General features: G+C 39.8%; 2 protein-coding genes across 7 annotated transcripts; both read right to left on the reverse strand.

Annotated features, from left to right (window-relative positions):
- Positions 1-21,124: 21,124 nt before the first annotated feature.
- LOC110221102 (L-lactate dehydrogenase A chain-like) lies at positions 21,125-62,901 on the reverse strand. Of its 5 annotated transcripts, none has more exons than XM_021005492.2 (8): positions 62,788-62,901; positions 61,626-61,760; positions 40,863-40,980; positions 36,550-36,723; positions 32,697-32,870; positions 30,264-30,381; positions 28,545-28,668; positions 21,125-22,319 (listed from the first exon to the last, which is right to left on the reverse strand). In XM_021005492.2, exons 1-8 carry the CDS (start codon positions 62,884-62,886, stop codon positions 22,155-22,157), a joined length of 1,107 nt encoding a protein of 368 aa, XP_020861151.2. In that variant the 5' UTR covers positions 62,887-62,901; the 3' UTR covers positions 21,125-22,154. The 5 variants fall into 5 exon arrangements, with proteins under 5 accessions (XP_020861151.2, XP_020861153.1, XP_020861152.1 ...); XM_021005494.2 differs by having other exon boundaries at positions 62,743-62,876; XM_021005493.2 differs by having other exon boundaries at positions 62,737-62,876.
- Positions 62,902-69,137: 6,236 nt separating this feature from the next.
- LOC110221069 (L-lactate dehydrogenase A chain) lies at positions 69,138-82,149 on the reverse strand. Of its 2 annotated transcripts, none has more exons than XM_021005454.2 (8): positions 82,042-82,149; positions 78,366-78,506; positions 75,700-75,817; positions 74,556-74,729; positions 73,912-74,085; positions 72,448-72,565; positions 71,723-71,846; positions 69,138-70,068 (listed from the first exon to the last, which is right to left on the reverse strand). In XM_021005454.2, exons 2-8 carry the CDS (start codon positions 78,492-78,494, stop codon positions 69,904-69,906), a joined length of 1,002 nt encoding a protein of 333 aa, XP_020861113.1. In that variant the 5' UTR covers positions 78,495-78,506; positions 82,042-82,149; the 3' UTR covers positions 69,138-69,903. The 2 variants fall into 2 exon arrangements, with proteins under 2 accessions (XP_020861113.1, XP_020861115.1); XM_021005456.2 differs by having other exon boundaries at positions 82,030-82,052.
- Between the last annotated feature and the right edge of the window lie 34,970 nt (positions 82,150-117,119).

Genomic DNA, 117,119 nt, shown 5'->3' on the forward strand with positions numbered 1-117,119 from the left:
TTAGAGGACACTCTTAAAGGGGTTAAATGACTTGTCATTTAGGCATAGGCAGCTAACCATTCCATGGTGGGGAAGACTATAACCTTGGTCTGACTCTCAATTAAAAAAAAGTTACTGCCCTCAAGGCACTTCCATTCTACTTTACATAATTTTTAAAAAGCCCAGGACAATTAAGGAAACCAGCTTATTGATAATTTCAGCATATAAAAATTTATTCTATTTTAAAACCAGCCTCCACCATTTAGAGATTTCCTGCCAATACAAGGAATTCTGACAAATCTAACCACATTTTCCAAAGTAACACACCTGACCTTTTACCAACTCCTACACCCCTAAGGCTTACATACACTTCCCTCGTTTCCAGTACTGTAGGTAGGCCTAAAAAGCTATAAAAACCCAATCTGTACCCTAAGAAGCTAATCTTCCACTAGCCTGAGTGGCCTTTCTTGGGGCACTCATAAATTTCTTTTCAGTCTGGCTGCTCATATTTTCAGCCGCAGTCTTGAGGAGGTGATGGTGGGTAAGGTTCTCCCTAGGTTGGTAAAACTCCAACAACCGCTGTCATGTCTCTAGACCCTGTGCAGATTGATAGGATCTGCTGGGGCTTTTACTGGTATAACTTTGGAGAATCCAAGTTTCTTCTCCATGCCCTGGTGAGGCAGCCGTGTAGGAGTAAGGGTTTTGTGGAGGATTATTAATATATTTAATGTAATTAGGTCTAATAGAGACATTCCATTGTTGCAAAGGTCACCTACCTATTGGTTGACTTGTCAGCCGAAATTAGGGTTTCCATAAAAAGCTTCTTTTTGTGCTGTAAATCAGAATTTGATGAGGAGAAGAAAGTGGAGTTCTCTCCCCTTTCCCTCCTAATTACAGTTCATAACTCCTACCCTCCTACAGCTATACTGAAAAGGAAAAGTATAAGGAATATAAGAAAGGAAGAGTTGAAAAACAATAAAATGCTGTATTTGATAGAAAATATCATCTCTATCATAGCGGTTTAAGAGTGGATGGTTATTGGGGCAGCTAGGTGGTGCAGTGGATAGAGCACTGGCCCTGAAGTCAGGAGGACCTGAGTTCAAATCCAGCCTCAGACCAAACACTTGACACATACTAGCTGTGTGACCTTGGGCAAGTCACTTAACCTCGATTGCCTCACTAAAAAAAAAAAATATTGGATGGTTATTGTCCTTCAATCTTGGAGAGGACCAAAATGACCTCACTATGCTAGAGTCAAATTACAGTGATGGGCTTAAGAAGTTTACATGGAAAAGATGGAAATATAATGAACTGTTTACCTTTTGACTTTTCCCTCCTCAGAGACCAAAAACATGGCAATATTTGAATGCACTAGTGCATTGAGGTGCAAAAGGCTATCCTGAGCAAGAAACAAAGCAAGAAGAAAAATAAAAAAAAGTTTTTCAAAGTATGCTTTGATCTGCATTAAGACTCCAGTTTTCTAGAGGTGGATATCACGGAGTGTGAATGCAAATCGAAGCATCCTTTTTTAAACTTCATTTTTTCTTTATTTGTTTTTTGTCTGCTTCTTTCACCATGTGACTAATATGGAAATGTTTTGCATGACTGCAAATGTATAACCTCTATCAAATTGCTTGCCTTCTCAAGGAGTGGGGAGAGAAGGAAGGGAGGATAAGACTTTGGAGGACCTCAAAATTTAAAAAAATGAATGTTAAAAATTGTTTTTACATTTAATTGGAGAAAAAAGAAAATATTAATAAAAAAAAAAAGAAAACAGTGCTTAGCAAGAAAAAAAAATACTGAAGTGAAATTACTGAAGCTCCAGGGCTTTGGCACTATCACATACTTATTCTCAGGGACTCTACTGCCATACTTCCTTATTATCAATGGGAAAAAAAAAAGTTATACCTACTTTGAATACATTCTGCAAATTCTACAGTTGCCAATTTCTAGATAGATACTATTTATTATTTTAAGTAAAACTTCATTTATTCCTATGCTCTCTAATGTTTTTTAATAGGAATGGGTGCTGTATTTGTCAAAAGCTTTTTCTGCATCTGTTGAGATAATTATATGATTTCTGTTGATTTTGTTATTGATATGGTCAATTATGCTGATAGCTTTCCTAATATTGAACCAGCCCTGCATTCCTGGTATAAATCTCACCTATTCATAGTGATATATTGCTGTAATCTCTTTGCTAGTATTTTATATAAAACTTTTGCATCAGTATTCATTAGGGAAATTGGTCTGTAGTTTCTTCTGTTTTAGCTCCTCCTGGTTTAGGTATCAGCACCATATTTGTGTCATAAAAGGAATCTAGTAGGACTCCCACTATTTTTCCAAATAGTATAGTATAGTATTGGAATTAATTGTTCTTTCAATATTTGGTAGAATTCACTTGTGAACTGCTCTGGCCCTGGGGATTTTTTCTTAGGGAGTTCATTGATGGGCTGTTCAATTTATTTTTTCTAATGAGTGGGATTGAGACCACCTACCCAAATAAAAATTCAGAGGTTTCTCTCAGTAGAAAACAGACGTTTTATTCTAGCAAGTCTCAAGTGAGAGTTGGGCATCACCTACCCAGGGCAGACTGGAGTAGTGAGGCAAGATACAACAGCAAGCAACCAGAAGAACCCCCCCCCTCCCCATTTGTTTACCTCAATCTCTGTATCCTCATTGGTTGAGGCAAGAGACCTTACAATCTATATTTAGAGCCCAAGATATACATTTTACCCAAACCAAGCTTGGAAGCTAGAAGGTTGCCTTATCTGGTAAGGATAAGGCTGGGGGTGATGGTTACAAAACAAGGGAGGGGGTGGGCAGCTGGCGTGTGACTCTATTATATGATTTACAGGAAAACGAAACTTAGGCCCAGCTAGTGCTAAAGCCTTAACTAAATTTTGGGGGTATAGCTTCCATTTCATATGAGAAACTTTCACTTGTCCCACACACTAAGATGGGGTTATTTAAGTATTCTGTTTCTTCTTCTGTTAATCTGAGCAATTTATGTTTTTGTAAATTTTTACCAATTGCACTTAGATTGTCAGATTTATTGGCATATAATTAGGCAAAATAGTTTCTCATAATTGCTTTAATTTCCTCTTCATTGGTGGTGAATTCTCCCTTTTTATTTTTGATACTGGTAATTTGGTTTTCTTCTTTTTTTAATCCAATTAACCAATGGTTTATCTATCTTAGTGGGTTTTTTTCTCATAAAACCAGCTCTTAGTTTTATTTATTAGTTTAATGTTTTCTTTCAATTTTATTAATCTCTCCTTTGATTTTCAGGATTTCCAATTTGCTGTTTAATTGGGGATTTTTAATTTGTTCTTTTTCTAGTTTTTTTTTAGTTGTATGCCCAGTTCATTGATCGGCTCTTTCTCTGTTTTATTGATATAAGCATTTAAAGATATAAATTTTCCCCATAAATTTTGGTTTGCTATCTGTTAGAAATAAGGCCTTATAGAAATGAAGCCTTCTAGGTAAAAACAAAACTAAGCTTGAACTGAGTGAAAAATCATATATTACACTTCTCAAGAGAGAAGCGGACACCACGCACTTTTGTAGCACATGGCACTGGTTCAGTGGTAGAATCAACTTTTAAACCGTTAGTAAGATCCATATTCCACCCATCAGGGCTCCTATTGGTCTAGTTCATCTAACTTACACCCTTCCTGGACAGCCCATCGCATGTTCGTCCACATTCTATTAACTCCACCCACTTCATGGGTCCCATGTTCAAAAATGGTGGCTATCTCCACCCTTGGGGTGTGTCTGTTCATATTCAATAAGCTTATTAAGCAAGCACAGGGGAGAAAAGCCTGTGCCAGGTAGAAGCTCTGTCCTTGAACCCGGCTGGTTGCAACCTGTTTAGCCTCTAGGGCTCTTTCTTAAGGTTGAGGGACTCTCCACAAGATCTTGGAATTTCTTATCCTGCTGTGGAAGCCTAACCCCCTAAAATCTTTCTTACACTATCTCATTGTTGTCATTATCTTTTTTGAAATTATTGTTTCTATAATTTGCTATGTGACCCATTCTTCAAGATTATTTCATTTGCAATTAATTTTAATCTATCTTTCCCACTGCCCTTGATTGAATGTAATTTTTATTACATTGCAATCTGAAAAGGATACATTTAATATTTTTGCTTTTCTACATTTGAACATGAGGTTTTTATGCTCTAATACTTGGTCAATTTTTGTATAAGTGCTATATACTGCTTAGAAAGAGGTATATTCTTTTCTTTCTCCATTCAGTTTTCTCCACAGGTCTATCATATCTAACTTTTCTAAAATTCTATTCAACTCAACTTCTTGTTTATTTTGTGGTTAGACTTATCTAGCTCTAAGAGGGGAAAGTTGAGGTCCCCCACGAGTATAGTTTTACTGTCTATTTCCTCCTCTAACTCACTTAACTTCTCCTTTAAGAATTTGCATGCTAAAACAAGGATCTAAGACATCTCCAAAAGTCTCATGATGGAAAACAGTATCCACATCCAAAGAACTATGGAGTTTGAATGCAGATGAAAGCATACTATTTGTTCTTTTTTTTTCTTCTGTTTCATCTTTTTTTGAGGTTCCTCCTATTGGTTCTAATCCTTCTTTACAACATGACTAATGTGAAAATATGTTTAATAGGAATAGGGATGCAAAGTTTAGTCTTATTGAATCTCTTATGCTTTCTCTTTCCTTTTTACCTTTTTAGGCTTTTCTTAAGTCTTGTATTTAAAGATAAAATTTTTGTTCAACTGTAACATTTAAAAAGTTCAAGAGACATAGTTTCTGGGTAATTTAATAATTTCATTAATAAGACTATCATGTTTATTAATAAAAAGAGGTCACTCTCAAATGCCAAAGACCCCTAGGGCAAGTGGGTTCATGGTTTATGTGCCCATGGAAGAGTAGGTGTTCCTGAGGGTGGCAATCAACTCTGATTGTAGAGCCTATATCAGATTGCATGCTGTCTTGGGGAAGGAAGCAGGGAGGGAGGGAGGGGGAGAAAATTTAAAGCTCATAACTTTATGGAAGTAATTGTTGAAAACTAAAATTAATTAATTAATTAAAGAAATGAATTTGCATGCTATAAAATAAAGTAAAAAGTATTACAAGAGAAACCAGTTATATTGAAATACAGTTATCAAAGTATTTTTAAAAACAAGTTTACAAGTCACTAAGATTGCTTTAGACAATCTGTTGTTTCCTTCCTACAGCATTGTGTCCATAAAATGGAATTGAAATTGGTGTCTGCTCTTTGAGTTATCTAAGGAACTTATCTTTAAGATTTTGTTTTGGACATGTTTCCAATGAAGCTAACCTTTATATAGAACTCCTTTTAAGGTCCCCTCATAAAAATTGATGAAATGAGTTTCATTTTATTCAACTCTGCCCAAAAAAGAGGGAAGGAGAAATGTTGCCCTGACAGAAACAGCCTTGACATTCTTAAACATTCGTGTAGAAATAGTATTCCTATAAAAGATTGTCAAAGAAACATCTTATTTTCTGCATGTTATAAAATGTTACTAAATGTGTTGTCTTGTGTCACTGCTGAAAATTATTTGCACTGAAATAAAAGAGCATTTTGTGCAAAAAAAAAAAGAATTTGCATGCTATACCACTTGGTGTGTATATGTTAGTATTGATATTACTGCATTGTCTCTGATAGCTTTTAGCAAGATGTAGTTTCCTTCCTGATCTCTTTTAATTAGATGTCTTTTTGCTTTTGCTTTGTCTGAGATCATGACTGCTACCCTCTGCTTTTTTTTACTTCAGCTGAAGCATAATAGATTCTGTCCCAGCCCCTTACCTTTATTCCCTGCTTCAATATGTTTCTTGTAAACAACATATTGTAGGATTCTGGTTTTTAATCCACTCTGCTATCTGCTTCCATTTAATGGGTGAGTTCATCCCATTCTTATTCATAGTTATGATTACTAACTATTTCCCTCCATCCTATTTTTCTTCCTATTTATCCTTTTCTCTCACCTTTTACCCTTTCCTTCTTCACCAATGTTTTGCTTCTGACCACTGACTCCTATAATCTGCCCTCCCTTCCGTCAGTCCACCCTCTTTTCTTAACCCTCTGCCCTCCTGCTTCACGATAGATAAGATAGATTTCTATACCCAACTGATTGTGTATATTATTCTCTCTTTGAGCCAATTTCAATGAGAGTAATGTTCAAGCAATGCCCACTGGCCCCACTTCCATCTTCCCTTCCACTGCAATAGGTCTTTTGTACTTCTTCATGTGGAATAATTTACCGCATTCTACTTCCCCCTTCCTTCTGCTCCTAGTATAATCCTTTTTCTCACACCTTAATCTTTTTTTTGGGGGGAGGGGTATCATCCCATCAAAGTCATCTTATACTCGCACCCTCTATGTATACTCCTTCTAACTACACTTAGTGATACAGTTCTTAAGACTAACAAGTATTATCTCCTGTTTAGGGATGCAAAGTTTAGTCTTATTGAATTTCTTATGTTTTCTCTTTCCTTTTTACCTTTTTAGGCTTTTCTTAAGTCTTGTATTTAAAGATAAAATGTTTGTTCAACTGTAACATTTAAAAAGTTCGAGAGACATAGTTTCTGGGTAATTTAATAATTTCATTAATAAGACTTATCATGTTCATTAATAAAAAGAGGTCACTCTCAAATGCCAAAGACCCCTAGGGCAAGTGGGTTCATGGTTTATGTGCCCATGGAAGAGCAGATGTTCCTGAGGGTGGCAATCAACTCTGATTGGTTAACAGTTAATGAGAGAATGAATATTACAATGAAGAGCTAGGCTAGATTCCAGTGACAGTGCTGGGGTATGTGACTTGGATCACACAAGTCTTGGTCAAAGAAACTAATTGATTTCCATATCACCTGTCTGACAAAAGGGAGAATCAACATTTTCCCAGAACTGAGTAAGCAAAATGATCAGGAATCCTCCCATTAGCCCAAATTTTTTCTTTTACTATATGATTAGATCTTGGCCTGGGTAAATCTTTGAGAAAGATTTATCACACTAGTTGATTTTTGTATGAGGAGTAGAAAAAAGGGAAAACCCTGGTCTTGATTCAATAATTAGTTATTAACACAAGAGAGAAATAATTATTCCTCTCACAGCTCTGGTCTTTTCATCAAGAAAGTTTGAAAGTACTCTATCTCATTGAATTTCCATTTTTCCCCCTGAAACATTATGCTATTTCCTGCATAGTTGATTCTTGTTTGTAGTTCTAGCTCCTTTGTCTTCCAGAATATCATATTCCATGCCCTCTAATCATTTAATGAAGAAACTGCTAAATCCTGTGTAAACCTTACTTACTATGGCTCCACAATAACTGAATTGTTTCTTTGTGGTTGTTTGCAATATTTTCTCCTTGACCTGGGAGTTCTGCAATTTGGCTGTAATGTTCTTGGAAGTTATTTTGGGATCTCTTTTAGGAGGTCATCAGTGGATTCTTTCAATGTCTATTTTACCCTCTGGTTATAGGCTATAAGGGCAGTTTTTTTTGATAATTCCTTAGAAATATGATGTCCAGGTCCTTCTCTTTGATCATTGCTTTCAGGTAGTCCAGGAATTCTTAAATGATCTCTCCTGGTTCTATTTTCCAGATCAGTTGTTTTTCCAATGAGATATCTCAAATTTTCTTCTATTTTTTTCATTCTTTTGACTTTGATTAATTCTTGATTCTCATGGAGTCATTAGCTTCCACTTGTCCAATTCTCATTTTTAAGGAGTTATTTTCTTCAGTTAGCTTTTTTACCTCATTTTACATTTGGCCAATTCTACTTTTTAAGAAGTTGTTTTCTTCATTAATTTTTGTATATCTTTTTCCCTTTTTCTGTGCTTCCATTATCAAGCTGTTGACTCTTTTCATGATTCTCTTGTATCATTCTCATTTCTTTTCCTAATTTTTTTTTACCTCTCTTATTTGATTTTTAAAGTCCTTTTTGAGTTCTTCCAAAAGTTCTTTCTGGGCCTGAAACCAATTTTCACTTTTCTTTGAGGCTTTGAATGCAGGCATTCTAACACTATTGTCCTCTTCTGAGTTTGTGCTTTGGTCTTCCCTGTCACCACAGTGATATTCAATGGCCAAGTTCTTTTTGTTTGTTTGTTTTCTGCTCATTTTTTCCAGCCTATTTCATTACTTCTAAAGTTGAGCCCTACTCCTGGGGTGGAGGGTCCCAAGTTTCTTGTGCCAGGGTACTGCAGACCCTGGCTGCTAACCTGGTGTGGGGGGTCTGGCCATTCACCCGGCGCTGCACTGGGGCCCCGGGGGTGCAGGGTGAGAGGAGATGGCCTGGGGTGGTGCGGGGTAGGAGGCAAGCTCTCATCTGGCGCTGCTCCGGGGCCTCAGCAGTCTTCCTCTGACCTGCTGAGGCAGGGCCTGCTGCTGGCTTGCTGGGACGCTGCCTACCCTGGACTGTACTCCCCTTTTACCTGAGCGAGACAGATGTTTTCTGCTGACCTTCAAAGTTGTCTTGGACTAGAAAAGCGTTTCATTCTGTCTTTTTGTTGGTACAGAATTTGTTTTGAGGTGCTGTTTTATAGTTGTTGCAGGTGAATTTGGGAGAGTTCAGGTGATTTCCTGCTTACGCTGCCATCTTGGCTCCCAGACGTTCCAGTTTCCAGTTTCTGAAAGACTAGTAGACCCTTCTACTCCAAGCCTAAGAAAATACTTGGTATTGATTTATTTCAAGGTAGGAATTTATTTTCTGAAACATCTGTCTTCACAGAAGACATTGTATTCCAAAAATCCTTCCTAAAAGTACATTTTTAAATGCTTTCTGCAACAAAGACATTTTTACAAGGAAAGTGGTAGAATGCTGCTGTAATACTTTATAATTTGTACCTGCTCAGAAGCAAAAAGGGAAAATTATCCAAACAATAAGGGCAACCTACAAGTTCTAGCACTAGAAAGCATCTGCAGGCTATTTTATTTTTCAGTATTCAACATCAGATAACAGAGCCAAACTTTTTGTTTTTGTTGTTCCATCATGTCAGGCTCTTTGTGACCCCATTTGGGGTTTTCTTGGCAGAGGTACTAGAGTGGTTTGCCGTTTCCTTCTCCAGCTCATTTTACAGATGATGAAACTGAGGCAGAGTTAAGTGACTTGCCCGCAGCTGGTATGTTTCTGAGGCTGGATTTGAACTCAATTCTCCCAAAGTCCAGACTCCAGTGCTGTATCCACTGTGTCACCTAGCTACTCCAGAGAATAATCTTACCCTTACTCTTATCCATATGCTACTCACCTAAAAAATGCTTCAACAGAGACATAAAATCAGGTATTTTTATTTATTTATGTCACTTGGTAATTGTGTTGCTACCTTTAGCTAGAAATTTATACTCCTCAATATACATGATGCTGCCGTGGCTGGAATTTAACAAAGGGCAGGCTGAGGCAGTTCTCTGCTTGAGATAGCCTTTCTTAGCAGGGGCATTCAGCCTGGTAACAAAGGGGTCTTAAGGTATGCCTACATTGGAGCCGTAGAACCAGAGCAAGAGCCAACAGGCACCTACAAAGACACCTCGGTGTGTCTTTCTTCTGACATCACTGGAACCTCCCCTGGCAATCTCAATTGATGGCTATTTGAATGAGGAGAAAGGCCGAGTTCTCAGCCCCTCCCCATGTTCAGAAGGGGCAGAGGGAGTGGTCTGGCCCTCAGAAGTGGCTAGTCATGCCCCGCTCTGTCTCCCAAGGAGCTCATGTTGCTAGCAATCTTAACCAGAAACACATAAGCCACTGGCTTGTTTTTCCTTCATAGATCAGGTCACCTCAAACTTCAATGAAGGGAGCAAGGACAATGCTCATATTCCCTAGAAGGTCTAACTCAAACTGGGGCCCTGTTTATGAAGTCAACAGAAGTCGTGGTCCCATTTGGGTGGGGCCCAGCCCAAACTAGTTAATGAGAAGATCTGCCTCAGAGGTGAGGAGGGATCACATTACTCAATCTCACCTTTCAGAGATGGGCCTTTTCAGGAGCAGGGTCTTGACAAAAATAGGAGGACAAAGGATGGACCACAAATGAATAACTGGTTATTAATATAATGAATGTATTGATTTCCCTCAGTGCTCCAAATAAAGTCTTTTAGGAAGATTATGCAGAGGGGCCTGAAGTAATGTGAAATGTATGTTTGCCCCCAGGCCAGTATTAGTTTGGCTGTCCCAAGAAGAGTCGGCTTGGCTGCTCTCTCATGTGTAATCCCACCCGTCCGTGTCGGTGGCCTTGTACGCATGTGTGCAGGAAAGGGCATCTTTCAGTCCTGGCAGAACTGTGCCTGCTTGGAGAGAGGCTCCCTAGACTGCACAGGGGAGGGGGGAGGTCAGAGGGGCCTGAACAGAAGTACGAGCGTTTATTTTCCCCTTTCGGTGGGACCCCGCACGTGTCAGACCTATAACTTAGGGACCCCACCACAAGTGAGAAGGGCTGCTAGTAACTCACTACGAGCTCATTTTTGAGTTCTTTCTCTGTTTTTTATTGTGTAAAGAAAACCGATTTTATGTTTGATACCTCATTAGAAAATTACTCTCTAACAAGTCGTTTCAGAGTTACAATTATAACATTTCTAGACACTAGACAAAATTTCGCAGTGTGATAAACTATAGTAACAGAATTCAGGGTCAAAGTTTAGTTAGCAGGGGGCAGCTAGGTGGAGCAGTGGATAGTGTGTGGGCCCTGGAGTCAGCAGGGCCTGAGTTCAAATCTGCTCTCAGACGCCTCCTAGTCACTAGCTGTGTGACTCTGGGCAAGTCACTTCACCCTGTCTCATCTAAATAAACAAACAAATAAAGAAAGAAATGAAGAGTTTGATTCACAGTCCGTTTCATTAAACAGTGCTCACTTAAGCTTTGGCAGAGCAAACACGGCGATTCCGCAGCCCGGCCGGCAGCGGAATAGCTCCACTCAGCGGCAGAAGTGACTCGGCGAGGGCCGTCTCTGAGAGCGCAGGCGCCCCGGGCTGCTGCCCCAGGGATCCGAGTGTTTCCTCCGGGTGCGCCTCTCACCCCTCCGCCCTTTCACGGGCTGCTGTTCTTGCTTTGCGTTTGGAGTGAACGACTCTGCTAAGAGTCCATTGAATCAGCTGGCCGAATCGTTATCAGGAAGCACGCTAGTCGGGGGCTCGTAAGCTGCGGCCCTAGGAATTATGTTGGCCCTCTGGGGACCCGCAAGGCTGCCCCCTGGAGCCCTACGAGCAGAAGCAGCATGTTCTGGGAAGCCCGCTGCTTAGCATGGGCACATACATGAAGAGGTGAGCCCAGAGACAGGCCGGAACCCCTTTACGTATACATGCCACAATCAGCGACTGTCATTCAAACGTGAAACATCTTGACATTTGAATGAAGTTAGCCTGCGTATTTATAAACGGTTCTTGAGCAAACTATTTCACCTTCCATCTCACAGCATACATGAACACGGTTCGACTCTAAAAGAAGGATGGGGCAAACAGGATGTTGAAATCAGCACAAGTCCTTCAGTTCCTCTGAAGTACTTCACGGGCTAACGTCCATCTGTCTGCTGACTTTCATTAGTGAATACTCCATATCCCACATAAGCATCACTGAGTTCAGAACATCACTGAAACTTTGTTAACACGCAACAATGAATAAATGGCCGATTTTATAAGCAAGATTTTTTTTTCTACCCCGTGTTTCCATCATTGCGGACTCAGGGATACATGGTGATATTGGCAGGGACAACAAAGCATTTGGTTGTCAGGGGAATTTACTGTAAGAGGAGGAAAAGGGGCAGTGTTGTAACAACATTAAGCTGTTCTGTCAGGTCTGAATCCAGAAATAACAGGTTGACCTTTCTCAGCTGTGTTGGAAAAAGACACCGTCAGCTCTATCTGATCCCGGGTAAAGGTCAGAGATCTTTTTGGAAGTTGATGTATACATTATAATTTCATAATGTTCAAGGAATATAGTACACAGGTCTGTAGTCCAACAGGTGGACAAAAGGGAATAAACAAAATAAGAGGAAATGGTTCCATGAGGTCTTACCACTGCTTCTGCAGAGCTGTCCATCATTCCCAGAAATCTACATCTTCCTAGAACTAGTTTCAATGTTTGGGAAGTCAGGATGGCAGAGTAGAAGGAAGTACATCCTAGCTTCCACATCACATTTCTAAAGATCTAGAAAATTTGACAGACCAAATTTTGATCAGGAAAGTCAAGGAAAATTCATAGTGAGTCACTTTCAACCTAGAGTGGCTTAGGGAGACAGACAAATAAGTCTGCAGACATTGGAGACAGGGTCTGACCAGAAGTCCAGGAATGTGTGCCAGTTCCCAGGGACTGAAAGAGAGCTGAGATTGTGTACCACCATAGGAAGCCATCCCGAGGGATTGCTGAACTAGTGCAGAGTTCTCTACTATCTTGGACAGAGCCCTGGGAAGACAGCAAAAACGTTGTAATCAAATTGATAAAAAGCTGTCTCGGTATCCCTAAACGTGTAATCATCAATTATGATTATTTTTTGATTCTTCCTCTGACCCTTACTAGATAATGTCTCACTTGCTGTTTTTTTTTTATTAACTGTATGGATCATTCTCTGAAGAATAAGCGAGAGTTTCCTCCTTAGAGCTTCTAGCTCTTTCTTTTCAGAAGAGCCTCACGTCTTATTTAGCTACGTGTGTACCGCTGTCCTTTTCCTTCTGTTTCTCCTCTGCAACGTTTCCACCCTCCAACCTCCTGCTAAGGGCCAAATTTCCCTGGCTCCTCCTCAGATCCCTTTCCTTTCCACTGAAACCTCACTTCTTTTTCCTTTAGGAATATTTCATTTTCCTAACATCCTGGGGTTTGGAGATATGTCCCTGAAGTCCCTTCACTCCCTTTTCCCAGAAGATTAGGCTACATTTGGAATATAGATAAGGCACTGAGCTGTGGCAGAAATATAAATGACATACACTAGGTGCTAGTTATTTCATAATTTTGATTATTCTCAGTGCTGGTTGACCCTTTCAACCTTGGGAAAAACAAGAACAAACCTTCTGGAGGCAGAGTCAAGATGGTGGAGTAAGAGTCAGGGTGCCCAGTTCACCCAGCAATCTCTTCCACAACAGTCTAGAAAACACACCAGACTGAATTCTGATTGGGAAAGCCAAGAAAAATAACAGTGAGTCATTTTCCAGTCCAGGGAAACTTAAAAAGGTAGATGGGGAGGAGCTGAGGTGATACTTATTCCACCTCCTCACTGAAACACTAGTGAGTAAGAAATGATGAACAGGCTGACTTCGGAAAAACCTGGAAAGACTTATATGGTCTGATGCTGAGTGAAGTGAGCAGAACCAAGGGGACTTGGTACACAATAACAGCCACGTTATACGATGACTAATATTGTTAAACTGAACCCTCCTCAGCATTACAAGGATCTAAGACATCTCCAGAGGGCCCGGGATGGAAAATGCTGTCCACATCCAAAGAAAGACTATGGAAGTTGAATTGCTATCACTTATTTTTACCTTCTGTTGAGTTTTGTTTCATCTTTCTGATGGTTCCTCCTATTGGTTTTAATTTTTACTTACAACTTCACTAATGTGAAAATATGTCTAAGAGGAATGTAAATGTAAAGCCTATATCAGATTACTTGCCATCTTGGGGAGGGTGGGGGGGGAGGAAGGGTGAGAAAAATTTTCAACTCAAAAGCATATGGAACTGATTGTTGATAAATCAAAATAAATTAATAAATTTTTTTAAAAAACACTAGTGAGGGGGCAGCTAGATGGCGCAGCAGATAGAGCACCGACCCTGGATTCAGGAAGACCTGAGTTCAAATCTGGCCTCAGACACATAATAGGAGTTGTGTGACCCTGGGCAAGTCACTTAATCCCCATTGCCCAACCAAGGAAAAAAAAAACACACTAACCAATCAGAGGAAGATATACCTAAGTTACCCAAGATTTTGCTCTGTCATATTGTTAATTACTATTAAAAATCCTATCGTCCCTAACTCAGGGTCTTTGGCTGCCGAGGATACATTGAGGATCCCTTTTATTGGCAAATACCAGCCTTGCTAATAAAGGGAACATAATGAAAACTTTATTATCTCAGTTTAACTTAATTTCTGTCATGATAGTTGGTGACCATGAAGGGACCTGAGCAAGGGATCTTGACCCTGGGACAATCCCCTCAAAGGCTTCCCAGAGCACTGTGATGGATTTCTAACAAGGGATGTCTTTGTAGAGGGCAACCCCAAGAATGGACTCCTCCTCTAGTCTCACCCAACTTCTTCCAAGCCAGGGTACTATAGGTTGTTCTTCTTCTGCAGAAAGAGCTGGTGGAATCTGTAGGTTCTTTGGAAAGAGCTAGTAGAATTATAGGCTAGTTGTTTATCTTTCATGGTCAAAGAAGACCAAAATGACATCATAACGTCAGGGTCAACGTACAGAGTGTCTGACTGTGGCTGATTAGACCAGTATGAGGTTGGAAGGCTATAGCACACGTCAGGCACAAATAGTCTGTATGATGATTTGAGAGAGATGTCTCTGAATTTGCACTTCTCATGTTTCTTTTGAGCTGCTGCAATTGTTTTTCTCATAGAGCGCACCTTCTTTGATGCAGGCACGTCATGCTAGGCCGTCCTGTGCCAGCGTCTACCGTGTTTCACAATCTATACCAAAGTTTTTCAGAGAGACCTTGAGAGTGTCTTTGTATCACTTCTTCTGACCTCCATGTGAGTGCCTGCTTTGTGTGAGTTTTCCATAAAATAGTTTTTTAGGAGAACGTATGTTTGGCAGTCAAACAATGTGTTCAGCCCATTAGAGTTGTGCTTTTTGCAGTAAAGTGTGAATGCTTGGCAGTTCAGCTGGAGAAAGGACCTAGGTGTCTGCTACCTTATCTTGCCAGGTGATCTTCAGAATCTTCCTAAAACAATTCAAATGGAAGTGGTTCAATTTTCTAGCATGGCACTGATATACTGTCCACATTTCACAGGCATACAACAGGAAGCTCAGCACAACAGCTCTGTAGACCTTCACTTTGGTAGGCAGCCTAATACCTCTTCTCTCCCACATTTAGGAGCCTCCCAAACACTGAGCTAGCTCTGGCAATGCATAAGTCAACTTCATCATCTGTATGTACATGCCTGGAAGGTATACTGCCAAGGTAAGTGAATTTATCCAAAGCATTCAAAAATTTTTCCGTCTATTACTGCAAAAAACAGTTCCATTTATGGATGGTATGGTGCTGGCTGGTGGAGAAACTGTGTTTTCTTGATGTTGTTAGGTCAAAATTAACACAACCAGCAGAGAATCGATTCATCCTCTTGCATCTCAGCCTCAGGCTGCATTGAATGCACAATCATCTGCTAACAAAAAAAAATCACACATCAACTCTCCATCCACTTTAGTATTGGCTGGAAGCCTTTTCAAGTTAAAAAATTTACCCTCAGTGTGGTAGTTGACCGTGATGTCATTTTTACTCTCATTGAAGGAATCTGACAACGTTGCTGAAAACATCATTTTAAAAGGCATGGGATCAAGTACATAGCCTTGCTTCACTCCATTGGTAACTGGGAAAGTGCAAGAGAAAATATCATCCGTTATCCAGAATCCACTCAAGCGTGCCATCATGCAATTGTCATACAGTACTGATAAACTTCTCTGGGCAACTAAATTTCACCATGATCTTCGACAGGCCCTCATTCCTGACAGGATCAAAGGCCTTGGTTAGATTGACAAACACTGCGTACTGACCTCTGTTCTGCTCCTGGCATTTCTCCTAAGAGTTGTTGGGCAGCAAACGCTATATTAACCATTCCTTGGCCCTTTCTGAAACCACTGGCTGTCAGGTAGATGCCCATCTTCCAGGTGAAGGATCAGCCAACTAAGGAGGACTCTGGCAAGAATTTTGCCAGCAGTGACTAAGAGAGAGACTCCCCTGTGGTCATCACAGGACAACCTGTTTCCTTTTCCCTTATATAGACGGACAATGGAGACATCCTTGATCTACTAGGGGAAAACCTTCTCTTGCCACATAACGTGGAATACTTGCTTCAGCTTTTGTATGAGCAGTGGACATCCTGCCCTGTAGATCTCTGCTGGAATGGAATCAGCACCAATTGCTTTGCCATACAAGGACAGCCTAATGGCATTCAAAACCTCTTGACTTCAACCCAAGGTATGCAGTCAGTGACTTCAGCACTGGTTGATGACAGTCTGTTGAGAATACTATAGAAGGGTTCAGCCCATCTCTCCAGGATCATGTCCTTATCACTGATCAGTGTTGCTCCATCAGCACTGAGTCATTGAGATGCACCAAAGGTCTAGGGCATCATAAAAATGCTTTGCGTTGTTACTATCAGTTAAAACTGAATCCCATCTGCCTTCTTAGTGAGCCAAGAATCCTGCACCTAAGTTTCTCGTGCACTTCACTTTTGATGGCATTAAATAAACTCTGCCTTCTTAGAGACGAACAAACTATCCTGCTGGTAAACCCTGTGGGGTGCTTATTTTTTTTGTTTAGCAGCTTCTGAATTTCCCCATCATTTTCATCAAAGCAGTCTTGATGTTTGCAAGTGTTCTGACCCAGATGAATAAATGTAGTGTTGTACATCAAATGCTCCCTTAGCTCTGTTTGAATGGACAATGTGCTCTCTCTCTCATGCTTTCCCAATCACCAATGGAGTGAAGCAGAACTACGTGCTTGCTCCCATGCTTTTTAGCATATTTTCAGCAATGTTGTCAGATACCTTCAATGAGCTCAAAATGACATCAAAGTCAACTATCACACTGATGGTAAATTATTTAACTTGAAAAGGCTACAAGCCAAGACTAAAGTGGAGGGAGAGTTAGTGCATGATTTTTTGTTCACAGATGATTGACTACATGAGTCTAAATCCATTACTCCTGCAAGTGTATTCAGGTAAATTCAGGTCATTTGGGTCACAATTCTATTCTTGTGATTCAGGTGACCTCAAGTCACTTGGGTCAGGATTCTATTCTTGTGACTTGCACCTCTACCCCCTTGTACCTCCACTCTTGTAACATCACTCCTCTCCACATCCTGGAGAAACTTGCCTAAAGGTCAGTCTCATCAATCTAAACTGTTATAGCAACTCCCATCACCTGGGACTAATCCCATCTCCCAAATGATATAATGGGGAGGAGGTGAGATGACACTATCACACCTCCTCATTGAAATGTCTAGCCAATCAGAAGACACACACCTATGTTGCTCAAGATTTTACTCTGTCATTTTTTTATTTTTAATTTGTTTTTAGTTTTCAACATTCACTTCCATAAGCTTTTGAGTTTTCAATTTTCTCCCCTGTCCTCCCAACCCCCCCTCCCCAATCTGATATAGGCTTTACATATACATTCATATTAAACATTTTCATATTAGTCATGTTGTAAAGAAGTATTAGAGCCAATGAGAGGAATCACGAGAAAGAAGAAACAAAACAAAACCACAAAAGAAAAAAGATCAAATAGTATGCTTTGATCTGTATTCAGACATCATAGTTCTTTCTTTGGATGTGGATAACATTTTCCATTGTGAATCTTTTGGAGTTGTCTTAGATCCTTGCATTGCTGAGAAGAGCCAAATCTACGAAAGTTAGTCATCACACAGTGTTGCTGTTACTGTGTGCAGTGTTCTCCTGGTTCTGCTCACTTCATTCAGCATCAGACCATACAAGTCGTTCCAGGTTTTTCTGAAGTCAGCCTGTTCATCATTTCTTATAGCACAATAGTATTCCATTACATTCATATACCACAACTTGCTCAGCCATTCCCCAATTGATGGGCGTCCTCTCAATTTCCAATTCTTTGCTACCACAAAAAGAGCTGCTATAACTATTTTTGTACATGTGGGTCCTTTTCCCATTTGTATGATCTCTTTGGGATGTAGGCCTAATATTGATATTGCTGGATCAAGGGGTATGCACAGTTTTATAGCCCTTTGGGCATAGTTCCAAATTGCTCTCCAGAATGGTTGGATCATTTCACAACTCCACCAACAATACATTAGTGTTCCAATTTTCCCACATCTTCTCCAACATTTATCATTTTTCTGTTTTGTCATGATGGCCAATCTGATAGGTGTGATGTGGTACCTCAGGGCTGTTTTCATTTGCATTTCTCTAATCAATAATGATTTAGAACACTTATTCATATGATTGTAGATAGCTTTAATTTCTTCATCTGAAAACTGCCTATTCATATCCTTTGCTCTGTCATCTTGTTAATCACTATAAGATACCATTGTCTCTAACTTGGGGTCTTTGGCTACTGAGAATCTGTTAACCTCTTTTATTGGCAAATGCCAGCCTTGCTAACAAAGAGAATATGCTCAGAACTTTATTGCCTCAGTTTATCTTAATTTCTATTGTGATACCTGGAACATTCTTGCCTTATCTCATAAAATCCCTAGCTTCCTTCAAAAGCACAGCTCAAGTACCACTGTATACCCTAGATATACAAACTGTTTCCCTTTTGAAGTTTCTTTGTATATGAATATATCACACACACATACCTTCCCAAGGAGCACAGGGACTATTTTGGTCTTTGTGTGCACCTTGCATACACTGGAAATTTAATGTTTATCGAACTAAAATGAATTATGAACTGAAATATTTTCTGGGGTTTGGTATTATCAGAGATTTGTGAAGAACCATGCCATCACAGCAAAGCCTCTCAAGGACCTCACTTTTGTGCATTTCTCTAGGAAACACCACAAGCCCTAACTGGAAGCATATGCCCAATTCTCTCAATTCTCTTGGTGCTAGGGAACTGGGAAAACTTTAGGTACTTTTGTCTGTGGGGGCAGGGGGTGTTTTTTGTTTGTTTCTCGAGGCTTACTCCATGATCCTCCCTTAAGAAGGGACTCCCAGCCCCAAAGGTCATAATGAGTCAACCCTTTTCAGTTCCCAAAAACTAGCCTTTGGGTTGTCTTTTACAAAATTGAAAAAAAAAATAGTTTCTCTAAACAACTTAAAAAGGCTTGTGTTTCTTTTGCAACACAGCTTGCCCTCAGTATCACCTGGAGGACAAAGAAGCATGGCCCATTTTGGGGTTTTTACAATATGTTCTTACAGCTAGATTTATACTGTCACCAAGAAGGGCAATGATGGAAATACCCTACATAATAACCTTCACTGAGCTCTCTCAGAACCCCATTCTCGGAAAAGATTGTAAGATGCTCATAGCTAGAGCTGTCTCACAAAGGAGGAATGGGGTCAACTAGACATTTTGGATGACCCTCTTCTTTCCCTCCCTCCGTTCCCACCACCTCCCCTGCTACTATCCGCATCCCATTCTCCCCTGGTCCCTCCTATTTCCATGCTCCCTCTTCTTGGCCACCTCCTCTTTCCCCTGGCTTTCCTTTCCTTCTCTTCTAGCCCACCTCCACCCGTTTCCTTCCATGTCTGCTCCCCTGCACCTGCTCCCCACCTCCCACTCCCCCTTGGTGACCCCACCCAGGCTGTGGGGCCACAATGAAAGGCCACTTGAAAGGATTACTGGGATGGGTCAGTGCCTCAGGAGAAGACCAGAAACTTGGCCATGTGAGAAAGTTCAAGGTAGGGTTTCCACCAGAGCCTGTACCCTGTCAGCCTGATTTAGTAATGGACTTCAATCATAGCCATCTAAGAGTTCTATCAAAAGAAGAGCACGTAATAATATTTTGACTTACATTAATAATTTATGCTTCTAAAGGTGAAGGAACCAAGGAACAGAAATGCTATTCTGGAACTAATTTGCACCAAAAAGGAACTGGTTGCTGGAGGAGATGGGAGCCTTGGAAGAAAGTGACCATTTCAAGTTAACATTTATGCTAAAAGAGACTCTAATAAGTTTGGAGAGAACCAATTTGAAAGGGTTCTGACAAAGGGCAGGTAGGATTCAATTGCTTAAAATTCTATAAAAGAAGTCACTGCACAAGGGCTGGGAAACTCCCAAGAAAAAGAATGAAATTCTGCACAGAACAAAATTCTAGTTAGGAGGAAGTAGGAAGTTTATTGAAAAACATTAAAGGGAGTACTCAGGGAACTTACCAACCAAATTAGATTTTAAAATGACATGTACAAAAGATGCAAAGACAAAATTATAGCACAGTCCTATAAGAAGTGTCAGAAATGCTAAAGCTCAGAATGCCATAAGGCTGTTGAGAAAACCTAAGCATAATTTAAAAAAATTTTAAATCTCTACTGTTAAAAGGATCAAAAAAGGGAAGAAAAAACACTATTAAGAGTAGATTGGCTACTGACAAAGTGATGATAAAGAGAAGATAGAGCTGTTAAATCATATTACTTTCCTTTTCTCTCCCAAGAAGAAAATCTTTGGCCTGGAAATGAAAGAACAAAAATAACTTAAAAGGGAGTGAATACCCAAAATAAGGAGCTAGTGATAGTACCTAGCAGTCCTTGAAGTTACCTAAGTTCAGAAAAACTACAGAAAGAACTGGCAGATGTGACTATTAAACTGTCTTTGAAAAATTGTGGGAAATGATTGGAGGACAAACATCTTGATTTTCTAAAAAAGGGAAGATGAGGGGTAGCTAGGTGGTGCAATAGAGGACTGGTCCTGGATTCAGGAGGACCCGAGTTCAAATCTGACCTCACACACATAACACTTACTAGCTGTGTGACCCTGGGCAAGTCACTCAACCCCATTGCCTAACCAAAAAAAAAAAAACAAAAAAGAGAAGATGAGAACCTGCAAACACAGACTTGACTCAATTTCTGGCAAAATTCTAGAATGTTATGAAAATGATTAGTGAACGTATAGAAAAGTAATCATAAGGAATTGGCATGGCTTCATCAAAAACAAGCTAATACTTCCTTTTTTGACATGGTTATTAAACTAGAACATCAGGGGAATGCTGTATAGTTTACTTAGATTTTAGCAAAGTATTTCCCAAACTCACGCTATTCTTGTGTAAAAGATGGAAAAACACAGATAAAACAGTACAACAATTAGATGGATTTACAATTGGTCCAATACTTGGACCCAAAGAGTTGTAATTAATGGCTTGAAGTCAACTTGAGTGCAGGTCTTCAGTGGAGTGTTCCAGGGATCCACTGTTGACCCTATGCCATTTAACATTTTTAATACTGATTTGGATAAAGGTTTAGATGGCAAGATTGTCAAATTTTTAGAAAAACTAGAATGATTGTATGACAGGATTTTAAAAGATCTTGATAAGCTAAAACACTGGGCTAAATCTAAAAAGGCTGACTTTAATGGAAATAAATAAAAAGGTTCTAAAAGAGGATTCAAAAATCAACTTCACAAATATGAGACAGAGGAGACATAGCTGGACAACAGTCTGTGTCAAAAACTTTTAGTGAACTGAAAACTCAGTATCAGTGTGACATAAATCAAACTGACAAAATCAGTGTGACAGTGTGAAAAAAGCTATAATGTGGAAGTGATATTAGATTTGCTCTACTTGGCCCTAGAAGGTAAAACTTGAAGCAATAGGTAGAAATTACAGAATCAAGTTTAGACTTGGGGCAAGGAAAATCTTCCACATGGGAAATGAAATGCTTTAATTGTTAGTGGGTTTTCCCTCAATAGAAGGCCAGGTATGTGTAGAAGGGATTCTTTTTCAGGTGTGGGCTAAACTAGATGGCCTTTCAACTGTGAGATTCAGTGATTCTGGGTGCTAAATGCTGCTATCTCCATGGATAGGGGCAAAATGAGCTATATAATGAAGTTCCTAAAAGATCCACCTTGGTATGGGCAGGTGAGGCAGAAAACAGTGAAGGGTCTTCAGTGTGATCTGTGTCTCAAGAGGGAGTCTGACAAAAGGGTTACACCATGAAGTACTTAATAGAAGACAGCACAGACCAAAGTATTAACTTGGGTGTTCTGTATCAAGAAACCAGAAATTCTCTAATAAGTGTGGAGACATTTCTGGACTGAAAGATGATTGCAACACATATAAGGGCCAGGCAGTGGTACCCTGGAGGTTAGATCTACTTTATAGCATCTACTTAATGACTCCATGATAAAATGCCATCTAGCATCAACATATAAAACATTAGGTTTTCACTAATTGGAGGAGGGAAAAACAGAAGCTTCTTTACTATTTTCCATTTCTAACATTAGGAGATAATAATTTGCTCATGGTTTTACATTTTTATTTTACTCTTGGTGTTTAATCACAGATCATATGAAATATTTGTTTGAATAGTGCATTATATACGATCCTTTAACTATTTTCATATTGTCTGCTGAAAAGCCTTTAGAATTTCAGATCTTTCTGAATATCCCAGAGGGCATCTGCACTCTTCTTTAAATGTTTTTCCTCCTCAGAATTCAGATCTAGCTTCACTATATCTGTAATACCATTGTGTCCCAAGATACAAGGGATGCTTAGGAAGACTTCTTCATTTATTCCACATAGGCCCTGAAAGGCAAAATGAAAGGTTTTTTTTAGAACTCATTTTAATAATATTAAGATCTAGGGAGTTTTGTAGCAAATAATCACTTCAAAACACTTCTTTCACAGCATGCCTTCCTCAGCTACGCAGAAACAGCTCAAATAGCAAGGACTTTACCACAAGAAAGGATCTGCTAAACTAACATCATACTCCAGTAGTATGAATCTTACAGACAGAAGGGGGCTCAGAGGACACTTAGTCCAATCCACATTGGAAATATTAATCGTCTCTATAGCATCCCCTAAAAATGGTCACCCAAACTCTGCTTGAAGACCTAAAACTAATGAGAAGTCACTACCTTCCCTATAGCAACCCATTCAATTTCTAGACAACTCTAATTGTTAGGAAATTTTTCTACACTCAAACTAAAAATCTGCCTCCATGTAACTTCTATCCATTATAACGCCCAGTTCATCATTCTGGGCAAGCAAAACAAGACTGATCAATTTCAACAAAACGACTATCATGCCCCCCTTTGAAAGTCTTCTCCCCTCTAAGCTAAACATGCCCACTTCTTTCAAGCTTACCCTTGGCTATCACGGTTTTTCACTCCCTCACCATCCCAGTTATCTCCTCTGGACATGTATCAGCTTATCAAAATCCCTCTTAACATGTGGTGCCCAGAAATGAAAATGCTAAATCACAGGGGATTTTCCCAGATCTTTTACTGTAGAGGTGTATATCTCAGTGTAGTAGAGAGTGATGAATTTGCCAAGGTTACAAGACCCTAATTCAAATTCTGGCTCTGCCATTTACCTACCTGTGAAATTTTGGTTAAGTCACTCAACCTCATGTGTAAAATGAGAGGGTTGGACTAAATGATCTCCTAAGATCCCCTCCATCTCCATAATGAAGATCCTATGATTAGCATCACCTAATCCTAAGATCACATTTTTTTCAGTTGCCATATCACATGCTAACTCACCGAACTCACCCTCTCATTTCATTTTCTTAAGCATTGTTAAAACTCTATACAGTACTTGTACAACTAACTTTTTTTTAACCAAAGCACATGACTTTATGTTGTGCCTCATTAAATTTCACTGTATTGGATTTGACCCATCTTTCTGGCCTATGGAAGTTTTTTCCTTCCAAATTCTGTCACCAATTAACTGTACCTTTCCAGCTTCACTAATAAATGCTTGATTGATTCAATGTAGCTAATGTGAAATATACTATAATATACTGAATTATATATGTAAAATTGACATTTAAAAAAAATTTGGTTTTAAAATGTTATTGAAAGTACCAGATTAAGAATCTAAATACCAATCTTTACAATCCCTCTCAGCTCAGAATGATGCACCACAATTTATTTTACCATTCCCTAAACTATGGGCATCTACGTTGTTTCCAGTTCTTTGCTAGCACAGAAGGGCTGAAATGAATATTTTCATAAAAATGAGACATTTTTTCCTATCTTTGACCTCCTTCTTGGTCTAAGATATGCCTAAGATGAGGATCGCTGGGTCAAAGGTATGGCCATTTTAATCACTTCCAAATTGTTTTCCTGAAGGGTCAGGCCAATTCATAGCTTCATCCACTATTAGTACCTAATATTCCCACAGCCCCTCCAACACTCTTAAGACCATTTGTATTTTTGCCAATTTGCCAAGGTATAACATAACACCTCAGAGTTGTTTTAATTTGAATTTCTCTTATTATTCATGATTTGGAGCAAGCTTTCATATGGATGCTAATCATTTGCTTTTCCTGAAAACTTTGTTAATAAGCTGTGACTATTTCTCTATTGCAAAATGACTCTTGGTCTTATATATTTGTATATTTCATATATATCTTGTCTATCAGATGTTTATCCAAGATATTAAGTTCAAAGAATTTTCTCCTGCTTGACAATTTCTTATCTAGCTGCACTGATTTTGTTCATGCAGAAGTTTTTTCATTTCATGTAACTGAAATTATGTATTTTATCTTTTATGATTTCCTTTATCCCTTATTTTGTTAAGAATATCCCAGTTGTGGAAAGACAGGCACACTGATATACTAACTTTGCCCTGCCAAGTCTCAGCCTTAGATTACTTGCCACCATTTTCTGCCTTCACTCCTATATTATTATTTAATAATTAATATTTAATGCTGCTAAAATGAAGCCATAGAAAATCATGGAACCATTATGACTGGGCACACTACAAATGTTACATAATTTCAACTGGGCCCTCACTCTGGCAAGGCAATCCTTTTTTATCTCCCTAATGGATTCACTATCCCCCTTCAGTGGCTTTTCAAAACCTTTTCACCCCTCCTTAAACCTCCCATTGCTCCCCCCCACTCTCTCGGCTGAGATCTTTGCCTTATATGTCACTAAAAAAAAATTAGGCTGTTCACTAAGAGCTGCCTCTTTTCCCTTCTCTTCCTCTCACATCACTCAGATACCTTCTGCCACTGTATGTTCTTCACCCATCTCACATAATAAAGTGACCCTTCTCCTTGCTAAGGAAAACTCCTCTACATGCCCAAGTGATCCCATTCTATTGCATCTTCTCTAAGCAGGTTCTCCTTCCTCTACCATACCTTTCTCTCACTAATCTTCAATCTCTCAATATAGCCATGCCTCTTACCCATACTTAAAAAAACCCTCACCTGACTATCCCCACTAGCATCCTGAGGCAGCTAGGTGGCTCAGTGGATAGAATGCTGATCCTGGAGTCAGGAAGATCTGAGTTCAAATCCAACCTCAGATACTTACCAGCTGTGTGACCCTGGGCAAGTCATTTAACCTCTGTTTGCCTTAACCCACTGGAGAAAGAAATAACAAACCAGTATCTTTGCCAAGAAAACCCCATGGACAGTATTACTGTGTTGTGGTCTATGGACTTAGTTAATATGTTGGTTAGTTTTGAACATTTTTTTCTTTCACCTTTTATACTTTGTATAAGGGATGTTAGATTGATGGGGAAGGAAAATAGGAATATATATTAGAAAATGAAGGGTATCCCCAATTGAAAAATGGTCAAAGGATGTGAACAGGTAGTTCTCAGATGAAGAAATTAAAGCCATCTATAGTCATATGAAAAAATGCTCTAAATCACTATTGATTAGAGAAATGCAAATCAAAACAACTCTGAGGTACCATATCACACCTATCAGATTGGCCATCATGACAAAACAGAAAAATGATAAATGTTGGAGAAGATGTGGGAAAATTGGAACACTAATACATTGTTGATGGAGTTGTGAAATGATCCAACCATTCTGGAGAGCAATTTGGAACTAGCCCAAAGGGCTACAAAAATATGCATACCCTTTGACTCAGCAAAAGCACTTCTAGGGCTATATCCCAAAGAGATCATACAAATGGGAAAAGGACCCACATGTACAAAAATATTTATAGCAGCTCTTTTTGTGGTAGCAAAGAATTGGAAATTGAGAGGACGCCCATCAATTGGGGAATGGCTGAGCAAGTTGTGGTATATGAATGTAATGGAATACTATTGTGCTATAAGAAATGATGAACAGGCTGACTTCAGAAAAACCTGGAAAGACTTGTATGGTCTGATGCTGAGTGAAGTGACCAGAACCAGGAGAACGCTGTATATACAGTAACAGCCATGTTGTGCGATGACTAACATTGATAGACTTAACCCTTCTCAGCCATACAAGGATCTAAGACATCTCCAAAGGCCTCATGATGGAAAATGCTATCCACATCCAAAGAAAGAACTATGGAGTTTGAATGCAGATAGAGGCATACTATTTGCTTTTTTTTTTTTGCTTCTGTTGTGTTCTGTTTCCTCTTTCTGGTGGTTCATCCTATTAGTTCTAATTTTTACTTACAACATCACCAATGTGAAAATATGTTTAATAGGAATGTATATGTATAGCCTATATCAGATTGCGTGCCATCTTGGGAAGGGAGGTAGGGAGGGGGAGAAAAATGTAAGATTCAAAAGCTTATGGAAGTGATTGTTGATAATTCAAAATAAATTAATTTTAAAAATTTAAGAAAAGAAAATGAAGGATAAGAGAAACACAAAAAAAATCAATACAGATTTAAATTTTTAAAAAGAATTTTCTCTTACCCAGTTCTGAAAAGTACTTTCTTCCATTTTTCTCTTAATTTTTTTTTTTATGATATGACCTCATAGCCATTTTGCAGCTTATTATGGTTACAAGGTGGAAGATGCTAGTCTAAACCCAATTTCTGTCAACTTGCCTTCCAGTTTTTCTACCTATTCTTGTAAACAGAGAGTTCTTCCCTCAAGAGTTTGCATTTTTGAGTTTACTGAACACTAGGGCTGCTGTATCAGTTTGCTTCTGGGTCTAAGACAATGCTTATCTATTTGTTCCAATAAGCTACTTTTCTAATTTTTTAACCAGTACCAAATATAAAGTGATTACTGTTTTAAAATGTAATTGAAAAATTTTATGACCCCTTCTTTTCCCATCTTTTTAATTATTTTCCTTATTATCTTTTTTGTCTCTCTAGAGATGATGTTGCTTTAATTTAACTCAAGAAAAACAGGCATAAAACTTGTTATGTCCTAGTCCCTGAACTAAGTACTGTCAAACATACAAAGACAAATTAAAGTCACTGCCCTACCATCCAAAGAAATTACAAATTAAGAGGAGAGATAAGCTAAATAAAATACAAAGCATTACCTGTCAAAATCTTATGTCATAGTTAATAAAACAGACAAAAACCAAGTACTATGAGAGTTCAAAGGAGGTAATGGATCACTATCAGCTGGGGCAATAAGAGATATCTACATGGAGAAGGTGGCATTTGAACTGAACTCTGAAGAATGGATAGGATTTCAGCTGGTACAAATGTGTGAAGAGGGAATTCCAGGTATCGGTAATGGTATGAGCAAAGGTGCAGAAGCAAAAATCATGGAATATGTTTAGGGAACTAAACTACATGAAGGCCTGGAAAGGTAAATAAGAGACTGTGAGGAGTTTTTTATTTTTTATTTATTTTTAAAATTTTATTAATTTACTTTGATTTATCAACAATCACTTCCATATGCTTTTGAGTTGAAAGTTTTTCTCCCCCTTCCTTCTCCCCACCCTCCCCAAGACAGCACACAATCTGATATAGGCTTTACATTTACATTCCTATTAAACATATTTTCATATTAGTGAAGTTGTAAGTAAAAATTAAAACCAATAGGAGGAACCATCAGAAAGATGAAACAAAACTCAACAGAAGGTAAAAATAAGTGATAGCAATTCAACTTCCATAGTTCTTTCTTTGGATGTGGACAGCATTTTCCATCCCGAGGCCTCTGGAGATGTCTTAGATCCTCATAATGCTGAGAAGGGTTCAGTTTAACAGTATTAGTCATCGCATAACGTGGCTGTTACTGTGTACAAAGTCCTCTTGGTTCTGCTCACTTCACTCAGCATCAGACCATATAAGTCTTTCCAGGTTTTTCTGAAGTCGGCCTGTTCATCATTTCTTATAGCACAATAGTATTCCATCACATTCATATACCACAACTTGCTCAGCCATTCCCCAATGGATGGGTATCCTCTCAATTTCCAATTCTTTGCCACCACAAAAAGAATATTTTTGTACATGTGGGTCCTTTTCCCATTTGTTTGATCTCTTTTGGATACAGCCCTAGAAGTATGCACATTTTTGTAGCCCTTTGGGCATAGTTCCAAATTGTTCTCCAAAATGGCTGGATCATTTCACAACTCCACTAACAATGTATTTGTGTTCCAATTTTCCCACATCTTCTCCAACATTTATCATTTTCCTGTTTTGTCATGTTGGCCAATCTGATAGGTGTGATGTGGTACCTGTGGGGAGTTTTTAATACTAGAGTCAAACTGCTTGGACTTTATTTAGTAGCTAATGAGGAGCCGTATGAGATTTTTAAGCAAAGGAGTGATGTGATCAGATGTGTGGTGTTAGGAATATTACTCTGGTGGTAGTATGTAAGAAAAGTGGGAGAGAATGAAGCTAAGGAGGTTAATTAGGAAATTATTGCAATAGTTCAAAAAGTGAGCAATCGTAGTGGTAATAGGAATGGAAAGGACAGCAGAATTACTTATGAGATACGATTGATGGGATTTAATGCCTTGGTATAATGTTGGATCACAAGGAGAAAAGGGAAGAATGAAAGATGACTCCAAAGTTTCAGGGATGAATGAATAGCAGAAAAGTAGTACAATTAACAAAAAATGATGAAGTTAGGAAGATGAGGATCATTATGTACAAGTACCTTGACCATAGTAGAAACTGGATGCACTCTTCTAAGATTCTTCGTCAGAGTTCTTACCAAATCTGCCACAGACAGGCCAATAGCCCATGAAGTATAACCCTTCAGCTTGATAACCTCATAAGCACTACAATGATAAGAAATACAATATTTTAAGTGCAATCTGGGAAAAATAACAGTACTCACTGAGCACGACTGCCTACTGGACATTTCAAACATCTTTAATTCAATGTGTCCAAAACAACTTATTATCTTGCTGCTCAAACCCATCCCTCTTTTAAACTTCTCTATTTCTGTTAAAGGCACTATTATCCTTCCAGTCTCCCAGATTTGCATCGTCAGTATTAGCCTAGATTCTTCACTTTCCCTTTACTCTACATATCCAACCAACTTGCCAAATGTAGTTTCTATTGCCAAAGCATCTCTCACGTCTGACACTTTCTCACTGTTCCCATGGACACCACCTTAGTATAGGGCTAGCCTACTTAACTAGACCATAGCCTCCTAATTGGTTTCCCTACTTCCATCCTTGCTTCCAACTCTTGGAGCATCTGGCACCCTTGATAACTAAACTCAAGTGCCATCTCTTTCAAGAAGTCTTTCTTAAGTCTCCAAGTTGTTAATGATCCCCCAGCCCCTAGTCACAAGGTATTTATTTTGTATATATCTTATATTCAGTCATCTCTGGACAAGTTGTATGACTCCCAGTAGAATCTAAGCTCATTTCTGTCTGAGAATCATTGGTGCCTAGCATAGAGCAGGCACCAAATAAATGTTTAATTATTGTCTATAATCCTTTCTTCCTACTTCTAAGAAAGAGTTAACTCTCTGTAAACTTTAAAACATTATATAAATGAGTGATTCTTATCTCTCCTTACCAAACCCAATTCTTCTATTTTTGCCCTTGATTTTATTCCTTCCTGCCTCCTCTGGTATCTTTCTCCATCAATCCCCTTTTCTCTTACAATTTTCATCTCTCCCTCTTTGATGGCTATTCCTTCTATGTCTCACTCAACTTGAAAAGTCACAACAAAAACCCTTTGCCTCTGAATCCTATTATCTCTTCTCAAGCTGTCTCATCTCTCTCATTCCTGTTACTGTCAAACTTCTTTCATCTTCTCTTCCCAAATCTTTGTCATCTGGATTCTATTTCTACTACTCTATTGAAACTGTTTTCTCTGGGGCCAGTAATACCATCACTTGGTTGCAAAGTATGACACGCTTTTCGCTGTTCTCCTCAACTATTCTACAATATTTGACAATGTCACAAACCATAAAGTGCTACGTAAATACTAGCTGTTATTACTATTCATCATTCTTTTCGTTGTGTGAAGTTCTCTCCTTACTTTCCTTTAGTTTCTATGATACCACCCTCTTCTGGTTTTCTTTTGTATCTTTGTAGCTGCCATCTATCAATTTGTCCAGTCATGTATCCCAAAACACTGACTTTCCCATCTGTCCAATCCATACTTTCAATCAATTTTTAACTCTTAGTACTACAGCCAAGATCTCTTGAAAATTCATCCTCTCCTCTCCTTTCTTATAGTCAGTATCTTGCTGGTATCTTGTTTCTTCTTCCCAGGACCATTCCAATAGCCTCCTGATTAATGACCCTTCTCTACCCACTCCACCCCTACCTTAAAAGTACTCACAAAATTAAAAATGGCTCCTCTTCCCCTTCAAGCATCACAAGAACTAAGAACAGTTTAACTATAATTTTACCTTTCAACCACTTGTCTGTGAACAGTTTTCCAGTGCTCCTTGTCTTCATCAGTTCCTAAACTGGGGTGTAGATTCTTCAAGCAAACACCAGCGACATTCACTCCACTCCATACAGGCACTAAGAGAAATATATCCCAGAATTAACATATTTATTCATGTGGTTTCAATAATTTCAACCCATTTAAGTATTTTTCCATCTTTAAAGGACTTTTTCTATTTGGTGTAGTATCTTCAGAGATGAAGAGTGCTGGCCCTTACTATCAAACTCAAATATAAAGATATTCCAATAGATCTATGATTTCATCAATCCATCCATAGATGCCTATCTTATGTAACTTTTTAAAAAATATATTGGTACTTTCTTTTTATATCACTCCTATTTCTAAATTTAACCCCACTTTCAAGAAAGCCATCCCATGTATCAGAGAATAAAGAAGAAAAAAAATTCAACAAAACTGCATCAACTGTGTGACAGTACTGTTCCATATCCACAATACCCAACTCTGCAGAGAATAGAGAAAGGTGCATTTTCTTCTGTCCTCTTCAAGACCAAGCTGGATGATTCTAATTCTTCTTGTCCACATCTTCCCATAAGCTCACCACAAGGAGTACACCTAATGTTCTTGGGGCTTCTAATTGAGGACACAAGATTTTAAAAGCTACCCCTTATTCTTGCCAGCCTAATTGTTCCACTCATAACATGTCATGTCCTGCTCATTTCTCCACAGGCCTCTCCATTCCCAATTAGGTACCACTTAGCAGCAACTTTTTTCTCTCTTCTTGTTTTGTTTTTATCAAGAATGTCAGGATTGATATAACTCAGTTCCTATGGTAATACATCTATTCATTCACTGAACAAGGCGGTCACATTTAAAATAATACTAATAACAACAGCTAAGTTAGTCTTCACAGATGGTCTAAAAGCTGTACGATTCTAATTATTCTAATATGTTTTGCATGACTTCATATGTATAATGGTTATTTATATACTGTTTACTTTCTCAGTGGGTCGGGGAGGGGATGGGAGAAGAAGAGAATTTGGAACTCAAATTTTAAAGAATGAACGTTTAATAAAAAAAAAATTGCCTGTTTGAGAAGTATGGAAAGATCAATATGAACTGATGCAGAGTGAAGTAAGCAGATCCAAGAAAACAATATATATGATGAGTACAACAATGTAAATGTAAAAAACTACACACAAATATCAAAAGTGAATGTAGCAAAATTAAATCAAAGAAGACTCAAATGGAGAAATATGAGAGGATACCTTCCTCCTTCGAAGAGATGTTACAAGTTGTAAGTTTTCAGACTTTTTCAATGTAATACTTGATTATACCGATTTTTCCTCTTTTTCTCTTTTTTTTTGTCTTTAAAAAATATTATTTGTTCTATGTGATGGCTCCTAGGGAAAGGGAGGGATACCAGGGAAAACTATGATGATGTAAAAAAATAAATATCAATAAACATTTTTTAAATTAAAAAAAAAAGGAATTTCCTGTTTATATCCTTTGGCCATTTATCAACTAAGGAAAATCCTACCTGTTCAAGGTCCAGCTTAAGTTTATTTCTTATTTTTTATGAACCCCTCTTAAGCCTACAATAAATTCTTACCATCTAGTACCTTCTAGTCAGGGATAAAATGCCATATTTATCTATTTTCTAAGAGTTTATTATACATTTATTCTATAACTAAGCTTTTAATAGGGGCAAGGACTATATCTTAGACCCTTTGTTGCTCTCATAATACTTAGAATGGTGCTGGAAAAATAGGTAAGAAAAAAACATATCAAAAAGAAAAATGTTTTATAAAAGCATTAATCATATAATTTACTTAAATAATAAATACATAATTTAAAGATCAAACTTAGCCCTGACCTCTCTCCTCTCTCACTTCAATGTAGAGGTAGGGAACTATGGGCATAGAATACTGTATATGCTGTAAGACAGAGGTGTCAAATTTGTGGCTGGCTCTGCTCTGGCAAAATCCCAGAGTGAAGCCAGAACCAGATTAAAATGTAATTGGGAAATGTTTAACAAAATAAAAATACAACATAACATAGATCATGTCATTTTGTGGTTTTCTAAGTCAATATTGGCGTAAGAATCCATTTCTACTTGAATTTGACACAAATGCTCTAAGACAAATTGTGTCAGCTGATTTTGTTGAACTGCTTTTTCCTTTTTAATCTTTGTTACAAGGGAAGGCATGATGGGTGTTGGTATATTCTTCATCCCCTGACCAAATTTGTGCTTTCATGTATTTCCTATTAAAAGGTAGGTTTCCTAACAAGCCATTCTAGACAAATAGCAATCTATCTTGTTCCTAAATATCTCCTGGAATTAGAAAAACCCTAAGTTTGAATTTAATAATCTAGTCCAATCCTTAAAGAGAACACCTTTCAGAAAGCCTGTAGGACAAAGGTATTTACTTACCACTAGAATCACCATGCTCCCCAATTACCCAACCATGACAGCTCGTTGGATTGACACCCAGCCTACTCCCAATTAGGAAACGGAAACGGGCAGAGTCTAAATTAGTTCCACTTCCAATAACGCGGTGTTTGGGGAAGCCACTCAGTTTCCAGGTGACATATGTCAGAATGTCCACTAAAAATAGAAAATTCATATTACAAACAGACTTTATCTGAGATGGGCTTATTCATCCAAATAGTTATGTCAGATATTCATGTCAATAGTGAGTTTTTGCTCCCAAAGCCTGATCTTTGCGTTTATCAAACACCAAATTACTATGGTCATTTACTACACTGTATTGTGTTCCTAATCTATTCCACTGATCCATCACTCTATTTCTTAGCCAGTACCAAATTGTTTTGTTTATAATACAGTTTGAGATCTGGGACAGCAAGGTCACCATCCTTCACATTTTTTTTTCATCAATTTCCTTAATATTCTTGACCTTCTATTCTTCCAGATGAATTTTGTTGTTATTTTTTCTAGCTCTATAAAATACTTTTTTAGTAGTTTGATTGGTATAGCACTGAATAAGCAAATTAATTTGGGTAGAATTGTCATTCTTATTATATATATATTCTTATTATTATATTGGCTCAGCCTACCCATGAGCAACTAATATTTTCTAATTGTTTAGATCTGACTTTATTTGTGTGAAAAATGTTTTGTAATTTTTGTAATTATATTCACATCATTCCTGATTTGTCTTGGCAGGCAAACTCCCAATTATTTTTTATTGTCTACAGTTATTTTAAATGGAGTTTCTCCTATTTCTTGCTGTTGGATTTTGTTGGCAATACATAGATATGCTGATGATTTATGTAGGTTTATTTTATATCCTGTAACTTTGCTAAAGTTGTTAATTATTTCGACTAAATTTTTAGTTAATTGTCTAGGATTCTCTAAGTATACCAATTATATTATTTACAAAGAATGATAGTTTTGTTTCCTCACTGCCTATTCTAACTCCTTCAATTTCTTTTTCTTCTCTTATTGCTGTAGCTAGCATTTCTAGTACAATATTGAATAACAGTGGTGATAATGGGCGTAAGCATCCTTGCTTCACCCCTGACCTTAGTGAGAAGGTGTCTGGCTTATTATCCTCATTACAGATAATGCTTCCTAATGGTTTTAGATAGAAACTACTTATCATTTTTTAAAAAGTTCCATTTATTCCTATACTCTTTACTGCTTTTTTTTAAAATAGGAATTGGTGTTGTATTTTGTCAAACAGTTTTTCTACATCAGATTATCTGCAGGTTATCTGCATAGTTTTCCTAAGGTTGAACTAGCCCTGCATTCCTGGTATAAATACCACCAAGACTTAGTATATGATCACTGTGATATATTGCTGTCATCTCCTTGCTAGTATTTTATTTAAAATTTTTGCATCAATATTCATTAGGGAAATTGGTCTATTGTTTTCTTTCTCTATAGTCACTCCTCCTGGTTTAGGTATCACCACAATATTTGTGTAGTAAAAGGAATTTGGTAAGATTCTTTTTAGTCAGAGCTACTGTTGGTAAAGTGGACTGGTACGTGGAGAACTATGGAACTATGGAAATTTGGAACTATGCCCAAAGGGCTATAAAACTGTGCATATCCTTTGACCCAGCAATACCACTATTAGGTCTGTATTCCAAAGAGATCAAAGAAAAAGGAAAATGGCCTATGTTTATAGAATTATTCATAACAGCTCTTTTTGTCATAGCAAAGAATTGGACAAAGAAGATGCCCATCAGTTGGGGGAATGGCTGAACAAGTTGTGGTATATGATTGTGTTGGAATGCTATTGTATTATAGGAAATGATAAAGATAGGTTCAGAAAAACCTGGGAGGATTTATATGAAATGATGCAAAGTAAAATGAGCAGAACCAAGAGAACACTGTATATCATAACAGCTATAACAACAAGTAAAAAATGACCAACTGAGAAATATTTAGCTACTCTGATCAATATAGTGATCCCTGACAATTTCGTTTTTTGGTTTGTTTTTTTTTTTTTAGGCAATTGGGGTTAAGTGCCCAGGGTCACACAGCTAGTAAGTGTCAAGTATTTGGTCTGAGGTGGGATTTGAACTCAGGTCCTCCTGACTTCAGGGCCGGTGCTCTATCCACTGTGCTACCTACCTGCCCCTTTGTTTTTGTTTTGTTTTGTTTTGTTTTTTTGATCCATGACAATTTCAGAGGACTCATGGTGAAAAATGCTATTCATCTCCAGAGATGAACTGAGGGCAAATTGAAGTATATTTTTTCAATTTATTTTTATTGCCTTTTTTTTAGCAAGATGACTAATATGGAAATATATTTTGACTTTAGGTGTATAATCGGTATCATATTGCTTGTTTCTCAATGGCTGAAGGAAGGGCTGGAGGAAAAGAATTCGTAACAAAAAATTTTTAAATGGATGTATTAAAACACACATGTGCTTGTGCACATACACACACACACACACACCCCTGGTGGTAGTGGATAGAGTGCTGGCCTAGAGCCACAAAGACTTTAATTCAAATTCTGTCTTAGATACTTACTTGTTGTGCGACCCTAGACAAGTCACTTAACCTCTGTTTTCCTCAGTTTTCTCAATTGTAAAATATAGACAATATTATTTATAAAGCACTTAGCATAGTGCATGACACATAGTAGGCACTATACAGATGATTATTCCTTTCCCCTTTCTTCCCTTCATGGTAACAAGAACTCATGTCATATTCTTTCACAGCTTTAGCTGAGGATTCCTTTGGATATAGTAGATGTTCAAAAAATTTGCTGAACTGAACTGAACTGAAAGGGGCAGACTATTACAGCTCTTTCTTTTGGGCATCAGACTAAAAAGAGATTAAATACTTATACTATGAGTTTGTTTCAGAGGAGCAATGAATGTCTAAAGAAGCCATTCAAATTTACTTACTATCCTTCTGGGACAGGATATTTTTCTTTCAGGGAGTCAAGGTATATTTGTATGTGGGAATTTCAGATTCTTTGTAGTCTAGTTATTATGCTGAGGATTTTTTCTTTTAAACCACTTGTTCCCTCTATGGTTATCTGCAAATTCTATCATACCTTTTATTAAGCTGTCTCCCTATTTGTGGCTTAGTCAAAAGGACAAAACTAATTACCTTTTTTCAAACTTGGCTAATGAAAAGCAAATATCCAACTAAAAAGTATAAATTTCCATTGCTAATATAAAGGACCAGCCTTCTAACTTATTTCAGGAATTCAAGGATCTGTGATTTCATTAGTGTAGGTACGCCCTCACCCAATGCAGAACATAGCAAAAAACAGCTCTTATCAAAAACATTCATCAGCATCTACAGACAACAGAGTGATGAGCCTCTCCTAACCTTAGCTTGGCTGGTTTTCAAATGACAGACAGACATCATCATCTGGCCTATACTTAAAGCCTTCCCTGGTAGGTAGCTCCTAGATAGGCCGTACAAGTAACTACATAAATGTTCTTAAAGAACCTAGTTTCAGTGGCAGGAGAGTGCAAGATGTGGTACTGGAGAATTTCAGTGTAGGCTAAGTCTTCTTATCTCATTTTTATAAGCTTCCTTAGATTTTCCTTAAATAGTATTTTTTAGTAAATAAACAAAAATAGTAAATAAGGAAGTATTTTGGTTTATAAGGCCTTTGCCGAAGTTAAGAATTATATCTTCTATAAATAAGATACTTGTGGATAACAAAGTTAGCAATGTAAAAGAAGCCAACATTTAAAAAATAAAATCTCTTTAGAAAGTTATCCTGGATTAACTTTTCACAAGGAGTTATATGGAAAGGTCTTTCTAAACAGTAAAAATGTAAAATGTCTGACCTGGATTAGAAACAACAAGCAGTTTGCAGTTAGGACTGCTTTTTGCAATATCAGGAATAATCATTTTCAGGATGTTCACATTACGCTGGACCAAATTCAGGCGACTTTCTCCCTCCTGCTGGCGTGCTCCTGCAGTGATAATTACTATCTTGGAGTTGACTGATACTCTGGAGTCTAAATAAAAGGTAAACAGAAAAACCAGTCAAAAGGTGAAACATCCGTGCTATGCCTCAGTCAACTAAGAGACCATTCTGTTTTCCCAGTGTACAAGTACCTACTTTTCTCCTTGTCTGGGGCGTGTAAGGTCCTGGAGGGACCCCTGAGCCCTCCCTGTGCTGCCACTGCCTATATGCCCCACCACTGTCAAACAGTAACCCTTTTGCAGACCTGGTCCTTGGATGAAATTTCCCAAAGGTCAAGGAGAGTGGCTCTGTAAGCACAAACAGATTTTCAGCATCTTATAACCCAAATTTATTCAGGCCTGAGGTAGGATGGTGTAGCAAAAAAAATAATAAAAATAGGCTGGGTTTGGTGTTAAAAAACCTGCAAGCCTTAGTTTCCTCATCTGTAAAAGGTGATATTAGATGAGATGGTCTCTGAAGTTCTCTCAAGCTATACCCCTGGGCTCCCTGTTGATAGCTGGATGTTCTCTTCCCAGAACCTTGCTTACTCTCAGCTTCCCCTTCCTCAGCCACTTTTGTTACATCTGGAGTCTTGTCATCATCACTGCTTGTTCTCAGATAAGGTTTGTCAACAAGCATAGCATCAATTTATCCCTTTTGGCACATACAGCTTAAGTATCTGAAGTACAGGGAATTTTCAAAACAAGACAAATCCTACCACAAACTAACATGTTACAAAGCCAAATATTCAAGTACTCAATAATCAAGCTTCAACCTATTTTCTTACTACACCCTCACAACACAAACTCAGAAGGGACCTCAAAGGTCATCTACTCCAACATCAACATAGAAACACCCTCTAAAACATGCCTGACAAGTTGGACTTTGACCCTCTACTTTGAAGGCCTCCAGTGACAGGGAATTCATTACCTCCTCAGGCAGTCCATTCCACTTTTGGAGGACTCTAATTGTTGGGAAGTTTTCTTTTATATTGAACTGAAATTTGCTTCACTGAAACTTCTACTCATGAATTCCAGTTGACTTTGGGAGCCAAGCAGAATAAAAGTATCCCTTTTCTAAATAACTACCCTTCAGATACTCAAAGATAGGTATCATGTGCCCCCAAGCATGCCTAAATCTTCACTTCTCCAGGTTTACCATCTCCAATGTCCATCAACAAAGTAGGATAAGGCATTGTATCTAGGCCTCTTACTACCTGTCACCTTCCTCTGGAAGAAGTCGATATTGCCAAGAGACTTTCCTAAAATGGAACCAAATAGTCCAGATGAGGTCCAACCTGGGCAAAGTATAATGGGATTATTATATATTTTGTTCTGGATACTACAACTTCTCTCAGTGAGGTTTAGGATAACAACTTTTTTTGGCTGCAATTTAACATGACTGACGCACTATGAGTTTAAAATCTAGTGAAATTCCTATATGCTCTTTCTATTTTTCTTCGTTTCTCTAACCAAAATGGAATACAAACCATCTTACTACTTGCGTTCACATTTTAACACCGATACATTAAGTCCTTTTACTTCTCTGGGTGTCAGTTATCTCCTCTATTAACTAAGGGAAGCTGGGCAAGAAAATCACTGAAGTTCTAATCTTAAAGTTGTTTTCACACGAGAAGTTGTGTAGCTACACTTTCTCCAGCCTGTATTAAGAACATTACATTTATCACTATTTTACCTTATATTCTGCCTATTATTCTAACCTGCAGAAATTTTTCTATATCCTGACTCCCTATTAGCCTTCATGTTAACTGGTCCTTCCAGCTTTCATCTGCTGATTTTGAACCCCCCAACCAAATGCATCAAGACAATGATAAAAATGTTTTTTTAAAAAATAGACCCAAAGGGTAGCTAGGTGGCACAATGGATAGACTACTGGCCCTGGAGTCAGGAAGATTCATCTTCCTGAGTTCAAATCTGGCCTCAGACACTTACTATGTGACCCCGGACGAGTCACTTAACCCTGATTGCCTCCAAAAAATAATAAAAATAATAAAAGAATAGACCCATAGACATACCCTGGAGCATGGTACTCAAGACCCCTCTCTCTCCAAGATAAGATTCAGGGTGGGTCCAGGCAGTTAACCTGTTCTGAATCCAACTGTTCTGACCTGGTAAACATACAATATCCTTGCCCAGAAAACCCCATAGACAATAGTATACTATGGTCCACAGGGGTCACAAAAAGTTGGACACAACTGAATGACTGAACCACACACACACACAGTATGTAAGCTCAAGAGTGAGGATTATCAAGGGTACCACTAATCTCCCAGTCCCCAAAGCTCATAACCTAAGTGTCATCTTCAACTTCTCACTCGTTCTTACCCCTGTATCCAAATCAATTACCAAGTCCTGTTTTTCCTGCCTTTATAACATCACTCACGTACACCTTCCCGCTCCTCTGACACTGCTGCAATCCTGCTGCAGACTCTCATTACTTCACAGCCTACTGCTTGGTCTCTCTGCCTCCCTACTCTAATCCATCCTCCACTCAGCTGTCAAACTGATCTTCATTAAGCACAACTCTGACCATGTCAGCCCTCTACAGGATCAACTCCACAGGCTCCTTATTGCCTCCAGTATCAATGAAAATTCCTACATTTTGTCTTTTAAAGCACTTCATAGCCTGATGCATTACTGTCTTTCCAGTTTTCTTACTTGTCTCTCCCTCACAATATACTCTGAGATCCAGTGACTGTAGCCTCCTTAATGTTCTTCTATTAAACCCTCCCTCTCCCAACTCTGGGGATTTTCATCGGCTTTCCCCCCTTCCTGAAAATCTCTCCCTCCATATTTTAGCCTCCTAGCCTCCCCAATGTCTCAATGAAAGTCACATCTTTCCTGTCTAGTGCATTCCCTCTGAGATTATCTCCAGTTTACCCCATATATAGATAGATAGATAGATAGATAGATAGATAGATAGATAGATATAGATATAGATATATATCCAGTTTGTACACAGCTGTTTGCATGTTGATTCCTCCAGCAGACCTTGAGAGCAAAGCCTTTTTTGGTATCCCCAGCACTTATCCCAGTACCTGGAATATAGTAAGTGCCTAATAAGTGCTTTTTGATTTGGCTTAATTCTTTGTGTTTGTATTCCCAGAGTTTAGAAAAGTGTAGTAGCTACACACAGCAGTCACTTAATAGATGCTTCCTTTTCATCAACTGAGGGCAAAATCTGCTTCTCTGTAACTTCTACCCACTGTATTCTATTCTGTCCTTTGGGGCCAACAAGTAAAACAAGGGTGCTTTCTCTTCTCTATGAAAGCCCTTCAAATGCTTGAAGACAGCTGTCATGCCCAATAAAAGCCTTATCTTTTTTGAGCTAAATTATCTTCCAGATCTTTAATTGATGCTTCTACGGCATAGTTAAGAAACCCTTCAGCATCCTAGTCCACTTCTTCTGGACAATGTTTATGCTTGTCAATAATAATGCCCAAAATGGAATATCATAGTTAAGATGTGGTATAATTACAACAAAACTATAATCTCCTTAATAATAGAAAGGATTTAGGGGCAGCTAGGTGGCACAGTGGATAGAGTACTGGCCCTGAAATCAGGAGGACCTGAGTTCAAATCTGGCCTCAGACCAAACACTTGACACTTACTAGCTGTGTGACCCTGGGCAAGTCACTTAACCCCAATTGCCACAAAAAAAATTAATAATAATAGAAAGGATTTTCATGTGAAAAATAAAAAATAATAAATGTGAGGCAGACAAATATAATGAGGGAAGGAGGGCTCTCAAGGATTTTACATAAAAAAAGTATAGATCAATAGATAAATCTCTAGATAGAGAGACCTATCTACATCACTATCACACGCATACAAGTATATATATACAGGCATACACATATATATGCAGATATGCACACAATTACACTGGCACATGCAGCTGTGGCACACTCTAGTCTTCTAACCTTGACCCTAGTTGTCTGACTCCAAATACAATGCTCCTTTCACAGCACTGTGATTGCCTCACATAAGCTTCACTGACTTCTACAACTACAGAATGTACCCTTAATCCCAGTCAGTCACCGGTCACCAAGAGATTGGAAAATAACAATCAAATGAATTGTTACTAGGGGGAAAATAACTTCAATACATTTCATTTTTTGTAATAATTTTCAATAATGTGATTGGTTTATGAAACTAAATTTAAATGAACCTTTGCCAGAGACAATCTTTGGGGTACTAAAGAAAAGGCTGCCATGTTGGAGATCCATCATCTCTCCCTTCAGTTTCTCTTCCATGACATCAATAAGAGCAAGTTCATCAGTTAAGCCCTAAAATACATAAAAAGTCAGTTACAAGGAATAACGTTCCCAACTAGATTTCCAGTTGGATAAGAATGTCCATATTTTCTGACATATAAACAAAGTTCTTTTTACACTTGCAAAACCAAAAATGGGCTATTCTATTACTTACATCTCAATGTGTTAAAAGCATATACATAAGCCAAAAATGACTTGTAACCTTGGAATTATAACAAATACTGATTTATCCTACCCCTACCTAAAGCCAGCATGGTCACTGAGTTTAAAATTAGGGAAAGTGCTCTCTGAAGAGCTCAACTAAGTTTTATAGCTGGCGGTAGATATTTAGTAACTATTTAGTATATATTTAGTAAATTAGTAATAATTTCTTAGTTGCTAAATCTAAAAACACCAATGTCAAGATTCCAGGTTGGGGTTCCCCAATTACTTGAAAAAGAATGAGGTTTAGGACTCTTACTTATATACCCACATTTTAAATCATTCTATTTACTTTTTTCACAATTTTTATATTTGATTTTTTATTTCAGGTGGCCAGTTTTATTTAAAAATTAATATTAGGTTCTAACACAAAGTGCTTCCCAAAATACACCCAAATAATTCACCGTGCAAAATTCATCCCCTCCCAAACAATTTATCAGTTGTTTACATAAAGAAGAGAAATGTCCTTTAATTAGAACATTTTGGTACAAACACTTGACAAGAATTTTGTTGCCTTTCCATGTTGCCTGTATTTATATTGTTGCAGTCACGTATGTTGTTCTTATGACTCTGCTTTGTTCATTCTATTATCACTTCGTACAAGTTACTTGATGTTTCTCTGAATACAAAGAGGTAGGGATCAACAGGATGATCAATTACTCCTCGCCAGTTAAAGTAACTGATATCATACTATACTCTGATACCTCAATGACAGCATGTCTCAATCAATTAATGACTAAGCACAAAGAAGTCCTTGAAAACCATGGGATATGGGGGGCAGCTAGGTGGCGCAGTGTATACAGCACCGGCCCTGAATTCAGGAGGACCCTAGTTCAAATCTGGTCTCAGACCAAACACTTGACACTTACTAGCTGCATGACCCTGGGCAAGTCACTTAACCCCAATTGCCAAAAATAAAAAGCTGCTATAAATGAAAACCATGGGCTATATTGGAGTGATATTGCATGGGAAGTGTGTTTGGACTGGCCCAGGAAAACTGATCATATCCTGTGGGTCATCTATAAATTATCAAGCTAGTTACAGAACTGAGATTTCAGCAAGTGGTACTCAAAGAGAGAGTAGTTCCAGTCAAGCCCCTGAGTTGTTGCTGGGGGGGGTGGGTGGGGTGGGGTGGGCGGTGGGGGGGGTGGGGGAGGAAAAAACTTCCTTCTTAGCTGTGGCCCTCCTATTTTCCCACCCCTTCTCCTTTGGCCAGAGGTGAACTTTTATGAACTTTGGAGGGTTTAAGGATTTGGACTTTTCCAACTGTTGTTCCAGTAGCATCTCCAGCTCTGCAGTTGCAGATAGTATGTCTACACTGGAAACCAAGAACAGACAAGACATAAGTCAGGCAGATCTGAAGCTCTACAAGGCACCAACAGAAAAGCTATACCATACCTGAGGTGAACTTCATGAAGGGGAAAAAGGACTTCCAGCAGCTTTGAGTTGTCCCTTTGCTACTTTAAGCTTGAGTCCAGAGAGGACTTGTGTTAGTATAGAATTCGTGCGGAAGAAATTTGGGGGAGAGGGGCAGAAGATGTCTTATATTAACTCTCCTTACTATAGCACCTTAGAAAATACCCCCTTTCTAACAGTAATTATTGGGCTTACTAATTAATATAAATGATAATTGATGGGAGCTTGTGAGCCATAGCATTAAAAAGACAACTCTCCAACCCTTCAAGGATAATCCTAGAGTCCAAAGGGGATGTAGTAGTCATGCTCTGGGAACCCAACTCTCCAGTGTGAGTGGGAAGAATAAGGTCCAAAGTATGTGTAATATGTACTTACATCACAGTAATAAATGACAGCATTTCATGCTCATCTAAGAGAGATCACACTAAGGTCACATGTTTTATTGACTTGTTGGTCAACAAGATGGCTGGTAGGTTGCACAGGCTAAGCAGCTGGGTGGGACACAGGGTGACTGATCCCAAAAAAGTGCTGAGTTCTGGCTGCACATGCTCAAAAAGGTAGAGACTGGGGATGGATCCTTTCTTAGTTAAGCACATCCAAGGCAATGAGTCTCCCAGAATGCAGAGACATATATGAAAAGCTCCTGTCTGTAGAGGATGCTAAGGATACAACCATATAAACTGTGACTTAAAAGGAACAAGTTATTCCTACATCAGAAGAGGAGATTGCTCAAAAAAAAAAAAGAAAAGATAGCTCAAAAAAAACCTGAACAAATAAACATTTATGGTGAGAATAAACACAATATTAATATGCAAATAAAAGTGAAATTGTAACTTTTTTTAAAAATCCACTTGGGATATATTAGACAACTGGGTAATCTCAATAGTGAATGGCTATGAACAATTTAGCGACTTTTCTTACATAATTCCCAATTGTTTTTTTTTTAAATTACATATTATTGTACCTTATCTTCCCACCATCATTCCAATAATCTGTTTTTCTATCTCTTAGTATCTTTGCAAGCTTGGAGTGAGGTGATATATTAGAACTAATTATTTTACTCTGTATTTCTTTATTAGTGATTATTTTTTTCAATTGCTTATTAATAGTTTCTCTTTCTTTCTTTCTTCCTAGGAGACTATTTGTGCCTTTTGAACACTTCTGCTGTGTAATGGCTCTTATTCTTACATATTTGTTTCAATTTCCTAAAGATTTTGGCTAACTTTGTAGGTTAGATATTTAATATAAAGCCTTTTTTCCAACTCCATATCTTTACTTCATTGATTTAATTTGTACAAAGGCTTTTGAAGTTTTATAAAAATGTATATAATCGATTTTATGTTTTACATTCTCTTGTCTCCTTTGGTTATGAGGTTCCCCCCCTATACCTGTAAACAAGAGATCAGAGATTTAGAGTTGGAACAGACTTAAAAAATATCTAGTGAGCCCCCCATTTTTAAGATAAAAGAAAATAAGGCCCAGAAAGATTAAATGACTAATCAAAAATATAATTTTACATATAAGCTTTATTTGCAAGAACTGGTGGGAAAATTTTAAAGTTTGGCTAAAATTAGTACCACCATGTTGTAACGCATACCAAAACAAATTTCAAATGGATAAATGATCTAAATACAAAAGCCATATTATAAAAAAAGTTTTATCATAGAATGGATGATAATAGATAATGCTAGCTCTTTGTTTTAGATAGATGTTTGATCACATTTCAGAAAGGTTCGTTTATTACTATGTTTTTTGGTATTTTTTTACATACATATCAAAGGAATTTTGTTGATGGTATTTTCTGATTCTATTGATAGTCATGATTTTTTAAAAATCATGTTACTATGAATATGAACTCTTACACGTATAATTTTCCTAACACTGACTAATACTTAGATTCTTGGTCACTGTTAATAATTATTTTATATACTGTGACCTTTTTACTAACATTTAATATTTTGCACCAATATTCACTAGTAATATTGGATATAATTTTCTTCCTCTGCTTTATCCCTAGTTTGGATATCAGGACCATATTTGGACGAGTAAAGGAGAGTTCAGAAAGGTGCCTTCTTTCTCAATTGTTGATATTATTCTTTATCTTTAAATGCTTGATGGAATTCATTTGTAAATCACTCTGGCCTAGAGCTTTCACCCATTTTGATCGTTTATTTATAGCTTATCATAAAATCACAGGATTATAGATTTAGAACTAGAATAAATCTTAGATGCTATGAGTCTGATTCCCTCATTTTACAGAGGAAACTAAGGCAGAAAGTTGAAGTCAACTGTTGAGGGTCACATGGCTAACAGTATTTGAGGTGGGATTTGAACCCAATTCTTCCTGACTTTTAGTCCAATGCTCTATTACATCATGCTACCTTTCACTGAATTTGCTCAATTTCTCCTTATGAAATTGGCTTGACTTCTTGACTTCTCTTTTCCCATTTTGCTAATTTTGGCATTTTACATTTTTATAGGTATAATCTACTTCTTTTAAGTTTTCAGTTTTGTTTTAATATAATGGTACACAGTAGATTCAGATAATTCTTTTAATTTCTCTGTTCACACTGATTTTGCTTTGTTCATTGTTTACTTTGGTCATTTTCTTTCCTCTCTTTTTGTCCAAATTAACTAATTGTTTATAATTTTGTTAAGTCTTTAAAAAAAACAATAAAACTTTAATCCCCAATAGATATGAGTAAGCAATTCTGTAAGGAATAAATCTAAACTATCAACAGCCATATGAAAAAAAATGCTTCGAGTCTAGTGACTTGAATTATAAATAGTGATAATTAGAGAAATGAAGATTAAAACAACTTCGATGTTTCACTTCATACCACTGAGACTGGCAAAAATGACCAAAAAGAAAATGATAACTGTTGAAGGAGCTCAAGGAGAACAGGTACACTAATATTCTGCTGGATGGAATTGTAAATTGGTCCAGCTATCCTAAAAAGCAATTTGAAACTATATCCAAGAAAGTCACTAACCTTGCATACCCTTTGATCCACAGATACCACTACTCAGCCTATAATCCAAATAAATTATAAAGAAATAAGAAAAGGATGCATTAACAATATCAACAATAACAATAATAGCTAGTATTTCACAAAGCACCTTACATCTACTGATCTCATTTAATTCTCATAACAATCCTGTAAGCTAAGTACTTTTACAGATGAGAAAAACTTTGAGAGAGGATCTTTTGCCTAGAGTCACAGAGATATATAAGTATCTGAGGCAGAATTCAGTCTGACAGGTCCAAGAGTACAGTTAATGCCAGGTTTTTGGAATGGCCTTTGAGACCCAGTCTAGTAATAGCTAAGACAAAGATGAATTCAGCACCTATGCTGAATTCAAATGCTATGCATTTGGAAGTAAACCCAATAGGGCAAATGCACAGAAACTGAAATGGTTTAAGGCAGAGTTATAAGCCACTCTACTTTGTACTCCTGTTCTTGCTGTATCTTCTCAATAATTTATTTTCTTAAAAGATAATTGATGGGGGCAGCTAGGTGGCAGTGGATAGAGCATCTGACCTGGAGTCAGGAGGCCCCAAGTTCAAATCTGGCCTCAGGCACTTGATACTTACTAGTTGTGTGATCCTGGGCAAGTCACTTAACCCCAACTGCCTCACCAAAAAACAAACAAACAAACAAAAAAAGATAACTGATAGTACTTGATTAAACCAAAGTAGGGAACAATCACTGGCAGCCAACAGAGAGTGTGTGTGTGAGTGTGTGTGTGTGTGTGTGTGTGTGTGTGTGTGAGTGTGTGTGTGTAGGCACACTGGAATGGAGGAATTGGGCTGATGGCATAAAGAATATACTCCAACTTTCCATGGATTCTAGGAATTCTCCTAGAATTCTGAGGGGTAGATATAGTTTTCTCAGCTCTGAAGAGTAAGTTAAGAGCTTCACAACATATGCTTATACGTTCTTTATTCCACACCCATTATACAAGGTAAAGTTCCACACAATATTTGCTTCCTCCTCTGCTCTATTAAATTTTGGCAATTATATATCTCATGTACTCCTTCCTTTCTCATCTTTTTTATTTTCAGAAATATTAATTCATGATGGGGGAAGAATATTGATGTAGAAGTTACTCTTTATCTTAACTCATGGGATACAGTCTTGCTCCATGCCCTTCTGTTCACCTCTCATCCATTTGGTCCACCACTCTTCAGAGCTAAGTCAGTTATCCACCCTGGATGTTATAGGGGGCCTATATATATCACCTTTTCCTGGAGTAGCAGGTGGTCCTGGGAATCACGAATCTTGCTAAAAGAAAGGCTCTCCTAAGATGCCCATTTCTTCCCAAAATGGTACCTGTTCTGGGACCCCCATGACACCCCAACCCCTCTATAGGAACACATCAAAGTCCCTTCTATCATTATCCCTTTTAGGGTGAGACCTACCTCCTACTCCCCCCATTCAAATTCCTGCTCTTAGAGTACTGTCTCCCATGGCCTCCCAGTAGGTAGAAGCAGAAGAAACCTTTTTCTTTTCCCTTAGGTCTCCCCTCACTATGCATATACACCTCCACAGCTGCTTACCCTCTGCAGTTAGGAGCTGAAGTTCAGTACTCTTCTTTGCTAGTATATATGTATGTGGGGGAGTGGTAGTGCTGGTGAAGGAAACTCAAATGAGATCAGCTTAACAATCCACATATTAAAAACAAATGATGGGGGCAGCTAGGTGGCGCAGTGGATAGAGCACCGGCCCTGAAGTCAGGAGGACCTGAGTTCAAATTCGGCCTCAGACCAAACACTTGACACTTACTGTGTGACCCTGGGCAAGTCACTTAACCCCAATTGCCTAAAAAAAAAAAATGATGAATGCCTAGACTATATAAGATGCTATTTGAAGGGCAGCTAATGAAATTGGTCTATCAATATATATCACGAACAGGCATACAGATGAACAATAAGTTCAGACTAGTGTTGAACAGGAAGAAAAGAACAGACTAGATTGCATTTTGGAAAGCATACAATACTTCCAATTATCCCAATCTGCTCCTTGATACAAAAATCCATTTTTCAATCCCAATATTATCTCAATGTTTCTGTATGGTTACAAATTGCCCATAAGTCCTAAAAAAATAAAAATTGCAAGTGACCAAAGTATTAGAGAGGTACTTGATGGGAATGAGGTTTCAGCACATTAAAAACTATGATTTGGGTACAAGACATGGAATAAATGAGAATAATGAGAATGAGCAAAATATTTTAAGACCTAAAGGTAAGACATTAGTGCAATTGAGTAGATCATGTATAATTAACAGAAAGATGTTAAGAACCACACACACACACACACACACACACACACACACACACACACACAGAAGACATGGATAAGTTTTGCTATGCAAAAAAGTGCCCATATTAACTATTATAGATCCACTGAAGTATAATTTCCCAGTGATTTCAAAACATCATTAATGAGATGTCAACAGATGAGATACATAAGGTACTTTAGCTTTAATTCACACACACACACACACACACACACACACACACACACACACACGTGCACACACACACGCATGCACTTATGAGAAATCACTGGGAAGCTCAGAAACTGATTATTTTTATATATATAATAACTTTGGTTAAGGTCAATCAATCAACAAGTATTAATTAAGCATCTTGTCGGTCAATAATCATTTTGTAATCCATTATGTGTTAGGCACTGTGCTAAGCACTGGGGACACAAAAAGAGGCAAAGGACAGTCCCTGCCTCAAGAAGCTCACAATCTAGTAGGAGAGACAACATGCAAACAAATATATACTAAGCAAGATATATAAATGAGAAATAATTAACAGAGGAAAGGCACTAGAATTAAGAGGTTGGAAAAGGTTTCCTGTTGAATTGGGACTTAGAGGAAGCCAGGGAAGTCGAAAGACAAAGACAAGAAGAGATAGCATTCCAGGCCTGGGGGACAGCCAAAGAAAATGCCTGAAACTAAGAAATAGACTGTCTTGTTTGTGGAAGAGCAAGGAAGTTAGTGTCATTGGATTAAAGAGTACATGCTGAGACACAAGGCATATGAGAACTGAAAAGGTAGGGAGACTGTGTTATGTAGAGCTTTGAATGCCAAACAGAGGATTTTATATTTGATTCTGGAGATGTCAGGAGGCCAACGGAGTATACTGAGTAGTGGGGTGACATGATCAAACATGCTCTTTAGGAAAATCATTTTAATGGCTAAATGAAGGAAGGACTGGGGTGGAAGGAGACTTGAAGAAGGCAAAACTACAGGGATATTACAATTATCCAGGCATGAAGTAATAAGGGCCTGCACTAGAGTGGTAACAATGTCAGAAGAGAGAAGAGGGCATATTCGAGATGTCATAAAGGGAAATCAACAGGCCTTGACAATAGATTTAATAAAAAGGGTGAGAGATAGTGAAAAGTCTAGAATGACTCCTAGGTTGCAAGCCTGAGGGAGTAGGAAGATGCTGCTGCCCTTGAGAGTAATAGGGAAGGTGGGAGGTGGGGAGGGTTTAGGGGAAAAGATGAGTTGTTTTGGAAATAAGTTTAAGATGCCTACAGGTCCTCCAGTTTGAGCTATCTGAATGGTAGCTGAATATTGGAGCTCTGCAGAGAGGCAGGGCAGAACACTTAGACCTGAGAATCACCAGCATAGGGATGGTAATTAGCCTTGAGGCTACATGTGGCCTACTAGGTCTTGGGTGTGGCCTTTTGACTGAGTCCAAGTTTTACAGAACAAATTCTTTTATTAAGGGGGATTTGTTCTGTGAGGTTAGGATTCAATCAAAGGGCCACACTTGAGGACCTAGAAGGCCACATGTGGCCTCAAAGCTGCACCCTTGCATAAGTGCTGATGAGCTCAACAAATGAAATAGCACCGAGAAAAAAAAAAAGTGAGCCCATGGCAAAACCCTGTGGAATATCTGCTATATTCCAGGCTCTCTGATAGGGCACTGGGGATACAAACACAAAGAATCAAACAATCCTCAAACAACCCCTCTTTCAGGGATTGGAAATAATTCCTTTCCCCCTATACCACAGCTTCCCTAAGCTTTACTCTTTTATTTTATAATAAATGAGTCAATCAATAAAGACTTAAGTGCTTACTATAAGCCAGGCACTGTGTTAAGAACTGCAATACTGAAAGGCAAAACAAGGTCCCAGTCCTCAAAATCATATTTTCAGAGTTAGGACAAAACAGATAAACAACTCTGTACATCCAAGGTATATGGTGTAGATAATCTCAAGGGTAAGGCACTAGCAGTGGAAAAGGCCTCTAGCAGAAGGTGGGATTTGAGCTGAGTCTTGAAAGAAGCCAGGAAACTTAAGAGGCAGAGGTGAAAGGGCAGAGTATTGTAAACACGGGGGAGAAGAGGCACATAAAGGACTTCTGAAAAATTTCCTCAAGTCACAATTTAATTTTATACCAATGACCTAATGTTTATTTTATGGTAAATTAAGCTTAGTTCAGTCATAAGCATAGATGGACTTTGGTTTAAGCAATAACTCAAACTATGAAAAAGACTTATTTACAAAACAGAAACTGGAAGCCATCTAATATTTAAAAATCTCATTTGTACTCCACTTTTCAGGTGGAATGTAAAAGTGTTTGGCTTTTTCCTCCCTTCAAGTTGATTGGGTTATTTTTTTTCTATTGTATTTTCATTTATTTTAATATTTCCCTAATCACTTTTTTTGGAGTTATTCTCCTCCATTTTATTCTATGTGCTAACCAAACTGGATTACTTTCTGCCATCCTGAACATATATTTACATACATCCTGAACATACATACATACATACTTTTCTCTTCTTTGCCTTTAGTCATGTTGTTTCTTATGTCTGAAATGTCCTCTTCCTTCTTTGCTTTTTTTTAAACAATTTATTTTGTTTTCAACATTCACTTCCATAAGATTAGTTTTAAATTTCCTCCCCTTCCTTCTCTTCACTCCGCCCACTCCAAGACAGCATGCAATCTGATATAAGCTTTACTTATACATTCATATTAAGCATATTTTCCCATTAGTCATGATGTAAAGAACAATTAGAACTAATGGGAGGAACCACAAGAATGAACCAATAAAACAAAACAACAAAGGAAAAGGAGAGCAAACAGCATGTTTCTATCTGCATTCAGCCTCCATAGCTCTTTCTCTGGATGTGGATAGCATTATCCATCATGAGTCTTCTGAAGTTGCCTTAGATCTTTGCATTTCTGAGAAGAGCGAAGTCTATTGAAGTCAGTCATCACACAGTGTGCTGTTACTGTGTACAATGTGTTCCTGGTTCTGCTCACTTCACTCAGCATCAGTCCATACAAGTCTTTCCAGGTTTTTTCTGGAGTCCACCTGCCCATCACTTCTTATGGAACCATAATATTCCATCACATTCTTATACCACAACTTGTTCAGCCATTCCCCAATTGATAGGCATCCCCTCAATTTCCAATTCTTTGCCACCACAAAAAGAGCTGCTATAAATATTTTTTGTACATGTGGGTCTTTTTCCCATTTTATGATCTCTTTGGGAATAAAACCCTAGAAATGGTATTGCTGGGTCAAAAGGCATGCACATTTTTTATAGCCCTTTGGGCATAGTTCCAAATTGCTCTCCAGAATGGTTGAATCATTTCACAACTCCATCAACAATGCATTAGTGTTCCAATTTTCCCACATCTTCTCCAACATTTATCATTTTCCTGTTTCATCATGTTGGCCAATCTAATAAATAGATGTGATGTGGTACCTCAGAGTTGTTTTGATTTGCATTTCTCTAATCAACAGTGATTTAGAACATTTTTTCATATGACTAGCTAGCTTTAATTTCTTCCTCTGAAAACTGCCTGTTCATATCCTTTGACCATTTCTCAACTGGGGAATGACTTATATTCTTATAAATTTGACTCAGTTCTCTACATATTTCAGAAATGAGGCCTTTATCAGAGACACTGATTGTAAAAATTTTTTCCCAGTTTTCTGTTTCCCTCCTAATCTTGGATGCATTGGCTTTGTTTATACAAAAACTTTTCAATTTAATGTAATCAAAATTGTCCATTTTGCATTTTCTAATGTTCTCTATCTCTTGTTTGGTCATAAATTCTTCCCTTCTCCATAGATCTGAAAGGTAAACTATTCTTTGCTGTCCTAGTTTGCTTATAGTATCAGTCTTTATATCTAAATCCTGTACTCATTTTGACTTTATCTTGCTATAGGGCGTAAGATGTTGGTCTATGTCCAGCTTCTGTCATAGTTTTCCCAACAGTTTTTGTTAAATAGTGATTTCTTAACCCAGAAGCTGGAGTCTTTAGATTTATCAAATAGATTAGTACAGTCACTGACTGTTGTGTCTTGCATACCTAACATATTCCACTGATCCACCACTCTATTTCTCAGCCAGTAGTTTTGATGATTGCTGTTTTGTAATACAATTTAAGATCTGGTACAGCTAGGCTACCTTCCTTTGCATTTCTTTTCATTGGTTCCCTTGACATTCTGGATCTTTTATTCTTCCAGATGAACTTTATGTTTTCTAGCTCTATAAAATAATTTTTGGTAGTCTGATTGGTATGGCACTTGAATAAGTAAATTAATTTAGGTAGAATTGTCATTTTTATTATATTTGCTTGGCCTACTCATGAGCAAATGATATTTTTCTAATTATTTAGATCTGACTTTGTGTGAAAAGTGTTTTGTAATTGTGTTCATATAGTTCCTGGTTTTGTTTTGGCAGGTAGACTCCCAAATATTTTATGTCTACAGTAATTTTAAATGGAATTTCTTTCTATCTCTTGCTGCTGGGCTTGGTTAGTAATATGTACAAACGCTGATGATTTGTGGGGGTTTATTTTACATCTTGCAACTCTGCTAAAGTTGTTTATTATTTCAAGTAATTTTTTACTTTATTCTCTAGGATTCTAAGTATGCCATCACATCATCTGCAAAGAGTGATAGCTTTGTTTCTTCTTTGCCTATTCTATTTCCTTCAATTTCATTTTCTTCTCTAATTGCTACAGCTAACATTTCTAGCACAATATTGAATAACAGCAGTGATGATGGACATCCCTGTTTCACCCCCTATCTTACTGGACTTCTAGCTTATCCCCCTTACATATAATGCTTGCTGATGGTTTTTCATAGATGCTATCTATCATTTTAAGGAAGACTCCATTTATTCCTGTGCTCTCTCATGGTTTTAATAGGAATGGGTGTCATATTTTGTCAAATATTTTTTCTGTATCTATTGAGAAAATCATATGTTTTTTGTTAGTTTTGTTGTTGGTATGGTCAATTATGCTGATAGTTTTCTTAATACTGAACCAGCCCTGCATTCCTGGTATAAATCCTACCTGGTCACAGTGTATTATCCTCTAGATAAGTTGTTGCAATCTCTTTGCTAATATTTTATTTAAATTTTTGCATCTATATTCATTAGGGAGATTGGTCTGTAATTTTCCTTCTCTGTTTTGGCTCTTCCCAGTTTAGGTATCAGCACATTTGTATCATAAAAAGAATTTGGTAGGACTCTTCACCTATTTTCATAAATAATTTATTAGCATTGGAATTAGCTGTTCTTTAAATGTTTGATAGAATTCACTTGTAAATCTGTCTGGCCCTGGATATTTTTTCCTTAGGGAATTCATTGATGGCTTGCTTGTTCAATTTCTTTTTCTGAAAGAGGTTGCAAAGGGCAGCTATGTGGGGTAGTGGATAGAGCACCAGCCCTGGATTCAGGAGGACCTGAGTTCAAATCTCCCCTCAGACACATAACACTTACTAGCTGTGTGACCCTGGGCAAGTCGCTTAACACTACTGCCTACCCCAAAAAAATGAAATGGGGTTGTGTAAATATTTTATTTCCTCTTCCATTAATCTAGGCAATTTATACTTTTGTAAATATTCATCCATTTCACCAAGATTATCAAATTTATTGGCATACAGATGAGCAAAGTAGCTTCTAATGATTATTTTGATTTCTTCTTCATTGGTGGTGAATTCACCCTTTTCATTTTTGATGCTGGTAAGTTGGCTTACTTCTTTTTTTAATCAAATTAACCAAAGGTTTATTTATCTTATTGGTTTTTTTCATAAAACCAGCTCTTAGTTTTATTAGTTTAATAGTTTTCTTAATTTCAATCTTATTAATCTCTATGGTTTTCAGAATTTCTAACTTGGTATGTAATTGGAAATTTTTGATTTGTTCTTTTTCTAGCTTTTTTAGTTGCATGCCCAATATACTGATCTCTTCTTCCTCTATTTTATTCATGAAAGTATTTGGAGATATAAAGCTTCCCTTAAGGACTGCTTTTGTTGCATTCCATAAGTTTTGGTATGTTGTCTCATTATTGTCATTCTCTTGAATGAAATTATTGTTTCTATGATTTGTTGTTTGGCCTACTCATTCTCCAGGATTATTTTGTTTCCAATGAATTTTTAGTCTATCTTTCCACGGCCCTTTATTACATGTAATTTTTATTGCATCATGATCTGAAAAGGATGCATTTAATATTTCTGCCTTTCTGCATTGGATTGTGAGGTTTTTATGCCCTAGTACATGGTCAATTTTTGTGTAGGTGCCATGTACCACTGCGAAAAAAGTTATTTTTAAAAAGTAACTTGTCACAATATAGACTTCTGGCCAGCCAATCATCAAATGACCCAGCTGCTGCTGCCAATCAACTTTAGCCTGATTCAGCAAATCGAATAACATAGAAGTCAGTTGTCACAAACTATTTATAAAGTGAAACTGGGCTGAGTCACATTTTCCCCATGTTTCCTCTTTTCTCTTCACTCTTCTCTGCCTCCCTTTGCTACTATATATTCTCCTTCCTGTTTTCCCCCTTCCCCTCATCTCAGTCTTTCAGGATATTTCTTTTATACATTCAATAAGCATTTATTAAGTGTTTACTATTTGTCAGTCACTGTGCTACATATGAGGCTCTGTGGATAAAAATATAAATTTGAAATCGTCTCTGCCTTCAAGGAGTTCATATTTTATTGGGAGAAACAATACATACATGTAAGCACAGACAAAAGATATACAAGGTAATGGGATAAGGGAAGGGGAGAGGACACTTGTACCTGCTGAGGTGAGGGGGTTGCAGAGGTTTCAAGTAGAAGGTTGTATTTGCATTGTGTTAAAAGAAACAAGATCCTGTAGGGCAGAAGAAAGAGGTAGAGTGTATCCAGGCATAGGGGGAGTTCAATGCAAAGAGAGGAGTTGTATGTATTGTGTGGTACGAACTGCAAGAAAGCCAGTTTGTCTAGATCACGAAGTACATGAAAGAGAGTAATGTGTAGTTAAGGCTAGAAAGATAGTTTGGGGCCAGGTTATAAAAGGCTTAAATACCAAAGAGAGTTTATATTTGATCCTAGAAGCGATAGGGAACTACTTGAACTTGAACAGGAGGATAACATGGTGTGGTAAGCTGCTGCCAAGCCTGCACACATTACCTCAGATGACTAGGGAGTGCAATGGATAAAGCATTGGGCATGGAGTCAGAAAGATTTAAATTCAAATCTGACCTCAGACACTTACTAGCTGTGTGACCCTGGGCAAGTCACTTAGTTTTCTGTCTCCCTCAGTGTCCCCAACTGTAAAATGGAATTAACACACCTATCTCTCAGGGTTGTTGTGAGGATTAAATGAGATGACATTTGTAAAGTGCTTAGCAGAGTACCTGGCACATAGAAAGCACTTAATAAATACTTACTTCCTTTCTTCCTTCATTGCCTAGATTTAATCAGGCCCTAAAATGCAGGAAGAATTTCAAGGGAGAAGTGAAGGAGCTAAGATTACAAGCTGTGCGAGAATTAGGGGACACTACTAGACAGTATCCTGCAATAGAGGCAGCCAAGTTATTTACTACCTAATTGAAAGCTTGTAAGGGTGAAGTAGCCCCTGGCTTTCCCATTAACAGATAACAAAACACCTCCCCAAGGAGCACACAATGCCTTCTGCCACCTGTCAAGCCCTTCACTCCCACCCCGAATGTTGTAAGAGAAAACAGGAAACGAGGAAAGGCCATGGCACTCAAATGAACAGAACCAGAACGAACAACCCATATCCTCACAAACTACATAAATCTTAGACTTCTTTGTTTGTGTCAGGTCAGTCATTTATATCACTCCACTACTTGAGATTAGGATGGTTGGATAGTTGCCCAAGGCTGGTGGTCATGTCTCTACTTGAGAAAAATCACTCTGGCAAATGCGTAGAAGATGAATTGGATGAACTGGAAGAGAACTGAAACTGAGAGATCAATCAGACTATTAGGTAAGCTTATAGAGAATATGACTGAGATCTTGATTCTGAAGGAGGTAGATGGGATTTATCTCCTTTCTCCCTCTTATACTCCCTCCAAAGATGGCTATACATAAGAATGTGTATTTATCTAGGTAATCCTGAGACTGAATATCAAGCCCCTAGCTGCCACTTCTACTTTCTGTCTCTTTCCTTGAACACAAATACCTGAACAATTAAGAAAGGGATTTATAGCCTTGCTACCATGTTAGCTCAACAGGTCCCCAGTCAAGTGCTGGTTGCACAGTGGGAAAAGATTTTTCCAAACTGTACCACTTCACAAAAAAAAAAAGCACTACTCTGAGAACCCTATAGCAGAAAGACTAAAGAGCCCAACAACAGCACTTCTGGGGCTATATCCCAAAGAGATCATAATAATGGGAAAAGGACTCATGTGTACAAAAATATTCATAGCAGCAATTTTTGTGGTGGCAAAGAATTGGAAATTGAGAGGATACCCATCCATTGGGGAATGGCTGAGCAAGTTGTGGTAAATGAATGTAATGGAATACTATGGTGCTATAAGAAATGATGAGCAGGCTGACTTCAGAAAAACCTGGAAAGACTTGCATGGTCTGATGCTGAGTGAAGTGAGCAGAGCCAAGAGAATGTTGTACACAGTAACAGCCACATTGTGCAATGACTAATATTGATAAACTTAACTCTTCCCAGCAATACAAGGATCCAAGACATCTCCAGAGGCCTTGTGATGGAAAGTGCTATCCACATCCAAAGAAAGAACTATGGAAGTTGAATCGCTATTTTTTTTTCTCTTCTGTTGAGTTTTGTTTCCTGTTTCTGATGGCTCCTCCTGTTGGTTTTGGTTTTTACTTCCAGCGTCACTAATGTGAAAATATGTTTAATAGTAATGTAAATGTATAGTCTATATCAGATTGTGGACCGTCTTAGGGAGGGTGAGGGGGAGGAAGAGGGACAAAGATTTTGAACTCAGGAGCATATGGAAGTGCTTGTTGATAGATCAAAATAAATTAATAAAATTTTAAAAAAAGAAAAAAAAAGAAAGACTAAAGAGAGCCATGTTATTCCCTGATTGATCAAGAAAAATGGCTCTTGTGACATGCTTAAACAGTGCAGATCCTAGTTAAATATAAAATAGCAATCTTAGATGTGTTAGCAATCCCACAAAGCTGCCTTTACTTTTCCAGAGGAATATCACAAGTGTAGCAGGTTTTTTTGAGATGTTCTTCTATAATAACCGATGTTCTTTTCTTTTGGGGGAGGGCAGAAGCGTAGGGTTATGTTCAAGGAACACCTCTGGTGTGAGAGCTACCGATCCCTTTCCAGGGCTGCTTTCCACCTTTGGTCTTCACCTGATTACCCAAGTCTCACCTGTGACTCTAAGAAGCTGTAGTGGCCACACCCCAGTAAACTGTTTCAGCAAATGGGTTAAACCAGGTTGAGTGAGACCAACCTGTTAATGAGTTAGGGGGGTGTCTACCTTAAGTATGCGAAGACTTCCCTTGATGAAATGGGCAGATGATTATAATTTGTTCCAAAGGACACAAAGGTGGCTGAAACAGGTACTGAGGGGTCACCAGTGGAAAAACTTCAGGAAGCACTGCTGTAGAGCACTTAGAGGTTGGTTAGATATCAAAGACACCAAGATCATCCACTGCATCTCAAGCCATCATGACTTTGCCTTGCCACTAGACTTTTGATGACTTTGGAAGAGAGAGTGAGGCCAACATCTTTGAGTAACTCTGCCTCACTTAAATCCAATTCATGCTCAAATCAAAAAGACATCACCCATACCATTTTATCATTTTTACCTATCTCAAAGTCCTGTGGCAACAGGCAAGTGACGAAGCAGTAGATGCGGATACACTGGGAGCTGTGGTCACAACCCTTCAAAAAGGCAGCCCAAGCCACAGGTTCATCTTCTCAATGGAAGCAGCAGTAGAATTCAGCAGTCCCCTGGGTGTCTAAGCAGCCTTTTTTAAAGATCACACTGCTCACTTCCTGGTGTAAGGAAGGTGCTAGAAAAACTGTCTGCTTTACCAAACCCTGGCTTGCTTACCTCGGAAGTAGGGGTCCCACCCTGTAGTTGAAACACACACACAAAAAATACACTTTTGCAGAGATGATTCCACTCACTATCAGTATACAACATGAAATCCAATGAATCTAAAAGATGAACAGCTCTTGTTGCTAGAGAGCTCAACAGGTATCAAATCCAAATACCAGCCCTGAGTGAAATGAGGATAGCAAATAAAGGCCAGCTTACCAAAGCTGGAGCTGGATACACCTTTTTCTGGAGTGGTCTCAGTGAAGGGGAGCGCCATGAAGTTGGCACAGGTTTTGTAATAAAAACTAATCTAGTCAACAAGCTTGTATGCCTACCAAAAGGAGTGAACAGACTCACAATAACAAGACTGCCACTTGCAAAGCACCATGCTAACCATCATCAGTGTGCATGCTACCATCATGACGAACCCCGATGAGGTCAAAGGAAAATTTTATGAAGACCTGGAGACTCTCATCATCAATGTGCTGAAAGACGACAAGCTTATAATTCTAGGTGACTTTAAAGTAAGAGTAGGCACGGACTACCAGACATGGCAGGGAGTCCTTGGGAGCAATGGAGTTGGAAACAGCAAGAGCAATGGCTACTTACTACTGAAGACCTGTGCATCTCCTGACCTTCTTATCATCAAAATTTCTGTTTACCTAAACAGAATAAAACTTGATGGATGCACCCTCACAGCAAACACTGGCATTTAATAGGCTATGTCATTATAAGAAGAGAGACAGGATGTGAGAGTGAGGAAAGCAATGTGCAGAGTGATAAACTGATCATAGACTTTTATCCTCCCCAAGCTAAATGTTTATAACCGACAAAAGCGGTGGCCCAAAGGAAAGTCAACTCCCAGAAGACTTCATGTCAACAAATTAGAGTGCTTCTCCAAGCAGAAATAGTTCATTTCCAAATTGGAGGAAAAGCTGAGCCAATATATGATTGGCAACAGTGCAACAGAAAAGGAATAGCTTTCAGAAATTTGGTGTATAGCACTGCATGTATTCACCTGGGTCAGAACACTCACAAACATCAAGATTGGTTTGATGAAAACAATGGAGAAATTCATAAATAGATAAACAACAAATAGAACTCCACAGGATTTACCAGCGGGATAGTTAATTGGTCTCTAACTCCATCTATAACTCCATGAAAAATAAAATACAAGTGAAGCTTAGAGAGATGCAGGTTTCTTGGCTCAGTAAGAAGACAGATAAAATTTATGCTGACAGTAACAATCCAAAGCACTTTTATAATGCCCTGAGGTTATTTATGGGTGCATTTCAACTACTCAGTGCTAATAGAGCCACATTAATGATAAGGACATGATCTGAAGAGATGGGCTGAACACTTTCATAGCTTTTTAACACACCATCATCAACCAATGCTAAAGCCACTGACTGTCTACCTCAGATTGAAGTCAATCCCTCTCTAGCTGAATTTCCAACTTAAGAAGGTTTTGAAAGCCATTAGGCTCCTCTCCTATGGCAAAGTGCTGAGATTTACAAGGCAGGGGGGGTCCACTGCTCACATAAAAGCTGATTGAAATTTTCCAGGTTATATGGTAAGAGGAGATTATCCCCCCAGAATTTCAAGGATGCCTACACTGTCCATTTCTACATAAAGGTAAAGGAAATAGATTGTCCTGTGATAATCACAGGGCTCTGGGGCAGGGGAGAGGAGGGAGATGGTCTCTCTTAGTCATTGCTGGCCAGATTCTTGCCAGAGTCCTCCTTAATAGAGTGACTGATCCATCACCTGGAAGATGGTCATCTGTCTGAGAGCCAGTGTGACTTCAGAAAGAGCCTGGGAACTGTCAAGATGGTGTCTGCTGCCCAACAACTCCAGGAGAAATACAAGGAATAAAACAGAGGTCTATACACAACATTCATTAATCTGACCAAAACCTTTGATACTGTCAGTCATGATGGGTTGTGGAAAATTATGTCAAAATTTGGTTGCCCAGGAAGTTCATCAGTATTGTATGTCAATTTCATGATGGCATGCTTGCCTGGGTTCTGGATGCTCTCAAGCTTTCCCAGTCACCAAAGGAGTGAAGCAGGGCTATGTGCTTGCTCCTATGTTTTAGCATGTTTTCAGCAATGTTGTCAGATTCCTTCAATGAAGACAAAAACAACATCAAGGTCAATTACCATACTGATGGTAAATTTTTTTAACTTGAAAGGGCTATAAGCCAAGACTAAAGTGGACAGAAAGTTGGTGTGTGATTTTTTTATTAGCAGATGACTGTGCATTCAATGCAGCTTCTGAGGCTGAGATGCAACAAAGTATGGATCTACTCTCTGCTCCTTATACTAATTTTGGCCTAACAATTAACACCAAGAAAGCAGACGTTCTCCATCAGCCAGCACTGCACCATCTATACATGGAACTATCAGTGACAGCAAATGGAGAAATTTTGAATGCTGTGGTTAAGTTTACTTACCTTGACAGTATATTTTCTAGGGATGTACATATAGATGACGAGGTTGACACATGTACTGTCAGAGCTATCTCAGTGTTTGGGAGGCTCCAGAAGTACATGCTTGAGAGAAGAAGTATTAGGCTGCCTACCAAAGTGAAGGTCTACAATACTGTTGTGCTAAGCCCATTGTGGTATGCCTGTGAAACATGAACAGTATACCAGTGCAATGCTAGAAAACTGAACCACTTCCCTTTGAATTGTCTTAGGAAGATTCTGAAAATCACCTGGCAAGATCCTTTCTTAAGCTAAACTGCCAAGCATTCAAATTCTACTGTGGAGAGGACAACTCCAATGAACTAGACACACTGTTTGAATGCCAAACATACATTTGCCTAAAAGACTAGAACTCATGCAAGGCAGGTACTCACATAATGGTCAGGAGAAGTAATACAAGAACATTCTCAAGGTATCTCTGAAGAACCTTGGAGTCAATTGTGTGACATGGGAGACAATGGCATGGCCCAGCATGGTGTGCCAGAATTAAAGAAGGTGCTGTGCTCTATGAATAAGGCAGAATTGCAGTAGTTCAAAAGAAATGTGAGATAGGCCAATTTAGAGACATCTTTATCCCAAATCATCATACAAACTAGTTGTGCCTGACCTGTGGTAGAGCCTTCCAAGCTTATATTGGTGTGATCAGATAGGATACACTATACCTTTATATCATGATGTCGTTTTGGTCCTCTTTGAGAACAAAGGACAACCCCCAACCAATCTTTTGGATCTTTTTTTTTAAATTCCACTTTATTTTTATTTTTAGTTTCAGATTCTCTCCCTCTTTCTACTCCTCCCTCAGCCATGGAGAAGGCAAGAAATGATCTTCTGAATGTTTAAGGATTTTCTGCGGTAGAGGAAATTAACAATGTTAACTTAACACAAATACAGTACCTTTTCTAGAAGGGATCCAGTTACCTGATTTTGAGAAGACCCAAGAAATGCACCTTAACTAGGTCTGTTTTAGAGATTCCCCCAGTTATTTCAGGGTGAGGGCAATAAGCCTGAGAAAAAGTCTAATTCCATTCTTTTAGGTCAGGCTTCCTCAGAATGAACCCCCTTTAAGTACAAACCTGGAGTTCCTTCTGAGAGGGGGTCTCTTGGCCACAAAACCTTTTGGTAAATCACATGAACACTCCTGAAGATACTGTATCTAACCTTATCACCGTCAACATTTATCAAGTGCCATCTCTTGTGCCACTTTATTTCACGCTAGGTCTATCACTTACCCTCATTAAGATACTGATGGCACATGCCATGCCAACTGCACCAACCCCAACAATGGTGACCTTATTTTGAGCAGATGTCTCTTCTTTAAAAAAATTCTCAATTAGCTTTTCTTTGACTGTTGCCATTTTGGAAATCTGAAAAGGAGATTTCAGGTAATTTTGAGCAGTAGACATTAAACAGTATCAGTGAATTGTCATCAACATTTTAAACTTTTAACCATCCAATATATTAATATCAATAATTGTTTAAAATCCATGTTATCCACAGGTATAAAAAATCCAAGATATCTAAAGATATGTGGAAGAACAAAACAATGGGAAAACAAGCAAAAAAAAAAAAGAGAAGCTAACCAGGTCAGAGGGGTAAACTAATGTTTAGTCAATTTGAAGACAATTGTGGGTCTATTCATCTTTTCTCTGAAAATTTTACTTTAATATCCCTCAAGTTCTTCCCCTCTGCCTTTCTCATCCTTCCTACTGCAACCACCCCAGAATAATTATGTCTCCTAACTGATCAGTCTCTTTCTTTTTACACTCCATCCTTCCCAAAACTGCCAAAGTAATCTCCTTCACACCCTATTGTGGTTCCAGTGACTCCCACTGCCTAATAATAACATTTTATTAGCTGGGAGTACAACTGTGGTGTTGAAGGTCCTCCACTACCCAGCATCCCCCTATCTCTCCAGCCTTATTTTACAATATTTCCTTTTATTGACTCTGCTGGGGAGCCAGGCCGGACTATCTGTCCCAGCTTCTACCTGAATGGGATTCCCCCGTCGTTTGTAAGCTGTGTCTCATCAAACTGTGAGCTCCTTCCAGGCAGGGGCTGGTTTGGGGTTTGGGGGGGGGGGTTTGGGGGAGGGGCGATTGTCTTTGAATCCCCAGCATCTGGCCAAATGCCTGGTATACGGTAGGCACTTAATAAGTGCCGGTTGGCAACGCCTTGCCGTTTCTCTCACTTTCATCACAGTTTTATTTCTGTGAGCGGAGCCTTTCCCCGCCCAATCCCTCGCAGGCCCTTCGCGGCCAGGCCTGTCACGGGTCTTGCACACAGAAGGCGCCCAAAAGACTCGGGCTGAAGGGAAACAGGTCCCATTTCCCCCTTGCTCACCCTCACCCTCGGGGCTTCTCTCCCTCACACTCGGGGCGGTCAGCTACGGACCTCGCGACACCAACCGAGGGGCCGGTTTAACGGACCAACCCGGCGCAGAAGACCTTCGACGAGGACCGTTACCCGCCCCAAGCCACTCTGCTCACGCATGCGCACAGCCCTGGGCTGCCGCCTTCCCAAGCCCGACTGCGCTTGCGCAAAAACCATGCCGTTGATAACTATGGAACTAATGCCGGGAGGGGAGGGGCTTCGAAACTGGTCTGGAGCTCGAGTAACTTTAATGAGAAAGCACGGCGGGGCGGTGCGCCTGCGCAACAGGGAGCCGCAAGGAGCTTGTGAGGAAGGCTCATGTTTTCTAGCTGTGGAGCTCCACGTGCGGATGGTAGCCATTGCCACATTCCCCCGAAAGGCAGGAATATTTTGAGAGCCCCATCATCTGCAGCCTGGGTACAGTGAGAGCCCCTGGTGTGCCTCCGCGTGTTAGGAGGCAGCCTAAAGAATTAATGTTTTGGGGCAGGTAGGTGGCACAGTGGATAGAGCTCTGGCCTTGGAGTCAGGAGGACCTGAGTGCAAATTCGACCTCAGCTACTTGATACTTACTAGCTGTGTGACCCTGAGCAAGTCATTTAACTTCGATTGCATCACTGAAAAAAAAAAGAATTACTCTATGTCACACTACCTTTATCTGTGAATTGGAGATACTTATTTACTTTATTGGGTTGTTAAGCTAAAATGAGATTGGAGAGGGAAAAGCGCTTTGGAAATCTGAACTACATTAAAAGAGAATCTTAGAACCTTCTCCTCCTTTAAAGCAGAGCCTAGAGAATGTAATGGAGTATTATTCCTCCATAATAAATGAAGAGATAGTTTCAAAGAAAGCTGCATAGGCTTAAATGAACTACTGTGGAGAGAAGCGAGCAGAACAATTTAACTACAACAGGGAAAAAATAAGCCACTTTGAAAGATTTAAGAACCACAATGATGATTGAGCTGATGATGAGGCCAGATGCTAAGTCCCGACCAGAGTGGTGTAGCGTTCTGGGAGCAGAATGAGGAGCGTAGTTTTGGACTTGGCCAGCGTTGGGATTTGTTCTGTTTGACTATGCGTGTTGGTTACGAGGGTTAGGTTTGGTTTTTCAGCATGGATTAAGGAGGAAGGAATTGGTCAGGAGAAGGGAGGCTAGAGGTAGTTTTTCCTAAAGAGAAAGAAAAGTGTCATTTGAATCTTTTTTTTTAAAGAATGCGCAGAAGAAGACCTAAGAAAGGCTAAGAGAAATCACAGACAGGATGGTTTTGAAAGTTACGTGTTGAATTTATACATACTTGAAAAGCAAGCTGTATGTAACATTTGCACTTTCATGTATGATCTTTTTTGTTTTGTACGTTTGGAAGGGCTTTGTTTTTATTTGATGTTTGATAAGTTCAGAATTAAAAAGAAAATCCACATCTCAGGTACCACTTCCTAGAATATGCCTTTCTTAAAACCCCTAATTGTTGGAGCTATCTTTCACTTTAAATTTTTTTGTTTTTTAGGCAGGTGAGGTTAAGTGACTTGCCCAGGGTCACACAGCTAGCAAGTGTTAAGTGTTTGGTCTGAGGTCGGATGTGAACTCAGGTCCTCCTGACTCCAGGGCCGGTGCTCTACCCATTGTGCCACCTACCTGCCCCCACTTTAAATTTTATATGTGATTAAAATGCCTGGAGAGCAAGAACTGTATTTTGGGGTTGTTTCTGTTTGTTTGTTTATTTGCTTGTTTGTTTTTTTGGTCTTAGAACTCAAACTCAGAATTCAAATAACTTGGAAAAAGTTTGAGCATAATGCATATTCCAGAGTATGGATGATGTGAACTTTTAAATTTTTGTTATCTTTTGTTTTTATATCACCTTCATTTTCCAATGTAGTCTTCTCTGCCCTCAAATAGCCATCCCTTATAACAAAGAAGAAAAAAATCAACAAAACTAGCCAAAATATCAGAGTCAGACAATATACCCATAATGTCCTCACCTCCAAAAAGAAGAATAAGAGGTATATTTTCCTACCTCTTCTTTGGGGCCCAGTTGATCCTTTTTTAGCACTGTGTTGAGTTGTTAGTATTTTGTTATTCTTTCCATTTACATTGTTATAGTCCTTGTGTGTATCATTTTCCTAGTTCTGTTTCCTTTACTTCTAATCAGGTGGACTTGAATTTTTAGCAAAGTGACAAATATGACCTCACAGGTACCATTGATTCTCAGTAGGATAGTACTTGATTGAAATATCATGTAAGCATATCCTTTGTTCAAAAGAAACACATTTTAAACTTTGTGGATTAAAAAATATTTTACAGGAGCCCTAGAATTAGTGTCAAGAAGGACCCATCTCTATCTGCTTTGCTAAGAGAAGGAAGCACCCTGTTAAAAAAATAACACAAACCAGATTCTAAATAATAATAATAATGCTTCAGAAAATAATGCTTTATTGGGTAATGAAATTTGGTCCAAAAGGTAAGGTGATAACCAGGAAGACACTGACTCACAGGAAAGAAGAACTTCTGGTTCTAGAAGAAAAGACATCCTAAAAGAGACAAAACTATCTACCGGAAGTTCAAAACAAAATAACAGCAACCAGATAGCAAAGAAGAATATTAAACTCCAAAAGAAATCAAGAAAATGAAGATGCTCAAATTTTGTAAATAGTAAAAAATAATTTTAAGGCAATTACCCCCTGCCTATCAAAAAGATATAATTGTTATAGAAGTGAAAAAAAAAATAAGGATAGAAAAAATAGGATTAGAAAGTAACTTTAGGTGAAAATATATGGATGTTTTAAAATATTTCATGATTTCTTGTCACAAATTTTCAAGATGTTTTGTAAATAGTTCAGTAAATGTCATGTTCCAGGCAATGATTTCCTTATGTAAACTTCAGTATGCTAATTTATCCTTTTGCCAGTAATGAGATCTAAGACAAATCTTTTTTAACATGTGTTTATGGCAAGGTAAAGGTTTGGGCTTTTTTAAGCACATGTAAACTTTTTTTTGTTATGAACTGTTTTTCTTCATAACCCAGGGGGCGGGGAGAATAAAGAAGAATGTATCTATGTGAAAATCCTTGAACCCAAGAGAAAGAGGAATGTTTAGAAGAATTTTAAGTGAAGATAGAGAAAAGGAGAAATGATGGCCTTTTCAAGAATGTTATAGACCACTTTATCAGATGAAAAAAATGGGTGATAGAGTTCATGGAACTCTAGATCACAAAACTAACATTTAGACAAATAGTGAAAGATGTCAGCTTCTTGGACATCTGCTGGGAAACTCAATCCATTAAATCCAGAGAATCTGATCTTTATTGTGGTGCTGTGGGAAAAGAATGGGTGTCCAAGGATCTGGCTTTGAATATGGATGGCTCTGCTACTTATGTGACTGTGGACATCTCTCTGGACCTCAGAAGCCTCACCCTGTAAAATGGAATAGATGAACTCTAAAGTTTCTTAAAATGAAATCTTACCACATGAGGCAGTCCATTTCCAGTTTCAGATAGCCCTATGTTTGGAAGTCTTTTCCTCTATATCCGAGCTAAAATCTGACAGTAATGTACACTATTTGCTTGTAGTTCTGCGTGAGCGCACACACACACACAGAGAATAAGGCTTCTACATGATACCAATTCAACTACTTGAAGACTGTTATCCTGAAGACTGCTTTACTTGTTTGCAAGTTCAGCATCCCTGGTTTGTTGGAGATGGTTCATCTGGAATGTGATATCCCCAAATATCACATTCTGGTCACATCACTCCAACCAGAGCAGAGCACAGAGAAATGATACCTCTTTTGCTTTGGACTCTTGCTTCTCAGTGACACTTAAGAATGATACTAACATTTTTGATGGCCATCTCACTTGTGGGCCAAGTTCTGTGCACCACTGGAGGGAATGTTGGGGGTTTGTATAGTTATGTGTAGAGCCGTTTAGACTCTGGAAGCACTGACATTTCATTCTTTGGTATGAGCACCATGTTCCTCAAAGATCTCAGGGGTAGCTCAGGCCAGAGGTATAAACTTTCAGTAAGCCATAACTGATGTGGATCAAGGACCTGGCACTTGTGAGCTCCTTGACAGCTGAGCCTATTTTTGCCCTTCTGTGTATTTAGCACAGCGCCTTAATAAATGTGTGTTGTTTTGACTTGGCTTGATCAAAACTTCTATTTTTCTTTATCCATTTTATATTCCTTCCCTTCTATCTCTTAACAAGTTGGTCTAACTTCTGCTCAAGGATAACCCTACTACCATCTGTGCCTTTAATCCTATTATCTTGTCCTTCAACTATTAATCAGAAGATTCATTCTGTCAAGCTCTAAACCTCATTTCTCTCAACTCCAGATTCACATTTTACACCATTTCTTGGATGGATCACCTGGATGGTAGCACAGTATCTCCAACTCAGTACGTCCCAAATTGAATTCATCATCTTTCCTCCAAAATCTTTCTCTTCCCAACTTCCTTACTTCTGTTAATAGGATCATAGGCTTCTGTTATTGTTGTTCCTTCTTCATTCTCAGAGGACGAATGACATCAGGGTGATGTCTTAACTTTCTAGTGAATTTAAGTAATATCTCCACCAGTGACACTATATTTTTATTACTATGCCAAAGATTACATTTTTTTTAATAGCCATGGCACATAATCGTGGTTTAATTTTGAGTTTGTGGTCAGCTAAAAACCTCAGTTCTTTTGGGCCTGGAGTCAGGAAGACACATCTACACGACTTAGCCCTGTTTGCCTCAAGTTTCTTCATCTGTAAAATGAGCTGAAAAAGGAAATGACCAACTACTCTATCTTTGCCAAGAACACCCCAAATGGGGTTAGGAAGTCTGACATGACTGAACAACTGTGTGAATACACCAGTGTATGAAGCTCTATAGCGGCTTCCCATTGTCTCTACCAAGTCAAGTACAGACTTCTTAATCTTCTAAGACTTGACCTACTGATAGGCTCCAGCTTAGGTGGACTAAATTGACATGTCTGTTCCCAGGATCATCCAATCATGGGTCCAGAGCTCAAAGGAACCTCAGTCGTTTTATAGAGGAAAATGAGACAGGTTAAGTAACTTGTCCAAGGTCATACAGGTGGGAAAATATTAGTGTCAAGATTTGGCACACTGGTTTTGCCCAGGTGTTTTCCATACCCTTTATTCCCTTTCTTCCTTATTGCCTGCTGGACCCCACCCTTGATATCCTGTTTGTTAAAGCCTAAGGCCTAGATAAAATAATCCTCTATGAAACTCTGGTCTTTCTTCCTACTACCTCCATCCAGAAGTGATCTCTTATCAATTTATAGCATGTAGTATTTCTTTGCACATCCCCAGAGCAAAAGAAACATGAACATTTACCACAGGGCTTTTCAAAAGCTATTTGAAGACTGCTATTCTTCCTCTACTATTTTTGTACTCAACTGGAAGTTAACTCACACCCAAGTAATACCATCTTTGTGCAATATTTCCAGTAACGAGCAAACTAAAATTGAGGATCAAAGTGCAACATAAAGGTACATATAAGAGAAAAGGCTGTAACATTACAAAGGAAGAATAATGCAGAAATGGTACAAGATATGTTGTCAGAGAAATGTTTGACCAAAAAAAAATGAGCTGGGGGGCAACTAGGTGGCACAGTGGATAGAGCTCTGGCCTTGGAGTCAGGAGGACCTGAGTTCAAACCCAACCTCAGACACTTGATACTTACTAGCTGTGTAAATCTGAGCAAGTCACTTAACCCTGATTACCTAAGCAAAAAAAAAATAAAATGAGGTGGTACTTGGTGGTAGGTTGACTGGCAGTGATGTAGGAAAAAAAAAATCAATAAATCATCTTAAAAGTTGCACAAATGGGAGGAGGGGGTCACACATAAAGCAGTTTGTTATACGTACACACATATAATACATTTTTTAAAAACCAAAACACTATGTGGGGTTGATCCTCTTCTGCATTTTTGTCTTGACATGTTTGTGATTATATGACTGATGAAACTATCAAGAAAAATAATTTTAAAGGTACACTGACTGGTCTTATAGTGAGAAAAAGGATAATCAATGAATGACAGCTTATGTATTCCATTGGTATCCACTTGATGTCAGAAGATCTAGAAGAAAGGTTCCTAACACATTAAGCGGATCCCAGATTTACAGGAGGACATGAGAGGTACTCAAGGCAGGGAGGCATGAATGGTTGTGAGCCACATTGTTGGAGCACCCACATTGATGAGATTACACATCTATTGAAATGTCTGTGCCAATGCTGTCCTGTTATATCCCTCTAATCTTGATCTCTGTAGTTTTTTCTTTTCTCGGACTAATATGTCCTAGCAAAATCTGAAACTTTTAATCCTAACATCTTGGCATAAAATGAAATAAAACAATTCGCCAAAGAGAAAATCAGTTATTTGTTGTTTATTCAGTATTTAGGGTTAGTATGACACTTGAGGAATTGGTTGCATCACTGTACATATATAGATCTTATACAATATGGAAATTTACAACTATTGAGACATACATATATATATATATATATATGTATATATATATGTATATATATATGTATATATATATATATATATATATATATGTATATATATATATATATATGTATATATATATGTATATATATATATATACATACACACATACATATATATGTATATGTGTGTGGTGTGTGTGTGTGTGTGTATAGGTAGACAAAATCAGGTCCTCTGGAAAGGTGATATATGTGGCCATGCTGTAGAGCCCTAATGGAGGGGTACAAAGGTAATCAATGCATCAATAAAGTGTTACTACTATATGGTGTTTTATATCCAGGAATGTTGTCTTCTGGATCTATGGGAACCTGCAGCACTTCCATACAAGGCAGGCAGTTATATATCTGTGGGGGCGCTGGATCTGCTTGATACCAGCTACTAAGACTGTACAAGTCATACTCAGCATCATACACAAACGACAACAGGGTTTAACAAACAGCAGTCACACTGTACTACTCCCCATTTCTAACTTTAGGAAGGGACTAGAGTGTGTTCACAGGTTTTACTTTTCTGGTGTTCAATCGCTAATCAGAGGAAGGTTTTGACCTATTTGAAAAGTGCATCATACATAACCCCTTAACCACTGTCATGTTCTCTATGGTAAAATGGCAGCACATTAAAAGGCTTTAAAATTGCAGCTCTTTCTGGATTCCCCAAAGTGTGTCGGCGCTCTTCTTTAAATGGCCTTCCTCTTCCGGATTCAGGTTTACCTTCACCACATCTGAAATGCCATTCTGCCCCAAGACACATGGGACACTAAGGAAGACATCCTCATTAATTCCATATAGGCCCTAAAAGACAAAATGAGATCATATTTTCTTTCACACCATACTCTGATGTCTTCTACTCTGTCCAACAGCCAACTATAAATGCAACAAGGCAGCTGGAATTGTTTAACTGGCTTCTTTACCCTAAGATGTGCTTGAAGATGATCAAGATTAACATCAACAAGTCTATCACCCTCTATTATCTGCCCTTCCCAATCTATTCAACAAGCACTAGTATACTTTATATATATCCACATAAAACAAATTTTGCCTTTTATTACTCTGTATTAGACCCACTGAATGCCAATGTTTTCTTTTTAAAGTACATTTTTAATGCTAGGTTTATACATTCTAGTTTAACTTGATAACACTGTCCATAAATGATACATTTTTCTTTTTGTGCACTGCTTAGGAGATTAGACATTTTTCATTCTATTCTACATGTATAACCAAAATGCTATTTGCAAGCTGAAACCTTTTTTTTACCTCAATGAAATGTTCTCATGAAAAGGGAATTTTGAGCAAAGCAATTTGTTAAAATTTCTATAGCCACCTGACTATAATTTATTTTTTTTTAATTGGCAGCTTGCCCAAGGGATACTGTCCCAAAAGTAAAACAAATTCATGAACTAAGAATTGCTAAGTTGGAAAGAACCTCTGAAAATATCTGTAGTCTTATCTAACCCTTCCCCAAATCAGGAATCCCATTTAGAACATTCCAGACAAGAACTGGAAAGCTCACTTCCACCACTACTTCTGCCCTCTGTCTGCCCCAAGCACCTTATTTTATTTTTAGCCAGCTCTTATTACTAGTAATTGTATCCATGTTGGGCTGAAGCCAGCTTCCCTTCAACTTAGTCCTAATTCTGACCAAGCAGAACAAGCCCAATCCTCTTTTACATTAACACTGCAGAATTACGTTCTCACCTTGGCCTCTTCTTGTGGACATATTCTAGAGCAGGGCTTCTTGAACTTTTCCCATTCAAATCCCCTTCAGCAGTTCTTAAACTGTTTAAAGTGCTAGTCTATCACATCCCTTCTAAAACATAACATACCCAAAACATACACTATTATTCCACATGTGGTCTAAGGCAGAGTATAATGGAACTGTCATCACCTCCACTCACTTCTAGACACTCACTATATATTACTGAGACATACAGCTGTTATTCTGAGGCCCCATGGCATAACGGAAAACTGCCAGACTTGAAATCATGAGACTCAGGTTTAGCACTTGAATCAGAAAGTTACTAGTTGAGTAAGTCACTTACCCTCAGAACATCAGTCTCCTCATCTGTAAGATGGGAGATAAAAATACTCATACTTCCTTCCTCACAAGATTGAGAGGAAACCTTAAAATGTGAGTAGTTCTATTCTCTGGCCATATCTCCTCTAATATCTGTGGAGTTGATTTTGTAAATCCAATTGCAGGATTTTACATTTATCTTGATTATATTTCATCTTGCTTCATTCTACCATTCTAGCCTGTTAATGTATTTGTATTCCAATGCTCTCATCAAAATAAAACATTTATTCATCACTACATTGTGAAGTCCTAAAATCTCCATCATGACATGACTATTAACATTTTTTTTAATATGTAGAAGCACTCAAAAAACAAAACACACCAAATACATTTAAAACCATTTATCTGTAACAGATACCTATAGACACCTACCTTAATCATGGTGGAAATTGGATGCACTCTCTTAAGATTCTTCATAATGCTTTCTGCTAGATCTGCCACAGACAAGCCAATGGCCCAGGAAGTATAGCCCTTCAGCTTGATCACCTCATAAGCACTGCCAGTAACAAGAAGTTACTAAATTATTTGGGGGAGGGACTGAGCAGAAACACAGCTTTCAAAGAACAGTTATAATAGATAATGCTACAAAGCAGAAATCTTCCCTATCCAAGGATTTCACTCCAACATTATTTATGAGCTATTTAAATGAAATTTTTGGTGCTTTTGTTCCATACTGTACTAATTTTTAAATGTTCACCAATATTAGGAAGATCCTACAATAAACAGCATTAGAGATAGAAAAACTAGGAACTTTTTTTTGTTGAGGATAAAACTCATGCTGTGTAAAAAGTCTAAATAAGCTTACCTGTTCCTTTCACATCATGATCTTTGACAGTATCTAACATGAAACCACCAGAGATCTTTGGAGCATTTATGGGGGAGAAAAAAAAGAACTAGAATCCTACGGGATAAGGCAGAGGTGATACTGCTGACAAAATGATGGGTCCACTAAAAGTATTTGAGCTTTGACATTTCTTAAACAAAAATTTTTACTGGATTTCTTCCATATAAAACCATTCAAATGGAAATTGGAATTTCATGTTTTACAAAGATTGAAAAAAACCCTGCTACTAAAATATTAAGAGATCCTCACTAACCTGTCAACCACCTGTTTATGAACTTGTTTCCAATTCTCTGAATCAGCATCAGTTCCCAAAGCAGGATAAAGATTCTTCAGAGAGACACCAGCAACATTCACACCACTCCACACAGGAACTTAAAAAAAATTCCGATACATGAAAATTAACTTCCAAGCACCCTGTTAGTAATTATGGCTTAATTTTGTATTTATCTCTTAATTCTACCCTACTATATTTCATTCTGAGAACCTCCTTAAAGAAAAGCAATGCTGCTCCTTATATAATACTTTTTCCATAACATGTAATAGAGAGAAAACTACTAATATTCTCATTTTTTCTTTTTTTAATCAAGAATAGTATGATTTGTATGCAGCTAGACTAAACAAATGCATTAATACTATCAATGTTGCTTTTTTTGTTTTAGTATTTCCTTCTAATCCTATACTTAAATGTGTTCCACTTTCACATTTACTACGTTAGTTTTCTATAGCTCCTTATTCATCATGTAACCCTCTTATAAGATCAAGAAAGGAAATAGTGGTAGTTTCTACTAACTATTAAGAAATAATTTCTACTATATTTTTACCTTCAATGATCTTGAGTTGATGGTATTTCTAATCTCAAAAATTGGGTGCCTCCCCCCCTCAAAAAGCAAAAGGTTTAGATAGTAGACTACTCAGCTAAACAAACATTTTTAGGGGTTCCCTATATAGATAATATTCTTCAACATTCTTCAAATGTTTTAATAGCCCATATTTATATGCTACCTTAAAGTCTAAGTACTTTTCTCAGGACAATCCCATGAGTAAGAATTATCATTCCCTCGGGGCAGCTAGGTGGCAACAGTGAGTTGCTTCAGCTCTGGAGTCAGGAGGACCTGAGTTCAAATCCAGCCTCAGACACGTAACACTTACTAGTTGTGTGACTCTGGGCAAGTCACTTAACCCCAATTGCCTTGCCAAAAAAAAAATTATCATTCCCTTTTTGAACATAAATAGGCTCTCTAGGAGATAAACTTGCCATGGTCACACAACAAGTAATTATGAGAGCCAAGATCTGAACTTGGATCTTTTCTATATCCAAATCAAGTATTCTTTTGTTGTATTATTATATTTCTCCAGATAAAGACAGCTATGATAGGTATGGGTAGAATTTAGTCCATAAATCATATCCTACTTGAATTACAAGGCTGACCTTTTCAGAGTTAGCCAGTTCAATTAAAATATAAACCAGTGTCACTGACCACTGCAATCAAGTTAGTAAAAATTGTACTCATGACAAGTTTCACTTTTTACTAGTTAAATTGTAGATAATAATGCCAAAAAACTTAGCCCATTCCTTAACAAAAGGTGGGGTTCTCATAAACCATTCCTTACAGATAAACAAGTCCTCACAGATTTAGTTTTAAGCAATTTTAAAATAGAACCCTTGACATTTTTTAGAATATTTGCTGAGTCCTATGGGATGGTGGTATAGTCTTACCACTGGAGTCTCCATGTTCCCCAAGGACCCATCCATGACAACTTGAAGAATGAACACCAAGTCTCTCCCCCATTAAGTAACGGAAACGGGCAGAATCCAGATTGCAACCACTCCCAATAACCCGGTTCTTAGGAAAACCACTTAGCTTCCAGGCCACATAGGTCAAAATATCCACTGTGAAGAAAAAATGTAGACAATATAAATGTTAATGTCCTCTGGCAGGTAATTGCTTTGAGGATAAAAATTATGCCAAATCAATACTCCTGGTATACCTGTAGTATCTATAGTACAATGAACCTATCAAACATTTATATAATGGTGTGGTCTAGTACAATCCTATTAACTCTGGCATAAAAGATTATAACAGAAGCATCATACATTAACACCAGGATTCCCCCTTTAACAAGTAACTGTTTGTGGTGAGCCAACTTCCTAAAAACTTCATGAAACTTTGTATTGTAGTTTTCCCAGGGCATATCTATTAAAAGAAAAGAAATAAAATCCTAAGGAAAAAATGGAAAATATGAACTTATAAACAAACTAAAAATATATTTTTACAATATGACTCTCAAGGTTTACTATAGTTCAAATTTTGAATTTTAGCCAAGTTTGTGTTAAAAGATGTCTTAACAGTCAAATCTTACCTGGATTGGAAACAATCAGCAGCTTACAATTAGGGCTATATTTAACAATATTGGGAATGATGAATTTAAAGATATTCACATTGCGCTGGACCAAATTAAGACGACTTTCTCCCTCCTGTTGACGTGCCCCAGCCGTAACAACAACCAACTTGGAGTTTGCAGTCACACTGTAGTCTAGAGAAAAGAGAAACAATACAATTATCCCTTCCACATCTCAACTTTCCCCATCATGATTTCAATATACTGGAGAGTCAGTGTAAGAAATCAAATAGGAATTTTTTAGTAGTTTTGCAGAAGCTGCAGATGACACATAAAAAGTTTAGAAACTCAAATGCATAAAATATAAGTATAGTATTGTGTAATATCAACCCAAATTTCATAAGGTACTAAAAAAAAGAAAAAATTCAGACTTCTCTGGTAGGAAAGAGGGCCACGGATTTTCCAGATCAAAATGGGAGGGAAGCAGGACTGTGTCCCTAACCCCTGGGATATGGAAGGGATAACTTAGTCTTATTTTGCTTAATAGTTAAGAATTGCTAAAAATCTGATATCCTACAAACTTCTACATACACATCTTTGAATTTCCTGCAACCTTAACTTTTTCTATTTCCAATTCAAAGTGAAACTGACATAATGTCAACCCAGCAAGTTAACTGAGAAACATTTACACATAATTAAAGACAGGTGTTTAGAACTATAAGAACCTATAAATTTAATTTCAGATGTAAAAACCTATAATTATCTGAGGGGAAAAGGTGATGATTATATCTCTTCCATGTCATGGACAAACTATCTTAATTTAAAAAATATTTACAGGAAAATGTAATAGGTAGTAATTGATTATCTAACAGGGATCAATGACAAAATACCACCTAACTTGGGTAAAAATATAAATCTTTGAACTCCTAGGAATTATTTTCCACAAGGATGACAGAAATTAGGTTGTGTGAATTACATTTTGAAACACTGCAAGAGGTGATGGAATAATGCAGAAGGAGATACTTTTGGATATGGGAGTTGGTTTTGCTTGACTGGGTTTGTTAAACAGTTTTCTTTTCTTGCCCAGTGGGGGGAGGTATAAGAAAGAAAAACACTTCATAATTGAAACAAGTAAAATTCATTTAAAAACAAACAAAAAACTAACCTTTGCCAGAAACAATCTTTGGCGTTTTGAGAAAAAGGCTGCCATGTTGGAGATCCATCATCTCCCCCTTTAGTTTGTCTTCTATCACATCAACTAGGGCAAGTTCATCAGCCAGATCCTGGAGGAGATATTTTCAGTTAAATTATTTCAATTCAAATAATTTTAGATTCCTCAAGAACATGGAAGAAAAATCTCTCTCACACATACTCTCATACATTTCTATAAAGATTTAAAATTTATTTATGAAATGCCTTCCTCATCTCTTTCAGGAAATTGTTTCTTGACATTTCCAATTCAGCAAACACTGATAAATCCCTACTGCAGATGCAAGGCCCTTGACTCAAATCCTACACTCTTACTCTATCATGACCCTGGATTCTGGAAAGCTGCCTCAGTGTACCACAAGCTATGTATGGCAGATCTACCAAGCCGGAAAGATCTCAAGAATAGGCCATCTGGTCCTCTGATGGCATACTGTCACTGGGCCTATTCTTAAGGTTGGCCTATTCAGAAAGTTGGCAACTATGTGATGACATTTTTTTGAGGGGGAGGGGGAAGCTGAGAAATTCACAAAGAGGGCACTAAGACTGTCAGGGAAGGAATAGCCATACTACTAAAATGCCAGGTCTTAGAAGTTGTAATGTTTAAAGTACTATGCTAGAGGCAGCTAGTGGCAAAGTAAATAGAGCACCAGCTCTGAAGTCAGGAGGACCCGAGTTCAAATGCAGCCTCAGACACTAGACACTTACTAGTTGTGTGACCCTAGGCAAGTCATTTAACCCCGACTGCCTCACCAAAAAGCAAAATAAAGTGCTATTCTAGATACTAGAGTATTAGGATCAAAAACCACATTAACTTTAGCCTAAATTGATTATAATCTAGTAAATCTGGGCAGCAATGACTCATGTTTGAATCCTACCTCAGACACTAGTGAGCCTGTGTAAGGCACTTAACTTCTCTTTTCCTCCTACCTCACATGATCATCTTAAGGATCAATGAGATAGCATTCTGCAAACCTTCCAGTGTTATTCAAATGTTAACCATTATTAGTAATGGAAGAGTTAAGAAAAATAAGTATAAAACGAAATTGTGTTGAAAAGGGATGGGAAAAAAATCTAGACAGTGCTCTGAGAAAGTTTGTAGGAGGTACTGTTAGATTTCCAGACATCAATACCTGGATCCAAGGTACAAAGCTAGCCCTCTCTCCTATGAAAACCTGACATATTATAATGGATGAATATAATGCTTCCCTTCTGTCCCTCTAGTTCCCATCTGCACTGAAGCCTGCTCAGAGTCCTCACTGCCACAGCTGTGAGAATTAGAGTTGAAGAAGCCTACAATGCCTTTCCCAAGGGCAGAAACTTAGAGCTTCTGTTGCAAGGGATATAAAATCTTCTTTTCCTGACTGTGGCTTCTACCTACTCATAACCTCAAATCCTGCAGAAACCCCTGCTGGAGGATGCAGCTTCCCTGACGACTAGAATTGTGGCATGAATTTAGGTATTTTTTTAATCTTCAAGTGAACTTAAAACCCACTTGCCTATAGAAACAATGTTAAGTTGGATGATAAAGAGTACAGATCCATTCAGCAACAAAGTTTCATTCAGCTTTTGTGCTAGTCTGGCAACCCAATCAAACCTTTGTTTCTATGGAAAAAATGAATTCCTAGCTCCAAATAACAATTACAGTTAGAATTAAATTAATTTTCAAGGGGAAGACTCAATGTGTGACTGATTACATTAAATGTCTCTAGTTTCTCCTGTTCAAACAAATTTTTTTTTAGGCAGTTGGGGCTAAGTGACTTGCCCCGGGTCACACAGCTAGTAAGTGACAAGAATTTGGTCTGAGCATAGATTTGAACTTAGGTCCTCCTGACTTCAGGGCCAGTGCTCTATGTACTACGCCACCTAGCTGCCCCTTTCAAACAATTTTTTAAAAGAGTATTGTAATCTTAATTTTAACTTTCTCTCGATTAAGCCAACCAGTTCTAAGATTTCAAAATAGCTCACTCCTCCAGTGTATACATTTATTGTGTATCTCTAACAAAACCACAAAGCAGTTTCACATCTGAGTGTGTGAGATATCAGGTAAAATGGACAAAATCATTATTCAACTTTTAAAAACAAGATTTCCTGCAATTGAGGCAGCCCCAGACAGTCACATCTCACACCTAGTTCACAAGCTCTCACTGACAATAGTCATGGGGTAAACTGCCAGTGTGAGGAGAGGTACTTGTAGCTGGCAGCAGGTTCTGCTCCAGTAAGAATTATAACACTGGACAGTCCACTCTAGTTTAGACATAAATAAATTTTAGTTAATTTATATAAAATAAACCTACATATCTGAAAATCTACACAGGCAATATGAACTATGTAGATCTTTATTATATATTCTCTCTCTCTTAAGAATTTTGAATACAAACTCCCTTAAACATTATTTAATGACCTTTGTGAACTTCGGTAGATTGTTTTCCCTCAAGAGAATATAAGCTCCTTGTGGGTAGAAACTGCCCTTATTTTTGTCTTTTTTTAATTCTCAGTACCTAGCACTTAATAAAATGCTTGTGGAATCAATCAACTCATACTAAGTACATGGTGTCATTTCTATAAATGAACTGAAAGTTATTTGACTTTTAGGCCTCTAACCCACACAGGACTATTACTTACCTTCATTAAGATACTGATGGCACATGCCATACCAACTGCACCAACCCCAACAACAGTAATCTTGTTTTGGGGAACCTGGTCTTCCTTTAGGACATTCACAATCAGCTGATCCTTGACAGAAGTTGCCATTTTGTGGGAGATCTGGGGGTGCGGGAGAATGAAGGTTTAATAAAACAAAAAAAAAAACATTTCACTGTTGGAGCTAATCACATTAGCATCATGAGTTACTTAACCACACTAACTAGACTTTATTGGCAGGCTTGCTGAAGTCTGTCCTTGCTTTTGTAGGCATATAGCTTGTAAAGACAAGGGAACCTGGGAAGTGAGGGAAGAAGCTTGATCAAAAAAGGACCCAAGGATGGAAGAGGAAGTGAAAAGTCGAAGTTGGGGGGCAGTGATGGGAAAGCTTCCACTCCCTCACCTTTGCCTTCACACAGACAAAGGTAGTTTCTTGGTAAGTGTAGCCTCCTGAAGCCATATTGCCCCATGGACCTCTGAGCTGATTTTTTATAAGGAATTTCACTGTTGCCTTTGTCTCTGCCAAGAAGTTGAGGTGGACTCCTACTCCAGTTCTCGCAGCACAGTGGGGCTGACAATACACCGCCCTGTCTGGCAGCCCACGTGGGTAGCAAAAAGAGTAAAAGGGAACTGCCATTAACGGTCTGAGGGACAGGACCGGGAGGGAGCCTGCCGCCAGCATCGCACATGCGCGTCTCTTCTCTCCTCCCCGAAGTTCTGGCCAAGTCCCAGGTGACTCACTGCCTCTGTGCATGCGCATATGGAGGTGGGGTTGGGGGAAGGGCGGGGCCTAGCAAAGCCAATTTGCAGCTCCTTTGGAAGGGAGCCGAATTCTGCTTCCACATGTCTACTGCCTCCCAGAGGGAAATAAAAGAGCGTAGGGGAAGGGAATGGTGGTATACGTCTCTTGTTAGGAGCATAACCATTTCTTCCTCCCTTCCCCCCAATTTCGGAGTTCGGAGATACCCGCTTTCTCTTCCCAAGCTTTCCAAGAGCCCTTGCTCCACCCCACGCTCTGGCGCCTAGGACACTACAAGGAATAGGATGCGGTAGGTTTCAATGGACTCCTCCCCCTTCTAATCATAAAATCTCACTTCCTTAGGAGAAACTCCAAAACTGCAGCAATCAGTGGTGTCTCCTCCAAGTTAGACAATAAAAGCTGATTGTAGAAGACACATGAATCAGGTCTGGCAGCCTCAAACTAGACAAAGGACCGACAACCAGGAAATCGTTGAGGAAGAGAGTATTAAACCGGAATTTATAAACTCTGTTTCATTCTGCAGCAACCATTTCATTATTGCAACACACCCTACGATAAGCATATAGGCAGAAAGTGAAGCAATATTCTGCAAAGGAAATTCAGAAATAGTTGCAGGAGGTGAACCAGCCTGGAACACTCGAGAGGAAAATTAAATTTCTTCCATTAATACTGAGTGTACTTTCAAATACAGCACTGGTTACAAGGACTAAGTTTCTTTGGATTTTATAGAACTTTAGGATGGTAGAATCGGAAGGGGCTTTTGAAATCTAATCCCTCATCTCAGATTTAGTTCTCACAATTAAAAGTGAGCAGTCTTTTAGGATTTTGTGAGTGTGTGGTTGTATCTAATGATAAGCTAATAAAGCACATATTTCGGGTGTGGTTAAATGTAACACCATACATAATATTACCTAGAACCATATGTGTGTATGTGTGTGTGTGTAACCCTATAATAAATCTTATAATAAAAGTAACTATGTAATGAACATAATATATATAGTATCTATAATCCTATATATATTATGTTTTCTATTTTATATATTCAATGTTATAAAAAAGTAACACAATATAATAAATATTTACAGCCTTAGGCAGTGCCTGGCACACAGAAGGCACTCAAATAGTTCTTACTTGATTGCAAATGCATTTTGTCCAAGTAACAGACACTCTTAAAGAATGAAACTGGCAAGATCAAGAAGCAAAAACTGCTTCCAAAAACTGCTCCATCAAGCCTCAGCCTTAAAGCATAGCTCTAAACCAACGCAAAGCTCCAAGAGCCTTTAAAAGATCACCAGTCCAATCTCTTCCATTTGTAGAGAAGTAGAAAGACTAAGGGACTTGCCCAGGGCAACATTGTTGCAGGGCTGTGATTAGAACCCAATTTCCAAATCAATCCCAGTCCATATTCAAAGCCGATAAAATTACTGATGTGGAAAAAGACTTTAAATCAACAGCATTCTCTCAGCGCTGAAGTTCCAGTTTGGTAGAGATGGCGCTCGATAATTATATAACTATATATATATATAACTATATATATATATATAAAATACATGTAAAATATATGTATATATAATTTATATATTATTCGTATCATTTATATAATAATTATAAAAAATATTGAATTGAGTTTTCTGCGTCTGGCTCTAACACAGTAGGGGTTAAAAATGTTGGAGAGTTACACTAAACACAAAAAAAGGGGAGGGGGTTCCCTCTAAGTAAAAGGTTAAACCCTAAACCATGGACCATTATGGATTTTGCAATCAGTCCAGCAGGAACCCCCCCCCCCGGGGAATTTAAACCTTAGTCCCTCACTTGAAATCAAGTCTCCAGTTACAATGCAACACTAGCCAAGGAGGATTATTCTGCAGTTAAGAAGCTCATCTTCCGAGCACATTGGTCCTGGAGCTCCAGCACCTGGCACATAGACGTTTAATAAAAGCATGGGTTGCTGGGACTTAGGATATTGCAAGCCAAAGGCTTCAGCGCTTCAGCAAGCGGCCAGCAGGGCGAGGGTACAGGATAGAGAGACATCCCTTTCACCCCCTCCCCCCTCTCTAAGTGCTCTTAGTAGTTTCCGCCTTAATAACCCATTCAACCTCTGAGCATGCTTCCCTCGGGAAGCCTCGGGGCAGCTCTCGCTCTCAGATCAGACTGAGAAAGCAGATTGGGTTTTTCCTCTCTAGTAGTCTGCCTCCTCCCCTACGGAGCTGAAGCTCTTTCAGGATCGGCAGCGCATGGGGAAATGTACTACCCTAGCTCAGATTCCTGGGGGACAACCATTTGGCCAATGGGTACCTGAAGGCCTCTCCCTCCTCCATCCCCCACCCCCCACTCCGCGTGCAGTGGGCCAGGAACAAAAAGCAGTCACTAAAGTAAGTCTATCGGTCCAACTATTCAACCCCACATGGCCCAAAGGCCCAAAGGGAGTCCTAGCCACAGCCTCCGACTCTTACTCCGTCCAGGTGCAAACTCACAGCCCCAACTTGCAGCATGGGCACGCAAGAGAACTAGGGACTGGCCACAGGGGAATAAAACTGGGATATGAGTTTGGCACGCTGGGGCCAGAAGTCAATGGAAACCGAACAGAGTGGGCTGCATGGTCCAGTGCACGAGACCATGCCAGCATTCTTAACTCACTCCAGCACAGGCAGGGTGGGCCAAAACTGATCTACCCCATGCCTTGGCCTGGGCAGTGTCGAGTCGGCTCTGAACCAAGACCTCTTGGGCCCCCCAGACCCTAAGCACACTAAGTTAGACCCCCACCCCCACCCCACCCCCGAAAGAGAGAACCGTCCCTGTTCCTCCCCATTGTGGGAGCCAGACCTGCTGATCTCCCGATTGCTCTTGCACCCTTCCCTCCCTGCCCCGTTTGCTTCCCAATAATACCCAAGCACGAACCGAGGTGTTGCTGGTCGGGATGCGAAAGTTCTAAGTTGGATGTGAGACTGCTGCTCCCAGACTGGCGCGACTCGGTCTAGCGGGCGGGGCCTTATATATGTCGGAGAAAAGCTGACGTCACGAGAGGCTGGGAGCGGACGTGCTGGAACCCACGTGTGGATCGGGTGGGGCCAGGCTGGGCATGGAGGAAGGACTGAGAAGGGGCCTTTAATGGAGGAAGATTTGTAGATAGATAGGTTGATCTGTACACACAAAGCTTTGCCCTGCCCAGCCGTCTTGTCCACCCAAAGCCAGCGAATGTAGTCATTTGCTACTCGCTTCCTTTCCTCCCTTACAGACAACGCAGAATCTAGAGACTTAAATCAAGGAGAGTCCACAAAGAACAGTGGCATTTTCCCTCTCCTTTATAGAAGACCACAGAGCACAGCTGTATAATGAGGAGAATAGCAACTAGAATACCTACCTAACACAGATCACAGAATCAAAGGATCATGGCTTTAGACCTGCAAGCAACCTTAGAGCTCATCTAGTTCAACCCCTTCATTTTCACATAAGGAAACTGAGGCCCAGAAAGGTTAAAGTAGGTAGCACGTGGCAGTCTTGATGCAAACTCAGGTCTTTTAGTCCAAGTTCATCACTCTTTCCACTGCACCCCAGCAGTAATGAACAGATGAGATAATGGATGGAGGTGATTTGAAAATTGAAACAAATGAAAAATGATGTTGAAGGTCAGTTTTTATGAAAATCACCAAGCAGAAACACCGCACCTGGAGGGCTTGGTGAGTCAGACAGACCACTGGTAGAAAGGGAAGATAGCTACAGAATCTCAAAGTCACCTTTCTTTACCTAGATAGGGTGGAATTGCTTTAAGTTACTCCAAGCCAAAGTGTGGCCATTTATGGCTTCCATTTTACTTAAATCATGCACATTCCTTGGCACCTGCCTCGGTACCCCCACTTTCACAGAAAATCACTTGCAACAGAAGCAGACTTTCTCAAGATGGCCCAGTAATACAAATGCCATTCTGAGGAAAGAGAAGCAGATTAGACAGTGAGACCCAGAAGAGCCTGCCTCACAGGACACCATCTAAAATATTTACTGAAGACATAGTGATTGAACATCTGTCGTGTGCATTTGCCTAGTGAAGTATGCAAAAGTAAGGTCCCTATGCTCAAGGAGCTTATGATCTTGTGGGGAAGACATATATACATTTAACAACATGTGGTAATATGTGGCAGGGGATTAGAGAGCTACAATGTGCTGTGAGTGTGGAGAGAAAAAAAAGATCCCTTTTAGCTCCCCAGAGGAGGCAGGGAAAAGAATCATTGAGGAGATTCCTCTGGCTGACAAACCCAAAAAATGGACAAAAAGCATTCTATGAAGGGATTAGTTACTGACATATAGCACTTCAAACTTTCGAAAAGTTTGTGTATGTGTGTGTGTGTGTATCAGGGATTTTATTTCTAGATCTTCTCTGCCCCTCCAAACTTGTTCCTAGCATGATCATTTGCATGAACTACCATGGGTATTATGAGAGTGGAAAGACTTTTAAAGGAATTTTCTTATTCTAAAATAAAGAACTGAATCTATGGAGTAGCATCTCAGATAAAATTCAGGTATTCAAAAGACAGATTTAATAGTAACCTTAGCCTATCCTGAGGGCTTCATTTGCCCAGTTGTAGCTCTGATTGAAATCAAATACCTAGGTAGTGTGAGAATGGAAAGACCTTTAAAGGAATTTTCTTATTCTACAATAAAGAACTGAACTCATGGAGTAGCAGCTCAGATAGAATTCAGGGTATTCAAAAGACAGATTTAATAGTAACCCTTGACTATCCTGAGGGCTTCGTTTGGCCAGTTGTAGCTTTGATTTAAATCTCAAAGAATGAGATACATCTGAGATAATTTTCGAAAAGAACTGGAAGGGAGAGGTGGGACACCCCTCTCTTACACGAATAGAAAGGATGCAGTGGATACAGCACTGGCCCTGGATTCAGGAGGACCTGAGTTCAAATCCAGCCTCAGACACATAACACTTACTAGCTATGTGACCCTGGGCAAGTCACTTGACCCCACTGCCTAACAAAAAAAAAAAAGAATAGAAAGGAGGGGTGGCTAGGTGGCACAGTAGATAGAACACCAGCCCTGAAGTCAGGAGGACCTGAGTTCAAATGTGGCCTCAGACCAAACACTTGACACTTACTAGCTGTGTGACCCTGGATAAGTCACTTACCCCAATTGCCTAAAAAAAAAAAAAAAAAAATAAAATAAAAAGAATGTGCTTAAAAAAAAGAATAGAAAGGCCTAGCAGCCCACAGTTCCATTATAACACTGAATAAGCCAATTGGCATTAGTACTTCAGTGGAAAGAAAAGCCAGTAACATCATCAGATGGAGAGATGAGTCCTAACAGCGATGCACCACTGATTGTGAGTTACCCTGAATGATAACAACAACTCACATTTATAGGGCACTTTAAGGTTTACAAAGTGCTTTACAAATATCATCTCATTTTATCCTCATAACAACTCTGGGAAGTAGGTGATATTATTATCCCCATTTTACAGATGAGGAAACTGAGGCTGAAAGAGGCTAAGTGATTTGCCCAGCTAGTAAATGTCTAAGGCAGAATTTGAACTCAGGTCTTTCTGATTTCAGGTCCATTCCCTGCATGAATTTCCTTGTGCTAAAGATAAAAAGGTAAAGAAAGGTGATGTGGAGATATGTTGAAGAGTGTAACCTTGTATGGCAGTGGAGGGATGGGGTTTGCTTATAGTTTCTTGTAATTGTTTTGCTAAGCTGTTTAATTATCTTTTCCTTTAAGATATGTCCTTTGATTGGAGAGCTGGGATTTTGACTGGATCCTGCTGACTGGAAGTATACCTTGACTGTAGGTTATAGCTTTCAGGAGGCCAGAGCATGATTAGAGTAAGGGGAACGGAGTAGGTACCAGCTTTGTTCATCCAATGTCTCCATGTAGTTCATCTTCCCCTCACTCCAGTCATGGACTGTCCTCCTGAAAAGAAGCAATTGTTTTAAGATAATATACATTATTGAAAAAGGCAGCATGACCGTTGACTATATGGCCATCAGCAAGTACCCCAGGTAACCCTCTAAGATGAGTTGATGAGATTTGTACATTTTTAGCAGATGAATTCCATTCCACCAATATCTGAAAGATAAGACATATAGGCTGAGGGCTGCCCTAGGCCATGAAAGACCTAATGCATGCCTTTCCAACTGTTTTTGGATCCTTTCCATCTGGCCTCATAGACCCCCATTGAGGCAAAATTATACCATGCTGGACAATGGATCCCAAGTATTCTAGTTATTTCATGAAAGACATATGATATACATATATTTATATATACGCACATATATATATAATGTCATTTATGAAAGACAATACAATATGTACATATATACACACGTAAATTTTGTAAATTTGTATATACAGGGCAGCTAGGTGGTACAGTGGATAGAATTCAGGGCCTAGAGTCAGGATGACTCATCTTCCTGAATTCAAATCTGGCCTTAGACACTTACTAGCTATGTGATCCTGGGCAAGCCACTTACCCCTATTTGCCTCAGTTTCCTCATCTATAAAAGGAGCTGGATAAGGAAATGGCAAACCACTCCAGTATCTTTGCCAAGAAAACTCCAAATAGGGTCGTAAAGAGTCAGACATGACTGAAATGACTGAACGACAATATGTATATATACACACACACACTCATACATTTACTATATATTAGATACAGATATAATACATTGTAGATATGTGTGTATATATGTACGTGTGTGTTGTGTACATTTGTGTATATATTGCACGTGTCTTTCATAAAATGCCAGGAATACTTAGGATACATAGTATGTAACACACATATATAATATACTATGGGATATTTTGATCCATAAATACATAGAATATGTATATTTATACATATATGCATGTAAATATACACACATATACACATATTGGGCTCTCTATATATGTGTGTATATAGCTTAGGCAGGAGCTAGGTATCCAAGTCAAGTCAATAAACATTTATTAAATGCCTACTGTGTGCCAGCATTTAGCTAAGTACTAAGAGTACAAATACAGGCAGAAAAATTCCACCACGGGGAAGCAATGTCATGACAGCCTGCTCCTATGCAAATCAGGCTAATTTTTCCTTAAAAGTTACTAAACTATTCCTGACACTTGATTGGCTCAGAAAATTACAGAATTAAGCTATTAGCACCATCGGTTCCTGGTTAATTTATAACAAACAGCCAAGAGGAGCTCAAGGAGGGTTCTGATGCTTGGCCAGGTAGACCAGGATGGGCAACTCAAAGGCAGAAGAGCTTCACTCAGCTGATTCACTTTACAATATCCTTGACACTTGTCTTTATTGAATATCCTTCTCCTGATATGGCTAAGTCAATCCCCTTTTGTTAATTGTTGAATGACTTACAAGTGTTTCCTTTCATTCTAATATTGAATAAAAACTGCCAAGTCAGGTTCAGTCCAGAACCTTTGGTGTTGCCGTCTGGGATTGAAACTGAATGATCTTGTTGAAGTTGAGGTTGGGAAGCAGAGAAGAAGCTGACCTGAATTAGCTTCAAGCACTTAAAGGGGTTCTTTAGTGATGCCTGTAGAGATGGTGGTTGTTTATGGTGGGCACCTCTAATCCCTGAGCAATTAAAGAATACATTTTAGTGGCCATTTAGCAAGACGAGACCAATGCATGTGACTATGGCCAGTGTTCTGAAGAGTTATACCTTGAAGATAATTACATTAACTGTCTTTTAGGCCTGAGACAGGTGGTTCTTCCTGGTCATTTAAGTTCTACTTAGTCCTCCAAGTTCTGCTACAGAATTCCTCAGAACTCAGTCTACTTTCAGAACAGCCATGAGGGACTGAATTTGAGGGGAATGAAATTAATTTTTTCCTCAGTAGAAAAAGACAGATGAAGACGAATGAGATGTATCCTGACTTTGCTGGGACCTGATGCTTTTGTATTGCTAATAGTCACCACCAAACTGCCTTGTGAGAGGTCTACCCAAAGAAGGGCCCTTCCAGCTTTATGGATATTTGTGTGTGAATGGGGAAAAGTTTTCCGGAAATGACACTGCAGCTGAACATTTAAGCAATCTTCATTGTATATGGATGTAGCTACCCAGTTGAGAAGTACAATGAGGGAGCCCAATTGTATGGAAATGAAAACCAAGGCATATTCCTGGAATTTTAGGATTATCTAACTGTGCTAAAGGAAGTATTTGTGTGTGTGTGTGTGTGTGTGTGTATAGACATATACATGTATATATATATGCACATGTTTACATATATATGCTGCCTAACAGGGTGTCCCAAAAGTCTTAGTTGTTTAATGGGCACATCTCATTCTTCTTCATCTGCCCTTTTAAACTTAAAACTACACTAAGACTATTGGGACATCTGGAGTATAGATTTATATTATGTACACACACACACACACAAATACACATACATGTATACGTGTAATATTTGACATTTGATAAGCCAACCAGAATTGTGCCTCGTAGATTTTATCAAGATTCTCTGGGAAAGGCACTTGAGAAATACTTAATTCTCCCTAGGACCTTGGAGATCATTCTGGAATTGAGAGCATGAATAAATAATCCAATTCCTTCCCAGTTGATTTGCTGAGAACAGAGGGTGCTGCATGAATTTAAAAAAAGAAAATTAAAGAATGATAGCTTGGTGGCAGCCTAGCCAAAAAAGAAGAAGAAGAAGAAGAAGAAGAAGAAGAAGAAGAAGAAGAAGAAGAAGAAGAAGAAGAAGAAGAAGAAGAAGAAGAAGAAGAAGAAGCACTGCACTAGACAGCCCAAAGAGAGGGGGTGTCCATGATGAAAGAAGGCATAAGCTTGCCTATGTAGTCTAAGAGGATAGTTTCTGGGGGATTTTAAAATCATTACAAATCCAGTCATCTATACACATAAGAGATTTCTTGGGTAACTTTAGGGCCAAGAGTTCACAAGATGGAAACATGGGCCAAAAAGAGATAAAGACCTTGTTAAAGTTAGGGACTAAGAATTTATCCCAATCTATATGAACCCTGGCCTCCCTGGGTTCCTTCAAGATCCAGCTAAGACCTCACCTTCTACAGGAAGTCATTCCTGATCCCCCATAATTCTAGTGCCTTTTCTCTGTTGATTATTTCCAATTTATCCTGTATAAATCTTGTTTTGTACATAGCTGCTTGGATGTTGTCCTCTGCTGTTAGACTGTGAGCTCCTTAAGAGAAGGGACTGTCTTTTACCTTTCTTAGTATCCCCCACCAGTTAGCACAGTGCCTGGTACATGGCAGGCACTTAATACATTTTTATTGACTGACCAGCCGCAGAGCTTGTGACAACCCTAGGCTAAGGATTATATAAAAATATGGCTCCTATGTTCCATGGCAGACCCTTTCCATTTCAGCAGTGACTGGTGCACGGGTGGAAAAGGGAGCCAAGTATGCTCAGGAATCAAAGCTTTCTTACACTTACCCAAGTTGCCTTCACTGTGGAACAAAGGTCACACAATGAGTTCCAGCTGCCAAATGAGCTGGCATATCGTCAGAGAACCTGGAGAAAGCTTCTAATTGGGTAGTTTCTTCACAATGATGAAATCACAGATGCAGACCCCCAAAAGGGCCAGACGCTATTCTGCCCTCTGAGTATACAAAGACAAAAGCAAATAAGGAATTGCCCTCAAAGTGTATATGTTTTGCTAAAGGGGACAAAGGTGAATAAATATGAGATACTGACAAAATAAATGCAAAGTAAGTGGGTTAGGGCACTAACAAATTGAAAAATCAGGAAAGATCTGGGTAAGGATAGGGAAAGGATAGAGCTGAAAAGAATGGGAATGTGGGAGCTGGGAGTGATGGTAGGGCAAGTTAGCGTTTGCTTAGGAAGCCTTGGATTCAAAATCCTAGGGATTCTTAAATAAGGAGAAGAGAGTTTGTAACTTTAAGAGAGTAGATTATCCCACACTTGCCAGTGGTAAGCATAGCATCCCCTCTTACTAACTCTCCCAGTCCCTGCTTCAGCCAGCAGGATGGGAAGGCAGAGGACAATTGGCTACTTCTCCCTTGGATTTTCTAGGGACAGCCCAGACAGGTTCTAATGTTATTACTTGGAAGCCCTAACCAGTGTGTTTCTCAAAGGACTTTGTACCTTGGATGCTGGGTCAGTCCACTGCTGAGCTAGCTCAAGCAGGTCACCTACCCACTACTCTGGCACCTCACCACAATCATGCTTAAAAGGCCAAATGAGGAGCTTATAGATCCTTTTGTACATGAATTCAGTTCCAGCTTCTCAATGAACAGAAGACTGTTCATCATTGCATAATTCATGGCCAGTCAAGTCACTCTTGGCAGGAAACCAGCTTCACAAAGCCGCACGGGTTAGACTGGTGGCGGATGGAGAATGTTGCTCATACTCTATGATGCCCTTCCAACTAGGAAGGGCATCTCTGTGTATGCTTTACAGACTGGGACCCCACTGGCTTGTCTGTTTATTAAATAAGGCAGGGTGTCTGTGCTTCAGCCTCAAACAAGGATGCTGATTTGATATTGTCTCCAGGCAGGGGTAGAGAAGGATTGGAAACTCTGAATCTTTGCTTGGGTCTGAGTCCCGGTAGCCAGGTGAAGTGACTTGGTAGGAAGCCAGATGGCAAAGTACCTTGCTGTTTGGGCTTTCCAGTAAGTGGCAGAGCCAAAATTAGAACTCAGGCCTTTTTACTCGTAGTGTATGATCTTTCCTCTACCAGAGGTATCAAATGTTACCCATAATACTACTGAGGGCCTAAATCAGATTAAAATGTAATTGAGAAATATTTAAGAAAATAAGTAAAACTATGATAAAATATAGTTAATATTAACACATAATTTTCTAAGTTATGTTAAAAATGACTTTTCTTGGTAGTCTGGGTCTTTGAGACTCAGAGCTCCACCCTGCCAGCCTTCTATCCAAAGTTCTTCAGAAGGACATCTCTGATAATGGGATTGCATGGAATCTTCTTATTTTAGTCAAACTCCAACCCAGGCTGAAATTGATTTTATCCTACTGGGGTTTGGGTGGAGGCAGGTTTCCAAGACTAGGGGTGGTGTTTCCTTTGATGGCTGGAGATATCTGCCCCGGGGACTGAGTAATCTAAGGAACCCACCCACCTCCTAGTATGTTGACCAATCACGGTTGATTGGCTCCCCCTTGGGAACACCTACTCTTCAAAGGACATATAATGCTATACTCCAAAATCCCAAACGAAGCCAGTTCTGAACTGGCCTCCTTAGGAAGACCCAGTATGGGACTGGACTCCCATGCAATGCATGTCAATCCACTTTGAGAAATTAAACCGTGGACACATATACCCCAATTTTGCTTGTCTCTTTCCTAGAGAAGACTTTCAAATTGGGGTTCTTGGGGTTAGGGTTTATAGTTAATATGCAGCCTTTAGGTATCCTTTTGTATAAATAGGGCTAGTGGCCCTATATACTTGAGTTTGACACCACTGGTCTAGACTATACATACTGCTTTCCTCCATCCCACTAGGTGTCTGAGTTTTGCAAATTAGGAAACCTCTAAGCAGGATGCCCTAGAAGCAGGGATAGGAATAGTAGGCAATGACTTGCTAAACAAAGAATCTGCCCAGACCTGTTCCTTGTTCACCGTGGCACTGAGGAATAAGGCAAAGATGCCACAATCTCCTGGATTGTGGAGGGATAGATGCGAGTGTCAGAGACACACTTTGTCTTTTGAGATTCAGTATAGTATGGGAGAAATAATATTAGTTAGCATTTCTATAGCACTCATTTTAGAGAGTAGGAAAACAAACCTAAGAGAGATGAAATGGCTTGTTCAGAGTCACACAGTGTCTGATGGGGGATTTGAACTCAGGTCTTCTTGATGCTGACTCCAGTGTGCTTACACACAACTGCTGAGTCCTCGATCTGGAATCAGAGGAGCTGCCACTCAATTACTTAACCTCCTTGGGCCACGGAGGTCCCATAAGGTTGTAGATCTAGGATTCTCTAATCTAATCTCTTGTACTCCCTAGCACTCTATCAGCCTCAGGAGCCACATTCTCTCCCTGGACCCTGATTATCCCAGACTCAAGCAGCTGCCCTTTGTACCAATTTGTTTCCTGGAGTTGGGTGGCCTCCAAGAGCACTTCAAACTTTTATCTCATTGACCAGTGCTTTAAAAAACTGCTGGAGAAAGTCAGAGCCCAGGAGACTCAATTGGGCCTTAGCCATTGTTTCTGTATTATCTTCCACTTAGCCAGCTTTCTCCAGAGAACCTCTGCTCTCCTCTGACCGACCCACGAGTCTCAGGGGCCTTCCTGGTAGCCCAGAGAGAGGGATTCCCAGGAAAAGACTCCCAGCCCATCAGAGCAGCTACCCACAAAGTGGAGGCTGAGACCTGCTGAGCTAAGTGTCTGTTTCTATGTCTGTGCCCCAGGGCTGGGCTTTTCCTTCTGTTGACAATATTCCTCTTCTAACTTTGGGTTTTTTCCACAATTCATCGTCCTATCCAGTCCTCCTACAGAGCTGGCAGTTCAGTTTTTGCAGTCTCACTTTGCAGCTGGCTACACCTCCCAGTCCTTAAAGTTGAACAAATGGGACTGTTCCTACTCTATTCCACTAGAAAAGGGGGCTCCAAGGCCCCTCTTAAGTACCAAACCCAAGCTATTGTGATATTCCCCAAATCTCTCTCTCTCTCTCTCTCTCTCTCTCTCTCTCTCTCTCTCTCTCTCTCTCTCTCTCTCTCTCTCTCACACATACACACACACACACACCCCTGAGGTTTTCAGGCATCCAAAAGCTCTGTCTCTATGACAACCACTGACCAAAGTGTCCCAGCAGGGGCCAAGCAGGGGCCCTGGTTTCAGTACAAGCTTAGGTTTCAGACCCACAGCCTCCTTTTATAACTGAGTGGAGGAATGGCCCTTGATTTGTTGGGGCTGGGTACTTGGAGGCCTCAGAAACAGAAAACTGATTCCCAGTGACCCCCTGCTTGGTAGGACTCCCCCCAGAGTGTATGTGGGGGGCTGGGGGCGGGGGGAATCTAGAATGCTGCTCTGTATTCTGAAACTTTTTAGCTACCTTAGTACCCCCTTCCAGTCTATTCTAAATGAATCCCCTTTGGCTGGTCAATGGGCTTTCCCTCTACATACTCCAACGATGGGACTCACTGAATAGAAGTTGACAATCCCAAGGTGTGTTTCTGACCTTTAGACCTTTGCCCCTTTCTGTGTCAGTGAAAATGACAACTGGTTGGACAGAGATGTCACTTCTTTTCAATCACACAATACCCAGGCAACCCCTTTGTTTTTTGCTTTTTCTTTTTGAAAGCAGAAAAGTTTTATTAGGAGGAAAATCAGACACTAGTCCTGAGGCACCCCAGTACAAAGTACAAAGGGGCAGAGACAGCCCAGGAGAGACTGGGGAGATTTATGCTTGAAAACCACAAGGGGGAAAATTGGGGAGGGGTCAGGAAAAGAACGGCCAGTCTTTCCCAGGAACAAATGGGGCACAGAAGCAGGATGGTTTGGGTTTTTTTAAATACATTTTTATTTATTGAATAAATAGCTCATCAGCTGGTCACTAGTGAGTTCTTATTCAGGCACCATCTTGGATCTTCTCACAGATCTCTGGAGAGTTTCTCAGGCATGCTTCTCTAATATCCTTTTCTGACATCTTCTCTGTAAACCAGGCTGACTCTCTTTTTTTTTTTTTGGCTAGGCAATGGGGTTAAGTGACTTGCCCAGGGTCACACAGCTAGTGTTATGTGTCTGAGGCCGGATTTGAACTTAGGTACTCCTGAATCCACTGCACCACCTAGCTGCCCCAGAAGCAGGATGTTTTGCTGGAGCAGTTGACTGCAAGGATGGTTTAGGCTGGTTTGGGGTGCACAGCTCAGCAAGGTCAGTTAGGGAACACCAGCAAAGGCATCTGGGAGTGAGCAAGACTTTGGCTCGTTGCAGGCTCCTTTCAGCAAACAGACTTACTCTGTTTTGTGTCCAGTGCACCTGCCTCTTGTTTCGTGTCTAGATCTTGCAGTTGGGTCAGCGTATGGCCCTTGTGAAGGCTGGAGTACCTGCACACTTGGTAGATTTTCTTACTGTCTTCTCTACAGAAAAAGCTCAAGTTTTCCTGATGTTTGGTGCACCTTCCCTCTAGGATGGGCTCCTTGTGGAATGGCTTCAGCTGCTTGACCACTTGTATGATGTTCTGCATCTTCCAGTTGGTATGGAGGTATGGAGGCTGGGATTTTCGAGGAAGGCAATCCCGGCAGAAAGTGTTACCAGAACCCTCTGTTACAGGGTCACTGAAGAAGCCCCCACAGACTGGGCAGATCAGGAGATCCTGCAGACCCTTGGACAGTCTCCATTCAGTCTTTGCTCCTACTTCACTGACAGGGGTGTTACTGTTCTCCATGCCCCTTCAAAGGCTGGGTTTCTCAGCTTCTCTGCTGTGCTGCCTTTGCCAGCTCCAGGAAAGTCTGCCTCCCCGCCTGTGGCTCCTCTGAAATTTGTATCAGCTTCTGACCACTCCCCTGACCACAGAGATTCACACCTTGGAGGAGTGGGTGTACTTGGACTCTTCTCAGAAGGAAAGGTATAGGAACATGATGTAGAGAAGTATGGGAACCCGGTGTCTTTGGGATTTGCCCTTTCCATGCTGGAGGTGATCAAGCAGCTGGAGGGAGAAAGTGGAAGGAGAAAGTACCTTGGATGCTTGAGGGAGATGTTATCTGAGCTTCAGGAATACACAGTAACACAACAGTGACAGGAAACTTCAAAATCCCTTTATCAGTTTTAGATAGTTTTATATCCAGTCATGTCGAACTCTTCCTGACCCCAATTGGGATTTTCTTGGCAAAGATCCTGGAACGGATTGCTATTTTCTTTTCCAGTTCATTTCACAGATGAGGAAACTGAGGCAAACCAGGTTGAGTTCCCTAGAGTCACACTGCTAATAAGTGTCTGAGGCCAGATTTGAATCGAAAATTGGCAAAAATGATCAAAACTCGTCAACAGTCAATGCTAGAGGCAATGTATGAGAAGACAGGCACACTGATACATTATTAGTGGAGCTGTGAAATAGTACAACCATTTTGAAAAGCAATTTGGGACTGGATAAATAAAATGGTTAAAATCTTCACACTCTTTGAACCAGAGACTCTTATTGTTGGGCTTACACCCTAAGGAAGCCATTGGTAAGAAAAATGTCTCTACACACTCAAAATATTTATAGCAGTCCTTCTGGTCACAGCTAAGAATTGGCAACAAAGCAGATGCCCATCAAATAGGGAATGGCTACACATTTCCCCCTCTTTTTCTTATCCCTTAATTGAGTGGCTGAATGGGTTATAACTACCGAGTGTTGGCCTTTGTAGTGATAACTCATTCGACCACTCAATTAAGATTCATTGAGCACCTACTAAGTGCTAGGCACACGCTGAGCAGTAGGGACACAAAATGAGAAAAGAGTCCCTGCCCTCAAGCAGCTCACCATCTAAACACCCGGGGCTTTTTGGCCAATGAAATGGTCGAATGTCTATCTGACACGCACATAAACGTGTCTCTGCTTCAAAACTTCGTGGACCCACCGCTCCAAGCAGCGCAGGCGCTCCCTGCAAAGCTCCCCCGCAGACCCGGGGACCCGGTAATTCTGCGCATGCTCAGTCATGTCCAGCCACCCGCCCCAGGCAGCTTCATTTCGCTTCGAGCTAACTGCAGGTTTTTAAGCCGGTGCAAGTCCAGACTCCCCGCAGGGTTCTGAACCCGCTCCATGTTCTTCTCTGCGCCCTCTCCTGTTTCTCTCCGCCCGCCACAACTCTTCACTCCGCAAAGACACGCTCACCAGCAAAGGCGCCCTGGACCTGTATCCACACTCGTCTTAGTGTTGCCAGACCCCCAGCTAGTTATGTATCTTGGTTTTTCTTTGATACTAAGAATCCAAAAAGAAAGAAGATCCTGAGCTCTCCTAAGAATGGTGTTGGCTGGCTCCAGACACGGTGCAGAGCCACGGGGAACAGTATGAAGGCTTTCATCCTTATGAGCTTTCTTTATTCCAGAGGGAGGGTTGTGAGGGAGAGAGAAGGGCGGGTCCTGCAGAAGCAGAGCAAGCCTGTGTCATTGGTTTTATACAGGCAGCCAGCAGAGTTTTCACAGAGATTTAGCTAAAGGGAAAAAATATAGTCATGACTCATTATGGGCCTCAGTTCCTCCCACTCTGTTCTGTCTCTTCTAAGCACATCTAGGGTGCCTTCTTAAGACAGCCCTGACTTACTTGGCCTTGAACCCAGGCACAGAATATCATATGACTGAGGTATTAATACTCAAAGGAGACCAATACCTAGCATTTAGATGGCACTTCAAAGTTTGCAAAACACTATACATATGTTACCTCATTTCACCTCAAAATAACACTACAAGACATTACTATTCCCATTTTTATAGGTGGGGAAATTGAGGCTCACCCAGGTTAAGTGAGTCTCCCAAGGTCATGCAGCTATTTAGTGTCAGAGGGAGAATTTGAACTTAGGACTTCTTGACTCCACTGGCCTGTGGAGTCCTGCCTATGCAACCATCCTACCACCTAGCTTCCCAAGAATCATAAGTGGCATTAATGATTTGCTAAAGTTATAAAGCAGATTAAAATGAATTTAATCTTTACTGAAACAATAATAGCATTTACATAGCACTTTAAATGTTTGCAAAGCCCTGTATATTATTTTATTTGATCCTTACAAAAGAGCTCTTATCCCCATTTTACATATAAGGAAGCTGAGGCTAGGACAGTCTAAATAATTTACCCACAGTCACAGCTAGTAAAGTATCTGAAGCAAGATCTGAACTCAACCTTTCCTGACTCAAGTCTGGCATTCTAGCCACTGCTACCTCTAATAATTGTGTAGGTGTGTTTGTTACTTTGTGTGAATGGGCACAAAATAGTATAAAAGGCCTCCTGAGACCCCTCCAACCCAGAAAACCTTAAATGCAGTAAGTCACACAGGAGGGTAAGACCATGCTGGAATCAATGGTACAAAATGTCTCATTAATTGATGATGCCAGAGTCCTTTTGGGAAAAAGAATCCTGGGAAATGAGCTTCTCTGAAACATATTTTACTTAGCAGATCCTCATTAATTCCTGGTAGCACCCCGTGACAGTCAGTGTTAAAACCCTGCATGGTATGGTCTATCTGCCGTGGGACCCTATGTGGGGGGGGGTTCTCAAGTACATCTGGAAATAAAGCCTTTGTGGGGCAGCTAGGTGGCACAGTGGATAGAGCATTGGCCATGAAGTCAGAAGGACCTGAGTTCAAATCCAGCCTCAGACCAAACACTTGACACTTACTAGCTGTGTGACCCTGGGCAAGTCACTTAACCCCAATTGCCTAAAAATTAAAAAAAAAAAAGGAAATAAAGCCTTTGTACAAATGCAATACCAAATGAGTGTACATGGATGTCTCTGCATGTGCATGTATGTGAACATTGAGATGATTAACAGGTTCTTGTACACAGCATTGAAGAGTGAAAGAGTATTGTAAATCAGAGAGTTTGGGTTTGAATTCCAGCTTTGCTGTGTGATCCTGAAAAAAGCTCTTAAACTCTTTGTATTTCAGTGTCCTTATCTGGAAAACCAGGGGGTTGGATTAGATGATCTCTATGACCCTTTCTAGCTCCATACCCTGTGATTCTTTGATTAGATTACTGTCTTTATAAGATATTGTCTTTGGAACCTGGAATTCATGTCTTAATGGCTGTGAAAATTTGAATTCTATACCATGCACCTTCCTTCAGTCTTTCATATAGCATTTAATAGCCTGACCAGAATTTAGAAGTTTTTTTTTCAGAATTTAGAAGTATTGCTGGTTTGCAAAGGAGGACCAGTTGCCTGACATAAGAGCCTATGGGTATAAATAAAAACATGTTTCATAACTAACACAATTAGGGTTAGAGGCCTTGCTGTCACCTTGTGTCAGAGGAAAACCACTCACTGCTAGGGCCTGCTCAAGTGGGTTCTCCACTACATCTGCAACCACTTATGGGCCTAATGATGCAGAAACTTAAAAGAATTCCATGAAACGTTAACGAGTCTTTTTTTTATCTCTTGATGTTCTGGACATAAGGAATGTACTGCAGACTGCTGTGACCATCTGGTAAGGCTCCTACGACTGCCTCAAACAACTAGAAAAGAAAACATGACGCATTTCTCCCAGTTTTTGCCTATGTGTCTCAGTGACTCAGCCTCTCAATTTTATATGCATTTTCCCAAAAGCAAAAACGAACAGTAGCAGTGTCTCTGGCTCTGATGAGATAGAAGTTGCCTCAGAACACATACCATTCTTCCAAACCAAACATTTGCTTATTAATTATTAGTAGCCAGTCACTTTTATTTGTTTATTGTTCTGAACCAGTAGGGAACCTATAAGAGTTCTCTAGGAAATCCCAAGTATGGAAACTCCCTTCATTGTTGCAGAAACTCTAAAATCCAGAGGAAAATTAAGGACTTGAGTGTGTAGGTAATGTTTTCATCAATACTGCTAAGGACCTTAGAAGAAAAAGTAAGATATAATGAGTCAACAATTACTCAAGAAGACGGTGTTGGAGAGTAGGATTTATTTTTTGGGAATTATGGCATGAGATATAGGAATGATGAGACCAGAGATTCAATTCAGTTCAATAAGTTTTCCTTTTAGAGCCTATTATGTGATATAAAACCAAAAACAATATATTCTTCAATATCAAGGAACTGACATTCTACCAAGGGGATATGATATACATGAAAATAAATAAATACACAACATGCACAAAATGAATACAGAGTAATGTTTTTTGGGTGTGTGTATACAAATGCTAATTACTGAGTATTATCAATGACCTCCACGACCTCCAGGACCAGAACAAGCTGCCACTGCCCATTGCTTCCCCAGTTGTAAGCCAGCTGAGAGTCGAAATAACAGGATACAGCTGTTCTTGGAGTGAAGAAAGAAATTCCTTTCTCAGTTCTCCCAGGAATCTGGTGCACTCCCTCCCAAGAATGGAGCACACTGAGCACAGAAGTGAGAGTGAGCTTTATACTGTTAGTCTGGTCCCATTACCCCACCCTCCAAGACTCGGATTGGTCCCAGTTACCATCAAAAGTTTCACAATTCGTTAGGTTCACAATTCCATATTCTAATTAGAAAAACCTCAATCCTAGTTACAATTGGTAGAAATTCTGATCCTTTAGTTAGCATATGCATGAAGTTCACCGAGTCTGAGTAATAGCAGATAGTAGTAGTAGTAGCAGTAGTAGTAGTAGTAGTAGCAGCAGACATTACCTCTGGTTTGGGCCTTGGGCTGCAAAAACAGGAGCCCTGCTGTTAAATTAACCCTGCTTAACTAGCCTGAGGAATGTCACTCTCCCCTTAATTAGTTAGCCATTCAGCACCTTTCCTATTTTTTTGCAACTTATGTGGGAACCTAATAATTCAGCATTTCTCACACTGAGGGATCAGGAAAGGTATTATGTAGGAGATGGTATCTGAACTGAGCTTTGAAGGAACAGTAAGTAGTCTAGTTCCAAGATCATTTATTCAAGGGAAGAATGTAAAATCAGTGTGGAAAGAGAAGTAGGAGCCATATTGTGTAGTATTTTAAAGACCAAACAAAGGAGTGGTATTAGATCATAGCAACAGGGAGCCATTCAAGATTCTTGAGCATGGGAGCAACATGGTCAGACTTTTGCTTTAAGAATGTCAATTGGGCATCTCCAAAGGCCTCGTGGTGGAAAATGCTATCCGCATCCAAACAAAGAACTATTGCGTTTGAATCCAGATCGAAGCATACTATTGGCTATTTTTTCCTTCTGTCGTGTTTTGTTTCCTCTTTCTGGTGGTTCCTCCTGTTGGTTCTAATTCTTACTTACGACATCACTAATGTGAAAATATGTTCAATAGGAATGTATATGTATAGCCTATATCAGATTGTGTGCTGTCTTGGGGAAGGTGGGAGGGAGGGAGGGGGAGAAAAATTTTAAACTCAAAAGCTTACAGAAGTGATTATTGATAAATCAAAATAAATTAATTAAAAAAAAAAAGAATGTCAATCTGGCAGTTGTACAGCAGATAGATGGGAAAATGAAGAGACTAAAATTAGGGAGATTAATTAGAAAAATTTTGCAATAGTCCAGCTGAGAGGTGATGAGGGTTTGAACTAAGGTAATGAAAAGGATGAATGTGAGAGATATTGTGAAGGTAAGCTCAATAGGACTTGACATATAGATGTGGAGTTGATGATTGCATATGGGAGGAGAGGGAGAAGGAGAGGAAAGATGTGAAGCTGAGTGACTGGAAAGACTGGTAGATTGATGGAATTTTGGGGCAATATAATAAGTTCAATGCTGGATATGTTGAATTTGAAATATCTATAGGACATACAGGTAGAGAGGTTGAATAGGCATTTGGTAATCTTGGACTAGAGTTCAAGAGAGAGATTAGAATTGGTTATATAGAGTCCCATCCTCTGAATCATTTCCTCTTTTTCTTTCTTCTTCAATTTCTCTCTATTTATTGGCTCCTTTTCCACCTCCTACAAACATACCCAGACCTCTCCTATCCTTAACATGCCTTCATTTGCCCCTGTTATAATCTCCAGATGTTTGGACTATTTTACCTGTTTAACCACATTCCCTTCTGTTATTGATATTTTTGTTGGTTTATTTGCTTATGCTCAAGATCTTTAAAGGAGTTTTATTCCTCCTAAGGAATTTAGTAATTTCAGTATTTTTTTTTCTTTTTTCCCCCTTATTGTTTACTTTCTGACTCCCTCACCTTTGATTGTGGTTCCCTGGGGACTGACCTCAAAACCATCTCATTCTCCTCCTGTGTTGGGCAAGGGATGGGAGGTAGAGTTGAGTTCTATTGCAAACTTTGCATTGGCTTGGGCAGCCTTTTGCTGGAGCATGGTAGGCAGTGGGGGAGAGAGTGCTGAGTGATTAAATTAGGGGTGAAGGATTATCTACCTTCTCTATTGTTGGTTCATTAAATCATTACCTTGTTAGGGTTCTGTCCTAGACCATGGAGACAATTGAAATTGTTGTGTGTTTTTTTTTTATCATGTATATAATTCCATTTTGTGAGGTTGTGATGATCAGAGAAATCTATTTCTCCATCTTGTTGGTCATATGGCCTGAAAGTCCCTCATCATTGATTCTTATCATGGATCAAGAATTGCCCCATACTATTACACATGTAATGTTCCCTAGCCCACCAGCCAGGCCCTTCCCATCCATGGAAGCCCTGTGAAGGATACCAAATCTTTGTCCCATTAGAGGTCCCTGAGGAACTGTTCTCATTTTTCCATAGAGGTAAGGTATACTTTCACATCCTCCTTGTTGCCAGAAACTGACAATGCCATCCCTCAGTCCTCTAAGACCTCCCTGGAGAGGAGCTGTCCAGTGACCTCTGGTTATTTGTTCTGCTGGGCCTGACTCAGGCCAGTACTTTGAGTTTAGGTTCCATATTGAAACAAAATGAGACATTCAGAGATTTTTCAACAATTAACAAAAGGAGGGGCAGCTAGGTGGCGCAGTGGATAGAGCGCCAGCCCTGAAGTCAGGAGGACCTGAGTTCAAATCTGGCCTCAGACCAAACACTTGACACTTACTAGCTGTGTGACCCTGGGCAAGTCACTTAACCCCAATTGCCTAAAAATAAAAGAAAAAAAACAATTAACAAAACGAGATTTACTTAGCTATGGCAGGAGAAAGATGTTCAATAAATATAGACATTGGGAACCTCTTGAGTTAAATCTACTAACCAAGTATCTAAGAGCTTTTCTGGAGCTTCTCGTGGCTGCTTTGTATTTAGGGGACCAGGAAGTGATATCAACAGCCTCAGCCAACTAATGCCCTTTAAGGGAAAATTAACCTAACTTGCAAAGAGAAAAGGATTTAGGATATTGATCCTCCCTCAGTGTGTTTGGGGAGGGGCCAGTTAGTCCTAAAGCACTTACCCTGGGCCTGCCTTTTTCAGTGGCCACTTTGCTTCCCACCTATGAGTCTCCTCACCCCATTACTGAGCTATTGCTGTTGCTACTGGGGTCTGGAGTGACACCTACTGACACTGTCCTTGGTGTTGGCTGACCCCATTGCCCTCTCTGCCAGGGTCAACTGTTACCCCCATGCTGACATGTTGGCACTTGATCTTTGTCCCTGGTCAATGCTTTTACCACCCCCCCATGAAGGGACACAACAACAGCCACTACTGGGACTGGATTCTGCCCTTTTATGCTGGGGGCAGAGTGTTGCCATGGGCCAGAGCAATGCCATGGGTCTGCTGCTGCCACTGCCCCCCTGATGCTGGGAAGGAGACACAAAGCAAAAGCAAAAGTAAAAACACAAAAGCCAGAAAGTCCTCTCTGCAGTGTGCAGACAGTTGTCATTTTGTTAAGGTTTAGGGGTGCTGGGACCCCGAAATATCGATGCAGGTCCAGTCCGAATGAATTTGACCCAAGCCTTCTTTCAGCCAAGACAAGGTTTATTAGAACACTGATTAGGGTGAGGACCTTCCTAATGAGTCTGTGCTATTGGCTAGATTTTAAGAATCTGAGCCCCTTAATGCAGGTCAAGATGGATCTTGTATAGAGAAAGACTATGGGAGGCATCTAGGAGTGGCCAAGTAGTCTGAGGTGACTGTGAGGTAACCAAGAAGGCTGAGGAATGCCAGGGACCTGGACAGGGGTCTAGATAGAATTTAGGAATGCAAGTCTAGGATGGGGCCAGGTGCAGACAATGAAAAGGCAGTTAATTAACTGGGGAGGGTTGACGACTCAGGCGAATGCCAGAGACCTGACCATGTGGCAAAATTCAAGGAGAGTTCAAGGAGGGAGTTTCCAGAGCCTATAACCCAGTCAACTGCTTCCAGGGTTGGGGAAGGTGCCTAAGTTCTGTGAGCACTAGGGCTCACATAGAGTCCCAGAAAGAGTTCACAACTTGGGAGTGAGAATGGAAACAGGTCTTTTAAAATTGCCTTTCTTTATGTCCCCAACCCCCCTTAATTCTGGTGCCTTTCCTAGGTTAATTATTTCCTATTTACCCTGTGTATAACTTGCTTTCTATATATTTGTTTGCATGTTGTCTCCCCGTTTGATTGCAAGTTCCTTGAGGGCAAGGACTATCTTTTGCTTCTTTTTGTTTAACCAATGCTTACCACAGTGTAGGACATGTTGTTGTTTGTTGGTCAGTTGTTTTTAGTTGTGTGATTCTTTGTGACCCCATTTGGGGTTTTCTTGGCAGAGATAATGGACAGGTTTGCTATTTCCTTTTCCAGATCATTTTACAGATGAGGAAACTAAGGCAAACAGGGTAAAGTGACTTGCCCAGGGTCACCCAGCTAGTAAGTATCCAAGGATAGATTTGAACATAGTAGGCATTTAATAGATGTTTATTGATTGATGAATGGATGTAGCATTCTCTTTCTCAGCAAAGCAGCTGGGTTGCAATTGGCAATTTGTTTATGTCCCCAATTCCAGAAAAGTCTGTCGGCTCCTGGAGAGAATCAAGCATTGTCCTTTTATTGAGATTTAGAGGTGTAGGGGTTCTGGGATCCCAAAACATTGAGAGCAAGGGACGGGGGTCCTGCAGGAAAGAATTTGATGTAAGCCTTCTTTCAGCCAAAGACAAAGTTTATTACAATATCCATTGATGAGAGGTCTAGAGGTTAGGGGTCCTGAAATCCCCAAATCTCAACATGAGGGTCCTACCAGAAAGAATTTGACCCAAGCCTTCTTTCAGCCAAAAACAAGGTTTATTGAAGATTCACCATGTTAGCTAGACTCTTAAGGAATCTGAGGATCTTTGGTCTATTGGCTAGATTGTGAAAATCTTGGCATCTTAATGGAGACAAGATGGACCTTATATACAGAAAGGCTGTGGGAGGGATCTAGGAGTGGCCAAGTAGTCTATGAGGTAATAGAATTCCAGGGAAATGGAGCCTAGATAGGACCAAGGGTGGGAAGTGGCCTGGGGCCATAGAGAGGCAAGGCAATGGAGGGCCAGGCTAAGTCAAGGAAAATAGAATTGAGGGATTGGATATGGCCAAAATGATGCACTCATGGCCTCAGGGGAACGCCAGAGATCTCTTTGATCAAGTGGGAGAATTCAAGGACAATACAAAGGTTTTCTAGGGCCCATGGACAAATGGGGCCCAAATTGCTATAAAGGTTCACTTTGGGTCCATACCCCATCATCTGCTATATTAGCTGGATTCTTAAGGAATCTAAGCAGTTGTATTGATAATGCAAGTGAAGAGGTCTAGGGGTTTTGGGGTGCTGGGACCCCAAGATCACAGTACCAAGCCCTGCCTCAAAGAATTCAACTCAAATCTTCTTCAGCCAGAGGAAAAGTTTATTAGTGATAAAACACTTAGGGCCAGGTGACACCCCTAAGGACGAGTGGGCATGAGAGGTTCTCAGTCTTTTCAGCGTGAGATTCTCAGCCCCGAATGAGGGCCAGGGTAGATCTTACATACTTTGGGTGACCAGGGAAGGGTCTGGGAAAAGGGTCTGGGTGAGAATTCCAAGAGACTGGAATGTCTAAGGGATTGAATAGACAATGGGAATAGATAATGAAGGAACTGAAAGGTATCTGAATGAAATTAAAAGGTAGGCTAAGGCTTTCAAAGGGAGATGAGGGGCTGGGGCCTGTAGACAAAAGGGGAGCCAGATTCCCTTTAGGGCAAGGGGCAAAGGCCTTGGCTTGGGCCACACCCCCCATCATTCCCCCCTCAAACAAATTTGACCCAAATTCTTTTGGGGAAAGGGGCGAAGGTCTGGACTTCTGAAACTGCTTCCTGCTGGCAAGGGGCGTAGAGCTGTCCCTGCCTCTCTGGGTCCTGTTGAGGGGTCAAACTTCAAAAACCCGGCTGATGCCAGGGTCAGCGGGGCAGAATCCTCGGGTTGGTGTACAGCCTGAGCAGTCATCTGAAAGTTGATGGCTCCAATCCTAGAAGAAAGGAATCTGACAAGGATATTTGGTAAACATGGATGAAACCAACACAAAAATATGATCAGTAGTAGAATGAGAATAGGAACCAGTATAGAAGCCATGAAAAAGATTTTGGAGCACTAAAGTTAATGTGAATTTCTTGCATCCAACTAGCTTTCTCCAAAATATGAGCAGTGCAGAACCCTATCCACCCAGAATTGTTATACATACAACAAAATGTGTTTGCTAAAGCACATACACTCCCACTGGAGGCAAGCAAGTAGTCTAGGGCTATTCTGTTATCTAGAACTACTTTTGCTAAGGAATCCAAAGATGGCTGGATTTCCCAGAGACCATAAGCTGTCACATTTGCCAACTGGTGAATAATCTCTGTAAGCTTAGAGAGAATATGTTCATGCTGTAAATTACACCAGGACATAAGATAGCGTGCTCCCTTTTTAAGAGACCAGAGGACATTTCCCCAAAATCCATTTGTTGCCTTTAAGTTAGAGACTGTGGGCTGTTTGGCATTGAAAATGGAGAAGGGCGGTGCTAAAAATCTAAGGGTGCACACCCTGAAGTCTTTGTAGGGTGTCAAACATTGAGTGACCAAAACAGTAGTTCTGGGGTCTTGCCATGTGTTGGCACTTCGTTTCACCTTTTCCCCAAAATTCTAGTCACTAGTGGTGTCTGCACAGGTAGTGCGGGTCAAAAAATTAGCAGAAACTCTTTCAAGCCCTCCCTCCACAGGGGTGTTAACTTGTCTAGTGGTCTGGCAGCTTGTCTCCCAAGTATGGAAATATTCCCCTGTGGAAAAGCAAGGTGTTGATACAGACAGAGTGGCCCATAGAGAAGTGGCAAGCATAAATGGAATGCTATAAACTTCTGAGAAAGTCATATTGGGAAGGGGGGCTTTGTGGAGATGAGCAGCCGCTGCCAGGAAGCTTGCAGGCCTTCCAGCAGCTCCTAACGACTGAGTTAGGGGCGTGGAGGTCAATTTAGATTTTAAAATCACAAAAGCCTGGTCTGGGCCCCACTCTTGAGGGAGTGAGTCAGGGCCCAGAGGACAGTCATAAAGGGGCTTAACAATCAAACTAGCATCAGAGATCCAGATTCTACAAAATCTATCCATGCCTAGAATAGTTTGAAATTGTTTCTTAGTGGCTGGGACCTGGAGTTGGTGGCCCAGAAACTTTGCAGACTGGCATGCTATCTGGACTTTGTTCAAAGAGACCCTATAGCCTTGAGTTCCCAAGAAATTAAGCCTCCTGAGGCAGTGGACAAAGAAGCCTCCTGGGTGAGGCTACAGATATGGGGAAGGGAAAATACTTTAGGGTCCCGGAAGTGAACAACAGCTGAGGTGGCAAAAGTATCCCAAATTGTTTCCCACACTTCCAGGGGAACATGGAGAGGTCTGGCACACAGAGGGAAAAGGGAGATGGGAGGCTTAACTAGAGAAAATTGGCTCCCCAACTTCACCATCAGGTTCTTTCCCAACGAGGGGGCAGGGCAAGAGGAGAACACAAGAGAGGAGTGTTTAAACAACAGATTCTCAAATAGGCAGGGGGAGGGGTATATCTGGAGACATCCCTCAGTTACCTCTGGAATGCCCATGACCAGATGGGTCAAGGAGTAAATAGGGCCAGAGTAATTGGTTAAAGCAAAGAACTTAGCCATGATAAAGTGGGTAACCTTACCTTCAACCTCAATTTTTGCCCAGGACTTGGCAAGAGAGATGGAGAAAGTGGGAGTGTTGCCTGCACCCAGGCTCCCTTGTCCTCCCCAGTCTTGAGAAGACTGGAGCACAGGGTACTGGGGGGCTGCTCTACTACTTCTCCTACCTCGGGGACAATCCTTCCTCCAATGTCCCTCCTGGTCACATCTTGGGCAAGGTCCTGGAGGTGTCCGCTTTGGGGGCTTTCTCCAAGGGGGTGCCCTGGAGGGGCACTCCTTGGACCAGTGACCTTCATGGTGGCATCGAAAGCAGGTTTTCCCACTGCCCAAGTTACCAGGAACACCGTTGGGTCTTTCCCTGACCATGGCAGCAGCCAGGAATGGAGCATGTTCTTTGTCTCTAGCCCTCTGCCTGTGTTCTTTCTCCTCTGCTGCAACTAGGTCCCTGTTGTTAAAGACTGCAAAGGCAATCTCCAATAACTGAGCCTGAGGTGTTTGGGGTCCCATTGCCAATTTCTGTAGTTTCCTCCTAATATCTGGGAAAGATTGGTTAATGAAATACATGCTAAGGATTGCTGCCCCTTCTGTAGAGTCAGGATCTAAACTTGTTTACTTTTTAATGCCTTCTACTAGCCTATCTTGGAAAAGGGCAGGGTTTTCCTTTTCTTCCTGAGTAATTCCCTTAATCTTTTGAAAGTTTACTTGCTTTTGAAATGCTGTTTTCAGGCCTTCTAACAGGCAAATTATCATGTAGTCCCTCTTTCCCCTATCCTCACTCTTCTGATAGTCCCACCCTGGATCACTAGCAGGAATAGCAGCTGCTCCTGGGGGGTCATTGCTAGCCAAACGATCCCCAAAATTTTGGGCTTGTTCCCAGATTCTCTTCCTTTCCTCAGGGGTACAACAGGTGGAGAAGAAGACATGCCAATCACCCCAAGAAAATTTAAATTGTAGGGACACATCCCTGAAGCCCTCAGTAAATTTAGTTGGATCTTCAGAGTACCAACCCAGCCTTTCCTTAATCTGGGTGAGGTCTGAAATGGAGAATGGAACATGCACCCTAAGTGTCCCATTAGGAGAGGCAGGTACTTCCCTTAAAGGAAAAAGCCCTGAAGGCCCTGCAGGAGCAGGGGCTTGCAGGGGAGGGAGGTAGGAAGTCCCACTTCTCGTGAGTGAGGGACTGGAAAGTGCTGGCTGAACTGGCAAGGCCGAGGAATCCGGCTTTGCAAGGGGGAATATTACCTGACACCGGAGGAGGGGGAGGGATCAGGGGAGAAGATGCCACTGTGATACCCTTGTCTGGAGCCTGAGGAGGAGTCCCGTCCGAAGTAGAGGTCTGGGGAGGAGGCACCAAGTTGAGAATCTCGTCCGGAGCTTGAGCTGGGGTCTCTCTGGAAGTAGAGGCTGGGGCAAGGCCCTTGCTCAAGGCCTGAGTAGAAGTAGCCTGTAGAGAGGGGGCCTGGGGAGGAAATGGAGGGACCAGAGGAGCAGAGAGAGGGGTCTGGGGAGAATGGGGAACAGCCGGAGAGGCCAGAGGAGAATGGGGTATAGATAGGTGCTGAGGAAGCGGTGCTGAGGGAGGTTGGGAAGAGGGGGATGCCATAACCCTAGGAGCCATAAGACGATCGTCCAAAAGGTGTATTTGGTCCCCACTCACTGGTAGTGGGGTGGCTCTAGCTACGAGCATCTTAAAATCCTTTCTGAGAATGGGATCTCTGGAAAGCTCAACAAAAGCCATTAAGAAATCTCCACCCATTTTCTTTCTCTGCGACAATATTTTTCTAACTCTGAGAGGGTCTTTACCCATAATGTCCCAAAAAGGGGCCATGCCTCACGATTTTCCAGGTGGTACTGAGGCCAAACGATGTTACAAAAATGCACCAGCTTTTTCTTTTTAAGTTCTTTACAGAAGCTAAGATTTTTCCAGTTTAGTAAAAGACAGCCCAAAGGCGAATTCTTGGGAAATGAAAAGGATTGACCTATTGTGAGCTTAGGGAAAAGAAAAAAAAAGGAAAAGAAAAAAAATATACATCCAACAATTTCCCAATTCCCTAGCGCCCAGAGAACTGAGAAGTTTGAACCTATGCTTTCTGATAGGGAGTCCATCCTCTATGCTAAGGAAGGTATATACCCAGGTCCAAGTGCTCAAGCAGAGGCACTGGACCGAAAAGCCTGGGAGCATCAGGCAGAGTTCGAGACAACCTTGTAGCTGTCTGACCTAAGGGAACCTGAGAGGTCAGGCCTGAAAAAACTTCCAAGACAAGCCTGGATAGCTGCTTGGAAATCCAGGTCCAAGTGCTCAAGCAGAGGCACTTGACCGAAAAGCTGAGAACATCAGGTGGAATTGGGGAGGGGGAAGCTTACCAGTCGTGGCTGAAGAAGAGTTTGAGATTTGGCAGTTATTTCCCGGTCAGGGAACCATATGAAGAGGTCTAGGGGTTTTGGGGTGCTGGGACCCCAAGATCATGGTACCGGGCCCTGTCTGAAAGAATTCAACTCAAATATTCTTCACAGAGGAAAAGTTTATTAGTGGTAAAACATATAGGCTGGGTGATGCCCGTAAGGACGAGCGGGCATGAGAGGTTCTCAGCCTTGTGGGCCTGAGATTCTCAGCATCTGAATGAGGGCCAAGGTGGATCTTAAATACTAAAGCAACCTTGGGTGGCCAGAGAAGGGGGCTGGGCAAAGGGTCTAGGTAACAATTCTAATTGGGGAGGTCTGCGAGATCGAATAGACAATGGAGGAACAGGAAGGCAGAAGTTTGAAAGGTATCTGCACAAAATCAAGGTGGGGCCAGGACTTTCAAAAGGAGACAAAGGAAGGCCTTTCTGGGGCCTATAGACAAGAGGGTGCCAGATTCTTTTAAGGCACATCTGAATAAGATTAAAAGGTAAGGCTAAGGCTTTCAAAGGGAGATGAGGGTCTGGGGCCTGTGAGTTAGATTCCCTTTGGGGCAAAGGGCGAAGATTTTGGCTTGGGCCCTGCCCCCATCACAATCTTAATAGTCTCTTATGATTCCTCTTTCCTGTTTACCTCTTCATGTTCCTCTTGAGTCCTGTATTTGAAAGTCAAATTTTCTATTCAGCTCTGGTCTTTTCATCAAGAATGCTTGAAAGTCCTCTATTTCACTGAATGACCATTTTTTCCCCTGAAGGATTATACTCAGTTTTGCTGGGTAGGTGATTCTTGGTTGTAATCCTATCTCCTTTGCCCTCTGGAATATTATATTCCATGCCCTGCAGTCCTTTAATGTAGAAGCTGCTAAATCTTGTGTTATCCTGATTGTGTTTCCACAGTACTTGAATTGTTTCCTTCTGGCAGCTTGTAATATTTTCTCCTTGACCTGGGAACTCTGGAATTTGGCTATTATGTTCCTAGGAGTTTTCCTTTGGGGATCTCTTTCAGGAGGAGATCTGTGGATTCTTTCAATTTCTATTTTGCCCTCTGGTTCTAATATATCAGGGCAGTTTTCCTTGATAATTTCTTGAAAGATGATGTCTAGGCTCTTTTTTTGATCATGGCTTTCAGATAGTCCAATAATTTTTAAATTCTCTCTCCTGGATCTATTTTCCAGGTCAGTTGTTTTTCCAATGAGATATTTCACATTGTTTTCTAATTTTTCATTCTTTTGGATTTGTTTTACAGTGTCTTGATTTCTCATAAAGTCACTAGCTTCCAATTGCTCTATTCTAATTTTTAAGGAAGTATTTTTTTCAGTAGTCTTTTGGACTTCCTTTTCCATTTGGCCAATTTTTCTTTTTAGGGCATTTTTCTCCTCATTGGCTTTTTGGACCTCTTTTGCCATTTGGGTTAGGCTATTTTTTAAGGTGTTATTTCTTCAGTATTTTTTTGGGTCTCCTTTAGCAAGCTGTTGACTTGTTTTTCATGATTTTCTTGCATCACTCTCATTTCTCTTCAGTTTTTCCTCTACTTCCCTTACTTGCTTCTCAAAATCCCTTTTGAGCTCTTCCAAGGCCTGGGACTGATTCATATTTTTCTTGGAGGCTTTGGATGTAGGAGCTTTGACTTTGTTGTCTTCTTCTGGTTGTATATTTTGATCTTCTTTTTCACCAAAGTAAGATAATATAGTCTGACTCTTTTTGCCCTGCTTGCTCATGATCCTGGCCAATTACTTGAGTTTTAAACTCTTTGTTAAGGTAAGAGTCTGCTTCCAATGTGGAGAATGTACTGTCCCAAGCTTCAGGGGTTTGTACAGCTGTTTTCAGAGATACTTGTAGGTACCTGTAAATTTTCAGTTCTCACAAGGTGGTATGATAAGGGGCGAGGTGTTTACTCCTTTCCTGGCCTGTGACCACAAGTATTCCTTTCTGTCCTGTAACTGTGAGGAGTGGTTCATCTCCACAGCCACTACAAGCTCCACCATGCCAGTGTTCCTCCTCACCCCAGCACCGCCACCTAGAACTGTGACCCAGATCCAAACAACGGCAAAGCAAGAGGTTCCTGCCTTAGCACTGGCAAAGAGATCCCTGCAATCCCTCTCTGATCAGCCACTGAATTCCCCCTCAGTCTGTGGGCCAGAAGCTTGGGAAGCAGCTGCTCCCTCCCCCAGGACCACGCTCTTGGGGAATGAAGCTGAGACCCAGCCTTCCTTTCTCAGCACCGACAGAAACAGCCTTTTCCCACTGACCTAAGTTGTCTTTGGCATTAGTGGGTTGAGGAGTCTAGAAACCTCCACAGCTGCCTGTGATTCACTCCTCTGAGGCCTGCTTCAGGTTCGCTGTGGCCTGAGCTCCCAGCCCAGCGTGATACACCTTTCTGATCAATCATCCAGGTTGTCTTGGGCTGGAAATTTGTTTCACTCTGTCTTTTTGTGGGTTCTGCTGCTTCAGAATTTGTTTAGAGCCATTTTTTATGAGTATTTGGAGGGGTTTGGGGGACAGCTTAAGCAAGTCACTGCTTTCACTCTGCCATCTTGGCTCCGCCCCCCCATCTTCATCACTTTCAAGTGCCTTCACCAGTACAAAGACTAAAGAATCACAATACAGTCATATTGGTGAAATTTCCAAAGGCTTCTCAAATGCCATATTAAAAAAATCCCCGAAAACAAACCAAAATAATGACCCCAAACAAAGTTATCTTAGCACAATAGTTAGACAATCCTAAAATTCCAAAGACCTGCTTTGGTTTGCATTCTTTCATTGCGGTGTCTCTCCAAAGTGGCCAGCTGAGTTAATACACAATTACAGGTCTTAATTTCCTTAGCATTTCTAAAAAGTCCAGGACTATGCACTCTTTTATCTCTCTAGTAAAATCTGAAAGGGGGGGAAAAGCAATTCCTTTACAACAAAATTTACATTATAAGAAACTCTCTTAAAGCTGGGAGAGGTTTTCCCTAAATTTGCCCAAGGCAATGTACATAAAGACCATTAGCAATATAAAGAGATTAAGTTCCTGGAAGGGTCAGGCACTTCTCTTCCATTTGTACTCTTTTTCTACTAGGGAGAAAAATCACTTTCAATCCCCTAATTTCAATTTTTCATGGCTACTTTGAAAGTTGGCATAATTAAAAATGTGACCAGAAGCATCTAAGCCTCTGGTGGCTCTGGGGCCCTGTTTCCAGTGCATAATCCCTTTCTATTCCTCCTTTATTTTCCTTAATTGTCAAGCTGGGACCATACCAATCTCTCTCCAGACATGCTTTACATTTCCCTAGTAGCCAATTAGACATCTCGAATCAGATGTCCTGGAGTCATCTTAAATCAACATATCCAATACTGAACTCATTATCTTTTCCCACAAACCAAACCCCCTTCCTAATTTCCCCAGTAATGTGGAGAGTATCCCCATTCTCTCAGTCCCGAAGGCTAAGCATGACCCTTAACTCCTCTCTATTCACTTCTCCCTTTCCCCATTCAATCAGTTTTCAAATCTATTGTTAGGGGCAGCTAGGTGGCACAGTAGATAAAGCTCCGGCCTTGGAGTCAGGAGGACCTGAGTTCAAATCCAACATCAGACACGTGACACTTATTAGATGTGTGACCCTGGGCAAGTCACAACCCCATTGCCTCACTTAAAAAAAAAAAAAGAATCCTATTGTCCAAGTATTACAACTACTACTGGCTCCTCAAATTGCCTTTGTACAAAACATCTCTAGTAGATACTTCCTTCCTTCTAACGAAACTGCCGTCACCCTGGTGTAGTCCTCATCACCTCATACCTGACACTGATGGGGTATGGGCCCCAGCCAAGACCTTTTCCCCCTCGACCCAAAAGGAATTTGGGTCCCATTTGTCTACTGGCCTAGAAAACACTTAAACTTTCTTTGACCCTCACTCTGGTCTCAAATGGCTGCCCTTCCTTATTTCTTATTCTTATTCTGATGGACCAGCACTCCCTTCTCCTAGGCCCCACCTCCCTTTTGAAGAAGCCTAGTCTTTGATATCCTAATGAAGAAGCCTCCTAGTGTATTTCCCATCTTTGATCTTATCTAGACCCCATTCAACCTCTTTGTTACCCTAATAAATCTAGCCCTTCAGGTCTATTCCTGGGTGACCCCATTCAGACACTCCCATTCTCCCTAAAGTCCTCCTCTAGTCACCCAGATCCTCTTCCCAGCCCCTACTCTGGTTGCCCAAAATTACTTCGACTGTATATAAGATCCATTCTTGTCCCCTTTTAAATGCTGAGATTTCCTCATGCCCTTGAGTCACTAATGTACAGATTCATTAAGAGTCTGGCCTGTATGGTTTGTCTCTAATAAAACCTTGTCTTTGGCTGAAAGAGAACTTCAGTCGAATTCATTCGGACAGGACCTGCATGTTGCGATTTTGGGGTCCCAGCGCCCAAGAATCTACAACTCATCAATACTACTGCAATACCCTGCTGGGGGGTGTGTGTCTCCCTGCCTCCTGTCTCTCCCCATTCCAGTCCATCCTCCACTCAGCAGTCAAACTGATCTTCCTAAGATAGAGATCTTATCATGTCACATTCTCCACCCTGCCCCTGCTCTACCTTTTTTTTTTTTCCCCTCCACCTTTTCAATCAATTCTAGTGGCTATTACCTCCATGATCAAATATAAAATTGTTTGGTTTTTAATGCCCTTCACAACCTGCCCCTTCCTACTTGTCCAATCTTCTTAGACTTTACCCCTTAACCATATTCAGAATCTTATGCTGTTTCAGAGGTATGGGGACCCCAAAATACCAAGGTTCAGGGCAGAGTTATTTGGAAAGAACTCGAGGGCTCAAGCGGTCTTCCAATCAAGTGGCAAAAAGTTTATTGTAACCCTGTATATTGGGCAGAGCTCTTTTAGGGAACTTGAAACCTAACAGGAGTGATGCTGAAGCTTATATAGGAAAGGCACAGTGCGTCTATAACAAGATAGCTCCTGGAGTTGACGTCTATAGCTTGACCTCTGGATTGTATACAGTAACTGTGGACATCAGTACATGATAGTTCTGCTGGTACAAAATAGTCCTGTTCATACAAGAGAAATTCTACAGAGGTCAGCTTGTTCTTGTAACAGGGAGAGATGGTTTGCTTCTCTGGGCCCACTCATGAGTTATTGCCAGACATAGGGTCCTAGGGCTGGGGTCCAAACACAAGCACCCCATCAGATCCAATGACTCCTTGCAGTTCCCTCTATAAGACACTCCATCCCCTTCCTCCTAAGTGTCTCTTCAATGGCTGTCCCCCCCAATTGGAATGCTCTCCCTTGTTTCAGCCTCTTAGCTTCATTCTTTTTCCAAATGGGAGTTCTTACCTGTAGCCAAACATGAAATTCTAGTTACTCTCCTTGACCAATCATGTGGATTTCCTCCTTTTGGAAATTACCAACCGAAGAACTGTACCACCTCCATCTGTTTTTGGCATCTCAATTGTTAAAAACCCAGCTCCCAGGTAACGAGGTCCATGACAGCAGAGGCAAGACTTGGATCCGTCCAATTTCTAGGGAATCACTAGTTTCCCTAATAAACTGAAAATGCCTAGAGTGCCTCAGTGTCCTTTTGTTGCATACTGGATTGGAATTTTGGGGTCATATTTCTGAATATGTCAATCAATAAATATTTATTAAGTACCTAATATTCCTCTTCTTGTCTATTCAGTAAACCATATTTTGTATCCAAAAAATAAAGGAAAAAATAGTTCAGCAAACCAATGCATTAGCCCTGACAATAAATGCAATATTCTACATCTATAGTCCTCTATCTCTGCAACTAAGAGAATGAGGTACATTTCCTTAAAGCTTTTTTGGGGTCCAACCTTGGATACAACTTCTTTAAGACTTATTAGGGACCTTTGAAGTCATTTAACCCTTACCCAAGTGTGATTACATCTACAAGGCAATCCATTACATTTCTGGACCATTTTGTTAGGTAGTGTGATGGATTCACTGTCTTTGATGGTGAAAAATTTTGTTATAAATATCTACACATCTTTTCCATTGTCTGTTGCTTTTCTTTTAGTTTCATACTTAAATGCCTTTGGGATGATTTTGCTTCTTTGGGTCTCTCACCAAGCTACCAGCAAACTAGCTTTTCCTTCCTCTAATTTTTTTTTTTTGCTTCCATGTGATAATTAAAAGCAAAGTCCCTCTCTTTCCTCCTTTCCCCAAATTGCAAATATAATAAAAAACCTTCAAACCAGCACACATGTATTTCTGCAAAACAACTTTCCACAATGACCATGCCCCAAAATGCCTATTTCATTTTATATATTAATTCCATCACTTCTTCAGCAGCAGGTGGGTGACACGATTCATCTTCAGTTTTCCAAACTTGGTTTATTATTGAGTTAACTGGAGTCCTAAAGTCTTTTACTTTTTTGCTTTTGTCATATAAACAGTTCTCCTAGTTCTGTTTAACTCTGTATCAGATTCCAGATGTCTTCATCATTTGTTATGGTTTGTTAATATTCCTTTATATGAATATACCACAATTTGTTTAGCCATTTCTCTCGGGGACAGGATTCTCAGTTTCACTTTCTGGCTGCTTGAAAAGGGCTGTGATGTTTTTGTGCATATGGGTCCATTTCCTCTTTCTTTGAGCTCTATGAGGAGCAGAGGCGGGAGAAACTAGCCCTATTAGGTCTAGTACTGTTATAGTTGGGTCAAAGGTTAGGCACAGTCTAGTAACTTTTGGGGCATAGTTCCAAATTGCTTTCCAGAATGACTGGACCAATCCACAGCTCAATCAATAATGAATTAGTGTGTCATTTCCCACAGTCCTTCCAAGTCATCTTCCTCTTTTGTCATCTTTGTCAATCTAATGACAGGAGGTAGAATCTCTAAGTTGCTTTGATATGCATTTCTCCATTAATGATATGGGGTGTGTTTTTGCTTATGGTTATTGATAACTTTAGATTTCTTCTTTTACATAGTACCTGTCCTTCAACAAATCTTCACGTGACATGAAGCAAGGAGGTGGTTTAGTGACTGTCAGATTTGGGAGTCCCTAAGACTTAAGTTTCCATCTGGCTGGCTTAGGTTAATTCTTAGCTTTGCAACCCTGGACAAATTACTCAACCCTCAGTTTCCTCAGCTATAAAAATGAGGGGATACTACTTGATAGCCTCTAAGACTCCTTCCAGCTTTAAACCTGCAATGTTGCAGTTTTTGAGTCTGATCTTCTCTGGTCACTGATTCTATGAGTGCTTGTCAATGTTTTTCCTTAAATGTGGTACATTTCATGTGGTAGAAACATATCAAATATCTCAGATGTGGTTTGACCAGGGCAAAGAATTTGCATAAAATGGCATTAAATTCAGTTGTTTTAGGTGAGTCATTAATAGCATCAATGAAGAGGGAATGAGGCAGAAGGTGTGTGGCTAAATCCTGCATTTATACCTTTCTCCTGTTGAATAATCAGCCCCAGGACTACCTGCGCCCCCTAGTGCTTAACTACTGGAAGCAATTTGCATTCAGTTAATAGGTTGAGATTGCTAGGCTGCTTTTACTTATTTACCCCTATTTAACACTGGGCATTCTGCAGCTAGAAGTGATCTCTTCCTCATATGTTCTCAATGTGCCTTGCACTCCACTTATACCTTCCACATGGGCTATACTTACACTGCAGACACACTTGCCTTCCTCATGAACCACTCTGGCTAACTGTGTGGTAATGAGGTTTTGCACAGCCAGGATAGTCTTCAGCTGAATTTTACCAGATCTACACCCAGATCTTCCCATTTTAAAGGCCCATCAGGGTCTGCAATCTGCTGCCACAAGTGGCCCCAAGAGTCCAGTGTTCCCTCTACTTCTTGGGGAGGAATAAGAAGAGTTAATGGTGTCAGTTTCCCTATTATGCTCTAAGCTCAAGCACAGGGACAGGACTTTGCCTGATAACACCTATCTCGTGAAGATGGCCTCACAACGGATCCCACTTGTTCATATTTCTCTCCATTCACATACATGCTCTATTCGAAAGCACACATCAGACTGCCATCATCCCTAACCCTTCTAATATCAAATATAAGCCCCTATTTGGAATTCTACTGTCTTTGCAGCCTAGATTCTTTTTACCTTTACTGTCTCCTCTCATTATTCCTCTACACACTCTCAACTCTTTGGCTATACAGAATAATTTGTTGTACCTCACACATAATATTCTATCTCCCATACATGGAAGACAGATTGACGAGTTCACCCTTGAGACTTAGCTTGAATACTACCTTTTGTGAGAGGCCTTTCTAGCTTCTTCTGCCTTCTCTGAGGTTGTTTTGAATATACTTATATACATCTGCACTGGCTGCTGCCAAAATTAAGTTCATTGAAACAAAGGATGTTTTGCCTTTGTCTCCCCAGTTAACAGTAGAGTGCACAGTCCATAAGAAGTTTCTAATAAATGCTTAATTGATTCAATGTAGCTAATGTGAAACATACTGTGGTATACTGAATTATATATGTAAAACTGACATTTTAAAAAATTGTTTTTATGTTGCTCAAAATACCAATTAAGAATCTAAATACCAACTTTTACAATCCCTCTCAGCTCTGAAAGCTTAAGAATACTATAATCTAGATCTAGGGGCAGCTAGGTGGCACACTGCACAGAGCACTGGGCCTGGAGTCAGAAGGACCTGAGTTCAAATCCGATCTCAGACCAGACACTTGACATTTACTAGCTGTGTGACCCTAGGCAAGTCACTTAACCCCAACTGCCTCACAAAAAAAAAATACTGTAACCTGTAGTGAGGGGAGAGAGGGGAAGTCACTTACATAAAAGGGGAGGGAGTGTCAACAGGGGTAAATTACCGGCCTTGAACAAAAATGGGCTACATCTCGACCATACCTGATCTACATCTTCAAACTATGCCCCTTTCTTGCTTTCTCAGTTCTAGTAGCATTACATTCTCTGCTTACATCCTCACATGTAGAAAAGTCTCATGAGTAGGTATTAATTCTGGAATAATGAGCACCTGCCTGCCCCCACATCCAGAAGCACCTGGTGATTGCCC

This window comes from Phascolarctos cinereus, unplaced genomic scaffold (genome assembly GCF_003287225.1).
Source record: "Phascolarctos cinereus isolate Bilbo 61053 unplaced genomic scaffold, phaCin_HiC Scaffold_9;HRSCAF=440, whole genome shotgun sequence".
Taxonomy (NCBI): Eukaryota; Metazoa; Chordata; class Mammalia; order Diprotodontia; family Phascolarctidae; genus Phascolarctos; species Phascolarctos cinereus.

Coding starts and splice junctions, on each gene's coding strand:
- LOC110221069 (XM_021005454.2), bottom strand. CDS start 78,494: ATGGCAACTTCTGTCAAGGATCAGCTGATTGTGAATGTCCTAAAGGAA. Junction 74,086..74,555: donor GCTGATTGTTTCCAATCCAG/GTAAGATTTGAC, acceptor TTTTCTTCACAG/TGGATATTTTGACCTATGTG. Junction 72,566..73,911: donor GGAACATGGAGACTCCAGTG/GTAAGACTATAC, acceptor ATTTTTTTTAAG/TTCCTGTGTGGAGTGGTGTG.
- LOC110221102 (XM_021005492.2), bottom strand. CDS start 62,886: ATGCGTGAGCAGAGTGGCTTGGGGCGGGTAACGGTCCTCGTCGAAGGT. Junction 61,761..62,787: donor CCCTCGGTTGGTGTCGCGAG/GTCCGTAGCTGA, acceptor TCTCCTTTTCAG/ATTTCCAAAATGGCAACAGT. Junction 28,669..30,263: donor CACAGACAAGTGGTTGAAAG/GTAAAATTATAG, acceptor TTATCATTGTAG/TGCTTATGAGGTTATCAAGC.